Genomic DNA, 139,840 nt, shown 5'->3' with positions numbered 1-139,840 from the left:
CCACTAGGGGTCACTGAAGACTGTATATGTAGTGTTATACCAACACTGCCCACTAGAGGTCACTGAAGACTGTATATGTAGTGTTATACCAACACTGCCCACTAGAGGTCACTGAAGACTGTATATGTAGTGTTATTCCAACACTGCCCACTAGAGGTCACTGAAGACTATGTAATGTTATACCAACACTGCCCACTAGAGGTCACTGAAGACTGTATATGTAGTGTTATACCAACACTGCCCACTAGAGGTCTCTGAAGACTATATGTAATGTTATACCAACACTGCCCACTAGAGGTCACTGAAGACTGTATATGTAATGTTATACCAACACTGCCCACTAGAGGTCACTGAAGACTGTATATGTAATGTTATACCAACACTGCCCACTAGAGGTCACTGAAGATTATATGTAATGTTATACCAACACTGCCCACTAGAGGTCACTGAAGACTGTATATGTAGTGTTATACCAACACTGCCCACTAGAGGTCACTGAAGACTATATGTAATGTTATACAAACACTGCCCACTAGAAGTCACTGAAGACTATATGTAATGTTATACCAACACTACCCACTAGAGGTCACTGAAGACTGTATATGTAATGTTATACCAACACTGCCCACTAGAGGTCACTGAAGACTGTATGTAATATACCAACACTACCCACTAGAGGTCACTGAAGACTGTATATGTAGTGTTATACCAACACTGCCCACTAGAGGTCACTGAAGACTGTATATGTAATGTTATACCAACACTGCCCACTAGAGGTCACTGAAGACTATATGTAATATACCAACACTACCCACTAGAGGTCACTGAAGACTGTATATGTAGTGTTATACCAACACTGCCCACTAGAGGTCACTGAAGACTGTATATGTAATGTTATACCAACACTGCCCACTAGAGGTCACTGAAGACTATATGTAATATACCAACACTGCCCACTAGAGGTCACTGAAGACTGTATATGTAATGTTATACCAACACTGCCCACTAGAGGTCACTGAAGACTGTATATGTAATGTTATACCAACACTGCCCACTAGAGGTCACTGAAGACTATATGTAATATACCAACACTACCCACTAGAGGTCACTGAAGACTGTATATGTAATGTTATACCAACACTGCCCACTAGAGGTCACTGAAGACTGTATGTAATATACCAACACTACCCACTAGAGGTCACTGAAGACTGTATATGTAGTGTTATACCAACACTGCCCACTAGAGGTCACTGAAGACTGTATATGTAATGTTATACCAACACTGCCCACTAGAGGTCACTGAAGACTATATGTAATATACCAACACTGCCCACTAGAGGTCACTGAAGACTATATGTAATGTTATACCAACACTGCCCACTAGAGGTCACTAAAGACTGTATATGTAGTGTTATACCAACACTGCCCACTAGGGGTCACTGAAGACTGTATATGTAGTGTTATACCAACACTGCCCACTAGGGGTCACTGAAGACTGTATATGTAGTGTTATACCAACACTGCCCACTAGAGGTCACTGAAGACTGTATATGTAGTGTTATACCAACACTGCCCACTAGAGGTCACTGAAGACTATATGTAATGTTATACAAACACTGCCCACTAGAAGTCACTGAAGACTATATGTAATATACCAACACTGCCCACTAGAGGTCACTGAAGACTGTATATGCAGTGTTATACCAACACTACCCACTAGAGGTCACTGAAGACTATATGTAGTGTTATACCAACACTGCACACTAGAAGTCACTGAAGACTATATGTAATATACCAACACTGCCCACTAGAGGTCACTGAAGACTGTATATGTAGTGTTATACCAACACTGCCCACTAGAGGTCACTGAAGACTATATGTAATGTTATACCAACACTGCCCACTAGAAGTCACTGAAGACTATATGTAATGTTATACCAACACTGCCCACTAGAGGTCACTGAAAACTATATGTAATGTTATACCAACACTGCCCACTAGAAGTCACTGAAGACTATATGTAATGTTATACCAACACTACCCACTAGAGGTCACTGAAGACTGTATATGTAATGTTATACCAACACTGCCCACTAGAGGTCACTGAAGACTATATGTAATATACCAACACTGCCCACTAGAGGTCACTGAAGACTATATGTAATGTTATACCAACACTGCCCACTAGAAGTCACTGAAGACTATATGTAATATACCAACACTACCCACTAGAGGTCACTGAAGACTGTATATGCAGTGTTATACCAACACTACCCACTAGAGGTCACTGAAGACTATATGTAATGTTATACCAACACTGCCCACTAGAAGTCACTGAAGACTATATGTAATGTTATACCAACACTGCCCACTAGAGGTCACTGAAGACTGTATGTAATATACCAACACTGCCCACTAGAGGTCACTGAAGACTATATGTAATGTTATACCAACACTGCCCACTAGAAGTCACTGAAGACTATATGTAATATACCAACACTACCCACTAGAGGTCACTGAAGACTGTATATGCAGTGTTATACCAACACTGCCCACTAGAGGTCACTGAAGACTATATGTAATGTTATACCAACACTGCCCACTAGAAGTCACTGAAGACTATATGTAATATACCAACACTACCCACTAGAGGTCACTGAAGACTGTATATGTAATGTTATACCAACACTACCCACTAGAGGTCACTGAAGACTGTATATGCAGTGTTATACCAACACTACCCACTAGAGGTCACTGAAGACTATATGTAATGTTATACCAACACTGCCCACTAGAAGTCACTGAAGACTATATGTAATGTTATACCAACACTGCCCACTGGAGGTCACTGAAGACTATATGTAATATACCAACACTGCCCACTAGAGGTCACTGAAGACTGTATATGTAATGTTATACCAACACTGCCCACTAGAGGTCACTGAAGACTATATGTAATGTTATACCAACACTGCCCACTAGAGGTCACTGAAGACTGTATATGTAGTGTTATATGTTGTGAATTCTGTGGCAGAGCTCCCTCCTGTGGTCACAAGTGGTACTTCGGCTGATTCTCTCTGGGAGCTTCTGTTTGTGGAGGAAAGTGGTACTGCGGCTTCTGAGTTTCCTCCCTCAGGTGATCTGGTGAGGTCGTTAGGTGCTTCTCTACTTAACTCCACCTAATGCTTTGATCCATGCTTCCTGTCAATGTTCCAGTGTTGAACTTGTGTTTCTCTGGATCATTCCTGTGGCATGCTGCTCTGCATAGCTAAGTGCTTCTTTGTTATTTGTTGCTATTTTTTCTGTCCAGCTTGTCCATTTTGTTTTGCTGGAAGCTCTGGGACGCAAAGGGTGTACCTCCGTGCCGTTAGTTCGGTACGGAGGGTCTTTTTGCCCCTTTGCGTGGTTTTCTTTGGGGTTTTGTGTAGACCGCAAGGTTATCTTTCCTGTCCTCGTTCTGTCTAGAATATCGGGCCTCACTTTGCTGAATCTATTTCATCCCTACGTTTGTCTTTTCATCTTACTCACGGTCGTTATGTGTGGGGGGCTGCCTTTTCCTTTGGGGTGTTTCTCTGAGGCAGGGTGGGCTTGTTTTTTCTATCTTCGGGCTGGTTGGTTGGTTGGCGTTGGGCGCAATCCACGGCTGCCTCTGGTTGTGTTTGGGGAGGGTCGGGGATTGCAGTCTGCAGGGTTCCCACGTCTCAGAGCTCGTTCTATTATTTTGGGTTATTGTCAGATCACTGTATGTGCTCTGACCTCCATGTCCATTGTGATACTGAATTGCCTATCATAACAGTTATACCAACACTGCCCACAAGATGTCACTGAAGACTATATGTAATGATATACCAACACTGCCCATTAGAGGTCACTGAAGACTGTATGTAATGTTATACCAACACTGACCACTAGATGTCACTGAAGATTATATGTAGTGTTATACCAACACTGCCCACTAGAGGTCACTGAAGACTGTATGTAATGTTTTATACCAACACTGACCACTAGATGTCACTGAAGATTATATGTAGTGTTATACCAACACTGCCCACTAGAGGTCACTGAAGACTGTATGTAATGTTATACCAACACTGCCCACTAGAGGTCACGGGAGACTGTATATGTAGTGTTATACCAACACTGCCCACTAGAGGTCACTGAAGACTATATGTAATGTTATACCAACACTGCCCACTAGATGTCACTGAAGACTATATGTAATGATATACCAACACTGCCCATTAGAGGTCACTGAAGACTGTATGTAATGTTATACCAACACTGACCACTAGATGTCACTGAAGACTGTATGTAATGTTATACCAACACTGACCACTAGATGTCACTGAAGATTATATGTAGTGTTATACCAACACTGCCCACTAGAGGTCACTGAAGACTGTATGTAATGTTATACCAACACTGCCCACTAGAGGTCACTGGAGACTGTATATGTAGTGTTATACCAACACTGCCCACTGGAGGTCACTGAAGACTATATGTAGTGTTATACCAACACTGCCCACTGGAGGTCACTGAAGACTGTATATGTAGTGTTATACCAACACTGCCCACTAGAGGTCACTGAAGACTATATGTAATATACCAACACTGCCCACTAGAGGTCACTGAAGACTATATGTAATATACCAACACTGCCCACTAGAGGTCACTGAAGATTATATGTAATGTTATACCAACACTACCCACTGTAGGTCACTGAAGACTATATGTAATGTTATACCAACACTGCCCACTAGAGGTCACTGAAGACTATATGTAATGTTATACCAACACTGCCCACTAGAGGTCACTGAAGACTATATGTAATGTTATACCAACACTGCCCACTAGAGGTCACTGAAGACTGTATGTTATGTTATACCAACACTGCCCACAAGATGTCACTGAAGACTATATGTAATGTTATACCAACACTGCCCACTAGAGGTCACTGAAGACTGTATATGTAATGTTATACCAACACTGCCCACTAGATGTCACTGAAGACTGTATGTTATGTTATACCAACACTGCCCACTGGAGGTCACTGAAGACTATATGTAATATACCAACACTGCCCACTAGAGGTCACTGAAGACTGTATATGTAGTGTTATACCAACACTGCCCACTAGAGGGCACTGAAGACTATATGTAATATACCAACACTGCCCACTAGAGGTCACTGAAGACTGTATATGTAGTGTTATACCAACACTGCCCACTAGAGGTCACTGAAGACTATATGTAATGTTATACCAACACTGCCCACTAGAGGTCACTGAAGACTATGTTATGTTATACCAACACTGCCCACAAGATGTCACTGAAGATTATATGTAATGTTATACCAACACTGCCCACTAGGGGTCACTGAAGACTGTATATGTAGTGTTATACCAACACTGCCCACTAGAGGTCACTGAAGACTGTATATGTAATGTTATACCAACACTGCCCACTAGAGGTCACTGAAGACTATATGTAATGTTATACCAACACTGCCCACTAGAGGGCACTGAAGACTATATGTAATGTTATACCAACACTGCCCACTAGAGGTCACTGAAGACTGTATATGTAATGTTATACCAACACTGCCCACTAGAGGTCACTGAAGACTATGTAATGTTGTACCAACACTGCCCACTGGGGGTCACTGAAGACTGTATATGTAGTGTTATACCAACACTGCCCACTAGAGGTCACTGAATACTATATGTAATGTTATACCAACACTGCCCACTGGAGGTCACTGAAGACTGTATATGTAGTGTTATACCAACACTGCCCACTAGAGGTCACTGAAGACTATATGTAATATACCAACACTGCCCACTAGAGGTCACTGAAGACTATATGTAATGATATACCAACACTGCCCACTAGATGTCACTGAAGACTGTATATGTAATGTTATACCAACACTGCCCACTAGAGGTCACTGAAGACTATATGTAATATACCAACACTGCCCACTAGGGGTCACTGAAGACTATATGTAATATACCAACACTGCCCACTAGGGGTCACTGAAGACTGTATATGTAGTGTTATACCAACACTGCCCACTAGAGGTCACTGAAGACTATATGTAATGATATACCAACACTGCCCACAAGATGTCACTGAAGACTGTATATGTAGTATTATACCAACACTGACCACTAGAGGTCACTGAAGACTGTATATGTAGTGTTATACCAACACTGCCCACTAGATGTCACTGAAGACTGTATATGTAGTGTTATACCAACACTGCCCACTAGAGGTCACTGAAGACTATATGTAGTGTTATACCAACACTGCCCACTAGAGGGCACTGAAGACTATATATGTAATGATATACCAACACTGCCCACAAGATGTCACTGGAGACTGTATATGTAGTGTTATACCAGCACTGCCCACTGGAGGTCACTGAAGACTATATGTAATATACCAACACTGCCCACTAGAGGTCACTGAAGACTGTATATGTAGTGTTATACAAACACTGCCCACTAGAGGTCACTGAAGACTATATGTAATGATATACCAACACTGCCCACTAGAGGTCACTGAAGACTGTATATGTAATGTTATACCAACACTGCCCACTAGAGGTCACTGAAGATTATATGTAATGATATACCAACACTGCCCACAAGATGTCACTGAAGACTGTATATGTAATGATATACCAACACTGCCCACAAGATGTCACTGGAGACTGTATATGTAGTGTTATACCAGCACTGCCCACTAGAGGTCACTGAAGACTATATGTAATGATATACCAACACTGCCCACTAGAGGTCACTGAAGACTGTATATGTAGTGTTATACAAACACTGCCCACTAGAGGTCACTGAAGACTATATGTAATGATATACCAACACTGCCCACTAGAGGTCACTGAAGACTGTATATGTAGTGTTATACAAACACTGCCCACTAGAGGTCACTGAAGACTATATGTAATGATATACCAACACTGCCCACTAGAGGTCACTGAAGACTGTATATGTAATGATATACCAACACTGCCCACTAGAGGTCACTGAAGACTATATGTAATGATATACCAACACTGCCCACTAGAGGTCACTGAAGACTATATGTAATGATATACCAACACTGCCCACTAGAGGTCACTGAAGACTGTATATGTAGTGTTATACAAACACTGCCCACTAGAGGTCACTGAAGACTATATGTAATGATATACCAACACTGCCCACTAGAGGTCACTGAAGACTATATGTAATGTTATACCAACACTGCCCACTGGAGGTCACTGAAGCCTGTATATGTAGTGTTATACCAACACTGCCCACTAGAGGTCACTGAAGAATAGATGTAGTGTTATATCAACACTGCCCACTAGATGTCACTGAAGACTGTATATGTAGTGTTATACCAACACTGCCCACTAGAGGTCACTGAAGACTGTATATGTAATGTTATACCAACACTGCCCACTAGAGGTCACTGAAGACTGTATATGTAGTGTTATACCAACACTGCCCACTAGATGTCACTGAAGACTGTATATGTAGTGTTATACCAACACTGCCCACTAGAGGTCACTGAAGACTGTATATGTAGTGTTATACAAACACTGCCCACTAGAGGTCACTGAAGACTGTATATGTAGTGTTATACCAACACTGCCCACTAGAGGTCACTGAAGACTGTATATGTAGTGTTATACCAACACTGCCCACTAGAGGTCACTGAAGACTAGCTGAGTGTTATATCACCTGAGTCCACTAGAGGTCACTGCAGACCATAGTTTAGAGTGTTACACTACCACTGCCCACTAGAGGTCACTAAACAGGCTGGATGAAGGCGTGTTGTATCATCAGTGTCCACTAGAGATTACCGCAGACGATGGATGGAGTGTAATTTGCCCACAGGCCTCTAGAGGTCTTGGAAGAAAGTTCATGGAAAAGTGTATGTTATACCATTGACCAGTAGGGGTTATTGCAGCCCATGGATGAAGTGTTAAACCACCACTGGCCAATATAGTTTACTTGTAGAGGCCTGAAGAGGCGCTGCACTTATGTGCCACGAGAGTGCCCTGCAGAGGATTGAAGTGATGCTGCACTAGAGGTCACTGCAGAGAGTGGAGTGATGCTGCACTTATTGCTGCCACTAGAGGTCACTGCAGAGAGTGGAGTGGTGCTGCACTTATTGCTGCCACTAGAGGTCACTGCAGAGAGTGGAGTGATGCTGCACTTATTGCTGCCACTAGAGGTCACTGTAGAGAGTGGAGTGGTGCTGCACTTATTGCTGCCACTAGAGGTGACTGCAGAGAGTGGAGTGATGCTGCACTTATTGCTGCCACTAGAGGTCACTGCAGAGAGTGGAGTGATGCTGCACTTATTGCTGCCACTAGAGGTCACTGCAGAGAGTGGAGTGGTGCTGCACTTATTGCTGCCACTAGAGGTCACTGCAGAGAGAGGAGTGGAGTAATGCTGCACTTATTGCTGCCACTAGAGGTCACTGCAGAGAGTGGAGTGATGCTGCACTTATTGCTGCCACTAGAGGTCACTGCAGAGAGTGGAGTGATGCTGCACTTATTGCTGCCACTAGAGGTCACTGTAGAGAGTGGAGTGGTGCTGCACTTATTGCTGCCACTAGAGGTCACTGCAGAGAGAGGAGTGGAGTAATGCTGCACTTATTGCTGCCACTAGAGGTCACTGCAGAGAGTGGAGTGATGCTGCACTTATTGCTGCCACTAGAGGTCACTGCAGAGAGTGGAGTGATGCTGCACTTATTGCTGCCACTAGAGGTCACTGTAAAGAGTGGAGTGATGCTGCACTTATTGCTGCCACTAGAGGTCACTGTAGAGTGGAGTGATGCTGCACTCCCTTATTGCTGCCACTAGAGGTCAGTGCAGTGGATTAGAATTAGAATGCGTCCCTGCAGGTTTCGCCTCCTCGCTCCTTCAGAATCGTGGATTTCTGCTTCCACAATAGAATTTACAATATAATAAAAAAGTTTGCAGGTGACGATGTGGGAATTTACGTCTCGTGACCGCCCTTTGAATCCGCTCCAGAAAGGTGTGTTGTCTTTTGCAATCACTATTTTTATTGATCCAATGAATGTAACGTTAAAAAAAAAAAAAAAAAAAAAAACTTAAATAAAACGGTAAGGCATAAGTTCCATACACAATGCGGATGACGCTGCTGCTCTAAATAACACCACAATAGCTGCAGCTTTGGAATCTGCTGCCCCACTTACACATACCAAAGCTCGCAAAATCAACAGACAACCCTGGCACACCAGCCTGACCAAAGAACTTAGGCGAGCTTCCAGGGCTGCTGAGCGCAGATGGAAAAGATCCCACTCTAACGAGCACTTCATCGCATTCAAACAGTCCCTCACTACTTTCAAGACCACACTCGCCACAGCTAAACAAACCTACTTCTCATCTCTCATATCCTCTCTCTCTCACAACCCTAAACAGTTATTCAACACCTTCAATTCTCTCCTCCGTCCCCCAGCACCTCCTCCCTCCCCACTTATCTCTGCTGAAGACTTTGCCTCATTTTTCAAGCAGAAGATTGATAGCATTAGAGACAGTTTTGGTCAACAACCCCCAGAGCTCTTCCTCCCGATTTCCCAGCCCTCCACCTCCAAAACCAACTTCTCCACCATTACAGAAGATCAACTCTCCACTCTACTCTCAAGATCGCATCTCACCACCTGTGCACTTGACCCGCTCCCATCCCACCTCATCCCAAACCTCACCACAATCTTCATCCCAACCCTAACCCATCTCTTCAACTTATCACTAACAACTGGTGTTTTCCCCTCAAGCTTTAAACATGCCTCCATCACACCTATCCTCAAAAAGCCCTCTCTTGACCCATCCTCTGTATCTAGCTATTGCCCTACATTACTACTCCCCTATGCCTCCAAACTACTGGAACAACACGTCTACCTTGAACTGTCCTCCCATCTCTCTTCTTGCTCCCTCTTTGACCGCCTACAATCTGGCTTCCGGTCACACCATTCCACCGAAACTGCCCTAACTAAAGTCACCAATGACCTATTAACCACCAAGAGCAAGCGACACTACTCTGTCCTCCTCCTCCTCGACCTGTCGGCTGCCTTTGACACAGTGGACCATTCCCTATTATTACAAACACTCTCATCCCTTGGCATCGCAGACTTGGCCCTATCCTGCATCTCATCATACCTAACAGACCAGACATTCAGCGTCTCCCACTCACACACCACCTCCTCACCTCGCCCTCTATCTGTCGGAGTCCCACAAGGTTCAGTCCTAGGCCCCTGCTCTTCTCCATTTACACCTTTGGCCTGGGACAGCTCATAGAATCTCATGGCTTTCAGTATCACCTCTATGCTGATGACACACAGATCTACATCTCTGGACCAGATATCCCCACCCTACTAACCAGAATCCCTCAATGTCTGTCCACTATTTCATCCTTCTTCTCCGCTAGATTTCTGAAACTTAACATGGACAAAACAGAATTCATCATCTTTCCCCCATATCACTCGACCCCCCCAACGAACCTATCCATTACAGTAAACGGCTGCCCACTCTCCCCAGTCCCACAAGCTCGCTGCCTCTGGGTAATCTTTGATGCTGATCTCTCCTTCAAACCACATATCCAAGCCCTTTCCACTTCCTGCCGCCTTCAACTCAAAAATATTTCACGAATCCGTTCATTCCTCAACCATGAATCTGCAAAAACCCTAGTCCATGCCCTCATCATCTCTCGCCTTGACTACTGCAACCTCCTGCTCTGTGGCCTCCCCTCTAACACTCTCGCACCCCTCCAATCTATTCTAAACTCTGCTGCCCGACTAATCCACCTGTCCCCCCGCTATTCCCCGGCCTCTCCCCTCTGTCAATCCCTTCACTGGCTCCCCATTGCCCAGAGACTCCAGTACAAAAACCCTAACCATGACGTACAAAGCCATCCACAACCTGTCTCCTCCATACATCTGTGACCTCGTCTCCCGGTACTTACCTACACACAACCTCCGATCCTCACAAGATCTCCTACTCTACTCCCCTCTTATCTCCTCTTCCCACAATCGTATACAAGATTTCTCTCGCGTATCACCCTTACTCTGGAACCCTCTACCCCCACATATCAGACTCTCACCTACCATCGAAACCTTCAAAAATAACCTGAAGACCTACCTCTTCCGACAAGCCTGCAACCTGCAGTAACCACCGATCGACCAAACCGCTGCATGACCAGCTCTACCCTCACCTACTGTATCCTCACCCATCACTTGTAGATTGTGAGCCTTCGCGGGCAGGGTCCTCCCTCCTCCGGTACCAGTTATGACTTGTATTGTTTAAGATTATTGTACTTGTTTTCATTATGTATACCCCTCCTCACATGTAAAGCGCCATGGAATAAATGGCGCTATAACAATAAAAAATAATAATAATAATAATAATAATAATAATCTATGCAGCTCCTACGCAGACTTATACTGCTGCATTGCTTCAGGGAGCAGAGTATCACCGGCATCATCGCTCTGCATCGGAGCTGTGTACCCAACTATGTGAATGAATATTGAAGCAATAAAAACATATTGCAAAAGTTTACACATCTGACACAGCCCATATATGTGTATATATAAAGTTGACTTCAGACCCTTAAATCTCAAAATTTGAAATACAGTTGTGGCATGAAAAGTATATACACCCTTGTGAAAATCATTTGTGGAATTGGGTTCAATTAAAACGTTGCTCAGTTTTGGCTTTTCCATGTTTTTTGGTTTTGTTTTTTTTAGAACATTCCAGTTTAGTCATAAATCAGCTGAGAGAAGCCAGAAAAAAAAGCATTAAAGACTTCTAGGAAAAAATGAGCTCACTGATCAATTCTCAGTTTAGTCTTTCTGGAGTCAGCAAAAGACAGTGGGAAGCAGAGGCTTTAGAAGGCAAATGGAGTCAAATAAATAATGAAAACTAATAGCAAAAATATAATTTTTAGCCTCAAATACCTAAATTAAGTGAAAAAATATCTTCCAAAAGTGGACACCCCCTTTAAAAGGCTTTTTCTAAATAAAAAAAAAACAGGCTTGGAAAATAGTAAGAGCATCCGCATCTGCCAAGAAGGTAGAGAAGTCAGGGATGTTATGGTCACCGGAGGTGACTCCTGCTCGCTATCATTCAGGGAGTGCACAGTTCTGCCGTCCATTATCAATCATTAATATATTAATTATAGATTAGGACACAATTATTTTTCACTTTAACCTAACCAAAGTGTTTGTTTTTTTACTCCAGAGCAATGTGAAGACTTTTTATAGCTCTGATAAATAGACCAAATGTCTTTAATAATGCCACGTTGCTCCATAAGGTCAATACTGCAGAAATGTAATACTCCCCCCGCCTGTACCTGGCGGGCGATGCTACAATAAAGTATCGCAGTTGTGATTTTTTTTTTCTATCACTTCAAGTCATGATGCCCAAATATTTACAGACAAACAGACGTGGTTTGGGAGAGCACAACAGCAAATAAATAGGGATACGCCCAGGGTCAACACATTAACACAGAGAGTATATAGGGAGAAAAGCTGTAGACCATAAACTGGGGATCACCAAAATAGATTTTGATGTGAAATGGACAAAAAACACATCGTCAATATACCGGAAGCACCCAGACCCCACTCTGGGGTTTCCCTTGTTTACAGATCTAGACCTAAACTCCTCCAATTCTACATATTTGGGCATTGAGAGTATATAAAGAGAAAAGCTGTAGACCATAAACTGGGGATCACCAAAATAGATTTTGATGTGAAATGGACAAAAAACACATCGTCAATATACCGGAAGCACCCAGACCGCGCTCTGGGGTTTCCATTGTTTACAAATCTAGACCTAAACTCCTCCAATTCTAAATATTTGGGCATTGAGAGTATATAGAGAGAAAAGCTGTAGACCATAAACTGGGGATCACCAAAATAGATGCAAAATACTCTTTATTGAATACAAGACCAACATACAAAATAAAAACAATTAAAAGTCATCAAACATGACAGATGTAAACCCCAAATAGGTTATAATAAAGCTTAGAGCAACCCCTCCCTAGGCCAATGTACAGAATGTATGCACTGTAAGCAGATGATACAGACCAAAAACATCAAATAAAGTACAGATGGCCAGGGAGTAGGGGAGCCCGTGGAGATGCCCGACGCGCGTCGCCACCGCTAGGTGACTTTGTCAGGGGCTGAAGGTATGGTCTGCCCAGTATTCTTAAATCTAGTATCCAATAATAGATAATGAACAGCAGCTGTAATAGTTACCATGTGTTTTGCAGCGCGCCTGTATCAGACTTCCGGGACGCTGAGCAGGAGCATACGGAAGTGGCCCCCACGCTGAGTGCCAAGAGTACTTCCCAGGTAAAGATGTATAACACTGCGCATGCTCAGTTCAGTGAGGCCTGCGTCTGCGCAGTGTAGCTAGACCGTATCCATGGTTACATAAAAAGCTTCAATAAGAGATGCGTCCGCGCAGTGTGAAATGGATCGCTGCTATGGTGACACACACAGCTCCAATTAGAACCGTGTCTGCGCACCAAAGTCCGGTCCAAAACACATACCCCATACAATCAGGGATGCGAATATCAGTATGGTGTAAGAGCCGTTGTCGATGTCATAAACAAATGACCGGCGGAACAAATGAATATCATTGCGCATGATCTATCCCATTGGGGACTGCGTCTGCGCAGTGTGACCAGGCTGAAACCAAGGTTACACAACGAGCTTCAGTAAGAGCCGCGTCTGCGCAGTATAAGATGGATCGTAACCTCGATAGCAGCTCCAGCTCCAGTTAGAGCTGCGTCTGCGCCAAAAAGTCCAGTCCAAAGAACCATCCCACAGGAAATCACAGATGCGGGTGCAATATTGATGTCATACACACATACCGGCGGAAAAAAGGCCTAAAAAAATCCCATACAAATGTCGAATAGTTTCTTTCTATTTATTTCGAACCGCTGCAGGTGTCAATATTTGCAAACTGGCATAAAGGTATGTATAAGTAATACACAGTAGAGGTTGACGTATCAAAAATGAGAATAAAGGCATATTTAAGAATATAGTTATATGCATGGTTCCCTTGACTCGCACATCTAAAAACAATGGTCATATCAGGCAACGCCAGTTTGTTAAAGAAGAGGCTCACTGAGAAGACACACGTATAATGAATCCCTGCCTACGGCAAACTAACCCCAGAACAGAGTGGCAGCCAGAGTAGCAAGGTAATTTGTATAACCCGGCGCCATCTATGCATAGAAGTCGAAGCTCTTAAAGGCAGGGGAAATACCCCAAAATCATAGGTGCCAAGGGATCGACAAGCGATCCCCATAACACTACATCTCCATGGGGAAAGAGATAATGATGTGCCAGATTATAACAGTACAATCTAATAGAAACTGAACTACGGCGCCCATCCCTGCTACCACGTACACAAGAAGTTGAGGATAGATTAATGACATTCAATAATCTATCCTAGGAGTTACCACAGGGTTATACATGTACTTCCATTAGTAGGCCCTGGCGGGCGACGCACTAGCCCCACTAGAAGAAAACAGAAACCAATAAACAAAGTAACAGCATGAATACAGTTTCCTGGAATAACCCATAGTAAAGTCTAACCATTCAGAAGTGCATACAGAGCCTAAGTGCCAAGGAAAATAAGATCATCAGACACTTCATCTCCACGGGTTCCAATAACCTAAGAGGAAGGTAGTAAAATGACAATTCAATACGGCAATCACATAGAACTCAAATCACTATCAATGTACGTAATATAAAAAAAGCATGATGGGCTTGTAGGTCGAGTGCTGATGCCCGAATTACTTTGTATTCAATCGAGTTTTTTACAGGCAAGTGTCCGGTACCGCTATGGGGGCAAGATGTGCGCCCTCATATGCTAACTTGTTTTTAGGGTGGTGGGAAATCACTCAGGTGTTTGGTCTACCGGAATTTCATAAAAACATTTTCAAATGGTGTCGCTTCATTGACGACGTGCTTCTTTTTTTGGACTGGGTCCCTTAATGAATGTAGGAACTTTGTTGATGGCCTTAATAGTAACAGCTTTAACATTCATCTTACAGCTAATTTTTCAGGCTCTGTTGCCGAATTTCTTGACCTAAACCTGACAATTGAGGACTCGCACGTGAAGACCACATTGTATCGAAAACCGACCTCTACCAACAATATACTTCATTATTCAATTTTCCACCCAGAACATCTCAGGAAGGGCATTCCGAAGGGGCAATTTTATCATTTGAAACGGAATTGTTCAACTCAGCAAGATTTTCTGATGCAAGCAAGAGATTTGACCAGTCGCTTCAGGGACAGACGATACCCCAAGAAGGTAATTACAACAGCCTTCACCTTGGCCAGAGACTCAGATCGGGCACAACTTTTGAACCTACAGATGAGGGACTCCTCTAGACCTTTGGGCTTGATAACAACTTTTAATAACCAGTGGCAGGTGCTTCGGGTTATTCTATCGAGATATTGGGGAATTGTGGCGAACGAACCCAAATTGGCACCACATATAGCCACGAAACCCATTCTGATAGCTAGAAAAGCTCAATCATTAAAAGACTCATTGTGTCATAGCCACTTTAAGAGACCTACTCAAAGGTTGGAGAGGGGTACGTGATTGAGGGGGACTTTTACTTGTGGTGGATGTAGTGTCTGCCATCTTACTGCTGGCAGTCAGGGAATTTCTTTGCCCTCTTAAATATCACCTGTTTCTTCAAATACGTTTTTTAATTGCAAGTCTAAAAATTTGATCTATGGCCTGGTGTGTAAATGTCCAAAGATCTATGTAGGTCAAACAAGTCAAGAACTCAGGAGTAGAGTACAACAACATCTTTCTAATATAAATATGGCTAAAACTGACTTGGCTAAAGGCAAAACCTTGACGCCAGTAGCAACCCACTTCTTACAGGTTCATAATGGTTCAAGTACAAGCCTGAGAGTTTTGGGCTTGGAATCCGTACAGATGGATATTTGGGGTGGGGATATTACCCATGAATTACTGAGATGCGAATCTTAAGTGGATCTTTAATCTCCGCAGCCTTTCACCTTTGGAACTTAATGAAGATCTGCTCTTCACGGGTTTTTATAAACAGCTGTGACGTATTGGAATTATACACTGATATGTAACTGTTCCTGATTCACAGGTTTCCAGTTACATAATTGGACTTCTCTATCTCCTCACTGACGGGATGGACATGATATCTTCTTCTTCTTTTGTGGCGACTGAAAAAGGACATTGAAGTCCCCGTAATCAAGTCTCAGGGATCTGCCACCTGTTTTCTCGTATCCGGGTTTCCACTCAACAATTCGGACATCAGCACTCGACCTACAAGCCCATCATGCTTTTTTATACTATGTACATTGTTAGTGATTTGAGTTCTATGTGATTGCCGTATTGAATTGTCATTTTACCACCTTCCTCTTAGGTTATTGGAACCCGTGGAGATGAAGTGTCTGAGGATCTTATTTTCCTTGGCACTTAGGCTCTGTAGGCACTTCTGAATGGTTAGACTTTAATATGGGTTATTCCAGGAAACTGTATTCATGCTGTTACTTTAATTGTTTATTGGTTTCTGTTTTCTTCTAGTGGGGCTAGTGCGTCGCCCGCCAGGGCCTACTAATGGAAGTACATGTATAACCCTGTGGTAACTCCTAGGATAGATCATTGAATGTCATTAATCTATCCTCAACTTCTTGTGTACGTGGTAGCAGGGATGGGCGCTGTAGTCCAGTTTCTATTAGATTGTCCTGTTATAATCTGGCACATCATTATCTCTTTCCCCATGTAGGGGAACCCGTGGAGATGTAGTGTTATGGGGATCGCTTGTCGATCCCTTGGCACCTATGATTTTGGGGTATTTCCCCTGCCTTTACTAGCTTCGACTTCTATGCATAGATGGCGCCGGGTTATACAAATTACCTTGCTACTCTGGCTGCCACTCTGTTGTGGGGTTAGTTTGCCGTAGGCAGGGATTCATTATACGTGTGTCTTCTCAGTGAGCCTCTTCTTTAACAAACTGGCGTTGCCTGATGTGACCATTGTTTTTAGATGTGCGAGTCAAGGGAACCATGCATATAACTATATTCTTAAATATGCCTTTATTCTCATTTTTGATACGTCAACCTCTACTGTGTATTACTTATACATGCCTTTATGCCAGTTTGCAAATATTGACACCTGCAGCGGTTCGAAATAAATAGAAAGAAACTATTCGACATTTGTATGGGATTTTTTTAAGGCTTTTTTTTCGCCGGTATGCGTGTATGACATCAATATTGCACCCGCATCTGTGATTGCCTGTGGGATGGTTCTTTGGACTGGACTTTTTGGCGCAGACACAGCTCTAACTGGAGCTGGAGCTGCTATCGAGGTTACGATCCATCTTATACTGCGCAGACGCGGCTCTTACTGAAGCTCGTTGTGTAACCTTGGTTTCAGCCTGGTCACACTGCGCAGACGCAGTCCCCAATGGGATAGATCATGCGCAATGATATTCATTTGTTCCGCCGGTCATTTGTTTATGACATCGACAACGGCTCTTACACCATACTGATATTCGCATCCCTGATTGTATGGGGTATGTGTTTTGGACCGGACTTTGGTGCGCAGACACGGTTCTAATTGGAGCTGTGTGTGTCACCATAGCAGCGATCCATTTCACACTGCGCAGACGCATCTCTTATTGAAGCTTTTTATGTAACCATGGATACGGTCTAGCTACACTGCGCAGACGCAGGCCTCACTGAACTGAGCATGCGCAGTGTTATACATCTTTACCTGGGAAGTACTCTTGGCACTCAGCGTGGGGGCCACTTCCGTATGCTCCTGCTCAGCGTCCCGGAAGTCTGACACAGGTGCGCTCCAAAACACATGGTAACTATTACAGCTGCTGTTCATTATCTATTATTGGATACTATATTTAAGAATACTGGGCAGACCATACCTTCAGCCCCTGACAAAGCCGCCTAGCGGTGGCGACGCGCGTCAGGCATCTCCACGGGCTCCCCTACTCCCTGGCCATCTGTACTTTATTCAATATATTGGGTCTGTATCATCTGCTCACAGTGGCACTATAGCATGGTAGTGGGTATTTTTTCCTGCTGAAGTACTGGCCATTGGTTCGGCTTATGTGCTATCTACTATTCCTGCTGTTTCAAATATACTATTGCATGGCTATTTTTCATCAGTGGTATGGTAGATTCTGTAGTACAGGGGTAATGGTACAATGTGATATTGTTCTGTGCCATTCACAGACCTTCATAATACATTTGGTTCTCGGTCCACAGCAAGTTATGTGCAGGGTGATTCACTATATATTGCTTTTTATGTGGTCATTACTATGTGGAATTTTGCGCAGTAACTCTGTGTATTGACTGCTATGTACATTCTGTACATTGGCCTAGGGAGGGGTTGCTCTAAGCTTTATTATAAGCTATTTGGGGTTTACATCTGTCATGTTGGATGACTTTTAATTGTTTTTATTTTGTATGTTGGTCTTGTATTCAATAAAGAGTATTTTGTATCTATTTTGGTGATCTCCAGTTTATGGTCTACAGCTTTTCTCTATATATACTCTCAATGCCCAAATATTTAGAATTGGAGGAGTTTAGGTCTAGATCTGTAAACAAGGGAAACCCCAGAGCGGGTTCCGGGTTCAGCCAGTATATTGACGATGTGATTTTTGTCCATTTCACATAAAAGAGGAATTGAGGTTGAATGCTTGAAAGGTATGACTATAAATGATGGCACATAAAGAGCAGAACCCTAAAGATGAGATAGATGATGGATGGTTAGATAGATGAGAAGTTACAATCGAAACATAACACACAAAAAAACATGAAAAAAATTGTATTTCACACCAAAAGTATTTGAGACGTTTCGGCTCAAGGTGTGAGCCTTTCTCTAGAGCTTAGATAGGTAATCGAGAGATCAATAAATATATACAAGACCGAGATATGAGAACTTTCTTGTCGTCCAGACTATAAATGCCACTATATGATCCATTGTTAACAACAACCATATTCGTAACTCCACGATGACGCCATTTACAGCTACCATAAAGTCAGAATGAGAAATTGTGCAGTAATTTAAAACTAAAAATGTTCAGCTATAAGTACAGGCGGTCATAAAAGACTTCTCTACATCTGAAGGACATCTCAACTGAAGACTTATCTACAACTGAAGGACCGCTCATCTGAAGATTTGCCTACATCTGAAGGACATCTCATCTGAAGATTTGTTTACATCTGAAGGACATCTCACATGAAGGCTTTTCTACATTTGAAGGACATCTCATCTGAAGACTTGCCTACAGCTGAAGGACATCTCATGTGAAGATTTGCCTACATCTGAAGGACATCTCATCTGAAGACTTATCTACAGCTGAAGGACATCTCATCTGAAGACTTATCTACAGCTGAAGGACAGCTCATCTGAAGACTTATCTACAGTTGAAGGACAGCTCATCTGAAGACTTGTTTACAGCTGAAGGACATCTCATGTGTAGATTCGCCTACAGCTGAAGGACATCTCATCTGAAGACTTGCCTACATCTGAAGGACATCTCATCTGAAGGATGTCCCTAAAGAAAGGACATTGGCAATACCCCACCATTTGTAAAAAAGCAAACAACTTCCTGCTGTGATATAAAGAGTCAAAGAGCAGCTACCCCACTCCAGTCACAAAAGGTGGCCATACGCATTATAAAAATGTTGGCACGACCAGTCAACATGGTGTGAGTGGACACCCATCTAGTGTGTATAGAAGTGTTCTGAGTCTTCCCTAGTGACATGTCATAGGTAAAAAGATGGGGCTGTTGATTTTCAACATACTTGATCCTTTTGTTGCAAATAGCGCTGATGCACCACCAGAAGTGTCTGACAGCTGCTGACTCCTCTTTCCCCATCAGTAGTAAGCATGAATATGCATGGGAGGCTTAGCTATTGTATTTCATGCATATCTCCTACAAAAGGGTCAATGCGAACATATCTGGGGCTTCCTTGAAAGACAAAATGACTCTGTCAAAAATAATCATCTCCACTGACAACATAGACCAATGGGCTCAAATGTGGTGGTAGAGACTATAGATCCTCAAATGTAGGGACTATAGATCAGCATGGGTTCCAGGCCCTTAAGCGCGGTTACCCAAACACTCAGAGCACCTCCCCATTAAACAATGTTGATCATTCGTAGATTGGGTTGGGTCACAATGTAACAGTTCCTTTGACCTATCCTTAAAGATACATTTTCATTAGACTGTTCGTTGAAGGACAATACTCCAACTGAAGATGTTCCAAAAAAGATCCTTTCAGCAGTTGTTGACCTTGGCTTTTTTTGTTCCAGAGATGCACCCCATAGCTGTTCCTCAAGAGTGTCTTAATCTCTTCCACCTCAATCACCTCAAAGTACTTTTTCCAGTCCTGCCAGTCAACTGGGTAGAAGGTTTCCTTGGGAAGAACATTCACCCCCCGACAACTGTTCTTGTCCCTCAGTCTACGGGTCCCACACCACTGCTTGTAGACCCGTGTCAGAAGCTGAGGACCTTGATGGCCATACAGCCAGTAGTTGTAAGTTTTCACAAAGTCTTTCATGCTGAGCTCTATGAACTTGTGCCTAGGTTGGAAGGTGAGGAAGGCTCCGTTGACTATGTACAATGATTGTAAGGCCATCGCATTTGTAATAGTTAGTAAATTTTTGAGAATAATAAAGTCGGTGTCCAGGTAAATTCCACCCCATTTCCAAAGGATGGCCAACCGGCAGGCATCTGACAGAGTCGGGTAGTCGACCAATTCTGCGTGTCTTTCAACCTTGGAGTACCATGTGCTCAGAGGGGTATCTGAAAACAGTTTCTTGAAGTCCAGGGGAACAAACTCTACATTCGAGAAGCAACTAAGAAAGGAAATGCCAAAATTTTGAGGCAGTGATTGGTTGTTGCCCTTTAACCCATTCATCATAATGGTTATTTTTGTGTGGGGATTGGCTCTGGCTGTTGATTCCACTGCACACATCACCTGGAAGGACGGACTAGTCCTTTCTGAGGTCTCCAGGAAGAAGATGCCACCACCACTGGTTATGTTGGTTGGAGATTTATCCGATTCGTTAGGGATAGAAGCTGGGCAGGTGACCTCCTTGGGTAAATGGTGAAGGTGGGCTTCTTCTTCTGTGTCAGATGTGAACTTTAAATACACGAAGAGGAACACGGAGGTAAGCAAACTGAAGGAAGCCAGTAACATCAACCATGACTTAAAATTCATTTTTACTCCTAAGGATAGATAGTTGGAAAACATAATGTTTTTGGTCAAATTGGAGATTTTTCGATTATCTAGAAGAGAGGAAAAAAAGAGGTCAACTCACTTGATGTGGTCAGAAGAACCTGATTTTCAACTTTGTAATGATGGACATCAAAGACCCTCTACTACTTTTATGGATTTCAACAGGTTTTTTTTTGGAGGGGGGTCAAGAATGTGTTTTACCATGTATTTATGTCACCTGAGGATGTATGGATATCATAGGGGCTCTGCTATCTGCCTGAACGTGAAGTTGTGAAGGGTGGCTCCTACTCTAGTGGACCTGACTCATCAAACCAACAGGCACCAGGTAGTCTTGTCTTGATGGCCCTGTGGGCCAAGGCACAATTTCTACCCTCACGATGTTTATTTCCCATCACCCAGTGACCAGTAAAATAAGGAACCAAGATCACGATCAAGTGGCCCTTTAAACATTTCCATGGCTCCAAGTCTTGATGGCAGCATTCCCATTTTTCCAAGCATGTTTTTGGGAGTGGAAGGAGATGACCTCCATATCACCTTATAGGTGGTCCTTATCTGGGGGGGGGGGAGTGAAGGTCTGTATCTTTGGTACCCTATGTTCCTAACCATAAAGGAAGTTGACCTTCAGGTCTTTGAAGTGGAGGGAGGTTATCGAGGATCACATTGCCCATGGGGAATGGTTGTAGGCCGTTGGGACTACCTTGACCAGGACCCACAGGTTCTCCATTTACCTAAACCCAATTCCTAAAAGTGTCAGTGACATAATTACCATTCTCACTCCCCCCCCACATACACCCAGGGGTAGATCTTCACGATCTGGCCTTTGACCACTTTTTGGCACGGCTTATCATTTTCAATCGGTGGTATAAGCATCAGAAGCGGAAAATGTTGACACCCCATAAACTGTTAATAGATAACTCAGGAGATGCATCTCGATAAAGATCTAAATCTACATTTCTTGGCTATGATCTAATGACGAGGGGCCGGGACTTTCTGCTTCGTGATCACATTCTTGAACTGGTGTCAAATAGGAAATTTCAGGTGAAGCAAGTAAATTCCACCACGGGACTGTAGGAGAAACAGGTTTGGCTGCAGGAAGAAGAAAATGTCATATCGGAAGTTCTAGAACGTTCATAACACAGAAAATCTTTGTTGGTGGGTAGATTGTTCTGGGAGAGATCCCTAAATCCTGTGGCTCCTATAAAACCCCTGATCTGGTGGCGCTGCACCGCATACATTGTACCAATGACCTTCACTACTGTTCCTTTAAGGATTTAGTGTGGAGAGCAAATGGGGAGAGGATGGGTGGTAGGTGCGCTGTCCCTTTAAAGTAAACCCCGGTATAACGTAGGACTCCGGGAGATCAGGTTGCTGCACAGCGATGAAATTCCCCAAACTGCCAACATACTCTGCTCTGCTACATCCACATACTCTGCTCTGCTACATCCACATACTCTGCTATGTTATATCCACATACTCTGCTCTGCTACATCCACATACTCTGCACTGCTACATCCACATACTCTGCTATGTTATATCCACATACTCTGCTCTGCTACATCCACATACTCTGCTCTGCTACATCCACATACTCTGCTATGTTATATCCACATACTCTGCTCTGCTACATCCATATACTCTGCTATGTTATATCCACATACTCTGCTATGTTATATCCACATACTCTGCTCTGCTACATCCACATACTCTGCTCTGCTCCATCCACATACTCTGCTCTGTTATATCCACATACTCTGCTCTGCTACATTCACATACTCTGCTCTGCTACATCCACATACTCTGCTCTGCTACATCCACATACTCTGCTCTGTTATATCCACATACTCTGCTCTGCTACATCCACATACTCTGCACTGCTACATCCACATACTCTGCACTGCTACATCCACATACTCTGCTACATCCACATACTCTGCACTGCTACATGCACATACTCTGCTCTGCTCCATCCACATACTCTGCTCTGTTATATCCACATACTCTGCTCTGCTACATCCACATACTCTGCTCTGCTACATTCACATACTCTGCTCTGCTACATCCACATACTTTGCTCTGTTCCATCCACATACTCTGCTCTGTTATATCCACATACTCTGCTACATCCACATACTCTGCTCTGCTCCATCCACATACTCTGCTCTGCTCCATCCACATACTCTGCTCTGTTATATCCACATACTCTGCTCTGCTACATCCACATACTCTGCTCTGTTATATCCACATACTCTGCTCTGCTCCATCCACATACTCTGCTCTGCTACATCCACATACTCAGCTCTGCTACATCCACATACTCTGCTACATCCACATACTCTGCTCTGCTACATCCACATGAAGTGCTATGCTACATCCACATACTCTGTTCTGTTATATTCACATACTCTGCTCTGCTACATCCACATTCTCTGCTCTGTTATATCCACATACTCAGCTCTGTACATCCACATAGTCTGCTCTGCTACATCCACATAGTCTGCTCTGCTACATCCACATACTTAGCTCTGCTACATCCACATACTCAATCATCTACTGATCTTTTCATCTGACTTATTTTAACTTTTGCCAACAACAACAATATTACATCAATCGTTGCTCTTGAAATTTTCTTGAAAAAAAACAAACTGGAATATTCGTCTTGTCGCTCCCGTTGGCTGCGATATCGGTGTCTGATCACTTCAGCGGTTCTATGTTTCTGGCCGAGCCGCGTGTGTAATCGTATCTCCATCACGGTGTAATACTTATAATGGCGGGTTTATAACTCATCGTCGTCTCTTTTGTAGTCTGTGACAATGGTGTCGGCATTATTTGTCTTTGACCCTTAGAAGAATTCGTCCGTCTATAGAGCCTGAAACACCGGGCTGTCATCAGCGCTAATTCTATTCACCAAGAGTTATTGGGCAATGAATGGCGGTATTGTGTGGAGTATGGCAGTATTATTTAGGAAGTTAATAACATGATTGTATGCAGAATATATAGCAAGGGGCATGTGGTCACTGTATGGCGGCATTATTTATACATTATATGGTAGCGTTACTTGTGCATTGAGTGGTGTGGAAAATATATGTTAGGCATATTTGGATAGAGCGGTGTCATTTATTCATCGTGTGACAGTATTATTTCAAAATATTGCAGGATATTATAAAGTAAGGTTATGTAGAAACAATATGATGGTATTATTTATACATTATATGGCAGTATTATTTATACATTATATGGCAGTATTATTTAGGAAATTAATGTCAGTGTTTTGTGGAGAATTTATTGTGGTATTATTAGGCAATTAATTACACTATTAGGTGACGAATATATGGATGGGGATGGACGGCATTATTTATGCATTGCATGACAGTAATACACCATGTGCAGAATTATTCGGCAAGTTGTATTTTGATCACATGATACTTTTTATACAAGTTGTCCTACTCCAAGCTGTTCAGGCTTTAGAGCCAACTACCAATTAAGTAAATCAGGTGATGTGCATCTCTGTAATGAGGAGGGGTGTTGTCTAATGACATCAGAACCCTATATAAGGTGTGCGTAATTATTAGGCAACTTCCTTTCCTTTGGCAAAATGGGTCAGAAGAGAGATTTGACGTTCTCTGAAAAGTCCAATATTGTGAGATGTCTTGCAGAGGGATGCAGCAGTCTTGAAATTGCCAAACTTTTGAAGCGTGATCACCGAACAATCAAGCGTTTCATGGCAAATAGCCAACAGGGTCGCAAGAAGCGTGTTGGGCAAAAAAAGGCGCAAAATAACTGCCCATGAATTGAGGAAAATAAAGCGTGAAGCGGCCAAGATGCCATTTGCCACCAGTTTTGCCGTATTTCAGAGCTGGAGTAACAAAAAGCACAAGGTGGGCGATACTCAGGGACACGGCCAAGGTAAGGAAGGCTGAAAAACGATCACCTCTGAACAAGAAACATAAGATTAAACGTCAAGACTGGGCCAAGAAACATGTTAAGACTGACTATTCAAAGGTTTTATGGACTGATGAAATGAGAGTGACTCTTGATGGACCGGATGGACGGGCCGGAGGCCGGATCAGTAAAGGGCAGAGAGCTCCACTCCGACTCAGACGCCAGCAAGGTGGAGGTGGGGACTGGTATGGGCTGGGATCATCAAAGATGAACTTGTGGGGCCTTTCCGGGTTGAGGATGGAGTGAAGCTCAACTCCCAGATCTACTGCCAGTTTCTGGAAGACAACTTCTTCAAGCAGTGGTACAGGAAGAAGTCGGTATCATGATTTTCATACAGGACAATGCTCCATCACATGCCTCCAACTACTCCACAGCGTGGCTGGCCAGTAAAGGTCTCAAAGAAGAACAAATAATTACATGGCCCCTTGTTCACCTGATGTGAACCCCATAGAGAACCTGTGGTCCCTCATAAAATGTGAGATCTACAGGGAGGAAAAACAGTCCACCTCTCGGAGCAGTGTCTGGAGGCTGTGGTGGCTGCTGCACGCAATGTTGGTCGTAAACAGATCAAGCCACTGACAAAATCTATGGATGGAGGCTGCTGAGTGTCATCATAAAGAAAGGGGGCTATATTGGTCACTAATTTTTTGGGGTTTTGTTTTTGCATGTCAGAAATGTTTATTTCTAAATTTTGTGCAGTTATATTGGTTAGTGGGGGCCTGGTTATGGTGACATCACTAGTACTAGGCGACGGGTGCCTGATAGGGCCAAGAGACCATAATGGTTGAAGGTAGACAGGTACTGTCCACTAACTGGCATCACAGGAGTCTACAATACTGGAATCAGTGCGTGGCCGGTATATAGGGCTACAGATCCTCACTGTGCTGTGTGGTGACATGGTGAGTATCACACTCAACAAGGACCAGAGGAAGCGAAGGAAAGAGTTGTCTCGGGAGATTAGATAGAAGACAAACATGTTAAAGGTAAAAGTTATCAGACCATCTCCAAGCAGCTTGATGTTCCTGTGCCTGCAGCTGCACATATTATTCAGAAATGTAAGATCCCTGGGACTGTAGCCGACCTCCTTGGACGTGGACGCAGGAGGAACATTGATGACAAATCAAAGAGACGGATAATACGAATGGTAACAAAAGATCCCAGAAAAACTTCTAAACAGATTAAAGGTGAACTTCAAGCTCAAGGAACATCAGTGTCAGATCGCACCATCCTTCGTTGTATGAGCCAAAGTGGACGTCATGGGAGACAACCAAGTAGGACACTGTTGGAAAAAAAAGTCATAAAAAATCGCCCTGATTTAAGATGGAGTCTTGGATCTCGCCCTGTCATGGAACTTCTTGTCGGTCCTGATTATTTAAGTCTGGGTCTTGTGTTCACCTGTGCCTGAGTATTTTGTGGCTCCGTAGCATCTGCCTGTTTGCTGGTTAACTCCCTGCTTGTGCTGCTCACTACTCGGTGGTCTGCCTCACCCCATTCAGCTACCTCTCGCCTCTGGAACTGCTGCGACGTGCAGCACACCAGTGGAAGGATTTCCTTTGTGTACCAAACTTTTCCCAGTGTTGTGCCTCTTTGCACAACCACACCAGGTGAGCAAGATTCAAGCTGTGCTTTTCCCTCCAAGAAAGATCCACTCATCTACTACGCTTAGATAGCGCTCTCCCTCTTTCTCCCCTCGTCCTCTCTTTTCCAGGACGTCATTCACATGACGCATCATCTGTGAACTAATGGACTCCTACTAACAAGTACTGTGCACACGTGTGATCAAGTCTTGCTGGACTTCATCATTTAAGTACTGTGTGCATTTGCACTGTAACCTTATTGGACTTCCTCGTTTAAGTGTCTTCTTTGCTTCCACATCATTTCCTTGCTGGACTGGATCACATTAGCGGTCGCGCCCCGCTACTCAGTTTGCTGTGATTTTCTACATAGGGCTGAGGACCTCGTTACTATTGCAGGAATATCTGTACTATGTTTTGTTCGCTATCCTGTTGGCTATTTTCTATATAGAGCTGAGGACCTCGTTACAATTGCAGAAATATGGACAAATCTGGACAAATCTGAACTCATCATCTTTCCTCCATCCCACAAATCTTCCTTACTTGACCTATCTATCGCAGTCAATGACATCATGCTTTCCCCTGTACCCGAAGTCCGCTGCCTCGGAGTAACCTTCGACTCTGCCCTGTCCTTCAAACCACACATCCAAGCTCTTTCCACCTCCTGTCGCCTCCAGCTCAAAAGTATCTCCAGGATCCGTCCTTTCCTCAACCCCCAATCTACTAAAATGCTTGTGCACGCCCTCATCATTTCCCGCCTTGACTACTGCAACATCCTTTTCTGTGGCCTCCCTGCTAACACCCTTGCACCTCTCCAGTCCATCTTTAACTCTGCTGCCCGACTAATCCATCTCTCTCCTCGCTACTCCTCCGCTTCCCCCCTCTGCAAATCTCTTCACTGGCTCCCATTCCCTCAGCGTATCCAGTTCAAATTGCTAATACTGACCTACAAAGCCATCCACAACCTGTCTCCTCCATATATCTCTGAACTAATCTCTCGATATCTTCCCTCACGTGACCTCCGGTCCTCCCAAGACCTCCTTCTCTCCTCCACACTTATTCGCTCCTCATCCAATCGCCTCCAAGACTTCTCCCGAATATCCCCCATCCTCTGGAACTCTCTGCCCCAACACGTCCGACTATCAACCACAGTCGGATCCTTCAGACGGAACCTGAAAACCCATCTCTTCAGGAAAGCCTACAGCCTGCACTGACCCTGCTGCCACCTCACCACTACCGGAGCTACCGCCTCACCAACACCGGAGCTACCGCCTCACCAATACCGGAGCTACCGCCTCACCAACACCGGAGCTACCGCCTCACCAATACCGGAGCTACCGCCTCACCAACACCGGAGCTACCGCCTCACCAATACCGGAGCTACCGCCTCACCAACACCGGAGCTCCTGCAACCCTCAACCTACTGTCTCCTTCCCCATAATCCTGTAGAATGTAAGCCCGCAAGGGCAGGGTCCTCGCCCCTCTGTATCAGTCCGTCATTGTTAGTTTGTTTACTGTATGTGATATTTGTAACTTGTATGTAACCCCTTCTCATGTACAGCACCATGGAATCAATGGTGCTATATAAATAAATAATAATAATAATAATAATAAAATATCTGTGTTAGTTCTGTTTACATTTCTGTTTTTGAGTAAATACATCTATTGCTGCAACTTTGCTCTCAGACTGGCTTTATCCCATGCTATCAGATTCCGTAGTACCCATATAATTATTACACATACCAATAAAAGAACACTGTCCCTACTGTGAAACATGGAGGAGGCTCTGTTATGTTCTGGGGCTGATTTGCTGCATCTGGCACAGGGTGTCTTGAATCTGTGCAGGGTACAATGAAATCTCAAGAATATCAAGGGATAGTGGAGAGAAATGTGCTGCCCAGTGTCAGAAAGCTTGGTCTCAGTTGCAGCAGGATAATGACCCAAAACACACAGCTAAAAGCACCCAAGAATGGCTAAAAGGAAACATTGGATTTTTCTGAAGCGGCTTCTATGAGCCCTGACCAAAATCCTATTGAGCATCTTTGGAAAGAGCTGAAACAAAAGGCGACCTTCAAACACGAGACAACGGGAGCAGGTCGCTCTTGAGGAGCTGCCAAAATACCTGTCGAGAGGTGCAGAAGTCTCATTGACAGTTATAGGAATCGTGTGATTGCCTCAGAAGGTCGTGCAATAAAATATTACGTTAAGGTCCCATCATTTCTGTCCAGGCCGATTTCATGAGTTTTACTTTTTTTTTCAGTTCTGTGGAAGCATGGCTGAAAAGCAACGTCTGACTTTCACTTGTTCATTTTCATAGATCTTTTTATTTTTACTTTCGTCAGATTCAAGTTATTTCTGTGACCATTGTGGGGTTTTCTGTCATTGAACGAGAGGTGCCAACAACTTTGACCACGTGTGTATATCCTCCTGACATATCTACTGTTAGGAGTCGAGTTTCCTCTGCTGCACAGGGGGAATCTCGATCCGTGTCTGCTGCGGTCTCCCATTCTGCTTCGGCCGCAGTGGGCTCTGCTCAGCGGAGGCGCCGCTCCCAGCGTCTCGCTGGGACTGATTCTGTGCAGAGGGTTACTGCTGCCTTTTCTGGCTCTCCTGTTGTACCCTGCACTGATCTGCGGCGAGCGAGCTTCTCTGGGACTAAGTCCTTATTTGCACACACTGAGCATGCCCAGGGCAAGATCTCCCGTTGGAGATCGAGGGTCACATGCTCAGGTACTGCAGCACATCCCATTGGTCCTCTTGGCAGGTCCTGAAAGGGCAAAACTTCTGTAGCAGCTTCCTGTGCTGCAACTATATAAACTGCGCATGACCGCACGGCCATGCGCTAGTATTGTCTTGATAATGTGTGTGTGTAGATGGATGTATGTCGATGGATGAAAGCTCCTAAGTATCCCTCCCTAGTGTTGTTGACTGCTCGCGGATGATGGTAGCTATCTAGCGCCTGACTAGCCATCTGCACATAACACACATCACAGCGTCCAGTTGCTGTGTCCGCCAGTACGGCGCCGTGCGCTTCCTCTGCGCTTTCCTTACCCAAGCCTGGGTGGTTAGTGGTGTCCGTCAGTGCGGCACCGCACGCACTCTCGTGCCTTTATATTCTATTTATTAGTTTCCTTACACACCCAGTTGCGGTGTTGTGCCAGCAAGTGTCTAATCGGACTTCAATCCTGAGTAGGGGTTGAGTTCGCTGACTTCTTGCTCGCGCTCTATGTGCGGTACTGCGGTCCTGAGACGCAACAGGATCGCTTCCTTCACGCAGGGTGAAGTTAACCCATGTGTGTATACATAGTACCGCCATATAGTCCGTCTTACTAGCAGCAGGGTCTTTACCTGCACGGTGGACCTCAGACTGCGAACGCACCTAGTTTCATATCATCTATACTTGGTGCGTTCCGCCGGTCCTTAACATAATACTAGCGCCAAGGTCTGGCTAGTAATGACGGACGATCAGCGTCTACAGCGGTACATCCAGCAGCTGGAGGGAAGGTTGGCGGCTCTAGAGCGTTCAACCTCAGCTGTGGATGTTACTGCTGTCGCTGTTCAGGCTGCAAGTGTGGCTGCAGCTACCTTGTCCACTGCCGCCCCTGCACCGACGCTATCTCGCCTCCCGCTACCAGAGAAATTTTCTGGTGACAGTAAGTCCTGTAGGGGTTTCGTGAGTCAGTGCTCTATACATCTCGAGCTTCTGGCCTCTCGTTTCCCTACAGAGCGGGCTAAGGTGGGCTTTATAATTTCCTTATTGTCGGACAGGGCGCTGCAGTGGGCTACGCCGCTGTGGGAGCGTGGCGATCATGTGGTGCAGAGTGCTCCGTTATTCCTGAGCACTCTGAAACAGGTCTTTCTAGGACCTCGTGTCACCCATGATACGGCGCTCCAACTGTTGGCACTGACTCAGGGCTCGTCCTTGGTCAGCCTTTTTGCCGTTCACTTCCGCACTCTAGCATCTGAGCTGGAGTGGTCGGATAAAGCCCTTATCCCTATATTTTGGAGGGGGCTGGCTGACCACGTTAAGGATGCTCTGGCCGCTAGGGAGATTCCCGCCACACTGGAAGAGTTAATAACAGTATCTACTCGCATTGACCTCCGTTTTCACGAGCGGAGGTTAGAGCGAGCCCAGTGTAGGCAGAGGTTTCGGCTGGCTCCTACCTTCGCCAAACCTTTGGAATCTCCAGTCCAGGCTCCTGAGTTCCAGGAACCTAAGGTGGTGTCACGAGCGGGATCTAAGTCCCAGACCGCTCGTGCACTACAGGGTTGCCATGTATGCCAACAGTCAGGACATCTTGCCACCAGATGTCATCAGCGGTCGAGGAAACGTCAGCGTCTAGTGGTAGTAGGTGGAGGTGCACTAGACACTGCGAAGTTTGCCTCCAAATTGTCCTTTAAGGGGACAATTACCTTTGGCTCATCCTCCCACTCGGTAGACCTCTGCGTGGATTCTGGGGCGGAGGGCAATTTTATGTCTTCTGCCTTCGCCCAACGTCACGCAATACCCCTGGTTATGCTACCTCAACCAGTAACGGTACGAGTGGTGAATGGGTCGACACTCCCCGCACAGATAACACATCAGACCATCCCTTTTACTCTGTCCATGTCGCCATCCCATCAGGAGATTATTTCTCTGCTCATCATTCCGGAGGGTATTGATGAGGTCCTGTTGGGGATACCTTGGCTACGGTACCACTCTCCTCACATCGAGTGGTCCTCAGGCAGAATTCTGGGATGGGGTGAATCATGTGGGGGTAGGTGTCACCGAGAGTGCGTTCAGGTTGCTACTACTGAGGTACCCGCAGATCTATCCTCTCTCCCCAAGCAATATTGGTCTTACGCAGACGTATTCTCCAAAAAGGCGGCGGAGACCCTTCCGCCCCATCGCCCCTATGACTGTCCTATCGATCTCTTGCCTGGTGCGGAGCCTCCCCGGGGTCGAGTTTATCCATTATCTCTCCCGGAGACGGAGGCCATGTCTCAGTACATTCAAGAGAATCTGGCAAGAGGGTTTATCAGGAAGTCAGTGTCACCTGCTGGGGCAGGGTTCTTCTTCGTGCAGAAGAAGAATGGGGAACTACGTCCATGCATAGACTACAGGGGTCTTAACGCTATCACCGTTAAGAACAAGTATCCTTTGCCCTTGATATCCGAGCTCTTCGATAGGCTTCGGGGAGCAAGGGTATTTACTAAACTAGATCTGCGGGGTGCTTACAACCTGATTCGCATCCGTGAGGGGGATGAATGGAAAACGGCGTTTAACACCAGAGATGGGCACTATGAGTATCTGGTGATGCCCTTCGGGCTCTGTAATGCCCCAGCCGTTTTTCAAGACTTTGTCAACGACATCTTCCGGGATATGCTTTCCACCTCAGTTGTAGTCTATCTGGATGATATTCTCATCTTTTTTTCCAGATATTGACTCCCACCGGAGAGATGTTGGCAGAGTCTTCGACCTCCTACGGGCAAACTCTCTTTACGCTAAGTTGGAGAAGTGTATGTTTGAGCAGGAGTCTTTACCGTTCCTGGGCTATATCATCTCCGCCCAGGGATTGGCTATGGATCCTGCCAAACTACAGGCTGTGATGGACTGGCAAGAGCCCCATTCTCTTAAAGCGGTGCAGCGCTTTATGGGGTTCATTAACTATTACCGCCAGTTCATTCCCCACTTCTCAACTCTGGTAGCTCCCTTGGTAGCCCTCACCAAGAAGGGAGCGAATCCTAAATTGTAGTTGGAAGAGGTCTCCAAGGCCTTCACTTCTATTAAGTCCCACTTTGCTAGCGCTCCCATCTTACATCGTCCCGATGTGGATAAGCCGTTCCTAATGGAGGTGGATGCCTCATCCGTTGGTGCTGGAGCAGTCCTCTATCAGAAGGATGCTCAAGGTCGGAAGCATCCATGCTTCTTCTTCTCTAAGACCTTCTCGCCAGCGGAGAGAAACTACTCCATCGGGGATAGGGAGCTGCTAGCAATGAAGTTGGCCTTTTCAGAGTGGAGACATCTTCTGGAAGGTGCGCGGTTTCCCTTCCAGGTTTACACGGACCACAAAAATTTGGTCTACTTACAAACAGCCCAGTGGCTAAATTCTCGCCAAGCCAGATGGTCCTTGTTCTTTTCCCGGTTCCACTTTTCTCTTCATTTTCTCGCCGGGGAGAAGAATATTCGTGCTGACGCTCTCTCTCGCTCCCTTATGTCAACTGAAGAGGAGGAAGAGGAGCCTCGGCTTATTGTCCCTTCTGAGAGCCTGAGAACCGTAGCGCCGGTTTTGCTGGAGTCTGTGCCTCCGGGCAAGACTTTTGTGCCCATTAATTTGCGACCGGAGGTTCTCTCTTGGGCTCATTCGTCCAGGGTGGGTGGACACTTTGGGACAAAGAGGACATCTGAGCTACTGGCGAGGACATACTGGTGGCCGCATATGGTCCGGGATGTCAGGGATTATATTCTGGCGTGTGTCTCCTGCGCCAAAAATAAATCTCCGCGTCAAAGGCCAGCTGGGTTGCTCTATCCCTTGCCGGTGGCAGATAGGCCCTGGGAGATGGTCGGGATGGACTTTGTCGTGGGTTTGCCCAAGTCTCGCGGCTGTACCATCATTTGGGTCATCACCGATCATTTCTCGAAAATGGTGCATTTGGTGCCGCTACCACGGTTACCTTCTGCACGGGCCTTGGCTGCGTTGTTCATTAAGCACATCTTCCGCCTACATGGTATGCCTGACAAAATTGTCAGTGACCGGGGTCCCCAGTTTGCGTCTCGGTTCTGGAGAGAGCTGTGTCGTCTTCTCAGTATTGAGTTGAATCTCTCTTCCGCTTATCATCCCGAGACGAATGGGTTGGTAGAGAGGGCCAACCAGACCTTGGTCACATACCTGCGACATTTTGTTTCAGCCAGGCAGGATGACTGGGCATCCTTGCTATCATGGGCAGAGTTTGCGCTGAACAACGCCGTAGCCGACTCCACTGGACAAACTCCATTCCTCCTCAACTATGGTCAGCATCCACGGGTACCTGTGCCTATGCCCGTGTCTTCCGCAGACTCCAGGGTGGCAGACTGGGCTGTGGAGGCACGAGATATTTGGAACCGCACTCAGGATGCCATTCGGGCCTCTAAGGAGAGAATGAGGTCCTCCGCTGATGCTCATCGGCGTCCCGCCCCGACCTTTGCTCCTGGCGACTTGGTGTGGCTCTCCGCCCATAACATCAGGCTGCGAGTTGAGTCCACTAAATTTGCTCCTCGCTACTTGGGTCCCTTCAAGGTCCTCGAACAGGTTAATCCTGTGGTCTACCGTCTGGCCCTTCCTCCACGCCTTGGTATCACCGACACCTTTCATGTGTCCCTCCTTAAGCCCGTATACATGTCCCGGTTTTCTGAGTCATCTGCCGGGACATCGGGTTCGTCTACGGACGATTTCGAGGTGAACGCTATCTTGGGGTGCAAGGTGGTACGTGGCAAAAAAATTTTTTGGGTGGACTGGAAGGGTTACGGTCCTGAGGATAGGTCCTGGGAGCCTGCTGAGCACATTCGGGCTCCGCAGCTTATTGCTGCCTTCGAACGTAGCGAGACCCAAGGAGGGGGGGGCCCTAGGAGGGGGGGTAATGTTAGGAGTCGAGTTTCCTCTGCTGCACAGGGGGAATCTCGATCCCTGTCTGCTGCGGTCTCCCATTCTGCTTCGGCCGCAGTGGGCTCTGCTCAGCGGAGGCGTCGCTCACAGCGTCTCGCTGGGACTGATTCTGTGCAGAGGGTTACTGCTGCCTTTTCTGGCTCTCCTGTTGTACCCTGCACTGATCTGCGGCGAGTGAGCTTCTCTGGGACTAAGTCCTTATTTACACACACTGAGCATGCCCAGGGCAAGATCTCCCGTTGGAGATCGAGGGTCACATGCTCAGGTACTGCAGCACATCCCATTGGTCCTCTTGGCAGGTCCTGAAAGGGCAAAACTTCTGTAGCAGCTTCCTGTGCTGCAACTATATAAACTGCGCATGACCGCACGGCCATGCGCTAGTATTCTCTTGATAATGTGTGTGTGTAGATGGATGTATGTCGATGGATGAAAGCTCCTAAGTATCCCTCCCTAGTGTTGTTGACTGCTCGCGGATGATGGTAGCTATCTAGCGCCCGACTAGCCATCTGCACGTAACACACATCACAGCATCCAGTTGCTGTGTCCGCCAGTACGGCGCCGTGCGCTTCCTCTGCGCTTTCCTTACCCAAGCCTGGGTGGTTAGTGGTGTCCGTCAGTGCGGCACCGCACGCACTCTCGTGCCTTTATATTCTATTTATTAGTTTCCTTACACACCCAGTTGCGGTGTTGTGCCAGCAAGTGTCTAATCGGACTTCAATCCTGAGTAGGGGTTGAGTTCGCTGACTTCTTGCTCGCGCTCTATGTGCGGTACTGCGGTCCTGAGACGCAACAGCATCGCTTCCTTCACGCAGGGTGAAGTTAACCCATGTGTGTATACTTAGTACCGCCATATAGTCCGTCTTACTAGCAGCAGGGTCTTTACCTGCACGGTGGACCTCGGACTGCGAACGCACCTAGTTTCATATCATCTATACTTGGTGCGTTCCGCCGGTCCTTAACATCTACTGTGTATTTTAGACGTTCAAAGAGGGGGAAAAGAAGCAAAGAAAATTTGTAAAAAAACCAGTTATTTTATAATGAATGTTTAAAATTATAAATATATATAAATATATGGACAATAGATGGAGGCCTGATGCGATCGCATCGGGAGGGCGGTAATGTCGCAATGTGGGCAGGCTTTGCAGCGTTGAGAATCTCTCCTCCATGTCCTCACCCACCTATCCACTCTCTCTTTCGCCATGTGCTGACTTCTCCCGTCTGTGCTCTCTTCTTTGATCTGTCTACCTACCCCATGTGCTGCCTGACCGTGTACTGAACATACCACAGCTCCTGGGCAGGGGACGAAGCAAAAGACAATACTGACATTACAGCAGGAGATCGCAGAGGATATATTTTGTGAGGTAAAATATTGTTTAAAAATAGTCAGTGAAATATTTTACCTCACAAAATTAATCCTCTGTGATCCCCTGCTGTAATGTCAGTATTGTCTTTTGCTTCCTCCCATGCCCAGGAGATGTGGTATGCTCCGTACACGGTCAGACACAGTCACCCCTGTGTCTGACCGTGTACAGAACATACCACATCTCCTGGGCATGGGAGGAAGCAAAAGACAATACTGACATTACAGCAGGAGATTGCAGAGGATACATTTTGTGAGGTAAAATATTGTTTAAAAACAGTCAGTGAAATATTTTACCTCACAAAATGAATCCACTGTGATCCCCTGCTGTAATGTCAATATTGTATTTTGCTTCCTCCCCTGCCCAGGAGATGTGGTATGTTCTGCACACGGTCAGACACACTCACCCCTGTGTCTGACCATGTACAGAACATACCACAGCTCCTGGGCAGGGGAGGAAGCAAAAGACAATACTGACATTACAGCAGGACGTCGCAGAGGATATATTTTGTGAGGTAAAATATTGTTTAAAAACAGTTAGTGAAATATTTTACCTCACAAAATGAATCCTCTGTGATCTCCTGCTGTAATGTCAGTATTGTCTTTTGCTTCCTCCCCTGCCCAGTAGATGTGGTATGCTCCGTATACACGGTCAGACACACTCACCCCTGTGTCTGACCGTGTACAGAACATACCGCAGCTCCTGAACAGGGGAGGAAGCTGTGGTACGCTTCGTACACAGTCACACACATTCACCCCTACAGCAACCCTCATAACATACATAACTATTCTGCTCGTTATTATATCCATGTTGACATAGGGCATTTACTACCGTCTCACTTCATTATCTTCTACTACTGGACATTCCATCCTCCTATGGCTCTATGAATAATCTTCAACTTCCTCTAATACAAAAGCGAGTACACCTTACTTTTTGTCATTCACAAGATATGGATGATGTATATAGATACGGCATTATTTATATATTGTATGGCAGTATTATTTAGGCAATGAATGACGATGTTGTGTGGAGGATATGTTGCAGTATTATTTATCTATATGGATGATGAATATAGATATGGCATTATTTATATATTGTATGGCAGTATTATTTAGGCAATGAATGACGGTGTTGTGTGGAGGATATGTTGCAGTATTATTTATCTATATGGATGATGAATATAGATATGGCATTATTTATATATTGTATGGCAGTATTATTTAGGCAATGAATGACGATGTTGTGTGGAGGATATGTTGCAGTATTATTTATCTATATGGATGATGAATATACATATGGCATTATTTATATATTGTATGGCAGTATTATTTAGGCAATGAATGACGGTGTTGTGTGGAGGATATGTTGCAGTATTATTTATCTATATGGATGATGAATATAGATATGGCATTATTTATATATTGTATGGCAGTATTATTTAGGCAATGAATGACGATGTGTGGAGTATATGTTGCAGTATTATTTATCTATATGGATGATGAATATAGATATGGCATTATTTATATATTGTATGGCAGTATTATTTAGGCAATGAATGACGGTGTTGTGTGGAGGATACATTGCAGTATTATTTATCTATATGGATGATGAATATAGATACGGCATTATTTATATATTGTATGGCAGTATTATTTAGGCAATGAATGACGGTGTTGTGTGGAGGATATGTTGCAGTATTATTTATCTATATGGATGATGAATATAGATACGGCATTATTTATATATTGTATGGCAGTATTATTTAGGCAATGAATGACCGTGTTGTGTGGAGGATATGTTGCAGTATTATTTATCTATATGGATGATGAATATAGATATGGCATTATTTATATATTGTATGGCAGTATTATTTAGGCAATGAATGACGGTGTTGTGTGGAGGATATGTTGCAGTATTATTTATCTATATGGATGATGAATATAGATATGGCATTATTTATATATTGTATGGCAGTATTATTTAGGCAATGAATGATGGTGTTGTGTGGAGGATACATTGCAGTATTATTTATCCATATGGATGGTGAATGTCGATACGGCATTATTTATACATAGTAACATAGTTATTAAGGTTGAAGGAAGACTTTAAGTCCATCTAGTTCACCCCATAGCCTAACCTAACACGTTATTATTTATACATAGTATGGCAGTATTATTTGAGAAGCGCATGAGATTATTGCAAGATTCCCGTGATCTTCCCATGTTACCCACCCACATAGGGTACTTGTGAAGGAAAGCTCGGGCCGGCCTTGATAAACAACAATTTTAGTGGTTTGCGGGTGACACAAGACTAAAGGAATGCAGCAGAGCCGAGTTTGTCAGATCTAGCAGAGCCGACTTTGACGAGAGCCGACTTTGCCGAGAGTCGTAATGGTGTTTGTCAGTTTTTTCAGATAAATAGCAGAGCTGTCAGGATAAAGGAAGGGATTTTCTCCAGATGTAGCAGAGCTGAGTTTGTCAGGTGGAGGGGAAGCGACTTTGTCCTTTTCTCCAGATTTTTCTCTTCACTCGGGTCAGAAAAGAAGAAGCGATTAAATGACGCCTTCAGCTCTGCTACATCGGTGCAGATAGAATCCTACCTGATCTACGGTTCCTGTCATTGATCCAGAGGGTCGTGTCCACGCCGAGATCATTGCGCGATGTGAGCGCAGATCCCAGATGTTGGACGACGTCCCTTTATCTGACACCTCCCAGGCAGGTTGTATGGAGGGAGGTGTCAGGTGCGGAGCGACTCTGCGCCTCAGATTGGCAAAAACACAAAACAATGTTCTTCGTAAAATAATCTCCGCAATCTTACGAGCTCCGATAAGGGTCAGCAGGTAGGACGGCAGCACCTTGCTGACTGTTTCCCTCGTAGATAGCCAAGGTCATGGCCAACAGTCAGCAATAAAGACCCCTGGGGAATGGGGTAATAATAATTGGAGGCAAAAGGAAATTAATAGAAGTTTCCCCCATGGACCACTCAGGGGAAAGGATGTGCTAGAAAAAAAAAACTATTCATGGTGCACCGGCCCTTTAATTCAATTCGGAATGGAACTAGAAGTTTAAAATGAAAACAAATAACTGTTACATTGTATCAAAACATTACTGGCTACTTAAAGGGACATGAACATAGAATCGATCAGACCATAGTTCTAATTTCTGACTGCGGCCACATTCTTATTTATAGCCAGTCCTGACCTAAGATTTTACACAGCTGAGGGTTTGTTACAGCTGTATTCTTTCTATGTTATCATCAGGACAACGTTCTCTCCTGTGTTTGTTACAATGTATCAGTGCAGGGGATAATGTATTATATATATATATATACGCAATCATACTGTTGCCCTAACACGGGATAGTTTACACTGGAAACAAAAGTAGCAAACCCTCAGCTGTGAGAAGTGTTGGATCACGTCAGATATCTAGTTTTTTGGGTGTAAACTGGGTCATCCACATTCACTGTCAACAAACAAAACTTACACATGGAAACATTGGGACATAAAGTCTAGTAAAAAATGTCTTCTGGGTACAAGCGCAGAAAGCGCGACTCGGCAGGAGGCTACGCCAAACACGTCGGGGAACTAACCACAGATACTTCCCCCACATCATATCGATCCTACAAGAACTGTGTACGGATGACGAGAAGGAGTGATGGAGGCGACGGAAAGTGATCAGTTACTGAAGGAATTTAAATTTCTTTTTTGTTACGGTAATTCACTTTTCGTTTTCTAAAAATAAATAACATTTACATTTTTGCTTTACAACATTTTCCCACATGAGCCTAAAAGATCCTGTCTGCAGCCACCACTAGGGGGAGCTCCCTGTATACAGAGATACATGATAAGATCCTGTCTGCAGTCACCACTAGGGGGAGCTCCCTGTATACAGAGATACATGATAAGATCCTGTCTGCAGCCACCACTAGGGGGAGCTCCCTGTATACAGAGATACATGATAAGATCCTGTCTGCAGCCACCACTAGGGGGAGCTCCCTGTATACAGAGATACATGATAAGATCCTGTCTGCAGCCACCACTAGGGGGAGCTCCCTGTATACAGAGATACATGATAAGATCCTGTCTGCAGCCACCACTAAGGGGAGCTCCCTGTATACAGAGATACATGATAAGATCCTGTCTGCAGTCACCACTAGGGGGAGCTCCCTGTATACAGAGATACATGATAAGATCCTGTCTGCAGCCACCACTAGGGGGAGCTCCCTGTATACAGAGATACATGATAAGATCCTGTCTGCAGCCACCACTAGGGGGAGCTCCCTGTATACAGAGATACATGATAAGATCCTGTCTGCAGTCACCACTAGGGGGAGCTCCCTGTATACAGAGATACATGATAAGATCCTGTCTGCAGCCACCACTAGGGGGAGCTCCCTGTATACAGAGATACATGATAAGATCCTGCCTGCAGCCACCACTAGGGGGAGCTCCCTGTATACAGAGATACATGATAAGATCCTGCCTGCAGCCACCACTAGGGGGAGCTCCCTGTATACAGAGATACATGATAAGATCCTGTCTGCAGCCACCACTAGGGGGAGCTCCCTGTATACAGAGATACATGATAAGATCCTGTCTGCAGCCACCACTAGGGGGAGCTCCCTGTATACAGAGATACATGATAAGATCCTGTCTGCAGCCACCACTAGGGGGAGCTCCCTGTATACAGAGATACATGATAAGATCCTGTCTGCAGCCACCACTAGGGGGAGCTCCCTGTATACAGAGATACATGATAAGATCCTGTCTGCAGCCACCACTAGGGGGAGCTCCCTGTATACGGAGATACATGATAAGATCCTGTCTGCAGCCACCACTAGGGGGAGCTCCCTGTATACGGAGATACATGATAAGATCCTGTCTGCAGCCACCACTAGGGGGAGCTCCCTGTATACAGAGATACATGATAAGATCCTGTCTGCAGCCACCACTAGGGGGAGCTCCCCGTATACAGAGATACATGATAAGATCCTGTCTGCAGCCACCACTAGGGGGAGCTCCCCATATACAGAGATACATGATAAGATTCTGTCTGCAGCTACCACTAGGGGGAGCTCCCTGTATACAGAGATACATGATAAGATTCTGTCTGCAGCTACCACTAGGGGGAGCTCCCTGTATACAGAGATACATGATAAGATCCCGTCCGCAGCCACCACTAGGGGGAGCTCCCTGTATACAGAGATACATGATAAGCTCCTGTCTGCAGCCTCCACTAGGGGGAGCTCCCTGTATACAGAGATACATGATAAGATCCTGTCTGCAGCTACCACTAGGGGGAGCTCCCTGTATACAGAGATACATGATAAGATCCCGTCCGCAGCCACCACTAGGGGGAGCTCCCTGTATATAGAGATACATGATAAGCTCCTGTCTGCAGCCCCCACTAGGGGGAGCTCCCTGTATACAGAGATATATGATAAGATTCTGTCTGCAGTCACCACTAGGGGGAGCTCCCTGTATACAGAGATACATGATAAGATTCTGTCTGCAGCCACCACTAGGGGGAGCTCCCTGTATACAGAGATACATGATAAGATCCTGTCTGCAGCCACCACTAGGGGGAGCTCCCTGTATACAGAGATCCATGATAAGATCCTGTCTGCAGCCACCACTAGGGGGAGCTCCCTGTATACAGAGATACATGATAAGATCCTGTCTGCAGTCACCACTAGGGGGAGCTCCCTGTATACAGAGATATATGATAAGATCCTGTCTGCAGTCACCACTAGGGGGAGCTCCCTGTATACAGAGATACATGATAAGATCCTGTCTGCAGCCTCCACTAGGGGGAGCTCCCTGTATACAGAGATACATGATAAGATCCTGTCTGCAGCCACCACTAGGGGGAGCTCCCTGTATACGGAGATACATGATAAGATCCTGTCTGCAGTCACCACTAGGGGGAGCTCCCTGTATACGGAGATACATGATAAGATTCTGTCTGCATCCACCACTAGGGGGAGCTCCCTGTATACAGAGATACATGATAAGATCCTGTCTGCAGTCACCACTAGGGGGAGCTCCCTGTATACAGAGATACATAAGATCCTGTCTGCAGCCACCACTAGGGGGAGCTCCCTGTATACAGAGATACATGATAAGATCCTGTCTGCAGCCACCACTAGGGGGAGCTCCCTGTATACAGAGATACATGATAAGATCCTGTCAGCAGCCACCACTAGGGGGAGCTCCCTGTATACAGAGATACATGATAAGATCCTGTCTGCAGTCACCACTAGGGGGAGCTCCCTGTATACAGAGATACATAAGATCCTGTCTGCAGCCACCACTAGGGGGAGCTCCCTGTATACAGAGATACATGATAAGATCCTGTCTGCAGCCACCACTAGGGGGAGCTCCCTGTATACAGAGATACATGATAAGATCCTGTCTGCAGCCACCACTAGGGGGAGCTCCCTGTATACAGAGATACATGATAAGATCCTGTCTGCAGTCACCACTAGGGGGAGCTCCCTGTATACGGAGATACATGATAAGATTCTGTCTGCATCCACCACTAGGGGGAGCTCCCTGTATACAGAGATACATGATAAGATCCTGTCTGCAGTCACCACTAGGGGGAGCTCCCTGTATACAGAGATACATAAGATCCTGTCTGCAGCCACCACTAGGGGGAGCTCCCTGTATACAGAGATACATGATAAGATCCTGTCTGCAGCCACCACTAGGGGGAGCTCCCTGTATACAGAGATACATGATAAGATCCTGTCTGCAACAGGAGGAGTGGTACTGTGCAGTGTATATATACAGGAGGAGTGGTACTGTGCAGTGTATATATACAGGAGGAGTTGTACTGTGCAGTGCATATATACAGGAGTGGTACTGTTATCACTGTACTGTGACATCACCGTCTATTTTCCCTGTACTGTGACATCACTTTGTGCATATCTCTGTACTCTGACATCACTGTGTGCATTATCCCTGTACTGTGACATCACTGTGCATTATCCCTGTACTGTGACATCACTGTGCATTATCCCTGTATTGTGACATCACTGTGTATTATCCCTGTACTGTAACATCACTGTGTGCACTAACGCTGTACTGTGACATCGCTGTGTGCATTATCCCTGTACTGTGACATCACTGTGTATTATCCCTGTTCTGTGACATCACTGTGTGCATTATCCCTGTACTGTGACATCACTGTGTATTATCCCTGTACTGACATCACTGTGTGCATTAATGCTGTACTGTGACATCACTGTGTGTATTATCCCTGCACTGTGACATCCCTGTGTGTATCATTCTTGTACTGTGATATCACTGTGTGCATTATTCCTTTACTGTGACATCACTGTGTATTATCCCTGTACTGTAACATCACTGTGTGCACTAACGCTGTACTGTGACATCGCTGTGTGCATTATCCCTGTACTGTGACATCACTGTGTATTATCCCTGTACTGTAACATCACTGTGTGCACTAACGCTGTACTGTGACATCGCTGTGTGCATTATCCCTGTACTGTGACATCAATGTGTATTATCCCTGTTCTGTGACATCACTGTGTGCATTATCCCTGTACTGTGACATCACTGTGTATTATCCCTGTACTGACATCACTGTGTGCATTAATGCTGTACTGTGACATCACTGTGTGTATTATCCTTGCACTGTGACATCCCTGTGTGTATCATTCTTGTACTGTGATATCACTGTGTGCATTATTCCTTTACTGTGACATCACTGTGTATTATCCCTGTACTGTGACATCACTGTGTGCATTAAGGCTGTACTGTGACATCACTGTGTGCATTAAGGCTGTACTGTGACATCGCTGTGTGCATTATCACTGTACTGTGACATCACTGTGTATTTTCCCTCTACTGTGACATCTGTTGTGAATTCTGTGGCCGAGTTCACTTCTGTGGTCACAAGTGGTATTGCAGTCTCTGGGCTTCCTCCCTCAGGTGTTTTGGTGAGCTCGTTGGCTGCCTTGCTATTTAGCTCCACCTGAGTCTGTCTTCCTTGCTCCTTGTCAATGTTCCAGTGTTGGATCTGAGCTACTGCATCTTTCCTTGGGCCTGCTGCTCTGCTAGATAAGTGCTTCTAGTTTGTTTTCTGTTTTTTCTGTCCAGCTTGCTATTAACTTTTGCTGGAAGCTCTGAGAAGCAAAGGGGTGCACCGCCGTGCTGTTAGTTCGGCACGGTGGGTCTTTTTGCCCCTTTGCGTGGTTTTCGTTTTAGGGTTTTTTGTAGACTGCATAGTTCTCTTTGCTATCCTCGCTCTGTCTAGAATATCGGGCCTCACTTTGCTGAATCTATTTCATTCCTACGTTTGTCTTTTCATCTTGCTAACAGTCATTATATGTGGGGGCTGCCTATTCCTTTGGGGTATTTCTCTGAGGTAAGTCAGGCTTGTATTTCTATCTTCAGGCTAGTCAGCTCCTCAGGCAGTGCCGAGTTGCATAGGTAGTTGTTAGGCGCAATCCACTGCTGCTTATAGTTGTGTGAGGATAGATCAGGTACTGCAGTCTACAGAGATTCCACGTCTCAGAGCTCGTCCTATTGTTTTTGGTTATTGCCAGATCTCTGTATGTGCGCTGATTACTGCACGCTGTGTGGCCTGATTGCCAGCCATAACAGTACAAGGAGCCTAACCAATGATTCCCAATAGAGGGAAAAAAGAAATCCTGACATCATTTTTTTTTCTTAGCTCTGTCTTCAGTCTTTTTTTTCCCCTAGACATTAGAGTGCTTCAGGACACAGCTGTGGACATGGATATTCAGGCTCTGTGCTCCTCAATGGATAATCTCGTTGTAAATGTACAAAAGATTCAAGATACTATTGATCAGAAATCGATGCTAGAACCAAGAATTCCGATTCCTGATTTGTTTTTTGGTGACAGAACTAAGTTCCTGAGCTTCAGAAATAATTGTAAGCTATTTTTGGCCTTGAAACCTCATTCTTCTGGTAATCCTATTCAACAGGTTTTGATTATTATTTCTTTTTTGCGCGGCGACGCTCAGGACTGGGCGTTTTCTCTTGCACCAGGAGATTCTGCATTGAGTAATGTTGATGCATTTTTCCAGGCGCTGGGATTGCTTTACGATGAGCCTAATTCAGTGGATCAAGCTGAGAAAAATCTGCTGGCTTTATGCCAGGGTCAGGATGATGTAGAAGTATATTGTCAGAAATTTAGGAAATGGTCAGTACTCACTCTGTGGAATGAATCTGCACTAGCGGCTTTGTTCAGAAAGGGTCTCTCTGAAGCTCTTAAGGATGTAATGGTGGGATTTCCTATGCCTGCTGGTTTGAATGAGTCTATGTCCTTGGCCATTCAGATCGGTCGTCGCTTGCGCGAGCGTAAATCTGTGCACCATCTGGCGGTATTGTCTGAGAGTAAACCTGGGCCTATGCAGTGCGACAGGACTATGACTAAAGTAGAACGGCAAGAACACAGACGTCTGAACAGACTGTGTTTCTATTGTGGTGATTCTACTCATGCTATTTCTAATTGTCCTAAACGCACTAGGCGGTTCGATAGCTCTGCCGTTATTGGTACTGTACAGTCCAAATTCCTTTTGTCCATTACCTTAATGTGCTCTTTGTCATCATATTCTGTCATGGCGTTTGTGGATTCAGGCGCTGCCCTGAATCTGATGGATTTGGATTATGCTAAACGTTGTGGATTTTTCTTGGAGCCTTTGCGGTGTCCTATTCCGTTGAGAGGAATTGATGCTACACCTTTGGCCAAGAATAAGCCTCAGTACTGGGCCCAGCTGACCATGTGCATGGCTCCTGCACATCAGGAAGTTATTCGCTTTTTGGTACTGCATAATTTGCATGATGTGGTCGTGTTGGGGTTGCCATGGCTACAAACCCATAATCCAGTATTGGATTGGAACTCTATGTCGGTAACCAGCTGGGGTTGTCAGGGAGTACATGGTGATGTTCCATTTTTGTCTATTTCGTCATCCATTCCTTCTGACATCCCAGAGTTCTTGTCGGACTTTCAGGATGTATTTGAAGAGTCCAAGTCTGATGCCCTACCTCCGCATAGGAATTGTGATTGTGCTATCGATTTGATTCCTGGTAGTAAATTCCCTAAAGGTCGATTATTTAATTTGTCCGTACCTGAACACACCGCTATGCGCAGTTATGTGAAGGAGTCCCTGGAGAAGGGACATATTCGCCCATCGTCGTCACCATTGGGAGCAGGGTTCTTTTTTGTAGCCAAGAAGGATGGTTCGCTAAGACCGTGTATTGATTACCGCCTTCTTAATAAGATCACTGTTAAGTTTCAGTATCCCTTGCCATTGATTTCTGACTTGTTTGCTCGGATTAAGGGGGCTAGTTGGTTTACTAAGATTGATCTTCGTGGTGCGTATAATCTGGTGAGAATCAGGCAGGGAGATGAATGGAAAACGGCATTTAATACGCCCGAGGGTCATTTTGAGTATCTGGTGATGCCGTTCGGACTTGCCAATGCTCCATCTGTTTTTCAGTCTTTTATGCATGACATTTTCCGTGAGTATCTGGATAAATTCTTGATTGTTTACTTGGATGACATTTTGATCTTCTCAGATGATTGGGAGTCTCATGTGAAGCAAGTCAGAATGGTTTTCCAGGTACTGCGTGCTAATTCCTTGTTCGTGAAGGGATCAAAGTGTCTCTTCGGTGTGCAGAAAGTTTCATTTTTGGGGTTCATCTTTTCCCCTTCTACTATCGAGATGGATCCGGTTAAGGTTCAGGCCATCCAGGATTGGACTCAGCCGACATCTCTAAAAAGTCTGCAGAAATTCCTGGGCTTTGCTAATTTTTATCGTCGCTTCATCTGTAATTTTTCTAGCATTGCCAGACCATTGACCGATTTGACCAAGAAGGGTGCTGATTTGGTTAATTGGTCTTCTGCTGCCGTGGAAGCTTTTCAGGAGTTGAAGCGTCGTTTTTGCTGTGCCCCTGTGTTGTGTCAACCTGATGTTTCTCTTCCGTTCCAGGTCGAGGTTGATGCTTCTGAGATTGGTGCAGGGGCGGTTTTGTCACAGAGAGGTTCTGGTTGCTCAGTGTTCAAACCATGTGCTTTCTTTTCCAGGAAATTTTCTGCTGCTGAGCGTAATTATGATGTGGGCAACCGAGAGTTGCTGGCCATGAAGTGGGCATTCGAGGAGTGGCGTCATTGGCTTGAGGGTGCTAAGCATCGCGTGGTGGTTTTGACTGATCATAAGAACCTTACTTATCTTGAGTCTGCCAAGCGCTTGAATCCTAGACAGGCCCGTTGGTCGTTATTTTTTGCTCGTTTTGATTTTGTGATTTCATACCTTCCGGGCTCTAAAAATGTGAAGGCGGATGCTCTGTCTAGGAGTTTTGTGCCCGACTCTCCGGGGTTATCTGAGCCGGCGAGTATCCTCAAGGAAGGAGTCATTGTGTCTGCCATCTCCCCTGATTTGCGGAGAGTGTTGCAGAAATTTCAGGCTAATAAACCTGATCGTTGTCCGGCCGAGAAACTGTTCGTCCCTGATAGGTGGACTAGTAAAGTTATCTCTGAACTTCATTGTTCGGTGCTGGCCGGTCATCCAGGAATCTTTGGTACCAGGGAGTTGGTTGCTAGATCCTTCTGGTGGCCATCTCTGTCACGGGATGTGCGTGCTTTTGTGCAGTCCTGTGGAATTTGTGCTAGGGCTAAGCCCTGCTGTTCACGTGCCAGTGGGTTGCTTTTGCCCTTGCCGGTCCCGAAGAGGCCTTGGACACATATTTCGATGGATTTCATTTCTGACCTTCCCGTTTCTCAAAAAATGTCGGTCATTTGGGTGGTCTGTGATCGCTTTTCTAAAATGGTCCATCTGGTGCCCTTGGTTAAATTGCCTTCCTCCTCTGATTTGGTGCCTTTGTTCTTCCAGCATGTGGTTCGTTTACATGGCATTCCTGAGAATATTGTTTCTGACAGAGGTTCCCAGTTTGTCTCGAGGTTCTGGCGAGCCTTTTGTGCTAGGATGGGCATTGACCTATCTTTTTCCTCGGCCTTCCATCCTCAGACTAATGGCCAGACCGAACGAACCAATCAGACCTTGGAAACATATCTGAGATGTTTTGTTTCCGCTGACCAGGATGATTGGGTGTCATTTTTGCCGTTGGCTGAGTTCGCCCTTAATAATCGGGCCAGCTCGGCTACCTTGGTCTCTCCATTTTTCTGCAATTCTGGGTTCCATCCTCGTTTCTCTTCAGGACAGGTTGAGTCTTCGGACTGTCCTGGTGTGGATTATGTGGTGGACAGGTTGCAGCAGATCTGGACTCAGGTAGTGGACAATTTGACCTTGTCCCAGGAGAAGGCTCAGCTTTTCGCTAATCGCAGACGCCGTGTGGGACCCCGACTTCGTGTTGGGGATCTGGTTTGGTTATCTTCTCGTCATATTCCTATGAAGGTTTCCTCTCCTAAATTTAAACCTCGTTTTATTGGTCCGTATAGGATTTCTGAGATTCTCAATCCGGTGTCTTTTCGTCTGACCCTCCCAGACTCCTTTTCCATACATAATGTATTCCATAGGTCGTTGTTGAGGAGATACGTGGCACCTATGGTTCCATCTGTGGAGCCTCCTGCCCCTGTTTTGGTGGAGGGGGAATTGGAGTATATTGTGGATAAGATTTTGGATTCTCGTGTCTCTAGACGGAAACTCCAGTATTTGGTCAAATGGAAGGGTTATGCTCAGGAAGATAATTCCTGGGTTTTTGCCTCTGATGTCCATGCCCCAGATCTTGTTCGTGCCTTTCATGTGGCTCATCCTGGTCGGCCTGGGGGTTCTGGTGAGGGTTCGGTGACCCCTCCTCAAGGGGGGGGTACTGTTGTGAATTCTGTGGCCGAGTTCACTTCTGTGGTCACAAGTGGTATTGCAGTCTCTGGGCTTCCTCCCTCAGGTGTTTTGGTGAGCTCGTTGGCTGCCTTGCTATTTAGCTCCACCTGAGTCTGTCTTCCTTGCTCCTTGTCAATGTTCCAGTGTTGGATCTGAGCTACTGCATCTTTCCTTGGGCCTGCTGCTCTGCTAGATAAGTGCTTCTAGTTTGTTTTCTGTTTTTTCTGTCCAGCTTGCTATTAACTTTTGCTGGAAGCTCTGAGAAGCAAAGGGGTGCACCGCCGTGCTGTTAGTTCGGCACGGTGGGTCTTTTTGCCCCTTTGCATGGTTTTCGTTTTAGGGTTTTTTGTAGACTGCATAGTTCTCTTTGCTATCCTCGCTCTGTCTAGAATATCGGGCCTCACTTTGCTGAATCTATTTCATTCCTACGTTTGTCTTTTCATCTTGCTAACAGTCATTATATGTGGGGGGCTGCCTATTCCTTTGGGGTATTTCTCTGAGGTAAGTCAGGCTTGTATTTCTATCTTCAGGCTAGTCAGCTCCTCAGGCAGTGCCGAGTTGCATAGGTAGTTGATAGGCGCAATCCACTGCTGCTTATAGTTGTGTGAGGATAGATCAGGTACTGCAGTCTACAGAGATTCCACGTCTCAGAGCTCGTCCTATTGTTTTTGGTTATTGCCAGATCTCTGTATGTGCGCTGATTACTGCACGCTGTGTTGCCTGATTGCCAGCCATAACAGACATCACTGTGTGCATTATCTGTTCTGTGACATCACTGTTTGCATTATCCCTGTACTGTGACATCACTGTGGGCATTATCACTGCACTGTGACATCACTGTGTGTATTATGCCTTTACTGGGACCTCACTGTGTATTATTCTTGTACTGTGACATCACTGTGTGCATTATCCTTCTACTGTGACTTCACTGTGTGTATTATGCCTGCACTGTGACATCACTGTGCGCATTATCTCTGTACTGTGACATCACTGTGTGCATTATTCTTGTACTGTGACATCACTGTGTGCTTTATCCCTGTACTGTGACTTCACTGTGTGCATTATCCCTGTAGTGTGACATCACTGTGTGTATTATCCCTGTACTGTGACATCACTGTGTGCATTATCCCTGTACTGTGACATCACTGTGTGTATTGTCCCTGTACTGTGACATCACTGTGTGCATTATCCCTGTACTGTGACATCACTGTGTGTATTATCACTGTACTGTTACATCACTGTGCGCATTACCCTGCACTGTGACATCACTGTGTGCATTGTCCCCGCAGTGTGAAATCGCTGTGTGTATTATGCCTTTACTGGGACCTCGCTGTGTATTTTCCCTGTACTGTGACATCACTGTGTGTATTATCCCTGTACTGTGACATCACTGTGTGCATTATCCCTGTACTGTCACATCACTGTGTATTATCCCTGTACCGTGACTTCACTGTGTGCATTATTCTATGAACTATTAGATCCTTAAGGGGTTAATACTCTTCATATCTGGAAAACATTCCCATCATTATTAGTAGATGGGAAACACTAAAAAAACAACAATTAAGCAGACAACCAATGGGTAAAAAGTAAAAATAAACAAACATGACACAAAGCCTTGGCTCCCAGCGTGTTTAGGTTGGTCGCATATCACAGGTTGTTGACGTTATATCAGATTAATTTACTGGTAATTATAACCTCCTTCTCATGACAATCAACAATAGAGGCTCAGACTTCTGAGGGTTCTTGTCACCTCCTCTAGCATTCGGTCCAGGAACATTTGGACAGTGACACAAGTTTTGGTCATTTACTCAAACACATTTAATAATCAATCTGGGCTGGAAGTGATGACTCTCAGCTTTAATTTGAGGGTATTCACAATCTCATTGGAGGAAGGGTTTAGGAATTAAATATGGAGCTCCCTATTTTTTTTAAGAGACCAAAGGTAATTAGACCATTATCTCAGCAGCTCTTTAATAGACTGCGTAGGCTTTTCCCTCGTTAATCCATCATCGATTAAGCAGGTAAAAGGTCTGGAGCGCATTCCAGGGGTGGCATTTGCATTGGAAAGTTGTTGCTGTGAACCCACAGCATGCGGGAAAAAAAAGCTCTCAATGGAAGAGAAACAGACCATCCTTAGGCTGAAAATGAAGAAGAAATACAGCAGAGAGATAGCAGAAATGTTAGGAGTGGCTAAATCAACAGTTTGCAAAACGAAAAAGCACACTGATGAGCCTGGGGACTCTGAAAGGCCTGGACGTCCACGGAAGAGAACATTGGTGGATGATCGCAGAATCCTTTCCATGATGAAGAAAAAAACTTTCACAACATCCACCCAAGAATCGCTCCAGGAAGTCGGTGTTTCAGTATCTAAGTCTAACACAAAGAGAAGACGTCATGAGAGCAAATACAGAGGGTTTAAACCTTCCATAAATCAGCCTTAAAAATAGAAAGGCTGGATTATTCTTTGCCAAAAACACATCTAAGAAGCCGCCAAATTCTGGAAAAGCAAAGTTAAGATCAACCTATACCAGAATGATGGGAAGAAGAAAGTATGAAGAAGGCTTGGAGCAGCTCCTAATCTTTGGCAAAGCACATCCTCTAACACATGGTGGAGGCGGTGTGATAGTGCGGGCATGCTTGGCTTCCAATGGCACCAAGTCACTATTGGTTATTGATGTTGTGACTGAAGACAGAAGAGGCTGGATAATTCCTGTATGTACAGGGCCATACTTTCTGCTCAGATTCATCCACATGCAGCAAAGTTGATTGTCCATCTGTCCTGTGAAGTGTCGTCCAATGACCCAAAACATCCCTCGAAAGCAAAGAAGTGGATTATTTTGCAATGGCCGAGACATCCCCAGATCTCACCCCACCGAGCCGCATTTCTCATGCTGGAAACAAAACTTAAGGCAGAAAGACCCACAAACAAGCAACAACTGAAGTCACTGCAGAAAAGGTGGCAAACCATCACACAGGAGGAAACCAGCGATGGTGATGTTTATGGCCTCCAGACTTAAAGCCATCAAGGCTGAAAAACATCACACGGGAGACCAGCGATGGTGACCTCCATGGCTTCCAGACTTCAGGCTGTCATTGCTGCAAAGCCTCATAAAGGAGGAGACCAGCGATGGTGATGTCCATTGCTTCCAGACGTCAGGCCATCATTGCTGCAAAGCCTCACACAGGAGGAAACCCAGCGATGGTGACGTCCATGGCTTCCAGACTTCAGGCCGTCATTGCTACAAAGTCTCACACAGAAGGAGACCAGCGATGGTGACGTCTACAACTTCCAGACTTCAGGCCATCATTGCTGCAAAGCCTCACACAGGAGGAAACCCAGCGATGGTGATGTCCATGGCTTCCAGACTTCAGGCCGTCATTGCTACAAAGTCTCACACAGAAGGAGACCAGCGATGGTGACGTCTACACCTTCCAGACTTCAGGCCCTCATTGCTACAAAGCCTCACTCAGAAGGAGACCAGTGATGGTGACGTCTACAACTTCCAGACTTCAGGCCATCATTGCTACAAAGCCTTACGCAGGAGGAGACAGCGATGGTGACGTCTACAACTTCCAGACTTCAGGCCCTCATTGCTACAAAGCCTCACTCAGAAGGAGACCAGCGATGGTGACGTCTACAACTTCCAGACTTCAGGCCATCATTGCTACAAAGCCTTACACAGGAGGAAACCCAGCGATGGTGGCGTCTACAACTTCCAGACTTCAGGCCCTCATTGCTACAAAGCCTCACTCAGAAGGAGACCAGTGATGGTGACGTCTACAACTTCCAGACTTCAGGCCATCATTGCTACAAAGCCTCACGCAGGAGGAGACAGCGATGGTGACGTCTACAACTTCCAGACTTCAGGCCATCATTGCTATAAATCCTCACACAGGAGGGAACCCTGTGATGGTGACGTCCATGGCCTCCAGCCTTCAGGCTGTCATTGATATAAAGCCTCACACAGGAGGAGACAGCGATGGTGACGTCCATGGCCTCCAGACTTCAGGCTGTCATTGATATAAAGCCTCACGCAGGAGACAGCGATGGTGACGTCCATGGCCTCCAGACTTAAGGCTGTTATTGCTGCAAAGCCTCTAACAGGAGGACACCAGTGATGGTGATTGTTGACGTCCTTGGTCTCCAATGTTCAGGCTGTTATTGCTGCAACGAATTCTCTACAAATTAGTTAAAGTGAACATTTTATTTATTGGAAAGTTAATTTGGCCAATTTCTTTTGAGCTCCTGAAATGAGGCGGCTTTGTAGAAAGATGGCTACAATTCCTAAACATTTCACCTGATATTTTTGTTTAACCCTTTTAATTAAATCTGAAAGTCTCCACTCCAATTGCATCTCATTTGTTTCCTTTAAAAATTGCAAATAGTGGCCTGCAGAGGCGCTGATATCACGAAGATTCGGTCACTGTCCAAATATTTCTGGCCCTATTTCACCCATGCTAAGATGAGATGGTGGCAATGGTTACACCCTGACCAATTTCAGGTATGCAGTGGGTACTAGACACTGTGAATCACTCCTGTGTCGTAATGATGCTATTTGGCACAGTGTATTGTCAACATTGTGAAATATGGATTGTTCACTTGGTACTTAAAGGGTTGTCCACTCTCCGGGGAGAGCGAGTGCCAACATTACATAAACGGAGCCAGCACGGGAGGAGAGTACGCACTTTACTATTTTATCAGGGCCAAACATTTCATTTAACCCCTTTACCCCCAAGGGTGGTTTGCACGTCAATGACCAGGCCAATTTTTACAATTCTGACCACTGTCCCTTTATGAGGTTATAACTCCGAAACGCTTCAACGGATCCTGGTGATTCTGACATTGTTTTCTCGTGACATATTGTACTTCATGATAGTGGTAAAATTTCTTTGATAGTACCTGCGTTTATTTGTGAAAAAAACGGAAATTTGGCGAAAATTTTGAAAATTTCGCAATTTTCAAACTTTGAATTTTTATGCAATTAAATCACAGAGATATGTCACACAAAATACTTAATAAGTAACATTTCCCACATGTCTCCTTTACATCAGCATAATTTTGGAACCAATTTTTTTTTTTGTTAGGGAGTTATAAGGGTTAAAAGTTGACCAGCAATTTCTCATTTTTACAACACCATTTTATTTTAGGGACCACGTCTCATTTGAAGTCATTTTGAGGGGTCTATATGATAGAAAATGCCCAAGTGTGACACCATTCTAAAAACTGCACCCCTCAAGGTGCTCAAAACCACATTCAAGAAGTTTATTAACCCTTCAGGTGTTTAATAGGAATTTTTGGAATGTTTAAATAAAAATGAACATTTACACAAAAAATTTACTTCAGCTCCAATTTGTTTTATTTTACCAAGGGTAACAGGAGAAATTGGACCCAAAAAGTTGTTGTCCAATTTGTCCTGAGTACGCTGATACCCCATATGTGGCAGTAAACCACTGTTTGGGCGCATGGGAGAGCTCATTGAAACCCCCCACAAGTGACACCATTTTGGAAAGTAGACCCCCTAAGGAACTTATCTAGAGGTGTGGTGAGCACTTTGACCCACCAAGTGCTTCACAGAAGTTTATAATGCAGAACCGTAAAAATAAAAAATCATATTTTTTCACAAAAATTATATTTTTGCCCCCAATTTTTTATTTTTCCAAGGGTAAGAGAAGAAATTGGACCTCAAAAGTTGTTGTCCAATTTGTCCTGAGTACGCTGATACCCCATATGTGGCAGTAAACCACTGTTTGGGCGCATGGGAGAGCTCGGAAGGGAAGGAGCGCAGTTTGACTTTTCAATGCAAAATTGACAGAAATTGAGATGGGACGCCATGTTGCGTTTGGAGAGCCACTGATGTGCCTAAACATTGAAACCCACCACAAGTGACACCATTTTGGAAAGTAGACCCCCTAAGGAACTTATCTGGATGTGTGGTGAGCACTTTGACCCACCAAGGGCTTCACAGAAGTTTATAATGCAGAGCCATAAAAATAAAACAAAATTTTTTTCCCACAAAAATTATTTTTTAGCCCCCAGTTTTGTATTTTCCCTAGGGTAACAGGAGAAATTGGACCCCAAAAGTTGTTGTCCAATTTGTCCTGAGTACGCTGATACCCCATATGTGGGGGGGAACCACCGTTTGGGCGCATGGGAGGGTTCGGAAGGGAAGGAGCGCCATTTGGAATGCAGACTTAGATGGAATGGTCTGCAGGCGTCACATTGCGTTTGCAGAGCCCCTAATGTACCTAAACAGTAGAAACCCCCCACAAGTGACACCATTTTGGAAAGTAGACCCCCTAAGGAACTCATCTTGATGTGTTGTGAGAGCTTTGAACCCCCAAGTATTTCACTACAGTTTATAACGCAGAGCCATGCAAATAAAAAAAATTTTTTTTTCCACAAAAATTATATTTTAGCCCCCAGTTTTGTATTTTTCCAAGGTTAGCAGGAGAAATTGGACCCTAAATGTTGTTGTCCAATTTGTCCTGAGTACGCTGATACCCGATATGTGGGGGGGAACCACCGTTTGGGCGCATGGGAGGGCTCGGAAGGGAAGAAGCATCATTTGGAATGCAGACTTAGATGGAATGGTCTGCAGGCGTCACATTGCGTTTGCAGAGCCCCTAATGTACCTAAACAGTAGAAACCCCCCACAAGTGACCCCATATTGAAAACTAGACCCCTCAATGAACTTATCTAGATGTGTTGTGAGAACTTTGAACCCCCAAGTGTTTCACTACAGTTTATAACGCAGAGCCGTGAAAATAAAAAATCTTTTTGTTTTCCCACAAAAATTATTTTTTAGCCCCCAGTTTTGTATTTTCCCAAGGGTAACAGGAGAAATTGGTCCACAAAAGTTGTTGTCCAATTTGTCCTGAGTACGCTGATACCCCATATGTTGGGGTAAACCCCTGTTTGGGCACACAGGAGAGCTCGGAAGGGAAGGAGCACTGTTTTACTTTTTCAACGCAGAATTGGCTGGAATTGAGATCGGACGCCATGTCGTGTTTGGAGAGCCCCTGATGTGCCGAAACAGTGGAAACCCCCCAATTATAACTGAAACCCTAATCTAAACACACCCCTAACCCTAATTCCAACGGTAACCCTAACCACACCTCTAACCCTGACACACCCCTAACCCTAATCCCAACCCTATTCCCAACTGTAAATGTAATCTAAACCCTAACCCTAACTTTAGCCCCAACCCTAACCCTAACCCTAACCCTAGCCCTAACCCTAACCCTAGCCCTAACCCTAGCCCTAGCCCTAACCCTAGCCCTAACCCTAGCCCTAACCCTAGCCCTAACCCTAGCCCTAGCCCTAACCCTAACCCTAGCCCTAGCCCTAGCCCTAACCCTAACCCTAGCCCTAGCCCTAACCCTAGCCCTAACCCTAGCCCTAGCCCTAGCCCTAATGGGAAAATGGAAATAAATACATTTTTTTTTATTTTTCCCTAACTAAGGGGGTGATGAAGGGGGGTTTGATTTACTTTTATAGCGAGTTTTTTAGCGGATTTTTATGATTGCCAGCCGTCACACACTGAAAGACCCTTTTTATTGCAAAAAATATTTTTTGCAATACCACATTTTGAGAGCTATAATTTTTCCATATTTTGGTCCACAGAGTCATGTGAGGTCTTGTTTTTTGCGGGACGAGGTGACGTTTTTATTGAAAACATTTTTGGGCACGTGACATTTTTTGATCGCTTTTTATTCCGATTTTTGTGAGGAAGAATGACCAAAAGCCAGCTATTCATGAATTTCTATTGGGGGAGGCGTTTATACCGTTCCGCGTTTGGTAAAATTGATAAAGCAGTTTTATTCTTCGGGTCAGTACGATTACAGCGATACCTCATTTATATCATTTTTTTATGGTTTGGCGCTTTTATACGATAAAAACTATTTTACAGAAAAAATAATTATTTTTGCATCGCTTTATTCTCAGGACTATAACTTTTTTATTTTTTTGCTGATGATGCTGTATGGCGGCTCTTTTTTTGCGGGACAATATGACGCTTTCAGCGGTACCATGGTTATTTATATCTGTCCTTTTGATCGCGTGTTATTCCAGTTTTTGTTCGGCGGTATGATAATAAAGCGTTGTTTTTTGCCCCTTTTTTTTTTTTTTCTTACGGTGTTTACTGAAGGGGTTAACTAGTGGGACAGTTTTATAGGTCGGGTCGTTACGGACGCGGCGATACTAAATATGTGTACTTTTATTGTTTTGTTTTTTTTTATTTAGATGAAGAAATGTATTTATGGGAATAATAATTTTTTTTTTTTTTTCATTATTTTGGAATATTTTTTTTTATTTTTTTTACACATTTGGAAAAAATTTTTTTTACTTTTTTACTTTGTCCCAGGGGGGGGGGACATCACAGATCAGTGATCTGACAGTTTGCACAGCACTCTGTCAGATCACTGATCTGACATGCAGCGCTGCAGGCTTCACAGTGCCTGCTCTGAGCAGGCTCTGTGAAGCCACCTCCCTCCCTGCAGGACCCGGATCCGCGGCCATCTTGGATCCGGGGCTGGAGGGAGCAGGGAGGGAGGTGAGACCCTCGCAGCAACGCGATCACATCGCGTTGCTCCGGGGGTCTCAGGGAAGCCCGCAGGGAGCCCCCTCCCTGCGCGGTGCTTCCCTGCACCGCCGGCACATCGCGATCATCTTTGATCGCGGTGTGCCAGGGGTTAATGTGCCGGGGGTGGTCCGTGACCGCTCCTGGCACATAGTGCCGGATGTCAGCTGCGATAAGCAGCTGACACCCGGCCGCGATCGGCCGCGCTCCCCCCGTGAGCGCGGCCGATCGGCTATGATGTACTATCCCGTCCAGGGTCAGATAAGCCCAGGGCACCTCGACGGGATAGTACGTCTAAGGTCACAGAGGGGTTAAGAAGGGGTTGTCCTAGTAGTGGGCAACCCCTTTATAATAATTTTTATAATAATTTTTTATTTATATAGCGCCAACATATTCCGCAGCACTTTACAATTAAGTGGGGACATGTACAGACAATAAATTCAGTACAAGTTAAGACAATGTAAACAGTGACATTAGCAGTGAGGTCCCTGCTCGTCAGCTTACAATCTACAAGTAATATATGGGTGGTGCCACATGCATGAACGAGATAATTTAATAAGGTAAGGATTGAGCCTCTATTACTGGAGGTAAACTTAGCTCAGACAAGCTTACTGTTGAAAGGGCATAGTGGATACAGAAGCAAAGCAAGTAGTATCACACACACACGATAGGCTTAGATACTTTGCTCTCTAAACCTAATCTCTTCTCTGTTAAGAAGTTGTCTCATTGTTTTATCTGAGCATTGCTATTGTTGGGTAGGGGAAGGCTTTGATATATGCTTCTCCTAAAATGTCTTTGTTGGAAGAATATTCTGTTTATTCAAACACAATGTATTTCTCATTAAATCCAACAGAGTACAGCGATGGGTACGAGATTTACCCCTGATAAAGGTTAAAATGGAACACCAGAGGTGTATCTAGGGTTTCTGGCACCCGGGGCAAGAATTCATTTTGGTGCCTCCCCCTCCCCCCACAGGACTGGCGATCCGCTTTTCCTAACGCTCTCATTGTTCAGTGAAAAACTGAGAGAAGCAGAAGAGAACCACCGATCGACCAAACCGCTGCATGACCAAGTCTATCCTCACCTACTGTATCCTCACCCATCCCTTGTAGATTGTGAGCCTTCGCGGGCAGGGTCCTCTCCTCCTGTACCAGTTATGACTTGTATTGTTTAAGATTATTGTACTTGTTTTTATCATGTATACCCCTCCTCACATTTAAAGCGCCATGGAATAAATGGTGCTATAACAATAAATAATAATAATAATAACAAAGAGAAGCTCGATGCACAGGACCATAAGTGTGAAAGTCGCATATGAGTGAAGTGTCCATGTGACGACTACTGGAACCTGCAGAGCTGAATCCTGACATCGCAGGCTACTGAATTCTCACAACTCGTGCACTGCACACTTTTAGGATTCTCCCTTACCGGAGGACGGTCATGTCAGCACAAGTATGTGATTCGTATACTTCTGACCACATTCCGACTCGACGTGCCCGGCCTCACTCAGTTCATTCTCACTGAGTGAGGCCACACATGTCTAGTCAGCACGTGACCGCATGTATCTAAATCGCCAGCACGAGAGAATCCTGACATCGTGCAGTGCGCACTGTGAGAACTCAGAAATCTGCAGTCACAAAGAATAACTGCAGACTCATTACAAACCTGGACATCCCCTTTAAAGGGACACTGTCACCTGAATTTGGAGGGAACAATCTTCAGCCATGGAGGCGGGGTTTTTGATTCACCCTTTCCTTACCCGCTGGCTGCATGCTGGCTGCAATATTGGATTGAAGTTCATTCTCTGTCCTCCGTAGTACATGCCTGCACAAGGCAATCTTGCCTTGCACAGGCGTGTACTATGGGCGTGTACTACGGAGGACAGAGAATGAACTTCAATCCAATATTGCAGCCAGCATGCAGCCAGCGGGTAAGGAAAGGGTGAATCAAAAACCCCGCCTCCATGGCTGAAGATTGTTCCCTCCAAATTCAGGTGACAGTGTCCCTTTAATGCTCCTAACATAAATAAAAACATGTTAGTCAGTATCACAAATAACATTTACATCCAGGTACCTTATAGATGGCGTTGACTCTGGAGCCGTTCTTCTTTTCTTCATCTTGTTCAGACCCCATGATGAGTTTTCTCATCCACAGCCGTCTCTGCAGACTTCCATCTTCTACGCTCTTTTGCAGAAAATCTCCACATGATGCCCTTAAAGATACAAGTGTCATTATAATGCTCCTGAATAAAAAATTGCCCCTCACTATGTTGTCTGCACAAAATATGACCCCCATATGGTCCCTCTTATGGTACATGCTCTTCATACTGACCTCTCCTTTCCATACTGGCCCCCTCTTCACACTGTCCTCTCATACTGTGCCCCCCTATAGGGCCCAGTATTTATACCGGACCCTCTCATCACACGCCCCCTCCTTGGTATACTGTCCCCTCCTGGCTGTGCCCTTACACTGTCCCCCCATGCCACGCCCCACTACTCAGTTTCTATTCTGTGCCCACTCACTTTCCTCCCCCCATACTGTCTCCTCACACTATTCCCCTCCCTCCTCCCACTGTCTCCACACATTCCCCTGTTCACCATACTGTCTCCTCATATATTTACCTCCTCACTTAATACACTGCCTGCTCACCTGACTCCCCATACTGTGTCTGCACACATCCCATCACCCTCACTCCCCGTACTTTATCCACATACATTTTTCACATCGATACTCATACTGTGCCCGCATACATAACCCCATTGACTCCTTACACTGTCTGCACCCATCCCCCATACTGTTTCCTCAGATATGCCCCCCATTCCCCCATACTGTTTCCTCAGATATGCCCCCCATTCCCCCATACGGTTTCCTCATACATGCCCCCCATTCCCATGTACTGTTTCCTCAAACATGCCCCCCATTCCACAGTACTGTTTCCTCATCCATACGATTTCTGCCCCCATAATGTCCTCAGATTTCTGCCCCCTAAAATTTCCTCAGTTTTCTGCCCCCCATGGATATGCCCCGGCTGCCCCCCCCCCGGATACGCCACTGTGGAACACTGCCAAAAAAAAGAAAAACAGTCAGATGAAATTACAGTTTCATAAGAAACATTATGCAACAGCTATTTATGAATATCATGTGATGCTGTAGTCATAGCTCAGTAAAGTAAATTACAAGCTTACAAAGCCGTGCAGAAAATAACTTGGTGGTAGAGAAAAATGGCTTAGCAGATAGTATCAAACATCATAGGCTTAGATACATGCATTAGTGGCTCTATTCTCTTGAGAACTCTTCCTTATTGTGAAGTTATCTCAATGTAGCATGTGAAATTGTTTTTTTGTTGAGAAGGGAAGGTCTCAATATATTTGTCTCCAGCAAAGCTCCTATGGTTTAATTTGAATGACAAGGGGTAAGTTAGGTGATCTTTAATGTATCCGTTGTTAGAAGCGAAATACATAATGGGCCCAAATGACATACCCCCCACACAGAAGAGCTAATTGTTATCAATGCATAATAGACAGAAAAAAATATAGTTTTAAACTTGGCAAGGTAGCCAAAACATTCAGCAGCCAAGTATCAAACATGCCAGGCTCAGACACATAGATCTCTAAGCCTAACCTCCTTCCATATTATGAAGCGATCTCATCACTTGAAACTTGTTTCTGTTACCCCAGGGAAGACCTCTATATATGCTCATCCTTAAAACATTCCCCATAGAGTGCTTAGCATCACTAAGGGTGCACGAGGTGCCCATCGCTGTACCCTGTGAAGTAAAGGGAAATACATGGAGCACAATTGATTAAGACAGGCATTGTATACGCCAGTCTTAATGAAGTTCTTGCTAGAGAACAATGCGCCGAATTCATTACGGGGTGCACATCTCAATGAATTTGGTGCTCTTCCCAGCGGCATACGCCTTCATTACGCCCTACCAAAAATGCTACTCCAGTAGCATTTCTGGCAATATAAATAATGACAGTTTTGCTGAATTTCATGGTCGGGCGTAGCCACACCTCATTCCAATTCCACCTATGTTGTGGATTTGAAGCAAGCTTTTGATAAATCGCCCAGACTGTGTTTAAATAAACAGAGCAATCTCTTAACAATCAAGTTATTTGTTGTTGGGGCACAAAGACAGGGGTTTAGCAGATTTCTTTCACTTACCAGAATCTTGGGTGCACAGTTCTGCAGAGTGTATCACATGGTACACTTACCCGAATGTGTACATACACAAGTGTACCATGTGATTCTCTCTGCAGAACTGTTTGCTGTTTGACGCAGTATTTTCTATTCAAATTATATGGAAATACACTGTGTGTCTAAATAAAAGACTACACATCATGACAGACTTAGATAAAGCAACTGAGCAGAAAATATTACAAATTATAGCCCACTAGGATAAAAGCTCAGCAGACCGTATTACACATGAAATGATTGTTAAGCTATGTAATCAAAAGTAATAGGCTTAGATACACATGATAAGCCTAGATACTTGGTTTACCAAGCCTATATTATTCTTTTTTGTGAGGACATAGCATTGTATCTTAATTATCCAGACTTCTATTTTCACCAAGCCAGGAAGAATAGACTTTTGAATTTGTGTGCATCTTTCTGGTTGGTCAAGAAAAAGATAGTTCTTACCGGTAACGGTATTTCTCTGAGCCCATGACGGCACCACGGAGAGAAGGGGATCCGCCCACCAAGGACAGGAAACCTACAGATAAAAAGGCGGTACCTCTCTCCCGCATCAGTTGTTTACTAGAGAACGATGGGAGGCTAAGGAATAGAGTTTTGACTTTTAACATTACTTAAACTTAATTGACATACCGCGTGACTATTCAGGTACTTAGCATATGGCACTATATTAGTGTGCACACCCATAAGTGAAGGGAGGGAATGTACGGGTGCCGTCATGGGCTCAGAGAAATACCGTAATCAGTAAGAACTATATTGTTCTCTGACACCCATGACGGCACCTCGGAGAGATTTGCAGAGATTGTATATTCAGGGAGGGACCACCGCTTCCAGAACCCTTTTACCAAAGGTAAGGTCTGAAGAGGAGATAATGTCCAATCTATAGTGCCTATAGAATGTAGATGGTGAGGACCAGATAGCAGCTCTACATATCTGGTCAACTGAAGCTCCGGCCTTCTCTGCCCAAGAGGTTGCTACTGCTCTTGTTGAGTGAGCCTTGACATCTCCCGGGACGGGCATCCCACTTGATGAGTACGATAGGCTGATGGCGTCCATGATCCATCTTGCCAAAGTGGCTTTGGAGGCTTTTTTCCCCTTCCGGGGCCACTGAAAACACACAAAAAGAGAGGCGTCCTCCCTACTCTCTCTGGTGGCTTCTATGTAATGCATGAGGCATCTTCTGACATCTAATGTATGTAAGGATTCTTCCTCCTTGTTTTTAGGGTTGGGACAAAAGGAGGGAAGAGATATCTCTTGAGTTCTATGGAATTGGGATGCTACTTTTGGGAGGTATGCTGGGTCTATTTTGAGAACAACCCTATCCTCCAAAAACTGGGTGTAAGGAGGGTTAGCAGATAGAGCCTGTATGTCACTAACTCTACGTGCAGAGGTGAGGGCGACCAGCAGGGATGTTTTGAGGGATAGGATTTTCAATGGGATATCCTCCAAGGGTTCGAAGGGAGGTTTAGTCAGGGCCTTAAGGACCAAATTTAAATCCCATTTAGGGGTAACCCTTACTGGAAGAGGTCTCGATCTACCTGCTGCCCTGATGAACCTGGAAACCCACCGATTCCCTGCCAAATCATAGTTAAATAGGGCTCCCAATGCTGCTACATGGACTTTCAGGGTGCTTGTGGCTAGACCGATTTCCAACCTGTTTTGTAGGAACTCCAATATGGATTTAAGAGGGACTCCTTCATTTATTTTAGCACCCGAGGATGAAAGGAATTTTTTCCATATTTTCCTATACTGTTTGGTCGTAATTGGTTTCCTACTTTGTAGTAGAGTAGATACCAGCCCCGGAGAGAATCCTCTGCTTTCTAGTAGCTGCCTCTCAAATGCCAGGCTGTCAAGTGTAAGCTTGCAACTTGCGGATGATGATGATGAACTGGGCCCTGGGAGAGGAGGTTTGGAAGGTCCGGAATTACCCAAGGGATGGATATTGACATCCTCATCATCCAAGAGAACCAAGGCCTCTTCGGCCAGAACGGGGCTATCAAGATCACATCGGCCCCGTCCTCCCGAATCTTCCTCAGCACTGCCGGAATCAGAGCAATTGGGGGAAAGGCATATGCTAGTTGATGGAGCCATGGAATCAGGAACGCATCCACCGATACTGGGTTCCCCAATGGAGTTATGGAGCAAAAAGTGTTTACTTTTTTGTTCAGGTTGTTTGCGAATAGGTCTATGCTCGGTACCCCCCATTTTTCTGTAATCTGGGTGAACACTGTTTGATTTAGCTCCTATTCTCCTTGCTTTAGACGGGAACGACTCAAAAAGTCCACTCTGTAATTGTCCACCCTTTTATGTGAAGGCCTGAGAGGGATAGAAGGTTGCTTTCGGCTATGTGGAATATTGATTTGGCTACTTCCATCAGTTTTTGAGAGCGAGTACCCCCTTGGTGATTCAGGTACGCTATCACTACCCTGTTGTCTGACATAATCCTGACATGGTGGGAGTGAAGGGGCCCCAAGAACTCCAGTAGTGCAAACTTGACCGCCACTAGTTCTTTTATGTTGGAAGATTCTTTTGCTAGAGTCGGTGGCCAAGTATCTTGGGCTAATAGGTCGTTCAGATGAGCCCCCCTCCCGCTTGCTTGCGTCCGTGGTTACTATTTTTTGAAATTGGAGTTACCCACGGGACCCCCTGGGAAAGATTGCTTTGCGATGTCCACCAGTTTAGTGCCTGAGTTGTGTGCGGAGATAAACTGAACCGACCTTCTAAATTCCCTTTTAGAGAGACTTCTTCTGACAAGATTTGCCATTGAAGGTCTCTCGAATGTAGCTGAGCCCATTGGACTGCAGGGATACATGATGTCGTGGATCCCAAGAGGGACATGGCTTGGCGGAGGGTTATGGAGGGGAGATCTTGCATTTTGGACACCAGCCCCGATATTTTTTGTATTTTTTCCGCAGGAAGGCGGCATTCCTGTTTTACGGAGTCTAGAGTAAGACCCAGATATTCTTGGATTTGGGATGGTAATAACCTGGATTTTTTTAAGTTTATCAGCCAGTCCAGCTTTTCTAGAGAGTCCATTATTGCCTCTAATTGTTTGCTGCAGTGTTGGGGAGAGGAGCCGATTACCAAAAGGTCTAGGTATGGCAAGAACAGTGTGCCCTGTTCCCTCAGGTGAGCCATTACCTCTGCAACTAGCTTGGTGAATACTCTTGGAGCTATGGCTAGCCCGAAGGGGAGGGCTGAAAATTGAAAGTGGTTTAACACCCGCCTGATGTGAACTGCTATCTTGAGAAACTTTTGGTGATCTCTGTGGATAGGGACGTGATAGTAAGCGTCCTTCAGGTCCAGGACTACTATGAAACACAGAGGAAACAGCATTTTTATAGATGTCTTTATTGTTTCCATCTTGAACCTCTAGGTATTTGTTTAGTTTTTTTTAAGTTTATGATAGTCCTGTATGACCCTTCCGGCTTTTTCCTCAGGAACAGTGGGGAATAATATCCTTGCCCTTTTTCTTGGGGGGGGGGGGAACTTCTAGGAGAACCCCCTTGTTCACTAGTCCAATGACCTCGTTTTCCAATGCCAGTTGCTCCTCTCCTTAAGATCTTGGCGATGTCACCATAAAGGAGGGACGAGGGGGTTTGATAAATGTCAGTTTCAGTCCCGATTTTATTATGTTCAGGTTCCATGGACTGCAGGTAATTTTCTCCCAGGCCGAGAGAAAGAGGGACAGTCTTCCCCACACCTGGGGCAAACATTAATTGGGAAGGTTTTTTGTTGTCACTGGGGCTCTTATTGAACAAGAATCCTTTATTCTTGTTTCTCTTATCCTTCCACTTTTTTTGGTTTTTCTCCAGCTTCCTTCGGAAAAACCTCTTGCTCCGAAAGGGTCTTCTGTAGGAAGGGAAACCCAGGGAGGGAAAGGATTTCTTTTTATCCCCCGCCTTTTCGAAGATGTCATCTAAGGTGGAGCCAAATAAGAATTTGCCCTCACAGGGGATGGTACACAATTTGGATTTTGTCTGCAGGTCCCCTGGCCAACACTTAAGCCAGAGGGCGCGCCTAGCCGCGTTAGAAAAAACTGGCCACCTAGCAGCCAACCTGATTGAATAGGCAGTAGCATCTGCTAAGAAAGCGGCTGCCCCCCTGATCACCGGCAAGGTGTTTACTATGGAGTCCTGGGATGATTTCCCTTTTAGCTGGCCTTCCAGTTGGTCTAACCATACCATTAATGAACGGGATGTACATGCGGCGGCGACTGCCGGCTTTAGACCTCCCCCAGCTGCTTCCCAGGAACTTTTGAGAAAGGCTTCCGCCTTTTTGTCCATGGGATCTTTCAAGACCTCCCCATGTCCTCAAATGGGAGGGCGAATTTCTTTGATGCCTTAGCTATGGCGACATTTACTTTAGGGGCTTCTAACCGCTTTATTGAGGTCATCTGTGTCTTCCAAGGGAAAACAACTGTGACCCCCAGAGGAAGAAGAGGATGATGAAGAAGAAGAGGAGTTAGATGTATCTGAGTCCATATCATCACTATCCGTGATATTAGACCCAGGAGATGGGGACCTGTGTCTAGTCTTCCTCCCCTTTTTACCGCCTTTTAGGGATCTAAAGGAGTCTTCCACCTGATTTTTTTATCAGGGTTTTGAGGTCGGCTGCGAACCAGGGAAGCCCTTCGGATACTGTCTGTTGTACACACGCGCTACAAAGCCTTTTCTCCCAGGTAGTCGGAAGGTCTTCTCTACAAAGGGCACAAATCCTATGCTTAGATTTGCCTAAGCTTTTGTTCCCCTAAAGCAAGAAAGACAAATATGTCCTTACTGTCACTGACTTTCACGGAGATCACTTACCACCTTATGGACCCATAAATACCGGTTGGGGATGCTCTGCATCTGTCCTTTTGCTGGACGCTGTACTGGACTCCTTGCTATGCAGAGACCTTTGGCGTTCTTTATCGGTAACATCTTGGTGTCCTTTTTGCTGTCATCGCTTTTGCTGCTGCTGCGACACTGGTGATGGTGGCGATTTTGAGAGGGGTGATGCCTTTAGGTCGCTCATGATGCTTGGTTAAGCCCACCAAAGCGCCTGACTTGGGCAACCTTTCTCTTCCTGTGCCTGTGCAGATAGCGCTCTGCTGCAGTCGGAGCATGCGCAATGGCCTGCATCGCTAGAATCTCAGCCAAATCCCACGCACGCGCAGTCAAATAAAAAATGGCGCAGCGCATGACACGCGGGACTCTGCACACTGGAACTCCCGGCTTTCTGCAGTGTGCAGGCTGACGCTCAGGAGGGAGCCGCGCCACTCCCCCCCCAACCACAGAGGGACCCCCTTAGATGTTGTCGTTGCTGCAGGTATCTTACCTGGGGAGGTGGCCGCAAATCCACCCGCACACCCTAAAGGCCCACTAGCCCCAGCGGTGGCGCTTTGGGTCACCACACCAGCCGAGGCAGGGAGACCCCAGCTGCCTGAGTAGGACTAATTGGCCCCGAAATCCCACGACGTCTTTCTGTCGGTAAGTCTGTAGGTCTCCCATCAAGGACAGGAAACCAACTAATACGGGAGAGAGGTACCACCTTTTTATCTGTAGGTTTCCTGTGCTTGGTGGGCGGATCCCCTTCTCTCCGTGGTGCCTTCATGGGCGTCAAAGAAAACAGACTTTTGTTTGTGTATGCTTGTAATATTGACTTGTAAGTTAAGAATTTGTTGTAACATTGTGTTCTTATCCTGGATGACGAGCGATAAAGAGTCACGAAACAATGATGTTTGCTGATATGTTGATTGTATTGTCCAGGCCAGCTAGTTTGTTGACTTTTAAAAATAGGAGGAAAAACTATGCAAATAAATTAAATAATCAAATAATGCGAGTTGATCTTGTCACCATTCCAACTGTGACTACTGAATGAAGGGCGCTTGTTATCTATAAAAATTGGTTATATGCCTCTGTATGAGACACAGATTCAGCCAAGACATTCAAAGGACCAGAGACTCTCTCCAGTTCAGCAGCCAAGACATCACGGCTCCATCATGAGGCACACAGATTTATTATTCTTCAGAATGCCAGCTAAGGGGACCTTGGCACCAGCTGGAAGAATACAGATCTGCTCCATTGACCATCGCTGAACCATGGATACGTTTGTGAAATCCCGGAATGGGTTCCTTCAGTCACCTGGCTCCATGGAGATGTTCAGAGAAGCCAGGCTGTGACCCTCCGGTCAACTGGCCTTATACCTGAATGGACTGTCATCTTCCAAAGACTGTCGTTATCTCTTCTCTGTATGTATCACAGAGGGGTTGGTAGTCCACCTGGAAGTAACAGCTGCTCTTATTCCGGCGAGTCAGCGGAAGGGCGAGACTCTAATGTGTACCCATCTTAGGTATTTTGCTGTGACTGTTCTACATGTCATCTGCCCGTTTTCTGGTTCAATAAAGTATTGCCACACTGCTTTACCCTCCCCCTGTTTTCTGTGTAGCGTTAAGCCCACGTGAAAGGAGAGCAGGCATTCAGTGGGATGATCCCTGGTCCATGCGGTTTCAGCTAGTGGTCCAGGAGACCTTCTGACCCCCCTCACCCTCCCCCATCTCTCCACACTTTTATATTATGTTTAAAAATATATGAATATTTTTTGGGGCAAGGGGATGTCTCTACTTGTCCTGAAAAGCTCCATTATATAGTTTAATATCACTTGGGATAAACCAAGTGCACATCTATGCATCCCATGTCAAAACTAAAAGGGAAATTCATTGTGTGCCCAAGTGACATACACCTGAACAGATGTGCTAAGTGATGTTGAGGATAGTGGCTACACAAACTAATTTGTTTCACACATTACAGGCTAGATAATGGATTCAGTAGACCGTATGATCAGAAGTCATGTATTATGTATAGAAGCCTAAGGCTAATCTCTTTATTATGGAGGGGAGGATCTGATATTCAGTCATCTCAAAAAGCTCCCATACAGAAGTTAATATCATTAGGGGTAAATCAGGAGCCCATTGCTGTACCCTTTGCCGAAAACTACATGAAAATATATATATGATTTATAACGTGAAATATATCTAAATGAAAGAGACAAATCTAGCCAATTTGAAAAAAAAAAATATACAACTGCTTTCATTTTACAAGAAACATTTTTTATTTAAAGACAAAGTAGCATTAGGATAGACAGGGGACACGGTTTATCAGATGGGGGCATGATAACCCATGACATTTAGATTAGAGTTGATCAAAAACATTCAGAGGACTGGTCCAGTTGCCAAAATCCTGCAAACCTCCTCCTACCTGCTGGCTTCCCCGTGTCTCTTTAAATTAGTAGACCCAATGCAGCATAGTCCTTGTGGAGCCACAAATGCATGATGATATGCTGGGTCAGAAAAGGCGCAGATGTTCCCAGAAGATAGGTGGTTTGCAGGGCTAAAATCCAGCGGCCACTGGACCAAGGTCCTGCGCATCTTATTGCTGAACCCTAGTTTAGATACATTTCTCATTCAAGTATTAAAGGCACAGATACATTTAGATGAATAGCTAAAAGTCATACTGAGTAGACTATGAAACAATTGTGTGCTTCAGGGCGCTCTCTCCACTCCCCTTGAGCCGCCGCTTATCTCCGCTCGGGCGACAGCCAGACTCGTTTGCAGGTGACTGATTAGGGGGATGTGGAAATATAAGCGGCAGCTCACAGGTGGTAGGGGGATAATGTTTCCTTTACAAACCAAACATTTGTACTGCAGCGTATCAGTGTGTGCTGGAGAAACAAGACACAAGGTGGCACCGAGCCCAGCACCGAGCTCTCGGTATCACCTTTCAATGGCACAAAGATGGAATAATGGACATCTACAAAAGGTAGAGAATAATGTATTTTTAAATCCGCGTGGTTAATGACGCCTGTCCTCCGTCATTTGTCAAGGAGATAATACACTAGGCGATAGAAGGTAGAAACCACAAGCCTTTACGTTGTTCAGTGACGCTCTTGAATCATGTCTCCTGTACTTCTGACCATACGTATGTATCATATACTCTTTGTGCTATAGGAGGCTCCAGTATATGGGTTTCCTCCCAACACGGCGGGATTTGTCCTCTTACAAATAATGGAGAGCTACAGGTTACCAACTTGGTCTATTAGGGGATGTTACAGCTGCGAGTTCTGGTTATTAATTGACACTTCGTTCTAATACTTTTTTTTTATTATACATAAATGTGCCCAAATGTTACTGCATCTCCTCCCTTGATTTTTCCGCTTTTTTCGTTTTTCAAATCCGTCATACGGTTCCAGAGATATAAGCAAACCTAGTTCACAGGATTCCATGGGGGCGTACCCAGAGGCAGCGCCGCATAATTACCTTAAGCACCGCCCCTGCGGTACCAACAAAAAGTAGCGCTACATAAAAAGTGTCATATCTCCGGAACTGTATGGTGGATTTAAAAAAAATAAAAATCAGAATACTCAGGGGAAAAGTAAGAATGATAAAAATTAAAAACAAACTCTGGTTAAAGCTGCTTTTTAAAGGGGCGGTGCTCATTTAAGAACAGACCCAGTCAACCATCTTGTTGTAATGTAAAGTTTATTCTGGAATACAAATTATTACAAAGAGACTTGGCGTGGGGATTAACAAACTAGACAAATAAACAAAAAGAGGGGGGGAAAAAAAAACAAAAAAAAAACACACACACCCATCACTTTTCTACGAATGTAGTTATATTGCTGTCTAAAACACAGCAAATTTCTGCTCCATTCACTGACGAATCCAAAAATTTTTACAATTAAGTTAACTTCCTAAAGAAAAAAAAAAAATCTTAAGTGAGAGTGGAAACCTAAGCGCCACCTCTGATTGTCATTGTGCATAAAAGGTACAAAACCATGTTCATACCGAGGTGCGCCGTGATTTATGCTCCAGTCACATCCAAAGCTGCGTCGGCTTTGCTGTCGTCTGCTGCTGGGAATCAGTCTGATGCTCTGGTCACAGAGAGGTGGTCGTCTGGTCCCAGGTTCTCCACTACAGATGTAAGTCCTACCCCCAATTTTAACCCTTCATCTCCCACCATAAACTGTAACCTTTAAGAGTAATGTTTGTGTGTTTTGGTGGAGTAACTCCGGCCCCCTGATCATCGGCATCCAATGTGAGCAATGACTATAGATCACACGGGCGGCGGGTCCATGCCACACCGCGTATACCGTATATACACAGGGCGGATCTTGCCGTATACCGGAGGACCATTCACCTTGTTCCGTGCAGCCCCACGACACCGCACAATAATCCCCTAACCTAGCACAAATCTTACCCACATACACGTCCAGTAATCCGGCATCCTATAATCCGGATCCATGACTGACCACAGGATTATATTTAGGATCCATGCGTCTGCCCAATTTAACCTACAATCCAATAATCCGGAACCAACATTGCGTGTACCCTACAGACATTATATACAGCACAATTCCTTTAATCCGGCATCTGATAATCCAGATAGTCTGACGACCTGTTGGGGCTGTGACAAATATTACTTTAGTGTTTCATCTTCACCTCAACTCAATCTAATTCCGTGCAAACGTCTGATAATCCGGAATGTTTCATTCCAACGGATTAAAGGAAATTTTTTTTTTAACTTAAATTCTCAATTAAAAATTACACAGATCGGCTTCTAAGCCCAGAACATCTGCTGGGTCGGCGCACACCGTCTCCTTAGGATACGTCTTAAAGGGGCGCCTAAGAGTTCCAGGTCTGAGGGGCGATGGCCGATCAACCAGATTATTAGAGATCAAAGTAAAAAACAAAGAGCGCATACATTCCCACAATGCACTGCAGCTAATTATTAAAGGCACAAAGAATGTGTACGGGTTTCCCTTCCTGCCAAGCAGGGACACCGAGGTACCGCCCATATCCTTCACCGCCTCCGAGGAGGGGGCACGACAAACGGGACCCCCGGCAACGCACCAAAAGCGACTTCTATCTGAGGAGGGACGAGGTTATGATCCATAACGGTCCTGCAAAAGAAGAACATAAGCATGTACAAAGCAACTGCACCAGCAGAATAGTGAGTGCAGCTCTGGGGTATAATACAGGATGTAACTCAGGATCAGTAATGTAATGTATGTACACAGTGACTGCACCAGCAGAATAGTGAGTGCAGCTCTGGAGTATAATACAGGAGGTAACTCAGGATCAGTAATGAATGTACACAGTGACTGCACCAGCAGAATAGTGAGTGCAGCTCTGGGGTATAATACAGGATGTAACTCTGGATCAGTAATGTAATGTATGTACACAGTGACTGCACCAGCAGAATAGTGAGTGCAGCTCTGGAGTATAATACAGGATGTAACTCAGGATCAGTAATGTAATGTATGTACACAGTGACTGCACCAGCAGAATAGTGAGTGCAGCTCTGGAGGATAATGCAGGCTGGGAATCACACACTGTTCTCCTGACAGATATCTTACCTGGATAGTGGTCATGACGCCATTGGCGAGCACAGAGAGTCTCCCGGCCACAGACTTCACCCCTTGCTTGAAGTTGGCCATGTCGGGGGCGGACGGCATGACGCTGGACAGACTGTAATTTGCTGTAAAGCAAATGGAAATATGTCAATAAGACGTCACACCGTTGTGACCAGCAGCAGTCATTAGTGATGGGGATGTATAGCGCCCCCTCGTGATCCTTCTCTCCAGTTGGACTGAGGGAAGGTGGAGACCCCCACATTATCCACTATACGCAGGAGAGTGCCGACTGGGGCGCGGCATCGGGTACCTGACGGCTGCTTCTTCTGCTCATCAAACAGGTCGGCGGAGCTGATGGACGCGCTGCCCGAGAGTCTCTCCAGCCGAGACCGAGCTTCATACTGGGCAAGGAGAGGACAGAAAGGTGAATACAGCGAGAAAGTCACCGGAGCCAAAGAACAATCACCCATCATAAGGCACGAGGCACATAGTATAACCACTCAAAGGCTGAGGTGAGAGCGGCCGCGATACAGAGGATACATGAGGAGACTGTCTGCAGCCACCACTAGGGGGAGCTCCCTGTATACAGAGATACATGATAAGATCCTGTCTGCAGCCACCACTAGGGGGAGCTCCCTGTATATAGAGATACATGATAAGATCCTGTCTGCAGCCACCACTAGGAGGAGCTCCCTGTATACAGAGATACATGATAAGATCCTGTCTGCAGCCACCACTAGGGGGAGCTCCCTGTATACAGAGATACATGATAAGATCCTGTCTGCAGCCACCACTAGGGGGAGCTCCCTGTATATAGAGATACATGATAAGATCCTGTCTGCAGCCACCACTAGGGGGAGCTCCCTGTATACAGATATACATGATAAGATTCTGTCTGCAATCACCACTAGGGGGAGCTCCCTGTATACAGAGATACATGATAAGATCCTGTCTGCAGCCACCACTAGGGGGAGCTCCCTGTATATAGAGATACATGATAAGATCCTGTCTGCAGCCACCACTAGGGGGAGCTCCCTGTATACAGAGATACATGATAAGATCCTGTCTGCAGTCACCACTAGGGGGAGCTCCCTGTATACAGAGATACATGATAAGATTCTGTCTGCAGCCTCCACTAGGGGGAGCTCCCTGTATACAGATATACATGATAAGATCCTGTCTGCAGCCACCACTAGGGGGAGCTCCCTGTATACAGAGATACATGATAAGATCCTGTCTGCAGTCACCACTAGGGGGAGCTTCCTGTATACAGAGATACATGATAAGATCCTGTCTGCAGCCACCACTAGGGGGAGCTCCCTGTATACAGAGATACATGATAAGATTCTGTCTGCAGCCACCACTAGGGGGAGCTTCCTGTATACAGAGATACATGATAAGATCCTGTCTGCAGTCACCACTAGGGGGAGCTTCCTGTATACAGAGATACACGATAAGACCCTGTCTGCAGCCACCACTAGGGGGAGCTCCCTGTATACAGAAATACATGATAAGATTCTGTCTGCAGCCACCACTAGGGGGAGCTCCCTGTATATGGATACATAATATTCTCTCTGCCCCTTTAACAAGCGATGTTATTATACTCACATCCGCGCTGTCTTGTTTCCCAAAGAACATGTCAGAGGAAATCGCTTTTGCGTTGCCAAATTTTTTCTGGGCGTCATTTGAAACTGGACCGGGATCCAGATCGGGCTTACGACGAGTCGCTGGGCTAAAGACGAAGAACAAAAGTTCTTAAAAGGTAAAGTTACAAGCGAGTGAGGAACATTTTCCGAAGATATTAGGAATGAAACATCTGGACCCCTACACAGGACGGACAGCGGTGCTGACAGGAGCATCATTCAGGCACAGCATCGTACGTACAGCCCTGGTCTTATCTGTGACTTACGGGGGTCCGGAGGTCAGAAACTAACCAATCATATGAAAAATTTAACTCCAGAAGAGCCTCATAACATTTTGTGTGTGGAATTCTGTAATCACATCCAGAGCTGCATTCACAATTCTGCCGGCTGCACGATGGACGTACCGGTCGTCGTAGCTGCTGGTCTTGGAGCTGAGGGTTGTGTCGTAGTTGGTACTGGTCGTTTCCTTCTTCCAGTCATCGTCGGATCGCTCGTCCCAGCTCAGGAATGAACTGCTGACCGGCTCGGGTGGGTCGTCCCGGTATCTGCGCATAGCGAGTGGAGGGGAAAAAAGTCAAAAACAAACTAAAATATATACGGTAAATACCTCCTAGATGCTGCAGATGGGACTGACTGCACAATCCACGTGCTGCAGCAGCCGGGATCAGCACTTGCTCTGCTGCCGTTCTCTACAGTAATGCCCTGTCAGTCACCCCTGGTGATCTAAGCCCAGGAGCCTCCCTGTTTATTAGCTGCAGGCTGGAGTCATCTGGCTCTAAGGAAACACTGCCTTACATCGCTAGTAATATCTTACCGAGACCGGGAGCTGCTGGTGCCGCTGAAGAAGAAGTCGTCCTGGGCGTCATCTTGATAAACTTTCTTGGGTTTGGCGGCCCTGGGGGCTTCCTGCTCAATGGTCTGCATTTCGGATAAGACAGAATGGGAGATCCCACTGAGGACAGAGACGGAAGGGTCTATGTTATCAGAGGTAAATACAGAGCCCCCCATGTATCACCCCCTTCAAATAAGTATACCTCTGCATGTAGTTACAAGGTGAGGTAGGACTAAGAGAAAAGTGACCAAATGTGCAATGTGAAGAAAGGGACCGTAATGGGGGCAACAAACAGGCACCAACATATATATATACCCCCCCCCCACACACACACACCCCCACACACACTGTGACTCAGAGTACCTCTTCATGTGGGGGGGGGGGTAGAGTCACTCTACTAAATGGATAAATCTCCAATTTACGGTTTAATCCGACAAGGAAAATATCCCAAAGTAGCAATAAATAAGCTTCAAGCAGATACACAAATTTTTAAACCAATCAAAAAAAACTACTTGAAAATAAATAATTGAAGAAAAAGTATATAAAAATTCAAAAATATTTTTTATTGACACCAACAATACACAAATAATAATTAAAAACAAGAGGAGCAGTTTCGGACATTGAAAGTATCAATATATGTAATAATTTGTAAAATGATATATTCAATTCTAATATTTGAGTACTGGTAGTAACAAAAAGATAATACAACTGCTTCTAGGGCTGTTATATTAACATATTACCACTATGGGCCAAAAGTGAAGGGAAAAGTGCAACAATATCTATATCAAAGTAAGGACTCTAATGATAGCCTTTCATATCTTGCACCTGTTCCTCACATAGAGCAGCTTTGAAGCAAAAAAAGTGCATAGTGCAAAATTTACGAGTCTTACCTTCGATTTCCAAAACCCATCCCGAGCCGCTCTGCTTCAGCTTTCTTTTTTGCAGGTAGATTCTTCAGCTTCTCTTCATCTTTCTGCTTTTGTATTTCCAGATCCTTGTAAGCCAGACGCAAGGAGGAGACACTGGTTTAAAGAGGTAGGAAGGAAGGTTATAGAAGCTGCACTACCTCCATATACTGGATTATACTCCGGAGCTACACTCGCTATTCTGCAGGGGTTCGCTGCTGTACTCACATGGGCTCTTCGGATTTCTTGCTCGCGTTCGTCATCTCCTGCTCCTTTATCTTGTCTACGGCGTGGGCTTGTTTCTCGATTTCGCTGAAGCTCTTGCTGCTCACTTTCTGGGCCCCCAGACCGGCCTTCTTGGCCCCAAGCTGCAACATGAAGAGGTGTTACAAGACGACACCGTTACCTTTAACAGCACCTATAGCTATGGCATACATGTCCATTTATATTACTGCACATTTACCGAGCTGCGTTTAGAACTCTGCAGGCTTCAGAGCAGAACTCTCCCAGCATGCTTCATTATTCATCATAAATCTATACCTGGCACTGTACAGTCGCTTATATTTTGAAAACGTATTTCTATTGGGAGCTCAGCATGTTTACCGTTTCCAACCAACAGAATTAGGAATGCAGCTCTGAAGTACAACACATGCCTGGTGATGTTTGAAATGATGGAACTAGGTAATGAACCTCAAACGTCTTCTTACCCCTTTCTTAGCTGGCCCTGGCTTTTTCTTGATCAGTGAACTGACCTCTGCAAGCAAAAACATAACGATTAACAACCCGCAACCGACACGGACAGGGACGATCGGCCATCATCAGTCTGCGCAGTGGCATGCAGGAATTACACAGGGCAGCCATTCATTTCTAATGGAATCAGCCAAAGAAAAAAAAACTTCACGTTTGGAAGTGTGAGGGTGTGTACAGGGCCGGTGAAGCAGAACGGCACGCTGCGATTCCACTGCACTGGCCAGCACCATTGACTCAAAGTTTACTTCTGCAACAGCGACACCTGCTGGTCACAGAATAAAATTGCAGCCACAGAGCAGAATTGCAGCAGCTCTTCACAGCAAGGAAGTCCCGGATATCGGTCTGATTAGGGACAGTCGACGTCACCCCTGGCAGCTATGTAAGCGTCTGAAAAATCGACCACTTTCAGAAAAAACAGGTGTCAGCCCCCGAACTCTGTTTTGTAGTTTTTAATACACGTTATGGATCAATTCTTCACCAAAATCTCTTCTTGCTGTCAGTGAATGGGATTATGCCAAATATGAAAATCCAGCCTCTGAATGTTTAAAAAAAAAAATAAAAAAATTGCTCATCATTCACTAACTGCAAGCGGTTATCTCAAAAATGGTGTGAAATCTAAACACAAATTCCATCTGTACGATGCAGGACGCCTCATTAAAAGCAATTCTGCTCCATTCGCAGAAAACAGGAAGACCCCATGTGTGGGCCTTTTAAGGGTAACAACGCCCCCAAATATAGAAACCAAATGTGGATCCACTCGCCCTTTTTTATATTGCAGATAACAGGTGTTCTTATTATTGGAGCGAGTGAGGACCCCATAGCGGTCCCCCACCGATGTGATCACCATGACACAACAGTAGAGATCTATCACCGAAAAACATTTTAATTGGTATAGTGATGTGCCTAAAAGCAGAATTGACCATTAAAATTCCTTTAATCTGACATCAATGGGCGCCGGATTATCAGTCATAGATCAATCTGTATAATATCTGGGAGATATAAATATGGTCACCCCAACATCTGCAGCAGTCATTCTCTCCGGAATCTGGTCTCTTGAAAGCCGGATTAAAGGAATTTCATAATTACATGCAAGAAAGGATGGAGATGCGTAGAGGAGTTTCTCCACCAATTCCTGGCTGAGCTTATGTAAAGGGCCGCGACAATGTCAAACTGCAGCGGCACTTTAAGAAGCTTAATGGGTTGGACCATTTGGCTGTGGAGGATTACGGGCATGCGGAGTATTGTGGGGAGGTGCGGAGGAGGAGAGCACAGACCACCAGGAGGAGGAAGCGGCTGAAGCTGCAGGTAACAAGAGGAGGATCACCTTTGGCAGGTGCAGCGCTTCCTGCAGACACTGAGTCAGCTGCAACATGGAAGATAAAAAACAGACAAGACAGGTTTACATGAGCGCGACATGACCACAAGGGGGCGACACGGGCTCAGAGCCCCCTTTGAAGAGTTGCTGGGATTTTGGGTTGGATAACACAGCGACACTAAGTCCAGAAACCCAAACAAAACGATCTCTGTGATGTCATAGATCCAGGCGATGACATCAGATTTCCGCTGTGCCCACAGGGGACTGCTGACATCACCTACATCAATGAGGCATCAGGAGATCTATATGCCGAATTTCCCGCAAGGAGGCGTCGCAGGAGGCGGAGGAGAGGGCTTACCTAGTGCCGCCTTGGGGGACATGCTGAGACAGTCGACGCTCGGCCCCGAATCCAGACCACCTGAAACTGAACACAAGAAATATCCCAGTTACCTGCAGACGTCCGGCACATCACTCAGTGACTGGGAACCCATTTTCTAAGCGGGGGTACTTTTTTTCCACATAATTAATAATCCAGGGGAGACAATATGCTGCGCAATGGTAGGGACTGCAGGAAGACTGCATACTGAGCGGTGGTAGGGATGTGGGAAGACGACATACTGCGCGGTGGTAAGGGATGCAGGAAGACGACACGCTGCGCAGTGGTAAGGGCTGCGGGAAGACGACATGCTGTGCGGTGGTAGGGGCTGCAGGAAGACGACATGCTGCGCGGTGGTAAGGGCTGCGGGAAGACGACATGCTGCGTGGTGGTAAGGGCTGCGGGAAGACGACATGCTGCGCGGTGGTAGGGGCTGCAGGAAGACGACACGCTGCGCAGTGGTAAGGGCTGCGGGAAGACGACATGCTGCGTGGTGGTAAGGGCTGCGGGAAGACGACATGCTGCGCGGTGGTAGGGGCTGCAGGAAGGTGACATATTTCAGCACAGTAAGTTTGGCCTCCAGAACAGTCACGATCTCTCTTGTGACCCCAATCAGGTGACAAACCCAGAGATAATCAGAGGGTTAAGCATAAGATCAAGGAAGCCTCCATCAAGGAGTTAAAGGGGTCCTCTGATCCCGGGGGTTACAGCAGGTCACATTTAAGGGCAGCAAACAGAATAAGATCTATGCTGTCTACAGAATTTACATGGGACTGCCCATTACCTTCTTTGCCATCAGGGACGATGGGCTGCTGAACATTCGGGGTTAACAGCTCATCTGCAGTCGGCGGCTCTTCCCAGTCCGGATTACTGACATGCTGCGTGAGAAAGGAGAAGACCTTTAATCCACAATGTGATGCATATTCCGGATTAGTAGGAAGTCATCGGACACACACTGGAGTAGATCACGGTATTTTACAGTCCAACATACAAAATAGCCCTCATACCTCGACGTGAGATGCAAAGAAGTCCTCCTCCTTCTCCTTGGGGGACAGCGGTGGGGCCCCGGAGCCGTCGATCCAGAGCTGCCATTAATACAGACATGTCAGATGGAGGCTGCCCTCAGGTGGCAGACGTGGGTACTGCAGCCGTCTTACGGCATACACTTACGTCGGTGCCGTGCTTCCTGGTGGCCTGCGTGGCAAGGGTCTTTATCTTCTCTCTGTACAGGTTGGAGGCGCGGCTGTTGTATTTGGCGTTGGTGTCATTCGTGGAGCAGCCGTGCTGCCGGAAGAAAACCGTCTGCAGGAGAGAAAACCCAAGCGATCAGTCCCATGCAAAATACCAGGCCGCACACGGCGCCGACCAAGGTGTATCAACGTGAGCGTCGTAAGAGGAGGCCCGATGTACACATGGTCTAATGCAAGCCGCGACAGGACTGGGAACAATGGTGTCCTCCGCACGCTGCCGCCCCCTGCTGGCGTCCCAGGGTCACCGGTATCTGCGGATACTGAGGAATGCAGTGATGGAACGAGAGCTCCTCCAGCACCACCGGGCCGGCCCGTCAGTACACGATGCAGCAGAGCAGCACAGCCAGGAAACCGGGGCTAGCAGAGCAGCTTTATGACCACGCACGGCCGGCCCACTGTGCACCTGTGTGTGGAAGGGGGGATTTGGCTCTGAATAACATCCCACTACATTGTTGTGGGGGGCAGGCTGTGCAGGGCCATCTTACTGCGTGGGGAGGCGATGGGCAGGCTTTGCAGAGCCAACTTACTGCGCGGAGAGGCGATGGGCAGGGCCATCTTACAGCGTGGGGAGGCGACACACGGGGCGGCGGGCAGGCTGTGTGGGGTCATCTTACTGCGCGTGGAGGCGACACACGGGGCGGTGGGTAGGCTGTGCGGGGCCATTTCACTGCGCGGGGAGGAGACGTGGGGTGGCAGGCAGGCTATGCGGGGCCATCTTACTGCGCAGGGAGGCAACACACGGGGCGGCGGGCAGGGCCATCTTACTGCGCGGGAAGGAGACACACGGGGCAGCAGGCAGGCTATGCAGGGCCATCTTACTGCGCGGGGAGGCGACACACGGGGCGGCGGGCAGGCTGTGCAGGGCCATCTTATTGCGCAGGGAGGCGATGGGCAGGCTGTGCAGAGCCATCTTACTGCGCATGGAGGCGATGGGCAGGGCCATATTACTGCGCGGGGAGGTGACACGGGGTGGCGGGCAGGCTATGCAAGGCCATCTTACTGTGCGGGGAGGCGACACGGGGTGGCGTGCAGGCTGTGCGGGGCGGCGGGCAGGCTCTGCGGGGACATCTTACTGCGTGGGGAGGCAACACACAGGGCGGCGGTCAGGCTGTGCGGGGCCATCTTACTGCGCGGGGAGGCAACACACAGGGCGGCGGGCAGGCTGTGCAGGGCGGCAACACACAGGGCGGCAGGCAGGCTGTGCGGGGTCATCTTACTGCGCGGGGAGGCGACACACGGGGCGGCGGGCAGGCTGTGCAGGGCGGCGATGGGCAGGCTGTGCAGAGCCATCTTACTGCGCAGGGAGGCAATGGGCAGGGCCATATTACTGCGCGGGGAGGTGACACGGGGTGGCGGGCAGGCTATGCAAGGCCATCTTACTGTGCGGGGAGGCGACACGGGGTGGCGTGCAGGCTGTGCGGGGACATCTTACTGCGTGGGGAGGCAACACACAGGGCGGCGGGCAGGCTGTGCGGGGCCATCTTACTGCGCTGGGAGGCAACACACAGGGCGGCGGTCAGGCTGTGCGGGGCGGCAACACACAGGGCGGCGGGCAGGCTGTGCGGGGCCATTTTTCTACGCGGGGAGGCAACACACAGGGCGGCGGGCAGGCTGTGCGAGGTCATCTTACTGCGCAGGGAGGCAGGCAGGCTGTGCGGGGCCATCTTACTGTGCAGGGAGGCAATGGGCAGGCTGCACCAGGCCATCTTAGAGCGAGTGGAGGCGACACACGAGGCAGCGGACAGGCTGTGCAGTGGCATCTTACGGCGTGGGGAGGCCAAACGCGGGGAGTCGACGGACAGGCTGTGCAGGGCCATCTTACTGCGCAGGGAGGCAATGGGCAGGCTGTGCGGGGCCATCTTACTGCGCAGGGAGGCAATGGGCAGGCTGCACCAGGCCATCTTACTGCAAGTGGAGGTGACACACGAGGCAGAGGACAGGCTGTGCAGTGACATCTTACGGCGTGGGGAGGCCAAACGCGGGGAGTCGACGGGCAGGGCCATCTTACTGCGCGAGGAGGCTACACACAGGGTGGCGGGCATGCAGTGCAGTGCCATCTTACGGCGTGGGGAGACCAAATGCGGCGAGGCGACACGAGGGGCAGTGGGCAGGCTGTGCAGAGCATTCTTACGGCACAGGAAGGCCACATGCGGGGAGGTGACACGCGGGGCAGCAGGCAGGCTGTGCAGGGACATCTTACAGCACGGGGAGGTGACGGGCAGGCTGTGCAGGGCCAACTAACGGCACGGGGAGGTGACGGCCAGGCTGTGCAGGGTCAACTAACGGCACGGGGAGGTGACGGGCAGGCTGTGCAGGGCCAACTAACGGCACGGGGAGGTGACGGGCAGGCTGTGCAGGGCCAACTAACGGCACAGGGAGGTGACGGGCAGGCTGTGCAGGGCCAACTAACGGCACAGGAAGGTGACGGGCAGGCTGTGCAGGGCCAACTAACGGCACGGGGAGGTGACGGGCAGGCTGTGCAGGGCCAACTAACGGCACGGGGAGGTGACGGGCAGGCTGTGCAGGGCCAACTAACGGCACGGGGAGGTGACGGGCAGGCTGTGCAGGGCCAACTAACGGCACAGGGAGGTGACGGGCAGGCTGCGCAGGGCCATCTTACGGCGCGGGGAGGTGACACTGCACAGAATTAAATTTGGCCTCCACAACAGTCACAGTCTCATGTGGCCCCGAGAGAAAATGATCTGCCCACCTCAAATCCAACCCATGAGAACCCCAGCACACAGCCCCCCGTACCCTAGCTCCCCTGATAGGGGTCACATGAGGGGACGGGAATTACACTGTGTGGGTGGTAATAGGATTCTTAGGAAGGGCTCATCCTATTAGTGTGTGGGGGAGGTCGCAACCTCGGCACTGTGGGGTCCGGACGTCTCTGATCAGACGGGACACTCACCGCATTCGTGTTGCCCCCGACCTGCATGCAGCGCAGCTGGAACCACGACCAGTTGGAGTCCAGTTCAGTGGATCTAGAAAACATCAGCAAGAACGAAGTCAGTCGGGGTCACACGGCCCCGAACATCAGCGAGGAGCCGGAGACAACAGGGAAAACCGATCACCCAGAGTACAAGGGGAAACAGGAGCAGCGCAGGACAGCGAGCACCGGAGCCGCCATATCTGACAGGGGGAGCGGAACTATCAGGTCTGACGGCCCCGGGGCCGATCCACCACCAGCAGCGCTCACATGGGGAGATAATGCAGGAACCCACTACAGGCACAGCGAGTCCTCCGTCCACAAGACGCCCCAAAATGGCTCACCTGATGAAGCTGAGATGTACACCGAGAGAGCGGTGCGTCCCCGAGCAATCGATGCACAGGAAGACGCCGTACGTGATACTGGCCCAGCTCGGGTTCTTGGCCCCACAGTCAAAGCAAACCTGAAATATAGAAGGAAACATACATGTATTATACCCCAGAGCTGCACTCACTATTCTGCTGGTGCAGTCACTGTGTACATACATTACTGATCCTGAGTTACATCCTGTATTATACTCCAGAGCTGCACTCACTATTCTGCTGGTGCAGTCACTGTGTACATACATTACATTACTGATCCTAAGTTACATCCTGTATTATACTCCAGAGCTGCACTCACTATTCTGCTGGTGCAGTCACTGTGTACATACATTACATTACTGATCCTGAGTTACATCCTGTATTATACCCCAGAGCTGCACTCACTATTCTGCTGGTGCAGTCACTGTGTACATACACTACATTACTGATCCCGAGTTATATCCTGTATTATACCCCAGAGCTGCACTCACTATTCTGCTGGTGCAGTCACTGTGTACATACACTACATTACTGATCCTGAGTTACATCCTGTATTATACTCCAGAGCTGCACTCACTATTCTGCTGGTGCAGTCACTGTGTACATACATAACATTACTGATCCTGAGTTACCTCCTGTATTATACCCCAGAGCTGCACTCACTATTCTGCTGGTGCAGTCACTGTGTACATACATTACTGATCCTGAGTTACCTCCTGTATTATACTCCAGAGCTGCACTCACTATTCTGCTGGTGCAGTCACTGTGTACATACATAACATTACTGATCCTGAGTTACCTCCTGTATTATACCCCAGAGCTGCACTCACTATTCTGCTGGTGCAGTCACTGTGTACATACATAACATTACTGATCCTGAGTTACCTCCTGTATTATACTCCAGAGCTGCACTCACTATTCTGCTGGTGCAGTCACTGTGTACATACATTACATTACTGATCCGGAGTTACCTCCTGTATTATACCCCAGAGCTGCACTCACTATTCTGCTGGTGCAGTCACTGTGGACATACATTACTAGGTGATAGACGAGTCAATAATTACAGGCGTCAGTCATAGTTTATGGTCACTGTAAATCCCTGTAATCCGTCAGTTCTCGTTCTGTGTCTGGATTATTGGACTCCGTCACGTTCAGGTCAGGAGGTCATATGAGGCGGCACCAGGACGGTAACAGCGGTCGGGGAGGACAAAGGTCCAGTCTCTGCTCTGTAGTCCGGTCCCCGGGACCTTTGTCCCATCTGTGGGGCCCGATGTCGTCACTTATCGGCTCCTGACCTGAAATAACGAGTCAGGACTAAAGCAATCGCCACATAAAGGGACCCTCCGTGGTTCCGGGGACGCCGCTCTCCGACCCTCCGCCGTTCCGGGGACGCCGCTCTCCGACCCTCCGCGGTTCCGGGGACGCCGCTCTCCGACCCTCCGCGGTTCCGGGGACGCCGCTCTCCGACCCTCCGCGGTTCCGGGGACGCCGCTCTCCGACCCTCCGCGGTTCCGGGGACGCCGCTCTCCGACCCTCCGCGGTTCCGGGGACGCCGCTCTCCGACCCTCCGCGGTTCCGGGGACGCCGCTCTCCGACCCTCCGCGGTTCCGGGGACGCCGCTCTCCGACCCTCCGCGGTTCCGGGGACGCCGCTCTCCGACCCTCCGCGGTTCCGGGGACGCCGCTCTCCGACCCTCCGCGGTTCCGGGGACGCCGCTCTCCGACCCTCCGCGGTTCCGGACGCCGCTCTCCGACCCTCCGCGGTTCCGGGGACGCCGCTCTCCGACCCTCCGCGGTTCCGGGGACGCCGCTCTCCGACCCTCCGCGGTTCTGGGGACGCCGCTCTCCGACCCTCCGAGGTTCTGGGGACGCCGCTCTCCGACCCACCGCCGTTCTGGGGACGCCGCTCTCCGACCCACCGCCGTTCTGGGGACGCCGCTCTCCGACCCACCGCCGTTATGGGGACGCCGCTCTCCGACCCTCCGCGGTTCTGGGGACGCCGCTCTCCGACCCTCCGTGGTTCTGGGGACGCCGCTCTCCGACCCTCCGTGGTTCTGGGGACGCCGCTCTCCGACCCTCCGTGGTTCTGGGGACGCCGCTCTCCGACCCTCCGTGGTTCTGGGGACGCCGCTCTCCGACCCTCCGTGGTTCTGGGGACGCCGCTCTCCGACCCTCCGTGGTTCTGGGGACGCCGCTCTCCGACCCTCCGTGGTTCTGGGGACGCCGCTCTCCGACCCTCCGTGGTTCTGGGGACGCCGCTCTCCGACCCACCGCCGTTATGGGGACGCCGCTCTCCGACCCTCCGTGGTTCTGGGGACGCCGCTCTCAGACCCTCCGTGGTTCTGGGGACGCCGCTCTCCGACCCTCCGTGGTTCTGGGGACGCCGCTCTCCGACCCTCCGTGGTTCTGGGGACGCCGCTCTCCGACCCACCGCCGTTATGGGGACGCCGCTCTCCGACCCTCCGTGGTTCCGGGGACGCCGCTCTTCGACCCTCCGTGGTTATGGGGACGCCGCTCTCCGACCCTCCGTGGTTCTGGGGACGCCGCTCTCCGACCCTCCGTGGTTCTGGGGACGCCGCTCTCCGACCCTCCGTGGTTCCGGGGACGCCGCTCTCCGACCCTCCGCGGTTCCGGGGACGCCGCTCTCCGACCCTCCGTGGTTCTGGGGACGCCGCTCTCCGACCCTCCGTGGTTCTGGGGACGCCGCTCTCCGACCCTCCGTGGTTCTGGGGACGCCGCTCTCCGACCCTCCGTGGTTCTGGGGACGCCGCTCTCCGACCCTCCGTGGTTCTGGGGACGCCGCTCTCCGACCCTCCGTGGTTCCGGGGACAGTTGTCAGCCCCGCCCACAATCCCGTCACGCTCTCGCCGACAACACTGAATTCCTGCCTCCCTCTCGGAGTTGTCGCCCCGGTGTCCCCGCACCTCCCGCCGCTCCCGGTGTCTCCATATGGCGGCGCTCACAGCCGCTCCTCCTCACCTTGTTCGTGGGCACCGAGCGCAGCCGCTTGAAGATGGCGGCGATGTCCTGCTTGTGCGGCTCCGCCATCTCTCCGGGAACTTCCGACTGACAGAACCACCGGCGCCGGACAGGAGAGCCACGTCAGCAACCGCCGCGACGTCACCTGACGCAGCCCCGCCCCCGAGTGACGTCACCGTCGCAACGCGCGCCCTAAGCACAGTGCACAGCCACGCCCACTGCCCGGCTGGAAGCCCCGCCCCATAGTGTGTCACTGACGTCACCGATAGAAAGGATGAGATACAGCGGAGAGGACGAGATACAGCGGAGAGGATGAGATACAGCGGAGAGGATGAGATACAGCGGAGAGGATGAGATACAGCGGAGAGGATGAGATACAGCGGAGAGAATGAGATACAGCGGAGAGGATGAGATACAGCGGAGAGGATGAGATACAGCGGAGAGTATGAGATACAGCGGAGAGGATGAGATACAGCGGAGAGGATGAGATACAGCTGAAAGGATGAGATACAGCAGAGAGGATGAGATACAGCGGAGAGGATGAGATACAGCGGAGAGAATGAGATACAGCACAGAGGATGAGATACAGCAGAGAGGATGAGATACAGCAGAGAGGATGAGATACAGCGGAGAGGATGAGATACAGCGGAGAGAGTGAGATACAGCGGAGAGGATGAGATACAGCGGAGAGGATGAGATACAGCGGAGAGGATGAGATACAGCAGAGAGGATGAGATACAGCGGAGAGGATGAGATACAGCGGAGAGAATGAGATACTGCAGAGAGGATGAGATACAGCAGAGAGGATGAGATACAGCGGAGAGGATGAGATACAGCGGAGAGGATGAGATACAGCTGAAAGGATGAGATACAGCAGAGAGGATGAGATACAGCGGAGAGGATGAGATACAGCGGAGAGAATGAGATACAGCGGAGAGGATGAGATACAGCAGAGAGGATGAGATACAGCAGAGAGGACGAGATACAGCAGAGAGGATGAGATACAGCAGAGAGGATGAGATACAGTGGAGAGGATGAGATACAGCAGAGAGGATGAGATACAGCAGAGAGGATGAGATACAGCAGAGAGAATGAGATACAGCAGAGAGGATGAGATACAGCAGAGAGAATGAGATACTGCAGAGAGGATGAGATACAGCAGAGAGAATGAGATACAGCAGAGAGGATGAGATACAGCAGAGAGAATGAGATACAGCGGAGAGAATGAGATACAGCAGAGAGGATGAGATACAGCAGAGAGGACGAGATACAGCAGAGAGGATGAGATACAGCAGAGAGGATGAGATACAGCAGAGAGGACGAGATACAGCAGAGAGGATGAGATACAGCAGAGAGGATGAGATACAGCGGAGAGGATGAGATACAGCGGAGAGAATGAGATACAGCAGAGAGGATGAGATACAGCGGAGAGAATGAGATACAGCAGAGAGGATGAGATACAGCAGAGAGAATGAGATACTGCAGAGAGGATGAGATACAGCAGAGAGAATGAGATACAGCAGAGAGGATGAGATACAGCAGAGAGAATGAGATACAGCGGACAGGATGAAATACAGCGGAGAGAATGAGATACAGCAGAGAGGATGAGATACAGCAGAGAGAATGAGATACAGCAGAGAGAATGAGATACAGCAGAGAGGATGAGATACAGCAGAGAGAATGAGATACAGCGGACAGGATGAAATACAGCGGAGAGAATGAGATACAGCAGAGAGGATGAGATACAGCGGACAGGATGAAATACAGCGGAGAGAATGAGATACAGCAGAGAGGATGAGATACAGCAGAGAGGATGAGATACAGCGGACAGAATGAGATACTGCAGAGAGGATGAGATACAGCGGAGAGGATGAGATACAGCGGAGAGAATGAGATACAGCGGAGAGGATGAGATACAGCAGAGAGAATGAGATACAGCGGACAGGATGAAATACAGCGGAGAGAATGAGATACAGCAGAGAGGATGAGATACAGCAGAGAGGATGAGATACAGCAGAGAGAATGAGATACAGCGGAGAGGATGAGATACAGCAGAGAGGATGAGATACATAGTTACATAGTTATTAAGGTTGAAGGAAGACTATAAGTCCATCTACTTCAGCCCATAGCCTAACCTAACATGCCCTAACATGTGGATCCAGAGGAAGGCAAAAAAAACCATGTGGCAAAGAGAAAGCTCCACATTGGGGAAAAAAATTCCTTCCCGACTCCACATACGGCAATCAGACTAGTTCCCTGGATCAACGCCCAATCAAGGAATACAGCGAAGAGCATGAGATACAGCGGAGAGGATGAGATACAACAGAGTATCACGGGGGAGAATGAGATACAGCAGAGTGTCTGATCGCCCTGTAATCCTCTGCCCTAATAACAGCGCTATACGGCGTCCGCTCGGTTCTGCACTGTGTTGTTGCTATTGGCAGATGATCCGGGATAATGATGTCAGACATCGCTCTATGGCGGATTGTTATTATTAGGGCGTCGGATGCGTCCTGACAGCAGTGATTGCCGGAGGTGCGGGCTCTGCTGTTACTGACACTGGTGCTGCAACAAGAAGCAGTAAATGGCGGTTTTATTGTATTGAGGAAATTCTATGGAGGTTTCATCATCTCGCTGTGTGGCACTAATCTATATAATTGTCTAAGGGTCGCTTCCGTCTTTCTGTCACAGATATTCATTGGTCGCGGCCTCTGTCTGTCACGGGAATCCCAAGTCGCTGATTGGTTGTGGCAAAACAGCCACGACCAATCAGCGACGGGCACAGACCGGAAGAAAATGGCCGCTCCTTACTCCCCTCCGGTCACCGCTCACACAGGGTTAATGGCAGCGTTAACGGACCGCGTTATGCCGCGGGTAACGCACTCCGGTAACGCAGCTATTAACCCTGTGTGACCAAGTTTTTACTATTTATGCTGCGTATGCAGCGTCAATAGTAAAAATATCTAATGTTAAAAATAATTAAAAAAATAAAAAATAGTTACAGTATAACTACAATAATACTGCTCCTATACACAAGAATATAACTACAATAATACTGCCCCTATGTACAATAATATAACTACAATAATACTGCCCCTATGTACAAGAATATAACTACTATAATACTGCTCCTATACACAAGAATATAACTACTATAATACTGCCCCTATGTACAAGAATATAACTACTATAATACTGCTCCTATGTACAGGAACATAACTACTATAATACTACCCCTATGTACAAGAATATAACTACTATAATACTGCCTCTATGTACAAGAATATAACTACTATAATACTGCCTCTATGTACAAGAATATAACTACTATAATACTGCTCCTATGTACAAGAATATAACTACTATAATACTACCCCTATGTACAAGAATATAACTACTATAATACTGCTCCTATGTACAAGAATATAACTACTATAATACTACCCCTATGTACAAGAATATAACTACTATAATACTGCTCCTATGTACAAGATTATAACTACTATAATACTGCTCCTATGTACAAGAATATAACTACTATAATACTGCTCCTATGTACAAGAATATAACTACTATAATACTGCTCCTATGTACAAGAACATAACTACTATAATACTGCTCCTATGTACAAAAATATAACTACTATAATACTGCTCCTATGTACAAGAATATAACTACTATAATACTGCTCCTATGTACAAGAATATAACTACTATAATACTGACCCTATGTACAAGAATATAACTACTATAATACTGCTCCTATGTACAGGAATATAACTACTATAATACTGCTCCTATGTACAAGAATATAACTACTATAATACTGCTCCTATGTACAAGAATATAACTACTATAATACTGCCCCTATGTACAAGAATATAACTACTATAATACTGATCCTATGTGCAAGAATATAACTACTATAATACTGCTCCTATATACAAGAATATAACTACTATAATACTGCCCCTATGTACAAGAATATAACTACTATAATACTGCCCCTATATACAAGAATATAACTACTATAATACTGCCCCCTATGTACAAGAATATAACTACTATAATACTGCTCTTATCTACAAGAATATAAGTACTATAATAATGCCCCTATGTACAAGAATATAACTACTATAATACTGCCCCTATGTACAAGAATGTAACTACTGTAATACTGCCCCCTATGTACAAGAATATAACTACTATAATACTGCTCCTATGTACAAGAATATAATTACTATAATACTGCTCCTATGTACAAGAATATAACTACTATAATACTGCACCTATATACAGGAATATAACTACTATAATACTGCCCCATGTACAAGAATATAACTACTATAATAATGCCCCTATGTACAAGAATATAACTACTATAATACTGCCCCTATGTACAAGAATATAACTACTATAATACTGCTCCCTATATACAAGAATATAACTACTATAATACTGCCCCCTATGTACAAGAATATAACTACTATAATACTGCTCTTATCTACAAGAATATAAGTACTATAATACTGCCCCTATGTACAAGAATATAACTACTATAATACTGCCCCTATGTACAAGAATGTAACTACTGTAATACTGCCCCCTATGTACAAGAATATAACTACTATAATACTGCTCCTATGTACAAGAATATAATTACTATAATACTGCCCAATATGTACAAGAATATAACTACTATAATACTGCCCCATGTACAAGAATATAACTACTATAATAATGCCCCTATGTACAAGAATATAACTAATATAATACTGCCCCTATGTACAGGAATATAACTACTATAATACTGCTCCTATGTACAAGAATATAACTACTATAATACTGCACCTATATACAGGAATATAACTACTATAATACTGCCCCATGTACAAGAATATAACTACTATAATACTGCTCCTATGTACAAGAATATAACTACTATAATACTGCCCCTATGTACAAGAATATAACTACTATAATACTGCTCCCTATATACAAGAATATAACTACTATAATACTGCCCCCTATGTACAAGAATATAACTACTATAATACTGCCCCCTATATACAAGAATATAACTACTATAATACTGCCCCCTATGTACAAGAATATAACTACTATAATACTGCCCCTATGTACAAGAATATAACTACTATAATACTGCTCCTATGTACATGAATATAACTACTATAATACTGCCCCCTATATACAAGAATATAACTACTATAATACTACCCCCTATGTACAAGAATATAACTACTATAATACTGCCCCTATGTACAAGAATATAACTACTATAATACTGCTCCTATGTACATGAATATAACTACTATAATACTGCCCCCTATATACAAGAATATAACTACTATAATACTACCCCCTATGTACAAGAATATAACTACTATAATACTGCTCTTATCTACAAGAATATAACTACTATAATACTGCCCCCTATATACAAGAATATAACTACTATAATACTGCCCCCTATGTACAAGAATATAACTACTATAATACTGCCCCTATGTACAAGAATATAACTACTATAATACTGCTCCTATGTACAAGAATATAACTACTATAATACTGCCCCTATGTACAAGAATATAACTACTATAATACTGTCCCTATCCACAAGAATATAACTACTATAATACTGCTCTTATCTACAAGAATATAACTACTATAATACTGCCCCCTATATACAAGAATATAACTACTATAATACTGCCCCTATGTACAAGAATATAACTACTATAATACTGCCCCTATGTACAAGAATATAACTACTATAATACTGCTCCTATGTACAAGAATATAACTACTATAATACTGCCCCTATGTACAAGAATATAACTACTATAATACTGTCCCTATCCACAAGAATATAACTACTATAATACTACCCCTATGTACAAGAATATAACTACTATAATACTGCTCCTATGTACAAGAATATAACTACTATAATACTGCCCCTATGTACAAGAATATAACTACTATAATACTGCTCCTATCCACAAGAATATAACTACTATAATACTCCTATGTACAAGAATATAACTACTATAATACTGCTCCTATCCTCAAGAATATAACTGCCGTATATATAAATTTCTTTTTGACTGACATTCCTCAGAATTCACAGCCGGACCTGGACAGAGTTTGGGGGTCTCTGGTTTGGACCCTGTAAATGAACCGTCACATAGATGCCCCATATAGTGCGCCCCCCACGCGTTAGTCAGACACATCCTGTGCTCTGATCGTGGCTGTCTGACCGGTAACCACTGCAGCCACATTTCCGTCATGTAACATGCATCATACGACAATGGCCCCCAGCACTGATCATATTGTCGCAGACTATGGTGCACCAGGACCTCCTCACTGTTGGACTGATCCTCCTGCTTCACCCAGGTAGGACTGCATCATGCAGCCTTGTATCCCTTATGCTTCCCCTAATACGGAGTTCAAAAATGTTTCCAATCCAATTTATCCAGAAACCATTCAATAGCGGAGTTTTTCCACAGATTTCGTAGGATCAGACAAGGTACAGACATATGGCGGTATTATGAGGCTCCCCTGCACGTATACGGTACACAGGGGGACGAACAGCGTCTGCTGGGGGCGAGGACTCTGCCCAATGTTTGGGTGTAATAATGTGATCATCAACACCGATGGTGACAAAGTGACCTGGAGAAAATCCGCCAAATACCAGATATTGGGGAATATAGAACAGGGGGACGTGACCCTCTCTATCATCGGGGCGACGGAGGAGGATGCAGGGGCGTACTGCTGCCGAGTGGAGATCCCCGGGCTATTCAATGACATAAAGCGCAACATAAATGTGAATACAGGTAAAAACACATGATCATTCACATATCTTGTACATATGGGCAGTATTATAGTAGTTATATTCTGTACATAAGAGCAGTATTATAGTAGTTATATTCTTGTACATAGGGGGCAGTATTATAGTAGTTATATTCTTGTACATATGGGCAGTATTATAGTAGTTATATTCTGTACATAAGAGCAGTATTATAGTAGTTATATTCTTGTACATAGGGGGCAGTATTATAGTAGTTATATTCTTGTACATATGGGCAGTATTATAGTAGTTATATTCTGTACATAAGAGCAGTATTATAGTAGTTATATTCTTGTACATAGGGGCAGTATTATAGTAGTTATATTCTTGTACATAGGGGGCAGTATTATAGTAGTTATATTCTTGTACATAGGAGCAGTATTATAGTAGTTATATTCTTGTACATAGGGGCAGTATTATAGTAGTTATATTCCTGTACATATGGGCAGTATTATAGTAGTTATATTCTTGTACATAGGGGCAGTATTATAGTAGTTATATTCTTGTACATAGGGGCAGTATTATAGTAGTTATATTCTTGTACATAGGAGCAGTATTATAGTAGTTATATTCTTGTACATAGGGGCAGTATTATAGTAGTTATATTCCTGTACATAGGGGCAGTATTATAGTAGTTATATTCTTGTACATAGGAGCAGTATTATAGTAGTTATATTCTTGTACATAGGAGCAGTATTATAGTAGTTATATTCCTGTACATATGGGCAGTATTATAGTAGTTATATTCCTGTACATATGGGCAGTATTATAGTAGTTATATTCTTGTACATAGGAGCAGTATTATAGTAGTTATATTCTTGTACATAGGAGCAGTATTATAGTAGTTATATTCTTGTACATAGGAGCAATATTATAGTAGTTATATTCTTGTTCATAGGAGCAGTATTATAGTAGTTATATTCCTGTACATAGGAGCAGTATTATAGTAGTTATATTCCTGTACATATGGGCAGTATTATAGTAGTTATATTCTTGTACATAGGAGCAGTATTATAGTAGTTATATTCTTGTACATAGGAGCAGTATTATAGTAGTTATATTCCTGTACATATGGGCAGTATTATAGTAGTTATATTCTTGTACATAGGAGCAGTATTATAGTAGTTATATTCTTGTACATAGGGGCAGTATTATAGTAGTTACATTCTTGTATATAGGAGCAGTATTATAGTAGTTATATTCTTGTACATAGGAGCAGTATTATAGTAGTTGTATTCTTGTACATAGGGGCAGTATTATAGTAGTTATATTCTTGTACATAGGGGCAGTATTATAGTAGTTATATTCTTGTACATAGGAGCAGTATTATAGTAGTTATATTCTTGTATATAGGAGCAGTATTATAGTAGTTATATTCTTGTACATAGGAGCAGTATTATAGTAGTTGTATTCTTGTACATAGGGGCAGTATTATAGTAGTTACATTCTTGTATATAGGAGCAGTATTATAGTAGTTATATTCTTGTACATAGGAGCAGTATTATAGTAGTTGTATTCTTGTACATAGGGGCAGTATTATAGTAGTTATATTCTTGTACATAGGGGCAGTATTATAGTAGTTATATTCTTGTACATAGGGGCAGTATTATAGTAGTTACATTCTTGTACATAGGGGCAGTATTATAGTAGTTGTATTCTTGTACATAGGGGCAGTATTATAGTAGTTGTATTCTTGTACATAGGGGCAGTATTATAGTAGTTATATTCTTGTACATAAGGGCAGTATTATAGTAGTTATATTCTTGTACATTGTGGCAGTATTATAGTAGTTGTATTCTTGTACATAGGGGCAGTATTATAGTAGTTATATTCTTGTACATAGGGGCAGTATTATAGTAGTTATATTCTTGTACATAGGGGCAGTATTATAGTAGTTACATTCTTGTATATAGGAGCAGTATTATAGTAGTTACATTCTTGTATATAGGAACAGTATTATAGTAGTTATATTCTTGTACATAGGGGCAGTATTATAGTAGTTGTATTCTTGTACATAGGGGCAGTATTATAGTAGTTATATTCTTGTACATAGGGGCAGTATTATGGTAGTTATATTCTTGTACATAGGGGCAGTATTATAGTAGTTACATTCTTGTATATAGGAGCAGTATTATAGTAGTTACATTCTTGTATATAGGAGCAGTATTATAGTAGTTATATTCTTGTATATAGGAACAGTATTATAGTAGTTATATTCTTGTACATAGGGGCAGTATTATAGTAGTTATATTCTTGTACATAGGGGGCAGTATTATAGTAGTTATATTCTTGTACATATGGGGCAGTATTATAGTAGTTATATTCTTGTACATAGGAGCAGTATTATAGTAGTTATATTCTTGTACATAGGGGCAGTATTATAGTAGTTATATTCTTGTACATAGGGGCAGTATTATAGTAGTTACATTCTTGTATATAGGAGCAGTATTATAGTAGTTACATTCTATTATATAGGAACAGTATTATAGTAGTTATATTCTTGTACATAGGGGCAGTATTATAGTAGTTATATTCTTGTACATAGGAGCAGTATTATAGTAGTTATATTCTTGTACATAGGAGCAGTATTATAGTAGTTACATTCTTGTATATAGGAGCAGTATTATAGTAGTTACATTCTATTATATAGGAACAGTATTATAGTAGTTATATTCTTGTACATAGGGGCAGTATTATAGTAGATATATTCTTGTACATAGGGGCAGTATTATAGTAGTTATATTCTTGTACATAGGAGCAGTATTATAGTAGTTATATTCTTGTACATAGGAGCAGTATTATAGTAGTTGTATTCTTGTACATAGGGGCAGTATTATAGTAGTTATATTCTTGTACATAGGGGCAGTATTATAGTAGTTATATTCTTGTACATAGGGGCAGTATTATAGTAGTTACATTCTTGTACATAGGGGCAGTATTATAGTAGTTACATTCTTGTATATAGGAACAGTATTATAGTAGTTATATTCTTGTACATAGGGGCAGTATTATAGTAGTTGTATTCTTGTACATAGGGGCAGTATTATAGTAGTTATATTCTTGTACATAGGGGCAGTATTATGGTAGTTATATTCTTGTACATAGGGGCAGTATTATAGTAGTTACATTCTTGTATATAGGAGCAGTATTATAGTAGTTACATTCTTGTATATAGGAGCAGTATTATAGTAGTTATATTCTTGTATATAGGAACAGTATTATAGTAGTTATATTCTTGTACATAGGGGCAGTATTATAGTAGTTATATTCTTGTACATAGGGGGCAGTATTATAGTAGTTATATTCTTGTACATATGGGGCAGTATTATAGTAGTTATATTCTTGTACATAGGAGCAGTATTATAGTAGTTATATTCTTGTACATAGGGGCAGTATTATAGTAGTTATATTCTTGTACATAGGGGCAGTATTATAGTAGTTACATTCTTGTATATAGGAGCAGTATTATAGTAGTTACATTCTATTATATAGGAACAGTATTATAGTAGTTATATTCTTGTACATAGGGGCAGTATTATAGTAGTTATATTCTTGTACATAGGGGCAGTATTATAGTAGTTATATTCTTGTACATAGCTGACAATTATATTGAAATTAGTAATGAACATTTCCACATGTATTTTATTTTGGGACCAGAGCATGTGGAAGAAGAAGCTGATCATGAAGATGATGATATGAATGGTCCTCGGGTTGCTTTGGTCTTTGTTCCTCTAGAACCTGAAATGTCTCACCCTAAAGTGATTCCTTCAGAAACTGAGGTATCGGCCTTTCTTTGTGAGGAGAGACATTGTGGCTGTAATAATAATAATAATAATCTTTATTTTTATATAGCGCTAACATTTCCCGCACACATTATTATCACTGTCCCCGTTGGGTCTCACAATCTAATTTCCCTATCAGTATGTCTTTGGAATGTGGGAGGAAACCGGAGAACCCGGAGGAAACCCACGCAAACACAGGGAGAACATACAAACTCTTTGCAGATGTTGTCCTGGGTGGGATTAGAACCCAGGACTCCAGCGCTGCTGTGCTAACCACTGCGCCACCGTGCTGCCCTATTCGTTCTTTTGTCTTCTTGCATCATTTATATAAAATTCTAAGTTCTTGTATTTTATTTCTTAAACTTTCCAGAAAATGTGTGTGGTTGCGACTAGAGATGGGCGGACCCCTGGATGTTCTGGTCCAGCGGCTTCAGCAGAACAGTTAAAATAAAGTTTGGTGGCCCGAACTTCCAATGTTTACCACGTGCATGACATCGCGGCAAACACTGTCTCTGATCAGCGGTAATATCATACTGCTACCATCCATAATTTAAAAAAATGTCATGGGTTCCTTAAAGCAGACAGCTGGGGGCTGATATTCTCAGGTTGGTATGGGGCCATGGATATTGTCCTCCCCAGTCTAAAAATAGGAGCCAGCAGCCGCCCAGAAGAGGCACATCTATTAGATGCTCCAATTCTGGCTCTTTGCGGTGAGTTTCATATTTGTGGGGTTGACGTCACCCTTGTATTGTTTGGTGACATCAAGCCAATGGCTTAGTAATGGAGAGGCGTCTATGAGACACCTATCCATTACTAATCTTATAGTTGTATGACAATTAAAAACACAGAAAGTCTTTTATTTGAAATAAAAAAACCACACTTTTCTTTTTTTATTTAAAAATAACAAACACAGTTATACTCACCTAATGACCATTTAATTGAAGCCCTCGTCTCCTGTAATAAAACAAATGAGATCACCAGAAGCACAGTGAGAAAAAGTCTCATTTCTCCCGGAGAACTCTCTGACCATAGCGCTGTACCGTAAGACTTTTTCTCACTGTGCTCGCAGTGATCTCACCGAGGTCATCGCAGTTCAGGGGTCTGGCTGGGAACGCAGCCTAAGTCACCATTGGTAACCTTGATGACGTCACCGCTGGTCACTGAGACTTATCTCGCAGCAGCTTATTCATCAGTGGTTCTTAGCCTGGATGGTTTCATTTTGGCACTGTCCAGGTTGTAAACTGTTTATCCTCAGACATGGATTGCGGCGTGGGACAAAACGACGGACAGGAGAGGGAGGTGGTTGGGTTTTATTTTTGTTTTGTTTGTTTTTTTTACAGGTGACGTTGGCTTCAGTGAAATGTGCGTTAGGTGAGTATAACTGTGTTTGTTATTTTTAAATAAAAAAGGAAAAATGTGGGGGGTTTTAATTGAAAATAAAAGACAGCCGACGCCAGTGGCCAGAGGTAAACTTTTTACCTCTGATCACAGCTGCAGGCTCACGCTGTCATTTGTTAGCGTGTCAACCATGGCTGTCTGTCGGGTGGTAATGATTTTACCGCTGATCAGAGGCAGTGTTTGTCGCTCTGTCATGCACAAGTCAGCGTGAGACACACCCTGTGTTCGGCGCTGTCAAACCCGAACAGCAACACGGACTTCACGGTGAAGTCCGTGTTTGGAGTCCATGCCCGAACAGTAGGTGCTCGGTACAGGCCCCAAACTTTTCTGTTCAAGTTCGCCCATCTCTAGTTACAACCAACAACCCCTCAAAACCCAAGGTGGCAGTGAATTAATTGCCAATAACACAGGTATGCAAAATTTGGGTTTATGAAAGTTGTTTGAAATCAAATGGCTGATTCGTATGTTTTTTTTTATGGCTTGATATAAAAAAAAACTTCTGCTTTTAACCATTACGTAGTTTTTTGCACAAAACGAGTGTGAAATTACCGTATGTACAATTGAGATGAACAAGAAAAATATTTATTGTAGCCAAAAATGTACACAATATTTTATACATAAAAATGTATTGAACATTCATTCTACAACTTTGTTGTAAATTATTTCCTGCGCCTTTTCCTTTTCTCTTGATCCCTTTTCTCTTACAGAAGGCCTGCGCATCTTCTCTATTTAGTATCCAACAGTAGTCCCCCATCATGTTCACAATCCATCTACCTTATTATTATTATTATTATTATTTATTTATATAGCACCATTGATTCCATGGTGCTGTACATGAGAAGGGGTTACATACAAGTTACAAATATCACATACAGTAAACAAACTAACAATGACAGACTGATACAGAGGGGCGAGGACCCTGCCCTTGCGGGCTTACATTCTACAGGATTATGGGGAAGGAGACAGTAGGTTGAGGGTTGCAGGAGCTCCGGTGTTGGTGAGGCGGTAGCTCCGGTGTTGGTGAGGCAGTAGCTCCGGTGTTGGTGAGGCAGCAGCGGTGTCACCTTGGTATTGTCGTTCCATCCTCTTAACATCTTGATGAAATCTTTCTCCTTGCTCTTCACTAACAGCACCAAGGTTTTCAGGACAGTCATCCACATAGGAATGTAAAAAATTTAACTTCAAATTCATCAGACAACCCAAGGCTTTGAAATGTTTCAGCATGTTCTCCATGATGGCCTAAATTTTGGATCTTTGTTCTTACCTAGAAATTTCTTCACAACTTCTTAAAAAAAATCCCAAACCTTTTGCCTTTTTCTCAACAGCTTTCATTTTTTTGTTTCGAACACATGAGTTTGCGTGTATATCCTGACCTACAAAAATGCCTTCCTTCAATTTTGCTTCGGACAGTTCCTTAAATTTGGTACACAGGTACCTAAAAGTCTCTCCTTCATTCGTTAGAACTTTTACAAAATGCTTGTTCATTCCAAGCTTAATGTGAAGTGGTGGCAGAAAAACTTTAGTAGGATCAACTAAACGTTCTGCAGCTATGTTCTCGAGTCCAGGTTGCAAAGATGTTCTCGTTGGCCAACTTTTTTTGGCTCCAGTGAGGAGTCCTATCCCGGCTGTTCCATTCACACCATATGCTTGGGTACTTTGTGTATTCTTCTTGCTGCCGACAGAGCAAAGAGAGAATTTTTATATTGACCATCCTTGATTCTTGTAGTTAAGTTTCTCGAGAATAAAGTCTACGGTCTCATAGCCTTCCACCGAGTGCACAGAATGCGATGCAGGCACTGACGCACACTTACTGCTATTGTGCAGTAGCAGCTTTCAGACATTTTTTCGGATTAAGTACTTGGCCACATTGTACTCAATGTAAAAATTTTCCATCAGCCCAGGAACATCACTGCTATACACTAAAGCACCATCTTGAGAAAAGTATGGAAGGAATTCCTATTCTCTTCTTCTGGACCATGAAAAATAGGTTCTTTTTCTTTAATCTAGAGCAGGGGAAACCTGTACCTCGGGAGCCACATGTGGCTCGCAGGCCCATGAATTGTGGCTCGAGGCTGTCTGCCATGTGGGTGCATTAGCTCCAGGTCTAGCAAACAGGTATGAAGAGCATATCTGAAAACTGTGAATTTTGTGAGCAGCCCTCCACAGAAGAGCAGATCTGGATGCACATCTACTGGTCTTAGGGTACCGTCACACTATAACATTTCAATCGCTACGACGGTACGATTCGTGACGTTCCAGCGATATCGTTACGATATCGCTGTGTCTGACACGCAGCAGCGATCAGGGATCCTGCTGAGAATCGTACGTCGTAGCAGATCGTTTAGAACTTTCTTTCATCGCTGGATCTCCCGCTGTCATCGCTAGATCGGTGTGTGTGACACCGATCTAGCGATCTAGCGATGCGATCCAGCGATGCGTTCGCTTGTAACCAGGGTAAACATCGGGTAACTAAGCGCAGGGCCGCGCTTAGTTACCCGATGTTTACCCTGGTTACAAGCGTTAAACTAAAAAAAACCAAACAGCACATACTTACATTCCGGTGTCCGTCAGGTCCCTTTCCGTCTGCTTCCCGCACTGTGACTGCCGGCCGTAAAGTGAAAGCAGAGCACAGCGGCTGTGCTTTCACTTTCACTTTACGGCCGGCAGTCACTGAGTGCGGGAAGCAGACTGCAAGGGACCTGACGGACACCAGAATGTAAGTATGTGCTGTTTTTTTTTTTTTTTAGTTTAACGCTTGTAACCAGGGTAAACATCGGGTAACTAAGCGCGGCCCTGCGCTTAGTTACCCGATGTTTACCCTGGTTACCCAGGGACCTTGGCATCGTTGGTCGCTGGAGAGCTGTCTGTGTGACAGCTCCCCAGCGACAACACTACGATTTACCTACGATCACGGCCAGGTCATATCGCTGGTCGTGATCGTAGGTAAATCGTATAGTGTGACGGTACCCTTAGGTGTTTTGAGATAATTTAAGTATAGTACGCTGGAGACAAGATGATACCACCTGTCAGAGGAGGTGTTTGAATCTGGATGTGGCAGTGTCTTGGGAGTGCTTTATAGGAGAATATTGAATGGGGGGTATTATGGGAACCCCTGGGTCTAAGTATACTGCTTTGGAGTGATTTTTGTGGAAAAGATTTGGTTACCATTATGTCTATAATGGGGGCTTTGGTTACCACTATTGTGAGGGGGTTGGGAACTGAATGTGGCTTGCGACCCTCTCTCAAGGCTGGATGTGGCTCGCGACCCTCTCTCAGAGATGAATGTGGCTCTCAAGGTCAGATACATTGGGGACCTCTGGTCTAGAGCCTAAAAGTTCAACAGAATATTAAGGAAAGTCCAAGTCCCAGACTAATTCAATTACAGCTGTAAAAAAAAATAAAAAATCTGAGGCTCGTTGGACTAGCATGAAAGTCTTGGTCAGAATCCTGCTCTTCATGTTCTGAATCGCGTGAACCTTCAAGTTTCTCCGAAGGTGAAGTGACAGGTATTCCTGGACCGTGAGGCACCGGGCGACTCGCTGATGAGAGGTCCGGGTATATAATTTCCTTCTTATTTTTCAGTGTGAATCCTTCCACTTCTAAAAGTAGCAGCAATCACTATGAGTGCCCGCTTCCCTCCGGATCATCGGCACGCCAAAACAAAAGCTTCCTTCTCTTTAGACCAGGGGTCCCCAACTCCAGTCCTCAAGGCCCACCAACAGGTCATGTTTTCAGGATTTCCTTTGCATTGCACAGGTGATGCAATTATTACCTGGGCAAGACTAAGGAAATCCTGAAAACATGACATGTTGGTGGGCCTTGAGGACTGGAGTTGGGGACCCCTGCTTTAGACCACTGTTGTAGTTCGTCTACACATTCAGAAACACATGTAGTGCCGACGACTTGTCCTGATCACCTAGTTTTGCACCACAGTACCCCATAATGTACGTTTCTAACGAAACCCATCATGTTTCTTCACTACAAAACAACTGCAAATGTAGGAAAAGTTGTTGGGATGATTAACGACAGCCCCTTGTAGCCATTTTGATTAATCCACCACAACCACTAAATACTGAACGGAATCGTGGTAAGCAGCGCCGCCACACTCTTATGAATAAAATTAAATCTGCCTTTGCTCCCCATAGCAACCAATCACGGTGCAGCTTTCAGTTCTTAGACTGCTGAGGTAAAGTGAAAGCTGTGCTCTGATTGGTTGCTCTGGACATCACACTTATGAACTGTGGACTAATAAAACAAAACAGTCTTTTCTGCCCATAACAACCAATCACAGCTTTCATTTCTTACACTGCTGAGGTAAACTTAAGATATTCTCCGATTGGATGCTATGGACACCACCACACTGTTAAAAAGATCTCTGCCCACAGCAGCCAATCACAGCACAGTATCCATTAATTTCTAACCAATCTTAATGACACCAAAAGTCACAAGAAGGGGTCAAAGTTCAGTGTAAGAAAAAAACCAATGGAGTCAGGGTTTGTGAAAAAAAAAAAAAAAACGGTATGTGATGGAATTTTAATCGATATTTTTACTGAGTTAAGTGATCAAAAGTCTATAAAAAAAACAACACATCTTACTTTAACAATTTTACTCTTGCAGACCTGTGTAATTAGTGCAAGTCAATTGATTCCTGTAGGTCCTGTGATTACGTAGCGAAACATCGGATGAGACATTACCCTGTCATTATTGCTATTGTCTAATAGTATCATCATATAGGGTCTAAATAATATGTCCATATAGTAAATAGCCATAGTATTCGCATAAGAGAACCAGGTGAGGAGACCCGAAAGGGCCATACAGAGTAAGGAGATCCGACAAGGCCATACAAAAAGTGAGGTGACCCGACAGGGCCATACGGAGTGAGTGAGGAGACCCGACAGGGCCATACGGAGTGAGTGAGGAGACCCGACAGGGCCATACGGAGTGAGTGAGGAGACCCGACAGGGCCATACGGAGTGAGTGAGGAGACCCGACAGGGCCATACAGAATGAGTGAGGAGACCCGACAGGGCCATACGGAGTGAGTGAGGAGACCCGACAGGGCCATACGGAGTGAGTGAGGAGACCCGACAGGGCCATACGGAGTGAGTGAGGAGACCCGACAGGGCCATACAGAATGAGTGAGGAGACCCGACAGGGCCATACAGAATGAGTGAGGAGACCCGACAGGGCCATACGGAGTGAGTGAGGAGACCCGACAGGGCCATACGGAGTGAGTGAGGAGACCCGACAGGGCCATACGGAGTGAGTGAGGAGACCCGACAGGGCCATACAGAATGAGTGAGGCGAAACAACAGCATCATACAGAGTAAGGAGATCCGACAGGGCCATATAGAGTGAGTGAAGAGACCCGACAGGGCCATACAATACAGAAATAGTGAGGAGACCCGACAGCATCATACAGAGTGAGTGAGGAGACCCGACAGGGCCATACAGAGAGGACATAACAGGTAACGTGTAAACAAGACTCAGTTTGGCGAAAGGGGAATCCAGCAAGTTCTCTGTTCTCCTTCCATAGGAACCTACACCTCCTACAGAGGAGAAGACCACAACACCCTGTGAAACAGCTGTAATGACAAGCAAGGTGTTTCCAGTAAGTGCTCTTCTGAGAAAAAAAAAAAAAAGCGAACAGACATTTTGTTTATTTTATTCGATCCACAATTCTGTGCTGGTTAATGCCAGGACATTATTTTTCTAACTCATGAGCTTCAAATACTCTGTAGTAAATGTACTATGTAGTAAATTTCTGCCAGCAGCCACCACTAGTGGAAGTTTAGCCTATACTGTTGTGTTACAGAGTTAAATGTATTCTCTGTATACAGGGAGCTCCCCCTAGTGGTGGCTGCAGACAGGATCTTATCATGTATCTCTGTATACAGGGAGCTGCCCCTAGTGGTGGCTGTAGACAGGATCTTATCATGTATCTCTGTATACAGGGAGCTCCCCCTAGTGGTGGCTGCAGACAGGATCTTATCATGTATCTCTGTATACAGGGAGCTCCCCCTAGTGGTGACTGCAGACAGGATTTTATCATGTATCTCTGTATACAGGGAGCTCCCCCTAGTGGTGGCTGCAGACAGGATTTTATCATGTATCTCTGTATACAGGGAGCTCCCCCTAGTGGTGGCTGCAGACAGGATCTTATCATGTATCTCTGTATACAGGGAGCTCCCCCTAGTGGTGACTGCAGACAGGATCTTATCATGTATCTCTGTATACAGGGAGCTCCCCCTAGTGGTGGCTGCAGACAGGATCTTATCATGTATCTCTGTATACAGGGAGCTCCCCCTAGTGGTGGCTGCAGACAGGATCTTATCATGTATCTCTGTATACAGGGAGCTCCCCCTAGTGGTGGCTGCAGACAGAATCTTATCATGTATCTCTGTATACAGGGAGCTCCCCCTAGTGGTGGCTGCAGACAGGATCTTATCATGTATCTCTGTATACAGGGAGCTCCCCCTAGTGGTGGCTGCAGACAGGATCTTATCATGTATCTCTGTATACAGGGAGCTCCCCCTAGTGGTGGCTGCAGACAGGATCTTATGTATCTCTGTATACAGGGAGCTCCCCCTAGTGGTGACTGCAGACAGGATCTTATCATGTATCTCTGTATACAGGGAGCTCCCCCTAGTGGTGACTGCAGACAGGATCTTATCATGTATCTCTGTATACAGGGAGCTCCCCCTAGTGGTGGCTGCAGACAGGATCTTATCATGTATCTCTGTATACAGGGAGCTCCCCCTAGTGGTGACTGCAGACAGGATCTTATCATGTATCTCTGTATACAGGGAGCTCCCCCTAGTGGTGGCTGCAGACAGGATCTTATCATGTATCTCTGTATACAGGGAGCTCCCCCTAGTGGTGGCTGCAGACAGGATCTCATCATGTATCTCTGTATACAGGGAGCTCCCCCTAGTGGTAGCTGCAGACAGGATCTCATCATGTATCTCTGTATACAGGGAGCTCCCCCTAGTGGTGACTGCAGACAGGATCTTATCATGTATCTCTGTATACAGGGAGCTCCTCCTAGTGGTGGCTGCAGACAGGATCTCATCATGTATCTCTGTATACAGGGAGCTCCCCTAGTGGTGGCTGCAGACAGGATCTTATCATGTATCTCTGTATACAGGGAGCTCCCACTAGTGGTGGCTGCAGACAGGAACTTATCCTGTATCTCTGTATAGAGGGAGCTCCCCTAGTGGTGTCTGCAGACAGGATCTTATCATGTATCTCTGTATACAGGGAGCTCCCCCTAGTGGTGACTGCAGACAGGATCTTATCATGTATCTCTGTATACAGGGAGCTCCCCCTAGTGGTGGCTGCAGACAGGAACTTATGTATCTCTGTATACAGGGAGCTCCCCCTAGTGGTGGCTGCAGACAGGATGTTATCATGTATCTCTGCATAAAGGGAGCTCCCCTAGTGGTGGCTGCAGACAGGAACTTATCATGTATCTCTGTATACAGGGAGCTCCCCCTAGTGGTGGCTGTAGACAGGATCTTATCATGTATCTCTGTATACAGGGAGCTCCCCCTAGTGGTGGCTGCAGACAGGATCTTATCATGTATCTCTGTATACAGGGAGCTCCCCCTAGTGGTGGCTGCAGACAGGATCTCATCATGTATCTCTGTATACAGGGAGCTCCCCTAGTGGTGGCTGCAGACAGGATCTTATCATGTATCTCTGTATACAGGGAGCTCCCCCTAGTGGTGACTGCAGACAGGATCTTATCATGTATCTCTGTATACAGGGAGCTCCCCAAATATTTTTTTTTCAATGCTTTTATTGCAGATTGTGACTGAGAGAAGCTTCATCACCTTTATAAGAGTCACCATTATCTGCTCCTTGGCCTTTGTGCCACTTCTCATCTACAGATGTAAGTGCCAAAAGGGTTTGATATTTTTATTGTTTTAGTTAATAAAACATTTTAGACTAAGCTTAATAACTTTGCTCAGAGTGAGATTTGATGGATTTTAGTAACAGATTGACAACCATTATTATAATCATGGAGGTTAAAGTACGGCCAGAAGTAAAGAGCATCACAGGCGAGAAACTTGAGTAATGACATCACCTGCACACAAAAGCTACTGGACCTTTAGATAAGATCCCTGGGGGTGGGGGAGTGCTCTTAGCAAAGTGAACGAGAGGAAGAGACCTGATTCTCAGTTCTAAAATCAGATTTTTGTTTTCCCACAGGTATCATAAAAGAAAGGCAGCAAAGGAAACCCCAAACTCCTAACCCGACGTTCATCACCTCCACAATGAGATATTCATGTGATTGGGATCATCCTGAACTTGTTTATTTTCGTTCACATACTTTAAACCTATGACACAAGTGGGGCAGCCATGTTGAAGCAGTTTCCATTAATTACAATACACGTATGTACAGAAGGAGAAGTTAAACAAAAAAAAGTGTCCAACTTCACCTTTTGCGTTAAGGATGGTCCATGGCCAAGGAGTGGGACATAATACCCTCCTCGGCACATCGTGTTACTATCCTGTACATTGAGCCCTAGATAGGTCTACATAGCAATCATTCATTTTTTTTAATCCCTTCCAGATTCTGTCCCAGTCTACACAGCAAAGTTCCCCCTTATATACCCCTTCTATTATGAATGGAATAGGGCAACATGGTCACCACCAGGAACACAAGACCACACAACTGGATTGCAATCATTTATTTATGCCACCGACCCATCACAACTTTATATTGTGCATCAACCGTGCAAAGTCACAACATCTTTGATCTGCATCCAGGTCATGAGGTCCAACTTTAAGTCTCTGGTCCTTCCCACCATTCCACCAGTGGGTCCAAATTAACATCTAGTCAATCCTGATACAGTAAATACCCAGAGAAAGTGGAGTACTTCCAGCTGCTGCCATAAATGGCTCCTCGGTGCAGCCGCAGCCAGATCTGGTCACCCTGGTAAAGTTGCAGGACAGCGTGGTTGCTGGCAGTCTCGTGGTCAGGAGCTCCATCGTTGGCGTAGGCAGACACCATTACCTCCTCATTCTTCATCAAGTTGACGTACAGCGGGACATTCACAGCAAGTTTTAACATGTGGAATATAAACACGTAGGTGCCGTTAACTGGACACATGAAACGCCCGACCTGGAAGTCGAAGGTATCGCCCAGATTGTTGAGCAAGAGGTCAAACACGATTGGTTGGTCAAGTGTCCCAGGAGCAAAATTAGATGTTCTGGCTGAGGAGAAAGCTACCCTCATCTGCTGAGGAAGAGGATAGACATGGACCGGCAGTATGGTGGCAGCTTGGCCGCTGCTCATGGACACATCTACTGGCGTCATGCTACGCGAGTCCCCCTGTCCGGAGTCTGTACTGTTGAAGCTTTCTTCCATTTCTGGGTTCCCAAGCTGGGATGAATCACTCCAACCTGTTGGAAAAACCATAGATTATAAGAAGGCATAGCCAGCTCCTATCTTCATCTCAAATTTGATATGGCTTCCCAAGTCATCCAATAAACTGACTCAGGGCTAGCTCGGCAAGATGTCTACCAGCGACATACAGGGCCAAGCAAAGCCTCAGCAAAGTTGAGCAGTGACTTCGATTAGGCTCCTCGGAGTACGTACTTCTTGAGGTGGAGCGGCTGACCGGAGCGACAGATCCTCGCTTATGGCACAGATGGGAGGTGGCATCCTAAAATGGTGAACACAAGTTAAAGAATGCAATGAAAGTCAGCGGCTCATGCACAAGGCTAGACAATGTTTCTAGATGTCTAACCCAAAGCCATGAAGACCAGGGGGAAACTAGGAGAGGAGCTGTAGACTTTCATCCTCCTATGGAGGTAGTCTTACCCGTGGTATAAACTGTGCGATTGTGTAGTCTCTCCCAGGGCAGGGAGCATGTCCAAAGCTTCCATTAGGGGGACATTGGGTTCCTCTATAGGTCTCCGGCCCTAAACAAATAATGAAAGTTTAATTATGGTAAAGAATGAGGTCATGTACAACATACAAGCGTACTTGCCTTTAAAACTTGTCTGGCAGCGATAGCCGTTGGTCATGAGCCGGGCTCCGCGGCTGGTTCCCCTTAAGATCCCACCTCTGGTGCCCATACACTGCTGGGGGATGCGAGGGAGGAGGTTGGGGGTGGAGGTGTAGACCGGCATGCTTCCATTGCTCACAGGTGGGATTCCAGGATAGTGACCACCTAAGATGGACACAGAGAAATGGTCTGGGACTAATGAACACTCGTTTCTCTGGGAAAAATTAGCTCTTAATCTCACACCTTCCGATTCTGCAGCTTTATTTGTCTGGACAGACTCGTGAGTGCAAACCGAAGCCCACCAGTTACTAACTGCACTACCAGTAGGTTACCAGTCACATACAGGGGGAAGCCAATCCCGTAGCTTACCTACTAGCGGCTCTGGTATAAAGGAGGGCAGATCTCCACTGTTTTGGTCTAGTAAGCCATGAGGAAGAGTCTGAGTACTCGCAGTGCTGTAGGTCTGCTGATACTCAAGGGGATACAATGGTTCTTCCTTAATATCTATCTCCTTACGAGCCGGCAAGGGAGGGCTCACTTTAAAAACCTGGATGGAGGAGTGCGACATGTTAACAATCAAATCCCATCTCTAGTCATGACAATACATTTTTAAGAGGGTCCTTTACCCCACTTTTCAACCCATTACTATGGCTGGGAGTGGTGGGGGTGAACTGTTTACAGCTATTTAACTCCGATTGGCATGATACCTCCCCCCAGTTGTGACAGGAAGCACAGAACTCCTGACTTTAGGGTCCTGATCCATGACAGCCAAGACTTACGGCCTGCATTCCTTGGAAGGGAGAAGTGTGGGTGGATGTTGGGGTGCTCCTGGCAGATAATGGGGTTCCTTCCCGTTTAGGCCGCAAAAGTGGCACATTGGTCGGAGTCTTTGGAGACTGCAGCGGCTCGGTTTGCAGAGGCACAGGAGTCTGGAAGGACAAAAAAAAAAAAAAATATTCCATCAATATGAAACACCATATAGAAGATCCCAAGGCTTCACCAGGGGCCTCCTAGTGCTACATAAACCATACCACCCATGATCACAGAAGATAACTACAATGCACCAATTCAAGTATTTGGGAAATGCCTCTACAACTTTGTCAGAAAGCTGGTGATAGCTCTACGGAAAACTACAAGAAACTTATGAAGGCCAAACTTTCTGAAACCAGGAACAGCTCCTCAAGCCACCATCTTCAGTAGATCCTAATACATTAATCTCAAAACTGCAAACTCACCGGACTTCTCTCTGGAAGAGCCTCAGGGAGCTGAGCAATTGGGACATAGATAGGTGCTGACACAGGTGCTGACACAAGAACCTCCACCTTATGGGCTGGTGAGATGGGAACCTGCCAAGGATAGATGGAAGCTCATGAACCTGCACTGCCAAGCCTTATGTAGTGACCAATAGGAGTTTGTACCAACTTTTATGGGGGAGCAGACAGGTGTCGGAAGGTCCTCTGGTTCAGATGGAACAGGACAGACTGGATCAACTGATGGTTCTGTTGAGAGTGGTGAGGTGGAAACCTGAAAAGAATAAACTTTCAGTAGGCCAATAACTTGATGGGCCAACCATCCAAAGGCAAAAACCAAGAACATGCAGCCTTACAACAGAGCAAACCAGGGGTTGTTATACTGAGGTGCCATATGACAAAAATGGTTACCTTTTCAGTTGGTACAATCAGATCCTTCAGACCCTCTATGGTTTCAGATGGCACCGTTGGAACTAGAAGAAACCACATGGTAATAAGTTAGATCATAAGCTATTGGTTGTTAGCAGTCAGACTAGTATAAGAGAGTGAACTGTAGTACCACTGAGAGGGCACTAGGACCCTGTGGTTTTTGCCTGCTGCAGCAGAGGACAGACCCTGCAAAACTCCCGGAGACAACGTGTGCTGGGGGGGGGGGGGGGGTCTGGTGTCTTGTGTGTAAAGTGAAACAAGGAAGTGAGAGCTGAGAGAAAAAGGCGGGAAGAAAAGGCAGAAGCTGCTGTGATACCTTAAAAAGAGACTGTGTGGATTTACTGCGAGTGTGTTTGGAGGAAAAGAAGCTTTTGAGAGACTTTTGCTGCTAACGTTTCCTGGAGAAGAGCTAACCCTTGATCTAAGAAAAGACTGAGACTTTACTAAAACCCAATACGTATTTGGAAGGCTGTGGATTCCCTGTGCATTGAGTGGAGAAACAAGTCTGGGCAGACTGCTGATTCAGAGACGGACGGGTTGTCGTGGAAGCATTCCTAGGAGCTACAGAAGCAGAGACAACATCGTGAGACCACTAACTAAGTCCCCGGCGTTTGGGCTCGGCATCGGCCGACAAGACAAGACGAGCTTGCTGTAACTTATTGGCGCTGAAGATATGGACTGGCTGCAGCCTGTGCGGATTCCTGCCTGAGAGGAAATCTATCTCAGGATACGGTACCATAGTTATAGATACCCGGGTATCTCTGCTCTGAGTGTTTAATGGTTACTTTAGAGGTGTATCTTATATTAGAGTTGTGTAAGTTATACTCAGTGTGCCGTTCCAGGGGCTCCCTTGATAACACTACATTCAATTTACACTTGTTTCCTGTTTTTTTAGTTACTCTGTTAGGTAAATTTCTTACTAGTCTTTATAGAAACAGTTCTCAGGAGACCTTGGAGTGGCACAGTGATTTCAGCTGCTGCTGAGCTAGTGTATCTTTGGGGTGCATCTGCCTTAATATTCTCCATATTACCTTTATTATTTTGCTTTTGAGTAAATACCGTTGGAGATTTCTGCCTTGGTCTTGGTTTGTGACTCACTGGATCTTATTCGGACCTCTGGTCATTACACTAGGTCAAAAGTAAACAAGAAGTTCTCCACTGTCACACACTTTCCGTTGTCTTTGGAGTCACTCACCTTCTATCACAAGCCCCGGTGATGCTGCTCTTGGAGATGGAAACTCAAAATCCAACATTGAGTCCTATGGGAAAAAAACACGGGCTTTGACTATTGTATCTGAACAGCATGTTCCCCAAAGCAATCCTTTCCCTCACTCAGGGTAGTCTGGTAGCTATCCAGGCTAGCCTTGCCTGCATGAAGTTGTAGGTGCCTTTGATCTCATCAATGAGATCCTCCAGTTTCTGTTTACGCAGTTCAGGATCTTTCGGAAGAGTTGGTGAGAAGCAGAATTCAGCTGCTGGTTGGGAGGTCACACGATGAGGCTGGAGGAGCAGAAACACCAGAATATCATCCACATTGTCCTCCAGTGCCTGAAGGCTACACAACAGTACCCTTTATTGTAATGTTGGCAAGTCTTTTGCCATGTTCACACTCCATTTTGCCCATGGTGCCCCCAATTATAGCAACCCAAGGTGGGGGGGGGAGAGAACAAGACCACCTCTAGGCTTTTCGTACATGTAGCATTTCACACAGACCTGGGTGCCGTTTTCAGATGACGAAAGATGGGCGATAGAGATCGGTGCAGGGGATTCCCTCCTCTTCACTGCAGTCTGCACACTAGGAACAGGGGGCATCTTCACATCCTGGCGATAAAGGGACACGTTGTGCCAATCAGTAAGAGAATCGAAATTGTGAATGATATGTGGAGGTGATAGAATGAATGTGTCCCTCGTGTGCCACCTGTCAATTCTTTGCTCTGAAGTCAACTGTGGCCCACATGGTTGAGGTCTCCAGAGAACAAGCAGAAGAAAACCCCTCACCTTGAGTAGAGTCACAACTTTTACTTCCGGTTGAGGTTTTGGCATCCGCTCACGTCTCTAAAACAAGAGACAACATTCATGAAGTGAGAACTGGTAGCTCATGGGTCCAAGATGGGAGAGTCTTGGTGGAGGTACCAGGTCTAAGTGGCCTCGCTGGCACCTACACCCAGAAGCTTGATTTATCAAGGAAACATAACTGTTCCTGAACCCACTAGGGAACAAAAGACTAATTTCACCTTGAAGAAATAGTCCCAGCCTTCTCCTTTAAGGAATAGCCAATGCATTACCATGCCCCACTTAAAAGGCCATGTCCATGTTCCTGCACCAGAAGACCCAGTAGGATGCCAGGTTTCAGATCTCAGAAATACCAGCTTCTAGGAGACTTGCCCATTACTCCATTAAGTCTCTCCCCCTCTATTTTTTGGCAATGAAGTCAAAATTGCGACGTGCCACCACCGCACATCTAAGAAACCCCAGCTATTAGATGGATGGGCATCTAGATGCCCAGACTCTGCACCAGGCAGGAACCGATTACCTCCTTCGGGGCCTCCAGTTCACATTTCTTTGGTTGAGGGACTGCAGGTTGAGGGACACTCTTAGTCTCCCAGGGCTTTGTCAGAGGCAACAGCGATAATGGAGATTGCCACCTCTTTGGTTGTTCTTGTAGCTTCACAGCAGTGGCCCCCGTCCAGGGTTTCATCACCAGCACTGGTTTCGGCATCTCAGTAGTTTGAGGAGAGCGCTCGATTTTTGGTTCACAATGCCTGATGGCGGGCTAGAAGTCAGGAGAACAGTTAGGGCAGCAGGAAGAACACAAGGTTGCCGGTACCAGGTATGCCCAATACAACAAGCCGGCCATAGACTTATCCTAGGTGTCCTTAGTGGCTGAATTACCCGACTCACTGTCATTTGATCCTGGAGAGAAGGAGGGCCTGACTTCACATGCACCACAGAAGACTCTAGGGACAAAATCTGCAAGTTAGTTGACATTGATCAATCACTCCACCTGATCTGTACTGTCACAGGTATTTTATACCCATCTCTGAGACTCAGCAGTCCACTTGATCCATGCTATATACACTGAAGTTCCTGCTAATTCCACCCTCCCTCAACATGGCTGTAGTTTTTTTTGGGCAACCACGCAGGAGTACCATCCCCTTTGTAGGGGGTTGAGAGGTAACCCACACACTTCAGTGGAGCCGAACTGCCATACCAAACATGGCCGGTAGACATAGGTAGTGTTCTACAGAAACAAGCTATTGACCGGCGTGAATAGAACGGTTGTCACCTCCACCTCCTGCCATGTTGGACTTTACTCCTTGATCGTCTGCTTTAGTTGGAGACACTGGGCTGGTTTCAGTTTTCAATGGTTTCTCCGGTAAGATTACCGGTTTCTCAGGTGGAGGATCTGGCACACTTTCGAAGTATCCACAGTCCAGCATCCGGGCCACCAGGTCCTTCAGGGACTTATCTAAGGGATACAACAGACAAGAGACTTCAGACTAGAAGAAGTCACAAGGCAATGACGAGTAGATGCTGTGATGTACGACACCCTGGGAGGTCAATATGGAGCACGGGACAATCTACCTCCCCAATGTCAGAAGTCACCACCATAAAGTGAAGGCCAAGAACTCCAGGACTACTCACAGTTCGTCCCTGCCACCGTCTTATCATTGCCTTCCAGAAGGTTCCACAGATAAACAGACAACTGATCCATCTCGTCTTCTAGACTGAAAAGAGACAACACCAATAACACTGCAGCACAGCGAGTGCAGCACTGGAGTCCAGAACTGAATCAGTAACGTATGCACCAAGCAAAAAAAGCGAGTGCAGCTCCGGAGTCCATCATTTTTTTTTTCCAACCATCTCACCTCATGTGTGGAAACCTTTTGTGACAGACGAGTTTGGCGAATTTTGAGAGACCGTCCAGCTCCTTAGAGGAGATGTACATGGCTCCGTTCACGCCATCTTTGAAGTCCTGCTGGACGTGATCCTGGCAGAACGCCTGTAACAAGTACTGGACCTCCAGCACCGAGCGCAGACGCTTCTTCTCCGCCTCAGTCTTCTGGACCTGCTCCCGTCTGACGGATTTCTTCTGAGCCTTAAGTAACTGGGAGGAAAGCAGTAGTTAGTCTGAACAGCTGTACTGATCCTGATACACTGTAACAAACCCCCAGCTACACATCAGAACTGGGATAAGAGCGGTCACAGGACAGACGGGAAAACCCAAGTTATGAGACGTTTTGTGGGTCTCCAGCAGCACAAAGTATTTCAGGAAACAAGCACGCTGACCTCAGACTCACATCTTGGCTCAGGGATGAGAAGACTTTTTGTAGCTCTTTAGCAAAATCCAGGTTGTGAACAACCTCCTCGTACTTCTCCACGGCCTCCTGCAAGACACGGTGAACACAAAGCTGTGGGGAAACTACAACTCCCAGCACGCAAAGACTTTACTGCAGATTTACAGGAAATCCATGAGAAAAACCTCAAACATGGCCCTATGATAACACTTCCTGCTCAGGAGCCGAAGTGTAGTCAGAGGGACAGTTGCTAGAAACATCGAAGACGATCAATTTTATGCCTTCCTTGAACATGGCAACCAAAGACTAGTAAGAAATAGTGGTAGTCTGTTACCATGGAGACACGCATGTCTGCACAGGAGCTGTGTACACAAAAATGGTCAGAAAAAAAAAAAAACACCCCACATACCAGCTGATCAGGATTCAGATTCTCTCCATTTCTAAGACGTTCTCTGTAATCTTCTAGTTTTACCTGACAAAAAAAAAAAAAAAAAAAATGCATTTTTTCATTTGGTAATTTTTTTTATTTTTTGGTCTCTGCACTCCCATAAAATAAAAAAATGCATAGATAAAGAACCACGTCCCCCCACAACTTAGACACTAGGCCTCAATTATGAGAACAATTGACTGTTGCCCATAGCAACCAATCACAAAGCAGGGTTCATTTTTCAGAGAAGGGAAAAACAATGAAAGCTGAGCACTGATTGGTTTATTTAGGCCAACACCAAGATGGTGGATACAAGGCGGCCATTTTGAATTAACGAGTAAACACAAGCTCCGATAGCCCCGGCCAGCGGCACAGCGGCGGCCTCTACCTTCTTCTTCTCAATGTTGCGGATCTTGTGTTTCAGGCTGATGAAGCCATTCTCCATGTACGTCTCGTACACCTGGAGCGGGGGCGCCGTGGACAGCAGCGAGGCCAGACCACGCTCAGCATGGGGCTTCCCGTCCCCCGCGGGACTGGACGGCGACAGCTGGACCATGGCGCCAGGATAGCCTGGGGACAAAAACGTATAGAGAATATCATGTCGATGGGGCCGAACTACAACTCATCATCTGCCGGTCTCGGGTTCTGTTATAATAACACCACAAGTGTGGTACTTCACGAGTCGTCTCAGGCCTAGTTCTTCTGATTCACCATTTCTTACCCCATGTGAAGGGCATTATAGTGGCTTCCGTAGCCATGGATAAAGACCACTCATAGTGACACTTAACTGTTCGTGGTCATCTATCCAAGCTACTGCAATGCCCTGCACACGGCGAATCAGAAGAACTACACTACATCTCTATTTTGAGACATTAGCAAAATATTACACCTACTACATATTGGGATAGGAGCTTGGAGACAAATACTGACTTAAAGAAAGTTTGTTTATACGTTTTGATGGGGAGAAAAAAAAAATATATATAAAAAAAATAAATTTATATAAAAATCCACAAAAAAAAATATAACACTGCAACAAACCCTCAGCTGTGATGTTCAATCTGATCACATATTGTATTAACAGAGCCCAGGATGCCAGACCTGCGCTGCACCCAGGGGCCCCATTGGTTCCTAAAATGATAGTTCGGGGCCCAAAATCCAGATTTATTCTGAAGCACTCGCACCTTTCCGCTACCGCTCACAGTTATCAGCCACTTTACACATCACATATTACTGAACAAACAATGAAGGCACCAAAACCTCCAAGAAAAAAAAAAAAAAACACCAACTGCACATAAAGGGTTAATAAAGCCATTAAAAATAACCCAATTAATAAACAGAGACCCCCAAAATCCCACCAGAAGTTAATTACCAGCGATAACTGAACGTCCTCTGTCCCAACACTCCAAGATATCACAACACCCAAAATCTTCCTACAAGAAAAAAGCCCACCTGAGCCCAACTATATACACCTGTGCTGGGCGGGGCCACACCTGAGCATTAGCCACACCCACCAGACTGCTGAGCTTTAGCCACACCCACCAGACAGCTGAGCTTTAGCCACACCCACCAGACAGCTGAGCTTTAGCCACACCCACCAGACAGCTGAGCTTTAGCCGCGCCCATCAGACCGCTGCGCTCTAGACACGCCCACCAGGCTGCACGGGTTTAGCCACGCCTGCCAGACACCTAAGAAGAGTCCTCCCATTAGCTGCAAGTATAGAGGCCCAAAAATGGCGTAAAAGGGGCAAAATCCCACTGGATCTTCCCCCCCCCCAAAAAAAAAAAGTTCAACAGGACTTCAGGTTTTTACAACTGGCGGTTACAGACGAGTGAATGTTTGTCACATGATTTGTCTAATTTGACTAATTAGGTGTTTAGCTTATAAACAGGTGACTATGGTGAAGACTGTGGTGGGAGGCGACTAGTAAGAGTCACATCTCCCCCGAATGTGCCCCTGGCAACGACCGCGAAAGTGTTTCTTATGTGTTATCCGTACAGAATGACTCAAATCGCGATCCGTACACAGCACGTCCAGTTCCGTACAAATTGTCCCACGCCGCATTCCGTACACAGAGCCGCTTTCCGTACAACTTGTCCCACGCCGCATTCCGTACACAGAGCTACTTTCCGTACAAATTGTCCCACGCCGCATTCCGTACACAGAGCTACTTTCCGTACAAATTGTCCCACGCCGCATTCCGTACACAGAGCTACTTTCCGTACAAATTGTCCCACGCCCCATTCCGTACACAGCCGCATTCAGTACACAGAGCCGCTTTCCGTACAAATTGTCTCACGCCGCATTCCGTACACAGAGCTACTTTCCGTACAAATTGTCCCACGCCGCATTCCGTACACAGCCGCATTCAGTACACAGAGCTGCTTTCCGTACAAATTGTCCCACGCCGCATTCCGTACTGAGCTTTATTGCGCTACCCCTAGGCTAACATTCTCTTTTCAAAGAGCATCTATTCGGCTGTCATTTTACGACAGCTGTAAAGGAAGGCGCAGAGATGATGCCCTCCTGCTTTACGGCCGTTTGATTTTTTTTTTTTCAATCTGTTATTGTCTCTTCGGGGGTCGTCATGGATCCGAATCGGATAATCCAGGCGCTGCGGGGAACCATCGACCCCAAGATGCGGCTGGCGGCCGAGACGGAGCTCAACCAGGTGAGAGAGAGGATAATGCACCCCCTCCCACCCCCCACGGGCAATAATGGCCTGCCCCAAAAGGCTGCAATTCACGATGTGTGAGGCAGGAAGAGTCCTCTCTTCATTAGTTTTCGGGGGGGTCTGATGCTCTCGGTCACGGTGACTGTTTCACAATTAGGCAAATCAATGGTCTGACAACTCATATTAGTGTTCTGTCCCAGGAGTTGTCAGGACGTCACTGCGCCGGGGGAACCGTCCACGCGTCACCCTGACCCCAAACTTCTCTCCTAGTCCTACAAGATCATCAGCTTCGCCCCCACATTACTGCAGATCATTGTGTCCGAAGAGGTGGAGTTCCCTGTCCGCCAGGCGGGTGAGTACAGCGAGCGCAGCAGAATGGTGAGCGCAGCTCTGGGGTGTAACACAGGGTAAGTAATGTATGACTGCACCAGCAGAATAGTGAGCGCAGCTCTGGGGTATAATACAGGAGGTAACTCAGGATCAGTAATGTAATGTATGTACACAGTGACTGCACCAGCAGAATAGTGAGTGCAGCTCTGGGGTATAATACAGGAGGTAACTCAGGATCAGTAATGTAATGTATGTACACAGTGACTGCACCAGCAGAATAGTGAGTGCAGCTCTGGAGTATAATACAGGATGTAACTCAGGATCAGTAATGTAATGTATGTACACAGTGACTGCACCAGCAGAATAGTGAGTGCAGCTCTGGAGTATAATACAGGATGTAACTCAGGATCAGTAATGTAATGTATGTACACAGTGACTGCACCAGCAGAACAGTGAGTGCAGCTCTGGAGTATAATACAGGATGTAACTCAGGATCAGTAATGTAATGTATGTACACAGTGACTGCACCAGCAGAACAGTGAGTGCAGCTCTGGAGTATAATACAGGATGTAACTCAGGATCAGTAATGTAATGTATGTACACAGTGACTGCACCAGCAGAATAGTGAGTGCAGCTCTGGAGTATAATACAGGATGTAATTCAGGATCAGTAATGTAATGTGTGTACACAGTGACTGCACCAGCAGAATAGTGAGCGCAGCTCTGGAGGATAATACAGGAGGTAACTCAGGATCAGTAATGTATGTATGTACACAGTGACTGCACCAGCAGAATAGTGAGTGCAGCTCTGAAGTATAATACAGGAGGTAACTCAGGATCAGTAATGTATGTATGTACACAGTGACTGCACCAGCAGAATAGTGAGTGCAGCTCTGGAGGATAATACAGGAGGTAACTCAGGATCAGTAATGTATGTATGTACACAGTGACTGCACCAGCAGAATAGTGAGTGCAGCTCTGAAGTATAATACAGGAGGTAACTCAGGATCAGTAATGTATGTATGTACACAGTGACTGCACCAGCAGAATAGTGAGTGCAGCTCTGGGGTATAATACAGGAGGTAACTCAGGATCAGTAATGTAATGTATATACACAGTGACTGCACCAGCAGAATAGTGAGTGCAGCTCTGGGGTATAATACAGGAGGTAACTCAGGATCAGTAATGTAATGTATGTACACAGTGACTGCACCAGCAGAATAGTGAGTGCAGCTCTGGAGTATAATACAGGATGTAACTCAGGATCAGTAATGTAATGTATGTACACAGTGACTGCACCAGCAGAATAGTGAGTGCAGCTCTGGGGTATAATACAGGAGGTAACTCAGGATCAGTAATGTAATGTATGTACACAGTGACTGCACCAGCAGAATAGTGAGTGCAGCTCTGGGGTATAATACAGGAGGTAACTCAGGATCAGTAATGTAATGTATGTACACAGTGACTGCACCAGCAGAATAGTGAGCGCAGCTCTGGAGTATAATACAGGATGTAACTCAGGATCAGTAATGTAATGTATGTACACAGTGACTGCACCAGCAGAATAGTGAGTGCAGCTCTGGAGTATAATACAGGACGTAACTCAGGATCAGTAATGTAATGTACACAGTGACTGCACCAGCAGAATAGTGAGTGCAGCTCTGGGGTATAATACAGGAGGTAACTCAGGATCAGTAATGTAATGTATATACACAGTGACTGCACCAGCAGAATAGTGAGTGCAGCTCTGGAGTATAATACAGGATGTAACTCAGGATCAGTAATGTAATGTATGTACACAGTGACTGCACCAGCAGAATAGTGAGTGCAGCTCTGGAGTATAATACAGGAGGTAACTCAGGATCAGTAATGTAATGTATGTACACAGTGACTGCACCAGCAGAATAGTGAGGGCAGCTCTGGGGTATAATACAGGAGGTAACTCACGATCAGTGATGTAATGTATGTACACAGTGACTGCACCAGCAGAATAGTGAGTGCAGCTCTGGGGTATAATACAGGATGTAACTCAGGATCAGTAATGTAATGTATGTACACAGTGACTGCACCAGCAGAATAGTGAGTGCAGCTCTGGGGTATAATACAGGAGGTAACTCAGGATCAGTAATGTAATGTATGTACACAGTGATTGCACCAGCAGAATAGTGAGTGCAGCTCTGGGGTATAATACAGGATGTAACTCAGGATCAGTAATGTAATGTATGTACACAGTGACTGCACCAGCAGAATAGTGAGTGCAGCTCTGGAGTATAATACAGGATGTAACTCAGGATCAGTAATGTAATGTATGTACACAGTGACTGCACCAGCAGAATAGTGAGTGCAGCTCTGGTGTATAATGCAGGATGTAACTCAGGATCAGTAATGTAATGTATGTACACAGTGATTGCACCAGCAGAATAGTGAGTGCAGCTCTGGGGTATAATACAGGATGTAACTCAGGATCAGTAATGTAATGTATGTACACAGTGACTGCACCAGCAGAATAGTGAGCGCAGCTCTGGGGTATAATACAGGAGGTAACTCGGGATCAGTAATGTAATGTATGTACACAGTGACTGCACCAGCAGAATAGTGAGTGCAGCTCTGGGGTATAATACAGGATGTCACTCAGGATCAGTAATGTAATCTATGTACACAGTGACTGCACCAGCAGAATAGTGAGTGCAGCTCTGGAGTATAATACAGGATGTAACTCAGGATCAGTAATGTAATGTATGTACACAGTGACTGCACCAGCAGAATAGTGAGTGCAGCTCTGGAGTATAATACAGGAGGTAACTCAGGATCAGTAATGTAATGTATGTACACAGTGACTGCACCAGCAGAATAGTGAGTGCAGCTCTGGAGTACAATACAGGATGTAACTCAGGATCAGTAATGTAATGTATGTACACAGTGACTGCACCAGCAGAATAGTGAGTGCAGCTCTGGGGTATAATACAGGATGTAACTCAGGATCAGTAATGTAATGTATGTACACAGTGACTGCACCAGCAGAATAGTGAGTGCAGCTCTGGGGTATAATACAGGATGTAACTCAGGATCAGTAATGTAATGTATGTACACAGTGACTGCACCAGCAGAATAGTGAGCGCAGCTCTGGGGTATAATACAGGAGGTAACTCAGGATCAGTAATGTAATGTATGTACACAGTGACTGCACCAGCAGAATAGTGAGCGCAGCTCTGGGGTATAATACAGGAGGTAACTCAGGATCAGTAATGTATGTACACAGTGACTGCACCAGCAGAATAGTGAGTGCAGCTCTGGGGTATAATACAGGATGTAACTCAGGATCAGTAATGTAATGTATGTACACAGTGACTGCACCAGCAGAATAGTGAGTGCAGCTCTGGGGTATAATACAGGATGTAACTCAGGATCAGTAATGTAATGTATGTACACAGTGACTGCACCAGCAGAATAGTGAGCGCAGCTCTGGGGTATAATACAGGAGGTAACTCAGGATCAGTAATGTAATGTATGTACACAGTGACTGCACCAGCAGAATAGTGAGTGCAGCTCTGGGGTATAATGCAGGATATAACTCAGGATCAGTAATGTAATGTATGTACACAGTGACTGCACCAGCAGAATAGTGAGTGCGGCTCTGGGGTATAATACAGGATGTAACTCAGGATCAGTAATGTAATGTATGTACACAGTGACTGCACCAGCAGAATAGTGAGCGCAGCTCTGGGGTATAATACAGGAGGTAACTCAGGATCAGTAATGTAATGTATGTACACAGTGACTGCACCAGCAGAATAGTGAGTGCAGCTCTGGGGTATAATACAGGAGGTAACTCAGGATCAGTAATGTAATGTATGTACACAGTGACTGCACCAGCAGAATAGTGAGTGCAGCTCTGGGGTATAATACAGGATGTAACTCAGGATCAGTAATGTAATGTATGTACACAGTGACTGCACCAGCAGAATAGTGAGTGCAGCTCTGGGGTATAATACAGGATGTAACTCAGGATCAGTAATGTATGTACACAGTGACTGCACCAGCAGAATAGTGAGTGCAGCTCTGGGGTATAATACAGGAGGTAACTCAGGATCAGTAATGTAATGTATGTACACAGTGACTGCACCAGCAGAATAGTGAGTGCAGCTCTGGAGTACAATACAGGATGTAACTCAGGATCAGTAATGTAATGTATGTACACAGTGACTGCACCAGCAGAATAGTGAGTGCAGCTCTGGAGTATAATACAGTCTGTAACTCCGGATCAGTAATGTAATGTATGTACACAGTGACTGCACCAGCAGAATAGTGAGTGTAGCTCTGGGGTATAATACAGGATGTAACTCAGGATCAGTAATGTAATGTATGTACACAGTGACTGCACCAGCAGAATAGTGAGTGCAGCTCTGGAGTATAATACAGGATGTAACTCAGGAGCAGTAATGTAATGTATGTACACAGTGACTGCACCAGCAGAATAGTGAGCACAGCTCTGTGGTATAATACAGGAGGTAACTCAGGATCAGTAATGTAATGTATGTACACAGTGACTGCACCAGCAGAATAGTGAGTGCAGCTCTGGAGTATAATACAGGATGTAACTCAGGATCAGTAATGTAATGTATGTACACAATGACTGCACCAGCAGAGTAGTGAGTGCAGCTCTGGAGTATAATACAGGATGTAACTCAGGATCAGTAATGTAATGTATGTACACAGTGACTGCACCAGCAGAAGAGTGAGTGCAGCTCTGGAGTATAATACAGGATGTAACTCAGGATCAGTAATGTAATGTATGTACACAGTGACTGCACCAGCAGAATAGTGAGTGCAGCTCTGGGGAATAATACAGGATGTAACTCAGGATCAGTAATGTAATGTATGTACACAGTGACTGCACCAGCAGAATAGTGAGTGCAGCTCTGGGGTATAATACAGGATGTAACTCAGGATCAGTAATGTAATGTATGTACACAGTGACTGCACCAGCAGAATAGTGAGTGCAGCTCTGGAGTATAATACAGGAGGTAACTCAGGATCAGTAATGTAATGTATGTACACAGTGACTGCACCAGCAGAATAGTGAGTGCAGCTCTGGAGTATAATACAGGAGGTAACTCAGGATCAGTAATGTAATGTATGTACACAGTGACTGCACCAGCAGAATAGTGAGCGCAGCTCTGGGGTATAATACAGCACAGTGATGATGTTGTATGTGGCATCATGTATTGGCGTCCTCTGCTGGTTCAGCTCTGCTACATCTGTGTGCTTTCCCTCCTGACGTTGCTCTGTGTTTTCTCCTGCGGCAGCGGCCATCTACCTGAAGAACATGGTGACTCAGTACTGGCCGGATCGGGAGCCCATGGTCGGTGAAATCGTTTTTCCATTCAACATCCATGAGAATGATCGTCAGCAGATCCGGGAGAACATAGTGGAGGGGATCATCCGCTCCCCCGACCTTGTGAGGTGTGGAGGTGCAGGACGCTGGTGCTGTTTCCCTCGACGTGGCGGCTTTATCTTACTCCTCAGGGTAACGGTGTGATGTTCCCGCAGGGCTCAGCTCACGCTCTGCTTACGCGTCATCATTAAGTACGACTTCCCCGGGCGCTGGACCGGAGTGGTGGACAAGATCGGCTTCTACCTGCAGGCAGCGAGTACGGGGGGCTGGATGGGCAGCCTGCTGTGCCTCTACCAGCTGGTGAAGACATACGAGTGAGGAACGGGGGCTGCCGGGGAGTACGGGGGTGCGCAGGGCGATGGCGGGGAGTACGGGGGTGCGCAGGGCGGTGGCGGAGAGTACGGGGGTGCGCAGGGCGGTGGCGGAGAGTAGGGAGCAACATGGGTCCACAGGAAGAGGAGGGATCGGTGGGCAATGTATTAGGAGAGAGGAGGGATCGGTGGGTAATGTATTGGGGGAGAGGAGGGATCGGTGAGCAGTGTATTGGGGGAGAGGAGGGATCGGTGAGCAGTGTATTGGGGGAGAGGAGGGATCGGGGAGCAGTGTATTGGGGGAGAGGAGGGATCAGTGAGCAGTGCATTGGGGGAGAGGAGGGATCGGTGAGCAGTGTATTGGGGGAGAGGAGGGATCGGTGAGCAGTGTATTGGGGGAGAGGAGGGATCGGTGAGCAGTGTATTGGGGGAGAGGAGGGATCGGTGAGCAGTGTATTGGGGGAGAGGAGGGAGCAGTGTATTGGGGGAGAGGAGGGAGCAGTGTATTGGGGGAGAGGAGGGAGCCGTGAGCAGTGTATTGGGGGAGAGGAGGGATCGGGGAGCAGTGTATTGGGGGAGAGGAGGGATCGGTGAGCAGTGTATTGGGGGAGAGGAGGGATCGGGGAGAAGTGTATTGGGGTAGAGGAGGGAGCAGTGTATTGGGGGAGAGGAGGGATTGGTAAGCAGTGTATTGGGGGAGAGGAGGGATCGGGGAGCAGTGTATTGGGGTAGAGGAGGGATCGGTGAGCAGTGTATTAGGGGAGAGGAGGGATCGGGGAGCAGTGTATTGGGGGAGAGGAGGGATCGGGGAGCAGTGTATTGGGGGAGAGGAGGGATCGGTGAGCAGTGTATTGGGGGAGAGGAGGGATCGGGGAGCAGTGTATTGGGGGAGAGGAGGGATCGGGGAGCAGTGTATTGGGGGAGAGGAGGGATCGGGGAGCAGTGTATTGGGGGAGAGGAGGGATTGGGGAGCAGTGTATTGGGGGAGAGGAGGGATCGGGGAGCAGTGTATTGGGGGAGAGGAGGGATCGGGGAGCAGTGTATTGGGGGAGAGGAGGGATCGGGGAGCAGTGTATTGGGGGAGAGGAGGGATCGGGGAGCAGTGTATTGGGGGAGAGGAGGGAGCCGTGAGCAGTGTATTGGGGGAGAGGAGGGATCGGGGAGCAGTGTATTGGGGGAGAGAAGAGATCGGGGAGCAGTGTATTGGGGGAGAGGAGGGATCGGGGAGCAGTGTATTGGGGGAGAGGAGGGATCGGGGAGCAGTGTATTGGGGGAGAGGAGGGATCGGGGAGCAGTGTATTGGGGGAGAGGAGGGATTGGTGGGTAGTAATCTATCGCATTGTGCCCAGTTGGAGCGGTTGTCAGCTCCTGTCCTTCTGCCCTTCCTCCAGGTATAAGAAGGCGGATGAGCGCGCCCCCCTGGTGGCCGCCATGCAGATCTTCTTGCCGCGCCTCCAGCAGCAGATCGTGCAGTTGCTCCCGGACCCCTCGCACTACTCCGTCCTGATGCAGAAGCAGATCCTGAAGATCTTCTACGCCCTGATCCAGGTAGGAGATCACCGCTTGCAGGGAGACCACCTGACATAGTGGATCCCTGGCGGTCTCCGTCCTCGTCCTCTGTGACTTCCCCCCCGTCCTCGATGACCCGGCCTGTCACCACTCTCGTATCTGTCCACAGTACACGCTGCCGCTCCAGCTAGTGAACAATCCGACCATGACGCAATGGATGGGAATATTCAGCAGCATCGCTGACCGGGACGTCCCTCCTGTAAGTGACCTCCTGCTGCCCATCCTGTCACAGCTCTGTAGCCCCCCCCCCCCCCACTAGCCAGGAGGAATCTCAGAGGAGCGGACCTTGCCCAGAGATCTCCACGTCTCTCATTTTGCCTCCTTTTTCTATCAGGAGACCCTGCAGGTGGATGAAGACGACCGTCCGGAGCTGGTGTGGTGGAAGTGTAAGAAGTGGGCGCACCACATCATCACGCGCCTCTTTGAGCGGTAACGGTGGTGATCATTGCATTATAGATAAGCCCCCTAGAAATGAGCCCCATTATTTCCAGCTCTCGGACAACCCCTTTAAGTCGTCAGATTTGACGTGGCGCCCCCTGTAGTGTTTCTCCACTGACTCCGGTTTTCTTTCTGTCCAGATACGGGAGTCCTGGAAGCGTCACCAAGGAATATATCGAGTTCTCCGAATTCTTCCTCAAGACGTACGCGGTCGGGGTCTTGACGGTAACGTGGATCTTCTCAGGATTTGTTTCGTATACAGTGGTGTGCAAAAGTTTGGGCGCCCCTGGTCAAAATTACTGTTATTATGAACAGTTAAGGAAGCTAAAGACTAAATGATCTCTAAAAGGCCTAAAGTGACAGATGACACATTTCATTTGTAGTTTAGGCAAAAAGAAATATAAAGGGTTTTTCATCTTTTACATTTTAAAAATTGCGAAAGAGAAAATGGGCCGATACGAAAGTTTGGGCACCCTTGGAGATTTATGTGGTCAGATTACGTTGAGGCTTCAGACCTTAATTATCCTGTTAGGGTTATGACTTGTTCACTATCATCGTTAGGAAAGGCCCGGTGATGCAAATTTCCCAGCTTTATAAGAACCCAGCCTCGTCTAACCTTGTGCCGAAAACGGCAGCCATGGGGTCTTGTAAGCGGCTGCCGAGCACTCTGAAAATTAACATGGTGGAGGCCCACAATGTAGGAGAAGGCTCTAAGAAGATAGAAAAGCGTTTTCAAGTTGTCCTTTCCTCAGTTCTAAATGTAATTAAGAGATGGCAGTTACCAGGAACAGTGGAGGTCAATATAAGGTCTGGAAGACCAAGCAAAATTTCAGTGAGAGCTGCTTGAAGGATTGATAGAGAGGCAAATCAGATCCCCTGCTTGACTGCAAAGATTTCAGAAAGATTTAGCAGACTCTAGAGTTGGGGTACATTGTTCTACTCTTCTGCACAAATATGGCCTTCATGGAAGAGTCATCAGAAGAAAACCTCTCCTGCGTCCTCACCATAAAATTCAGCATTAGAAGTATGCAAAAGAACATCTAAACAAGCCTGATGCATTTTGGAAACAAGTCCTGTGGACTGATGAGGTTAAAATAGGCCACAATGATCAAAGGTTTGTGGAGGAAAAAAAAGACCACAGAATTTCAGGAAAAGAACATCTCGCCCACCATTAAGCAAAAGGGAAATGTGTCATCTATAACTTTTGGCCTTCTAGATCATTTCATCTTCAACTTGCTCAACTGTTCACAATAACTAATTTTGACCGGGGGTGCACAAACTTTTACACATCACTGCATGTTTTTGAGTGCGAGGAGAATGCTGACCTGTGATGTTACTGCTCTAGGTTCTGCTGAAAGTCTTAGAACTCCACAGACAGAAGCAGTACGTGGCCCCCCGAGTGCTACAGCAAACCCTGAACTACATGAATCTGGGGGTCTCACACGCCGCCACATGGAAGATACTAAAGCCAAACATGCAGGTGATACCCGACCTACAGATAACACATGAATCACCAGTAAAGAGTCCCAGTATAACCAGTGGCAGGTGGTAACTTCTACTGCACAGATCCTGACTTACATCCTGTATTACACTCCAGAGCTGCACTCACTATTCTGCTGGTGCAGTCACTGTGTACATATATTACATTACTGATCCTGAGTTACATCCTGTATTACACTCCAGAGCTGAACTCGCTATTCTGCTGGTGCAGTCACTGTGTACATACATTACTGATCCTGAGTTACATCCTGTATTATACCCCGGAGCTGCACTCACTATTCTGCTGTTGCAGTCACCGTGTACATACATTACATTACTGATCCTGAGTTACATCCTGTATTATACTCCAGAGCTGCGCTCTCTATTCTGCCGGTGCAGTCACTGTGTACATACATTACTGATCCTGAGTTACATCTTGTATTATACTCCAGAGCTGTGCTCACTCTTCTGCTTTCTTGTAGAGTATTTCGGAGGAGGTGATTTTCCCTCTCATGTGCTATAAGGATGAGGATGAGGACTTGTGGCAGGATGACCCCTATGAATACATCCGCATGAAGTTCGGTAAGTGTTGAGCCCCCTTGTCCTTCCGGTCACATGTTGGCCATCAGTCCATGTCCTGACACGAGCTGTATTTTGTCGCCCCCTGTAGATGTGTTTGAAGATTACGTCTCTCCCGCTACGGCGGCACAGAATTTCCTATATACGGCCTCCAAGAAGCGGAAGGAGGTGAGATATGACGGCGTCGGATGCTCCGAGGAGTGTAGCTCTGGAGGACTGCTCACTGTGTGTCTCTGCTCCAGGTCCTCCCGAAGATGATGAACTTCTGCTACCAGATCCTCACGGTGTCCTCCGTGGACCCTCGGAAGGTGGACGGCGCACTGCACGTTTTGGGGTCCCTGGCTGACATTTTATTAAAGGTAACTGCTGCCTGGCGTCATTTAATGCTACACGTAAATCCTTTATCAGCCCCTTTACTGCGCCCTCATAGAGTGATATCGTTATTACATGTGCGGTATAATATATACATAACCGGATGATTGTAATTACTTACAGAAATCTGTGTACAAGGACCAGATGGAGGTCTTCATCCAGAACCACATCTTCCCCCTGTTCATGTCAGAGCTGGGATATATCCGAGCACGGGTAAGTCGCAGGGTTTCTGGGGGCGTCAGTGTACACATCAGACACATTAACCCACCAAACAAGTGTCATTATTCCCTATTGTATATTACCGTACATGTGCTGTCCTATATGTCGCTCTCCATCTTCTTTATAGCCCACTGTCATTATCCACGCTTTATATATTACACGCTGTCCTATATGTCGCTCTCCATCTTCTTTGTAGCCCACTGTCATTATCCACGCTTTATATATTACACGCTGTCCTATATGTTTCCCTCCATCTTCTTTCTGTCCCACTCTCATTATCCACGCCTTATATATTACATACTGTCCTATATGTCACCTATCCTCCTTCTTTATCTCCCAGTATCACTGTCCTCCAGTTTATATTACACACTGTCCTATATGTCACCTATCCTCCTTCTTCATCTCCCAGTATCACTGTCCTCCAGTTTATATTACACACTGTCCTTATGTCACCTATCCTCCTTCTTTATCTCCCAGTATCACTGTCCTCCAGTTTATATTACACACTGTCCTATATGTCACCTATCCTCCTTCTTCATCTCCCAGTATCACTGTCCTCCAGTTTATATTACACACGGTCCTATATGTCACCTATCCTCCTTCTTCATTTCCCAGTATCACTGTCCTCCAGTTTATATTACACACTGTCCTATATGTCGCCTATCCTCCTTCTTCATCTCCCAGTATCACTGTCCTCCAGTTTATATTACACGCTGTCCTATATGTCGCCTATCCTTCTGCCATATTTCTAGGTGGTTGACCACCTTTAGGACCTTTTTTATTTTTTATCTCTAAATGCAAGTAGAGTATTTTGGGCTAAAAATTATCTTGGCTTTTGAATTTAATTACATGATTACTATTTTGCATCTTTTTGCTTTTACTCACTTTTTTTCCCCAGCATATTGAACTTTAAAGGGGTTGTGCCACGATAAAAAAATGCATTTAATATAAGCAGAAAATGTGTAGATGAATATTTTGTCTAATTTACAGCTATTAAAAATTATTACTTCTCCATTAAAACAAACAAACAAAAAAAAAAAAAACACCTTTCTTTCATCTTCTGGAATGGGCCCCCTGGCGTTATGTCAGCGAGCTTCATCCGTACATCCCAGTGGCCTCACATGAAAGGTTTTTTTTTTTTTTCATTATTTTTAACATGGCATAATATTGAATAGCCGTAAATGAGAAAAATGTATTTATTTTCAGGCCTTTTTGTTTAATTAAATTTTATTTTTATGGCGGCTTTTAATATGATGTGTGGCCATAAATCAGCTGAGAGAAATTCAGAAACTTTTCTGTCAGGACGAGCTCACTGACGAGTTCTCAGGGAAAGATGTCGGCCATTTTCTCTTGTCATTGTCGTTTACCTCACACACTGACAAGCGCTTTTATCCGTACAGAGTCTGCAGGGGGAGGAGCATGTGAGCACATCAGGCCATCTGCCTCCTCCAATAGGAAAACACCTCACATGGGAAAGCTGCTTTCCTATTGGAGGAGGCTCATGGCCTGATGTGGTCACATGTCCTGTATGGATATAAGTGCTGGTCAGTGTGTGAGGTAATCTGCACTAATGAGAGAAAATGGCCGATCTCTTCACCAGACAACCTGTCAGTGAGCTCATCCTGACAGGAATGTCAGCCAAAAAGATGACAGAATGACAAAGATGAAGCGTGGTATCCTTCGAAAAGACCTCCTTGACCTGGGCCGCCCTAGTAGATTGATATGTTATGCACACTGGGTTTGGTGCGCTTGTTAGGCTTCTTTCACACTTGCGTTTTTTTTTTTTTTTAATCCGTCGCAATCGTCGTTATTTTGGGCAAAAAACGGATCCTGCAAATGTGCTCGCAGGATGCGTTTTTTACCCATGGACTTGTATTAGCGACTGGTCGCGACGGATGGCCACACGTCGCGTCCGTCGTGCAACGGATCCGTCGTGTTTTCGTACGTCGCGTTTGCCATTTTCTACCAAGCATGTGCGGCCGGATCTCCGCCCCCTCCTCCCCGGACTTCAAAATGGGCAGCGGATGCATCGAAGAACTGCATCCACTGCCCACATCGTGCACAAACTTCACAACGTGCGTCGGCCCGACGCTTAGCGACGAATCCGTACCGACGCTAGTGTGAAAGTAGCCTTAGATGAAGCGTGGTATCCTTCGAAAAGACCTCCTTGACCTGGGCCGCCCTAGTAGATTGATATGTTATGCAAACTGGGTTTGGTGCGCTTGTTAGTACGCCAGTTTGCTCATATAGTCATTGGGGGAGAGCGGCTCCCCAGGATTGCTGCCCGAGGTGCACCGTGACCCTTTAGTGACTGAACTCCATGCGCATCGGAAACACTTGAGTTCTATGGCACATTTGCACTGCTCTTACTTTGAGCACAGGTCCTTGTATTGAACCTTCTGGCAACAATGGGAGAATTTTTAATTTACCAGTAGGGGGTCCGGTCCGTTTTACACTGAGATCACCCACCACTATTTAATTTTTTATTTTTTTTTCACCGTCTGTCACGTTCCTTTTGTGCTCTGGTCTTGTCAGAAGGATTTCTCGGGATCCTGATGCCTTTCCTGGTTCCCACCTACACAACCCCTGGCTTTCCTCTCTCGAAAAGGGGAGCCGACAGTCAATGGCTCCCAGTTTTTGCTTGGGTGGGATCTTAGGCAGATGTTGGGAGCAAAATTGGGTCTCCTCTGGCTTCTGGTAGAGGAAGCTACTTGTCCGTCACCCTCGCTGTGGTTTCCTGGCTCGGAGGGATGGGGTAGGGCTTTGGGGGCCCTTACCCTTTGGAGTGGGCTGCGATAGACTGCATCTTTGTACGCTGTTTTGTGTGTTTTTTTTTTTTTTATGGAATCGTTCACATTTTCAGAGCACAATCTCGGGCTTTCAACAAAAAAAATAAATTTTCTTTTTCTGAGCTCCTCTCGGCTGGTTTATGGGCACTGGCCACATCAAAGTTGAATGATTCAAGAAAACCAAGAGCCTGTAAGAGCCAAACGGTGCAAGTTATTTAATGAAACCCAATTGCAAAAATTATTGTTACACCAAAATACATGTATTTATGTGAAAAACCCACACAAAATAGTGCCCCATAAGGTGGCCAACTTTGTCCTTTATGTGACCCTACTTCTACTCAATAATCCCATGCTCTGACTCTTCTTCAGGGTCTGATCAGCTGTTTGCAGGTCCCACTGGGGACAGGATGTGCAGGGAGGACAGCGCCATATACTATATAGTGGCCATTCGTAGGTACTGCAGTTAAAGTCATTTACGTCAATAAGAGCTTAGGTGCAGTACCTGAGAACGGCCACTACACAGTGTGAGGAGCTATGGTGTTCACCCTGGCAATCAGCTGACCGGTGGGGTGCCGGTGACCCATCCTAGGTACTCCTCTGCTTTCTTGCAGTGCTGTTGGGTGCTCCACTCTTTCAGTACGCTGAAATTTCACAACGAGTTAAACCTCAGGAACGCCGTGGAGCTGGCGAAGAAGAGCCTGCTGGAGGATAAGGAGCTGCCGGTGAAAGTGGAGGCCGCTATCGCCATGCAGACGCTAATAAGCAACCAGGCCGCCGGTAAGTGCTGCCATTGTATGGAGTCAGCCAGGCCCACACCTGAGACCCCCAAAACCAACTCCCTCCGATATCCTCATATCACCCCCTCCCCAGCTAAGGAGCATATGAGGCCGTACATCCGACACGTCATGCAGGAACTTCTCCACATCGTCCGAGAGACCGAGAACGACGACCTCACCGGTGTCATACAGAAGATGATCTGCGAGTACAGCCAGGAGGTGGCGCCCATCGCCGTCGACATGACCCGCCACCTGGTAAATCGGAGGTTTGGAAGTTTTGGGCTATGAGCGGCGCCATTGGTTGATAGCCGCTGATCTCGTCCTCTTGTTATAAGTCCGACCTCATAGCTGAGGCCACACCAGACTTCATCTACTCTATCCGATGCGTTTCTCTTTAAGGCCGAGATCTTTGTGAAAGTTCTGCAGAGCGAGGAATACGAGGAACTGGAGGACAAGACGGTGATGGCGATGGGAATCCTGCACACCATCGACATTATCCTGACCGTAGTAGAGGATCACAAAGAAGTGAGTAATCGCGTCACCCAGAGGATCTTCAGCGACACCGGCCGCTATTATATCGCATAAGGTTCATTGATTGTATTATTCACAGGTGAAGCAGCAACTGGAGGGAATCTGTCTGCAGATAGTGGGACTCGTGCTCCAGAAACACATAATAGGTCTGTATCCAGATCAACACAAACCCGTCACATGGTAATTTTCCTACATTATACTCCAGAGCTGCATTCGCTAGTCTGCTGGTGCAGTCACTGTGTACATACATTACTGATCCTGAGTGCAGCTCTGGAGTATAATACAGGATGTAACTCAGGATCAGTAATGTGTGTATGTACACAGTGACTGCACCAGCAGAATAGTGAGTGCAGCTCTGGGGTATAATACAGGATGTAACTCAGGATCAATAATGTAATGTATGTACAGAGTGACTGCACCAGCAGAATAGTGAGTGCAGCACTGGGGTATAATACAGGATGTAACTCAGGATCAGTAATGTAATGTATGTACACAGTGACTGCACCAGCAGAATAGTGAGTGCAGCTCTGGAGTATAATACAGGAGGTAATTCCGGATCACTAATGTAATGTATGTACACAGTGACTGCACCAGCAGAATAGTGAGCGAAGCTCTGGAGTATAATACGGTTGTGACTCCTGAGGTCCTGGTTTGGGGGTCTGGTATGATCTTGCCTTTTCTTTTGCAGAGTTTTATGAGGAGATCCTGTCCTTGGCTTACAGTCTCACCAATCAGGCCATTTCCCCGCAGATGTGGCAGCTCCTTGGGATCCTCTTTGAAGTCTTCCAGACGGACTGCTACGAGTATTTCACAGGTTCGGACTCTGTGTCTTCGTGCGTCTCAGCTCCTTTATGTTTTCCTGCTGATCCCGGCGCCGCTCCCGTTGACTTAGCGCGTTCTCTCTTGGCTGCAGACATGATGCCGCTGCTGCACAACTACATCACTGTAGATACGGAGACGCTGCTGTCCAACCCCAAGCACCTGGAGATTATTTACACCATGTGTAAGAAGGTGAGGCGGGGGCCCCGGGGCGGCCGTACGCGGGCACGTGACCCAGCACCGCGATCAGCGAGGGACCCAATGATTGTATCTCCTTCAGGTGCTGACGGGAGACGCCGGTGAAGACGCCGAGTGTCATGCAGCCAAACTCCTGGAGGTCATCGTCCTGCAGTGTAAAGGAAGAGGGATCGATCAGGTGACGTCTTATTATGTTGAATCCATATTATTGCGCTTATATTCTTTTCCTCAGGGGACGGACGAGTCGTCGTCTCATCAGCATAATAGAAAAAAAAATGTCATTTTTAATTTTTCCTTGGAGTCGGAAACCATCAAAAGTAAAGAATTAAGTGTAGGTTCACCTTTTGAAGTCCCTGCAACTCCAGAGCTGGCGCTCTCCTGGTCCCCGCCAGTACCGGAAGTGGCAGCTTCTCATTACTAGTCATCTGACTGCTGCAGCCGATCACTAGCCTCATGGCGGACGTGTCCTGTATGGGCTGGCGGCCATGTACGTTGTCCATGGCTGCCGAACTGGACTCCTGCTCCCCAGAGCCAGTTCTCATTTTACTAGGCCAAGTGTGACGTCACTACATGGCAACACGATTCACGTGTGACGTCACTCCACGGGCCTGTAAAGTTGTCAGGGATGCCGTAGGTATGAGGAAATTGGCAGGGCTCTGTCTGGTGGCCCTGGACTAGCAACATGTCTGCTGGGCTAGCATCCTGCCAATCGTCAACTCTAATGTTCGCTGCATGACTTTTGAGGCCAGTGATTGGTGGCAGCGGTTAGACAACTGATGTATGGGATGCTGTTGAAATTTTGGGTGGGAGTCAACATAAGAATAGCTTAAAAGATTCGTTTAAGGGGTTTCAGGAGATTGAAAGTGCTAAATTTTTTGGGGGGGATCCGATCTCTGGGACCCCAAGCCTAGCGGAGGTAGAGCTGATCGTCCTCGCTCCATTTAAAAGGGTCTGAATCAGACATGGGGGGTCCCAGGAATCACGACCTTCAATCCTACAAAACACCTTTCTGTAATTTGGGCTGAGCTGCAATTCCTGACACGGTCACACACACAACGATGGCGTTGTTCCCGGATTTAGCAATTATGTTTTTGTTTTTTTCTGGATCTTCTAGAATTATGTAATGATCCGAGGCCAGAAAGGGGGTCACATTCAGTACTGACTTCCCCCTGCAGAATTAGGCGAGGTCTATGATTGGGCCTATGGCGTCTCTCCACTATGACGGACGCTGACCCAGGAGTTGTCACTGTTTTCCCTCAGTGTATCCCACTCTTCGTGGAGGCGGTCCTGGAGCGTTTAACGCGAGGCGTAAAGTCCAGCGAGCTGCGCACCATGTGCCTCCAGGTGGCCATCGCCTCCCTGTACTACAATCCGGCGCTGCTCCTGAACACCCTGGAGCAGATCCGATTTCCCCACAGCTCGGAGCCGATCACTGCGCAGTTCATCAATCAGTGGGTCAACGACACGGACTGCTTCCTGGGGTAAGTGCTCCCACCCTGGGGTTCCTGGACCTCTTAATTGATGTCTATGGGAGTGATGGAGACTGCCGAGTCGTCGACAGGTGGGATACAGAAGGGGACAGCCTTACATTTTGTGACTTAACCGCCTTACTCACCTGCAGGCTGCACGACCGGAAGATGTGTATAATCGGCCTCAGCATCCTCATGGAGCTTCCCGGTAGACCTGCTGCGGTGAGTGCCGTGGCCTCCGTCATCGTGCCTTCAATTCTCCTGCTGTTCCTCGGACTGAAGCAAGTGCGTGCTCACCGGGACCATCCGGAAAAGCAGACGTCGTCCAGAGCCAACAAAACCGAAACCGAGGAGAACGGTAAATACATCAGAATGAAGGGAACGAGAAATTAGGAAAAATTGGTCATAAGCCTGCAGCATGCTGCTTCGCAGTGCCCGTGACCCGCTTCGCAAGGCCCGTGACCCGCTTCGTGCTGCTTCGTGCTGCTTCGCAAGGCCCGTGACCCGCTTCGTGCTGCTTCGCAAGGCCCGTGACCCGCTTCGTGCTGCTTCGCAAGGCCCGTGACCCGCTTCGTGCTGCTTCGCAAGGCCCGTGACCCGCTTCGTGCTGCTTCGCAAGGCCCGTGACCCGCTTCGTGCTGCTTCGCAACGCCAATTCTAATATTTCCGTTAGAGGAGATCCCGAGTGACGAGGAGGAGTCCAGCGGCCAGGCCATGCAGGAGAATGCCGGAGAGAATGACGAGGAGGATGACGATGAGGACTGGGACGACGAAGCCTTAGAAGAGACTGCACTGGAGGCGTTCAGCACTCCCCTGGACTGTCATGGGGCCCTGGATGAGTATCAACTCTTCACAGACTCCTTGTTGGGTGAGTTGCCTGCATTCCTGTGCAGTTTGCATCGTTCAGAACCTCAGAGCAGAAATCCTGAGCCGCTCTCACTCACAGGTGTACAGAGCAGAGACCCAGCCTGGTATCACTCCCTGACTGCCTCGCTCAGCAATGACCAGAAGAAGCAGCTGCAGGAGATCTACACGTTGTCAGAGCAGAGGAAGAACGCTGCCGGTGAGTGACCGGAGGCGGCAGGATGAGCTCATGGCTGCCAACAAGAGCTCAGTTACCCGGAGCCCCTGAACATGTGAGGCTTCTTTCACACTAGCGTCGGAATCTCCCCATCGCAATGCGTCGGGGAGAGATTCCGACGCTAGCGTTTAACGCATTGCACAATGGAGGCAGCGGATGCATTTCTCCGGCGCATCCGCTGCCCCATTGTGAGGTGCGGGGAGGTGGGGGCGGAGTTCCGGCCGCGCATGCGCGGTCAGAAAAAGCGGTCCGTCAGGAACAAAAAATGTTACATGTAGCGTTTTTTGCTCCCGACGGTCCGCCAAAGCACGACGCATCCGTCGCTCGACGGATGCGACGTGTGGCAATCCGTCGCAAATGCGTCGTCAATACAAGTCTATGGGGAAAAAACGCATCCTGCAAGCACTTTTGCAGGATGCGTTTTTTCTGCAAAACGACGCATTGTGACGGATTGCTAGTGTGAAAGTAGCCTTATGTAGTATGCTCAGCGTTATCCTCCATTTTACAGCTATCCTGTTGCTTTTAGTAGATTAGAAAGTTGCAGAACTTTTTATTTTAAGGCGATCTGTTACTTCATAATAACTTTTATGCCTAGGATCCACTGATTAATAAAGATCTCGTGGTTTTCTTTCCCCCTCAGCGTCACGGAAGCTCGAACAGCAGCTCTCAACGCAAACGGTCTGCACCTCCCATCGTGTCAGCCAGTGAAGGAGGATGTTACAAGGAACTCTGGGAAATCTGTATTTACATATTTTGTAAATTGTATCGACATGAGGAGATTACTTGCCAAGGTCCAGACTATTCGGACAACAGAGGGTTTTTTTTTTCTAGTTTGAGAATTGTGCCACAGATTGAGGACTGCGTGCAGAATGAGATGGGATCCCGGATTCTGTTTTCTGCACTTTTCACTCATTTCTCATCCAGTATTTGCCACTGATCCTTGATGGACTGAAACAATGCAGCTCTGGCACTTCATAACTGTGATGTGCTGTTGGTCCCGCCCCCGAGGAGCTGGCGAATGGACTAAACCACAAGTCTTTTAAATCTAAATAACTGATGTAAATCTGAAGGCTAGCCTTTAACAGCTTCATCTTTAAATAAAGAAATGTGTTAATATGCAGCTCAAAACCTAAACTGCGCCAGATCTGTTTCATGCTGCTGTATACACCACCAATGCGGTCAAAATCCATCCTAAACAATAACATTTATACTATTATACATATAGTAATCATAGACTAACAAATAGCTACTGTAATACTGCCACCCTAGGTACAAGAATACAACTTCTATAATACTGCCCCTATGTACAAGAATATAACTGCTATAATACTGCCCCCTATGTATAGGAATATAACTACTATAATACTGCTCCTATGTACAAGAATATAACTACTATAATACTGCTCCTATGTACAAGAATATAACTACTATAATACTGCTCCTATGTACAAGAATATAACTACTATAATACTGCCCCTATATACAAGAATATAACTACTATAATACTGCTCCATGTACAAGAATATAACTACTATAATACTGCCCCTATATACAAGAATATAACTACTATAATACTGCTCCTATGTACAAGAATATAACTACTATAATACTGCCCCTATGTACAGAATATAACTACTATAATACTGCTCCTATGTACAAGAATATAACTACTATAATACTGCCCCTATATACAAGAATATAACTACTATAATACTGCTCCTATGTACAAGAATATAACTACTATAATACTGCTCCCTATGGACAAGAATATAACTACTATGATACTGCTCCTATGTACAAGAATATAACTACTATAATACTGCCCTGTATGTACAAGAATATAACTACTATAATACTGCCCCTATATACAAGAATATAACTACTATAATACTGCTCCATGTACAAGAATATAACTACTATAATACTGCCCCTATATACAAGAATATAACTACTATAATACTGCTCCTATGTACAAGAATATAACTACTATAATACTGCCCCTATGTACAGAATATAACTACTATAATACTGCTCCTATGTACAAGAATATAACTACTATAATACTGCCCCTATATACAAGAATATAACTACTATAATACTGCTCCTATGTACAAGAATATAACTACTATAATACTGCTCCCTATGGACAAGAATATAACTACTATAATACTGCTCCTATGTACAAGAATATAACTACTATAATACTGCTCCTATGTACAAGAATATAACTACTATAATACTGCCCCTATGTACAAGAATATAACGACTATAATACTGCTCCTATGTACAAGAATATAACTACTATAATACTGCCCCTATGTACAAGAATATAACTACTATAATACTGCCCCAATGTACAAGAATATAACTACTATAATACTGCCTCTATGTACAAGAATATAACTACTATAATACTGCTCCTATGTACAAGAATATAACTATAAACTATTCCCATGTAATCCTCTTTGGATAACAAATCAAATATTTGCATAGAAGAGTTCCTAAATTTCTCCCTTTTTTTTCTATTGGTGTGCTGACTGCACATGATCTTTGAGACTCCGCCCATGAGGAACTATGAAGTCTTGTAAGGAGGGAGGACGGCTTAGGCCTCCAGTTGGCCCCTGAGGCTTTTGGCGGAGTCCTTGCCCCTGTACATATTTTCAGTATTCGATGCTCAGCTCTTCCACGTTTCGTTGTCTTCCTTGCCTCCTTCTCCAGATGTAGAGCAGGTTTGCTCAGCAGTATGGGGGGGGGGGTTTGATGTATGGAAACAGTCAGCATGGTGGGATTGTGTGATATAATGAAGGTTATCGGTGATTAATGATTACTGAAGCCGGAGAGCTGCTCCGCTCGCGCTTTTCTCATGGTCCCGTAAACACCTGGTTACAGAGATTACAGCTCGTCTGTGCGAGAATATAAAACCCGTGTCTGAGCGGATTCATCACCGAACATGGAGCGCTATATACTGCTGCTGACCGGCATCGGCCTCTGCATGGGACAATCACGGCTGGGTGAGAACAGGGCGGCTCTCTCTTTACGATGTGTTGCAATAATGTTATCCTTTGCTTTATGGTAATCATAAAAGTCTTAAAGTAACGACCAGTTAAAAGATATTTCCTCCCAAAGCACTAAAGGAGGGGGATCACTCCCTGTCTATTATTTTTACTACCACCATTTTTATTTAAAAAAATAAATATATATATTTATACATCTCCAAAGACCTGAATGCTCCTGTGTCTACCGTGCGCAGTGTCATCAAGAAGTGTAAAGCCCATGGCACTGTGGCTAACCTCCCTAGATGTGGACGGAAAAGAAAAACTGACAAGAGATTTCAACGCAAGATTGTGCGGATGTTAGATAAAGAACCTCGACTAACATCCAAACAAGTTCAAGCTGCCCTGCAGTCCGAGGGTACAACAGTGTCAACCCGTACTATCCGTCGGTGTCTGAATGAAAAGGGACTGTATGGTAGGAGACCCAGGAAGACCCCACTTCTTACCCCGAGACATAAAAAAGCCAGGCTGGAGTTTGCCAAAACTTACCTGAAAAAGCCTAAAACGTTTTGGAAGAATGTTCTCTGGTCAGATGAGACAAAAGTAGAGCTTTTTGGGCAAAGGCATCAACATAGAGTTTACAGGAGAAAAAAAGAGGCATTCAAAGAAAAGAACACGGTCCCTACAGTCAAACATGGCGGAGGTTCCCTGATGTTTTGGGGTTGCTTTGCTGCGTCTGGCACTGGACTGCTTGACCGTGTGCATGGCATTATGAAGTCTGAAGACTACCAACAAATTTTGCAGCATAATGTAGGGCCCGGTGTGAGAAAGCTGGGTCTCCCTCAGAGGTCATGGGTCTTCCAGCCGGACAATGACCCAAAACACACTTCAAAAAGCACTAGAAAATGGATTGAGAGGAAGCACTGGAGACTTCTAAGGTGACCAGCAATGAGTCCAGACCTGAATCCCATAGAACACCTGTGGAGAGATCTAAAAATGGCCGTTTGGAGAAGGCGCCTTCAAATATCAGGGACCTGGAGCAGTTTGCCAAAGAAGAATGGTCTAAAATTCCAGCAGAGCATTGTAAGAAACTCATTGATGGTTACCGGAAGCGGTTGGTCGCAGTTATTTTGGCTAAAGGTTGTGCAACCAAGTATTAGGCTGAGGGTGCCAATACTTTTGTCTGGCCCATTTCTGGAGTTTTGTGTGAAATGATCAATGTTTTGCTTCATTCTCTTTTGTGTTTTTTCACTTAAGACAAATTAAATGAAGATAATACCAAAGAATTTGTGATTGCAATCATTTTCAGGAAGAAACTGAGTATTATCTGACAGAATTGCAGGGGTGTCAATACTTTTGGCCATGACTGGATATATATATATTTTATTATTTTCATTATTTTTTACTTGTGATAATTTATCTCTGAATATCGTTATTTTTTTACACCCTTTGATATGTGTTATATATTTTTTATGTATTAGTTCATTTTCTCATAACTAATATTTTGCTCTCGTATTTTTACACCTTTTTAACGTACGGTATATGCTTTTTGCCTAATTTTTTTCTTTAACATTACTTGAGATATATACATACACACATTCATACATTATATATATATATATATATATATATATATATATATATATATATATATATATATAATTTTTTTAGTATAATTACTTTCACATTTTTTTTTTTTTGATTCTGATCTGTATTTTTACATCATTTTACATTTTGTATGACTTTTTGATCTTTTTTTTACAACTATTGTACTGCTGTTTCGCCGTCCCGATTGTTCCTAGTTTCGGTAATGTAGACGGGTTTATTCTGATGATTTATTTTAGCCGCGTCTCTGTCTCGTGTCCGCAGGCTCCTACACCCTGGAAAGCTCCGTGTCTGTTTCGGGCATCTCCTCGGGGGCGTACATGGCCAACCAGTTCCACGTCTCACATTCTGGCAGAGTCGTGGGCGCCGGGATGTTTGCAGGAGGTAACGGGGATTTACGCCGCCGTCTTTCTATGTCGTCACATGACGCGTCCGCCGTTTTTATTGCTTTGTACATGGTTGCGTTGTTTTCCGTGAGCGCTGTGTTTTCTTACAGGTCCGTACTACTGCGCCATTGGGAACGCGCTGACCGCGACCAATGCGTGCATGAAGTATCCTTCCAGCATCAGCATGATCCCTCTAAAAGCGTACACCG

General features: G+C 45.9%; 6 protein-coding genes across 9 annotated transcripts in view; 3 read left to right on the top strand and 3 right to left on the bottom strand.

The window, feature by feature from the left end:
• Positions 1-18,873: 18,873 nt before the first annotated feature.
• On the bottom strand, positions 18,874-61,400 carry A4GALT (alpha 1,4-galactosyltransferase (P1PK blood group)). Of its 2 annotated transcripts, none has more exons than XM_069763029.1 (2): positions 61,388-61,400; positions 18,874-21,361 (listed from the first exon to the last, which is right to left on the bottom strand). In XM_069763029.1, exon 2 carries the CDS (start codon positions 21,324-21,326, stop codon positions 20,274-20,276), a length of 1,053 nt encoding a protein of 350 aa, XP_069619130.1. In that variant the 5' UTR covers positions 21,327-21,361; positions 61,388-61,400; the 3' UTR covers positions 18,874-20,273. The 2 variants fall into 2 exon arrangements, with proteins under 2 accessions (XP_069619130.1, XP_069619129.1); XM_069763028.1 differs by lacking the exon at positions 61,388-61,400 and adding an exon at positions 38,407-38,514.
• A 7,085-nt stretch (positions 61,401-68,485) lies between these two features.
• On the bottom strand, positions 68,486-85,303 carry LOC138675062 (ADP-ribosylation factor GTPase-activating protein 3-like). Of its 2 annotated transcripts, XM_069763022.1 has the most exons (17): positions 85,150-85,303; positions 82,154-82,272; positions 81,792-81,864; positions 78,801-78,932; positions 78,638-78,715; positions 78,415-78,508; positions 77,613-77,678; positions 77,264-77,302; positions 75,897-75,943; positions 75,418-75,557; positions 75,175-75,306; positions 74,267-74,404; positions 73,857-73,997; positions 73,418-73,541; positions 72,120-72,210; positions 71,813-71,934; positions 68,486-71,356 (listed from the first exon to the last, which is right to left on the bottom strand). In XM_069763022.1, exons 1-17 carry the CDS (start codon positions 85,216-85,218, stop codon positions 71,339-71,341), a joined length of 1,623 nt encoding a protein of 540 aa, XP_069619123.1. In that variant the 5' UTR covers positions 85,219-85,303; the 3' UTR covers positions 68,486-71,338. The 2 variants fall into 2 exon arrangements, with proteins under 2 accessions (XP_069619123.1, XP_069619125.1); XM_069763024.1 differs by lacking the exon at positions 77,264-77,302.
• Positions 85,304-91,506: 6,203 nt separating this feature from the next.
• On the top strand, positions 91,507-105,546 carry LOC138674410 (hepatitis A virus cellular receptor 1 homolog). Its single transcript, XM_069762257.1, has 6 exons — positions 91,507-91,565; positions 91,679-92,005; positions 95,677-95,798; positions 102,735-102,809; positions 105,008-105,092; positions 105,413-105,546. Exons 1-6 carry the CDS (start codon positions 91,514-91,516, stop codon positions 105,544-105,546), a joined length of 795 nt encoding a protein of 264 aa, XP_069618358.1. The 5' UTR covers positions 91,507-91,513.
• Positions 105,547-105,880: 334 nt separating this feature from the next.
• On the bottom strand, positions 105,881-114,185 carry CAPRIN2 (caprin family member 2). The gene is made up of 21 exons (XM_069762255.1): positions 114,010-114,185; positions 113,604-113,666; positions 113,198-113,284; positions 112,766-113,004; positions 112,542-112,624; positions 112,183-112,365; positions 111,798-111,853; positions 111,430-111,669; positions 110,895-110,951; positions 110,610-110,717; positions 110,265-110,396; positions 110,092-110,155; positions 108,879-108,940; positions 108,640-108,741; positions 108,453-108,563; positions 107,997-108,146; positions 107,587-107,764; positions 107,200-107,382; positions 107,031-107,131; positions 106,806-106,872; positions 105,881-106,609 (listed from the first exon to the last, which is right to left on the bottom strand). Exons 1-21 carry the CDS (start codon positions 114,175-114,177, stop codon positions 106,044-106,046), a joined length of 3,000 nt encoding a protein of 999 aa, XP_069618356.1. The 5' UTR covers positions 114,178-114,185; the 3' UTR covers positions 105,881-106,043.
• A 1,799-nt stretch (positions 114,186-115,984) lies between these two features.
• On the top strand, positions 115,985-135,781 carry IPO8 (importin 8). Of its 2 annotated transcripts, none has more exons than XM_069763020.1 (25): positions 115,985-116,290; positions 116,564-116,645; positions 121,929-122,085; positions 122,173-122,331; positions 123,720-123,876; positions 124,007-124,096; positions 124,232-124,326; positions 124,476-124,560; positions 125,681-125,815; positions 126,297-126,396; positions 126,485-126,561; positions 126,636-126,752; positions 126,889-126,978; positions 130,385-130,550; positions 130,644-130,804; positions 130,949-131,074; positions 131,160-131,226; positions 131,769-131,894; positions 131,994-132,091; positions 132,180-132,275; positions 133,358-133,578; positions 133,719-133,924; positions 134,240-134,434; positions 134,513-134,629; positions 135,288-135,781. In XM_069763020.1, exons 1-25 carry the CDS (start codon positions 116,207-116,209, stop codon positions 135,353-135,355), a joined length of 3,075 nt encoding a protein of 1,024 aa, XP_069619121.1. In that variant the 5' UTR covers positions 115,985-116,206; the 3' UTR covers positions 135,356-135,781. The 2 variants fall into 2 exon arrangements, with proteins under 2 accessions (XP_069619121.1, XP_069619122.1); XM_069763021.1 differs by having other exon boundaries at positions 116,096-116,290; positions 116,494-116,645.
• A 3,652-nt stretch (positions 135,782-139,433) lies between these two features.
• The window catches only part of LOC138675060 (poly(3-hydroxybutyrate) depolymerase-like), a 13,110-nt gene continuing 12,703 nt past the window's right edge, over positions 139,434-139,840 (top strand). The window contains exons 1-2 of the mRNA XM_069763019.1: positions 139,434-139,629; positions 139,742-139,840. The exon at positions 139,742-139,840 is cut by the window's right edge and continues 99 nt beyond it. Coding sequence (XP_069619120.1) covers positions 139,566-139,629; positions 139,742-139,840 — 163 coding nt within the window. The 5' untranslated portion in view covers positions 139,434-139,565. The remainder of the gene's footprint in view (positions 139,630-139,741) is intronic.

The sequence above is a fragment of the Ranitomeya imitator genome, chromosome 4, assembly GCF_032444005.1.
Source record: "Ranitomeya imitator isolate aRanImi1 chromosome 4, aRanImi1.pri, whole genome shotgun sequence".
Classification (NCBI taxonomy): domain Eukaryota; kingdom Metazoa; phylum Chordata; class Amphibia; order Anura; family Dendrobatidae; genus Ranitomeya; species Ranitomeya imitator.
The sequence above is the reverse complement of the archived record's forward strand: the minus strand, read 5'-3'. Positions and strand labels throughout refer to the sequence as shown.

Excerpts from the sequence above, each read along its gene's own strand:
- A4GALT (XM_069763029.1), bottom strand. The coding sequence starts at position 21,326 with ATGTTTTCCAACTATCTATCCTTAGGAGTAAAAATGAATTTTAAGTCA.
- LOC138675062 (XM_069763022.1), bottom strand. The coding sequence starts at position 85,218 with ATGGCGGAGCCGCACAAGCAGGACATCGCCGCCATCTTCAAGCGGCTG. Across the intron at positions 82,273-85,149 it reads GCTCGGTGCCCACGAACAAG|GTTTGCTTTGACTGTGGGGC; the intron begins GTGAGGAGGAGC and ends TCTATATTTCAG. Across the intron at positions 73,542-73,856 it reads ACCAGCAGCTACGACGACCG|CCCAGCGACTCGTCGTAAGC; the intron begins GTACGTCCATCG and ends CTTCGTCTTTAG.
- LOC138674410 (XM_069762257.1), top strand. The coding sequence starts at position 91,514 with ATGGTGCACCAGGACCTCCTCACTGTTGGACTGATCCTCCTGCTTCAC. Across the intron at positions 95,799-102,734 it reads TGATTCCTTCAGAAACTGAG|GAACCTACACCTCCTACAGA; the intron begins GTATCGGCCTTT and ends CTCCTTCCATAG. Across the intron at positions 102,810-105,007 it reads TGACAAGCAAGGTGTTTCCA|ATTGTGACTGAGAGAAGCTT; the intron begins GTAAGTGCTCTT and ends CTTTTATTGCAG.
- CAPRIN2 (XM_069762255.1), bottom strand. The coding sequence starts at position 114,177 with ATGGTCCAGCTGTCGCCGTCCAGTCCCGCGGGGGACGGGAAGCCCCAT. Across the intron at positions 110,952-111,429 it reads AACTGGAGGCCCCGAAGGAG|AGACGTGAGCGGATGCCAAA; the intron begins GTAATCGGTTCC and ends CTCTTGTTTTAG. Across the intron at positions 108,941-110,091 it reads ACCGGGGCTTGTGATAGAAG|TTCCAACGGTGCCATCTGAA; the intron begins GTGAGTGACTCC and ends GGTTTCTTCTAG.
- IPO8 (XM_069763020.1), top strand. The coding sequence starts at position 116,207 with ATGGATCCGAATCGGATAATCCAGGCGCTGCGGGGAACCATCGACCCC. Across the intron at positions 125,816-126,296 it reads TACTAAAGCCAAACATGCAG|AGTATTTCGGAGGAGGTGAT; the intron begins GTGATACCCGAC and ends GCTTTCTTGTAG. Across the intron at positions 131,227-131,768 it reads GCTCCAGAAACACATAATAG|AGTTTTATGAGGAGATCCTG; the intron begins GTCTGTATCCAG and ends TTTCTTTTGCAG.